Raw genomic sequence first — 144,179 nt, forward strand, 5'->3', positions numbered from 1 at the left:
TGGAATCTGTTGTGCAAACGTGATCTCAGTAAGCACACACAGACTAGGCAATGATCTTGCTTTAGACAAATATTTGAACATATTTTAGTCACATGGTCTAAGGCCATTGCCACTGTTGCTTTTTCAAGCTTCCTCATTTCTGTACAGGGAATAGGCATCTTCAGGGCCGTAAGCAAGGGCCCAAACCAGAGGAAGAAGAGTTTACTTGAGCCAAGAAATTGTTAGACTACCAGGCAAGCTTCCGGATGTCACTGTTGGAAAGCCCTGCTCATGGCTCTCATTTTTAAGGTGGGGTTTTACAATATTTATAATTTTCATTGTTGAAAAGTTCACATCACATTTTCTGCTGTTACAATTCACTGGAGCCGAAAGAAACTCTCTGAGCCCATTTCAGACAGTTAGCTCTTCTCATCCACATCCGGGGAGGCTATTGGGCGCCAACAGAACCACAGTCCGGACTCCCACGGTCGTGACGCAGCATCTTCGTTTGGGAACTGCAGACTTCTAGTCCACTTCTCGGGAAGCTAATTCATACAAGTCATCACTTGCCCCTTTCCCCGAGGAACCGTGTCCGGAAAGAATAATAATCTGTCCTTCACTGTGTATTTCATATGCATATATGGTCAGAAAAGGCACAACCCATTGCTCTCCCAGTTTATGCTATCACTGCAGAAAGTCTCTTGGGTGCCCTGCCCATAGGTCTTAGTCCAAGGGTTCTGAACTATTAATATTTTAGACTAGGGGAGTTCTTGAGGTGTGTGGTAGGGGGCTCTGTGTTCTCTGAGATGTTTACAGCATTCCTGGTCTCTATTCAGGAGATCCCAATAGCAGCCCCTTAGCTGAGTGTCAAAAATACCAACAAACATTACTAAAGGTGCCTCAGAAGGAAACGTCTCCCATTGGAGAAGCACCGTCTTGGGTTTTACCCCAGGCTCCCCCAGAGAGCTGCCACTGGTGATGCATGGTTCCCGGTCTCATACTAAGGGTATTCCCTGGTTGTGGTAGTGGGAGGTCCCCACTTTCCCCCCAGGGTACACTTGAGTAGAGAGAAGTGAGAAATATTTAGATAGAAATACAGAGGGGAGAGAGAGAGATAGAAACATAGGATAAACTGGGCGGTGGTGGTGCACGCCCATAATCTCAGCCCTCGGCAGAGATAGGTGGATTTCTGAGGCCAGTCTGGTCTACAGAGCAAGTTCCAGGACAGCCAGGGCTACATACAGAAACCCTGTCTCCAAACAAACAAACAAACAAACAAAACAAAAACATAGGATAGCCTCGGGAGGGCCTGGATCAAAACCCTCCAGCCCCTTCTGGCTCTGCTAAAGGGCTTTTAAAGGAATGCCAAGGGGGTGGAGCAAAAGACCTCCCCCAGCACAGCCAAGTGCAGACTCTTCTGATCACCTGGTGACCATGCATGTGGTCAATCCATCTCTTAATGCAGCCCTGCTGAGTAAAGCAAGTTCTGATCTCACTAGGAAACCTCTGTGGGCCTCCACATGGTAGTATGCTAGGAGGAGGCCCACAGTGCCACCAGCCAATGAAAGAACGGGGTTCACAAGTATGTACTTGACTGCCATGGCCCTTGGAGGAAGCAGCTGCGGAGTGCAGGAGACTACTCTTGGAGGGCCCCCAGCAGGAGGGAGCCTGCCCTGCCCCCACATAATTGTGCCCTTCCCTTGGTTTTCCTCTTTCCCTGTTGAATTTCTCCCCCCTTTACCTACCTTCTTTGGATCACTCCATTTGAGTCCTTGTCTTCTAGCCTGCTTTTGTGTGGGAGGTTGTGTGGGGGTGGGTATTCCAAACAAGGACCCGCCAGTCTGAGCCGGCTTGACTCCGGCTCTCCGGCCCATTGAGGGTGGCCTTGGTGCTTCTAAGGCTTTGTTTTCATACATGGGGGAAGCCCAGCTGCAACAATACTCACCACGTTCTTATGGGTTAATTACCACACTGCATACAAAGAGTTTAATATGCTATCTGGCTAGGAACGATCAATAAATATTAGCTTTTGCTGGGTGTGGTGGTGTAGGCTTCTGGATTCTTCGCTTTCTAGTTGTCTGCCTGGAGGCAGGTAAGCAGGTACGTAGGATACAAGTGGGACAGTGATCATTCTGATATGCTCTCTCTCCCTGTAAAAACTCTACCGGACAAATTTCACTGGGTCTGAATTACAGGTTTCCTTGTGCACGTCAGTAGTTCTCTTTCTTTCTTCCTTTCTTTCTTCCTTCCTTCCTTCCTTCCTTCCTTCCTCCCTCCCTCCCTCCCTCCCTCTCTCTTTCTCTTTCTCTCTCTCTCTCTCTCTTTTTGACACAGGGTTTCTCTGTGTAGCTTTGGAGTCTGTCCTGGATCTCACTTTGTAGACCAGGCTGGACTCGAACTCACAAAGATTCACCTGCGTGTGCCACCACCGCCCGGCATGTCAGTAGTTCTTTTGGGAGAGAAATACAGCTCAGTCTTCAGACTTCCAACCTCAGAGGAAAGTCTACTCAGTCACGGTGATTACTGTTCTCTGGATACAGTACTTTAGAAGGGAAGAGCTCCTGTCTTCATGGAGTTGAAGGTCTGGTGGCACTCTCACTGGTGAGTTCAGAGAATTCATTCAGAATTCACAAAATGGACAGGAGCTGACTGCAAATGTGCCCTGAGGATGGTTCATAAAAACCTAGAGGGATGAGGGTGGGCTCTGGGTTCGATCTCTTCAATTCCATGGCAGTGGGAAGCCAGGCAAGGAAGCACTTAAAATGAATATTCTCTTCTCTTCACTGGCTCCATTTGATTCCAAATGGTGCCCACTTCTCTGGGGCACACACCTGCCATCTCAGTATTTAGGAGGCAGAGGATGGATAAGCTCGAGCGTGAGGCTAGCCTGGGCTACACAGCAAGACTGTCTTACCTACCATAATTGAAGAGCCCAGAGACAGGGAAGACGGACACAGAGCAAAGCCGAAACCTGACTCACTTTGGTATGTCAGGAGCTCCAGATTGAGTCTCAGGAAAATGGGCCTGCCACAGTGATGTCTATGTCACGGGAGGCCAGGAGAGCCGGCAGAGGGTCAGATTCCATACAGGCAGAGGAAGCATGCCACTCAAGGTCATCAGAATGGAGCAGGGAGAGGGCCCTTAAGTGGTGGCTCAGAGCTCACAGGAGGAGATAGTCCTAACCTCAGTTCACTGGCATGGGTTATGAGGGCCTCAAGCATCTCTAGGCAACAGAGGCAGATGGTGATAGCCCTCGTGGGTTGCTTCTCTGCCAAGCCCGTTTCTACATCCTTTGTTGTACACAGGCAGGAAACCTGCCTCCACCTGAACCTCTCTCTGACTGTCCCCACTCAATGACCCAAATGACACGGGCTTCTAAAAATGCTCCTTACACCCAGTTCTAATTCCTTGTTCCTCCTCACCAGCCATTTACATGTACTTATTTTCTGCAGTGGTTAAAGGTTCCCCAAAGGGCATCATTCAGCTACAGGGGTCATGTATGAAATAAAAGCAGAGAAAGGGACCTCAAACCTGAGACCTTGGGTAGTTTGCCCCAGCTTCTCCCAGATTGAGCAAGGAGCAAAGTCTGTGCTGGGCTAGGTTATCAAGGTTGTCCACTGCACAGAAGACGTCAACGGACGGGCAGAGGGCAGCTACAGCTAGAAGCCTCACTTGTCAAGGAAGAGAGGGTATCACAGTTCAGGAGACAGGTGTGCGGGAAGGCATGGTGGACTGGAATGTCAGGAGCTCCTAGGACAGTCACAGGGGACTGAGGGGGAATTCGCAAGCTCCCGCCGCCAGGGCAGTGACTCAGGGACAGGAATGTCTCTTTGAGGGAGGATTGGAATTGCAATAGGGGCATTGGGGAAAGAAGAATGGAGGGAAAATTAGGAGCCAAAGAATGAACAAGATGCTTCAACAGCAATGGTCATTCCTTGGCCGCCACTGGATTTCTCCTGACCTATAAAGGAATGGCCAAGAAAACCCTGCCTTGGATAAACCAGGATGCCAGCCCTGACTTTTGGTGATGAGTCAGTGCTACCAGCTGGGAGGACCCTGGCTGAGGTTAGACATGGAGGGCAGTGTGGGCTGGGGCAGCAGCAGCTGAACTTCGCTTTATCTCCTTCCTTACAGCATGGGGATAATGGTGCTACCTCCCAGGGCTCAAGATGCTGGCACACCGCAAGTCTCTGATGACTGTGAGTAATGACTGTCATGATTACACTTGTCATAGTCTGATGGAAGAGGCCTAAAATGTGCTGTTCAAAACAGTAAGAAAAAGGCAGGACCCTCTCCCTCCTTTTCACCAGAGATAAATGGGCTGAGAGGATTTGGCGTCTTTATTTCTCCAGGTTTTGATAGAAGAATACAGCCTTGAATAAAGATGCACCACTGCCCTGAAAGGCTACATCACACAGCAGCCGAGTCCCCGAACCTCTAACCGAGAGGCTTCCCGGAAGATTACGTCCCACCTTCTGACCGTCTGCACTGACTTCTGTCACCTCCGCACTTCAAGTTCCATCCCTTTTCTCCTTTAACAGAAAGGCTTGCTCTAAAGTTGTCTGTGTGTACATGTGTGCACACCGCATGGACCAAAGGTTCATTTTACGTCTCTGACAATGTGTGGGAAAAGTTACTCCAGTCAGGCCACAAGGACCTCACATCCAGGGCAGTTTCTCTCAAAAAGCCCCCACATCTCTAAATGTCACCGTGGGTTCCCACAATCAGAAATCTAGTGAGGCTGTGGTCTGGAGACCTGTGCTGGACTTCTCCCAGAGGGGAAAGAGGAGGGCGTGGTGTGGTGGGAAAGGGGTACCGGGAATGTGGGAGCACCCAAGGCCTAATCACCAGGGTATCTGCACTGGTCGGGACTATGGGGCACAAGGTCTCAGGACATGCAGCCTGTGGCCCCACGTGCCTGGGCAAGGGCCAGAAACCGGTCAAACTCTGTGCTGCAGACCCGATCCCTCAGCTGCAGCTTCTTCCATCTCCCTCACCAGGTACTGAGAACGTTCCACACTCTGTGCCCAGGACTCCACTGTGAGCCCCGGAAGCCCGTTAGAGATTTTAGGTGGAGGCTTTGGCCAATCATTTGCCACTTCCTTAGTTCCCCGGCCCTTGACATCTGGATGGGCAGACAGTGTCTTGACATGCAGCACACGGTGGCTTTCGGGCTATGCATGGCTTGCTGAGAGAAAAGGAGAAGCTGGCCAGCGCAGGCTGAGTCCATCTGTCTGTGCCGGACACTGGGCTGGCCCACACAGTCCTCCAGCAGGGCTGGCCCGCGGCGCTCTAGGCTGCAGTCTTGGCTGCACTCAGGGCCTGGTATTCCTGCTTCGATCTCTCCCTCTGCTCCTGTTCCCTCTGGATCAACTGCATCCGCTCCAGGTGCCACTCATGCAGTTTCTGCTCATAAGCAGCCAGGTCCTCGGCCTCACATGCGGGGAGTTTGTCTTTGACAAGCTGGGTGGTCAGGGTCAAAAGGCTTTCTCCCTCAATCCTGCCCAACTCCTGCAGTTTAGACTGAGAGGCCTGTTGGAAACAAAGGGACAAAAATTAAGATAAGGGAGCAGGTGGGAGAAAAAGGAAATGAGAGGCAATTAAGTCCTCTGCTACCCAGCCACACAATCTGCTCGCAGGAAAGGATGCTTTGCAGGAAGCGCCCAGGCTCTCCTCCAGGTGCAGCTGCCTGGAGCTACTTTCTCCAGCTCGGCAGTTACTCAGAGATACGCAGCGCAGCCACGCGCGTAATCACACCACCCTGACTCACAGAGTGCAACCCCACCGCCCACTCCCTGCGTCCTTTTCAGCTCTTATTTAAGCCACGAGGACAGCAGGGGTGTGACACACATGTCCACGCCGGCCTGCTCCTAAGCAAGCAGTGAGCTCTGAGGAACAGGACTCTAGGATGCAAACAAGATGGCGGAGACTTCTGAAAGCAGAGCCAGCGCATCCCTGTCTTTTCATTTAACTGACTTCAGTGGAGTCCCTACCCTGGGATTCTTCCAACAGCTGGAACTCATTTCAGGGATTGCTCACTAATGCTAACCAGCTTTCTGAGTGCGGGCACGCGGCCGGCCTCCACCTGCTGCGCTCCCCTGCAGCTTGGCCCTTACCTCCTGCCTGCTTACAGCTCCATCTGAGGTGGCAGCCAGTTGGGTCAGCCCGGTATTCCCGAAGAAGTACTAAAAGCATTAATCTACTTAAGTGCTTCAAGATATACATCACCAGAAAGTGGCTTTTAGGCCTCAGCTGCAGCTTAGCAGCAGATGTCCATCCACATTCCCATCCCGAGGGGACGTAGAGGACAGGATAAGGCCTGGCCAGCAAGAACGGTGGGAGGAGGAAGGCCGGTGAGCTCCAAGGAGCCAACAGGTCTAATTACAGAGAACTAAGCCCCAAACGGATTACCTCAGACTAATGAAAATCAGCTAACAGGAAGAAAAGGAAATACAAACTGAAAATGGTTTCTTTCTGACATCATTTTCCAGGTAGTCTGAAGCCAAGGAGATAGCCAAGGACACCAGAATAAAATCTCAACTGTGAGGGAGCAGAGTTTTGCCCAAAGTCAACTCCAGCCCCGACAGGCTCAGTGCTGGGTCGTGTTAAGCCGAGGCTCCCCTACCCAGGCGTCGGGTGAGGATAAGGGAGCCCCGTAGGGTCTACCACGGCTAAGGTCACAGCCAGCAGGCTACAAACATGTTTCTGTTCTGTTCGGAATTTTCAAAAAGCGTCCTGTGGAAGTATGATGGCTGAGAGGTTAATGAAGGCACAGGTCTCCATCCTCGGACGACAAAACTCGGAACTGTTGAAGAACGTGGTGAATGAGAATCTGCAGGGTGAAGGAGGATTTTCTCTAAGCTTTGTACACTGACAGGCAAAGTTAGGAGGAAGGACTGTGTATAAATTCTCCACTTTGCTTTGTTCTTGGGGTATGATAGGAATGTTAATTTTTTATTCTCAGTTTCAAATTACAGAGAGAAGCTGGGCGATGACCTCGCTTACAGAAGTCCCGAGAGAAACAACTGTCTGAAATATAATGGGATCCCACTATGATAAGGGAGGCTTCCCATTGCTGGTTCAGAAGACACAGACTTACGGGTAAGAATCCAGCAACATTTCTCCCTACCCACTGTGCAGAGGTCCAGCGGACCAGCTGGCATGGAGGAGGCATTTTTACACTCATAATTATAATTATAATGACTTAATAATTAGAAAGGAATTCTTTCTCTTTGTATTAAATGAACAAGAAAGAGGCATGGAGGAGGACCATGGATCTTCTTCCCTGACACTGACGGCAGAGGATCTTAGGACACAGTTCAAAGCCAGCCTGAGTGCTCAGTGCTGTTCTGGAAACCTGTTTACATGTCATGAAGTGTCAGGCAGTATCTCTAACACCCCCCTGAATAGCACAAAGCTGCCAGCCACCAGCCATAAAAGATGCCTGAATCTTATCTCTGCATGCTGAAAATGTGACTGGTGTCTAACTGGGTTTCCGATCGACCATATTTGGTGTAGCGTAGAGAAAGGACCAGACACTCCACCCTGAGTGGAAGTCAGGCCCTTGTTAAGAGGAGGCAAGGCATCATCCACCCGTCAGGCACATATGAGGGATCACTGGGGATGCCATGCTGCCTTAGTGAACAACACTGTGACTGATTAGCTCAAGTACAACTCAGAAAAATTCCACCTGTTTCTCTTAAGGCCACAGCCTCTGGGAAGCAATACACATGCAATTCTCGCTGTGCTTTTTTAATGCCTTTGTGTGTGACTGGTGCAGGAAAAGCCTGCCTGTCCATCACCAGAGAGAAGCGTGCTTATGCACGGCTGGGTGGGGCTCAATTGCTGCTCTGAATCACCTTAAATCGCTCCAGGTATCGGGGGAGCTTGGAATGTTCTGGTTCCTCGATGTCTAGCTGCTCCACCAGGTCTGCTGAGCCCAAGCTGCCCTCAGCGTCCTGGGGCTGTGGCTCCTCTGAGGCCTGGTCAGCTGGAGAGGTCAGCACCGTCAGGACTCCGTCCAGCACACTGAGCTGAGGGACACAAAGAGGGTCAGTGACATCATCTGTTTGGACTTTGTGAAGGTCAGAGACAAAGAAAGGGAAAGGGGGGACCCCCAAGACTGAGGATACCATTGTGGGAATGGCAGGGGTTCCTGGAATGCCTGAACATGCAGGAGGTGCTGGGTTCAATCCCCAGTGCTGCAGACAAGGAAAAAAGAAGGAAACACAACAACTCTGTACATCAGCCATGCCCTCTCAGACAGCATGAAGAACTCAGTATAAAACAAAAGCTACAGACATGAGCTAAGAATCACCTGTCCGAGTGATTAGCACAATGGTAAATTGAGTTTGTTTGTAATTAGCCAGGTAGGAACCCAGGAATTACGTTTGATGGGCACTAAAGGACCTCCCCCACTTTCATGTCTGTCTTTGGAGTCGTCTGGAATTGGGACAAAGGGAAAGAAAAGACCACCATAGACCACAAACAACAAAAGGCTATTCTGAATGCATGGGGAAGCCACAGGCTATGGGCACCTCCCCTCTACCCCCGGGAAGATTCAGCTCACAGAGTAGTATAAATTAGGGATCAGTCTAATCCATAGAAGCTGCTGGCCATGGCCGGAGATGCACACAGGAAATTCATTTTAATGAGGGGGTGTCTGTGACTTAAATAGTAAGCAACTGAAAACAGGGAGGGTCTTTTTGTCTGGCTCTCTTACTCCCCCGCCTCCACCGTGTGGTACACCCCCCTTAACCCACACAGGGCTTGGTCATTAGAGATGGGAAGGAAATAGCAGCCAAGCCTGCAGAAGCACCTGCTTGGATGCTGATTAACTCCATCAATGTCACAGGAGAACAAAGCACCAAGCTCCAAGGCTTTATTGCTGCTAATACTTTACGCGCTATATATCACATTCTTGTTGACATTTGAATATATTCCTATAAATTAGAATAAAAAGAATGCAAAGTTGGCTGAAATTAGAAAAAATTATCCCTGGTGAAGGATGTGTGCATAACTTGTGTTTTTAATTACCAACACTGAATACAGCCAGCTTCATACACACACACACTTCCAAGTGTGTATCCTTGGACATTTCCAAGTGTGTATCCTTGGTTATAACGACTGGGAAAGAATGTGATGGATTCAGTCAGCATGACTGAATGTAGTCTCAGTAGGTACCGGACTGAGTGTCTCCTGACTGAAATGCAAGCTTCGGGTGAGCCTCAGTGTGTTCAAGGTCAAGTCCACACAAATGAGTGGCTCCAAGGCCACCTTTCATTTTGGGAAGGCAGTGTTTGGGCCTCTCTGGACGGAGCAGCAGGGCCGGGAGGGAACAGCTCGGTGTTCGATGTAAAGCCGCTGTAAAGCCACCGTTTCCTAGTCTGGCTGTGCCTAGGGAACTCAGTGTCGGGGTTCAGGTGACTGAGAAAAGAACTTTGGCACAGGTGGGAAGACAATGTTTCAGACAGGCAAAGTGACAGGACCATGTGACACAGACAGCATCAGACATGTACCACAGGACAGTCCATGGGAAGGAAGACCGACGAGTCTTCTCCAGTATCCAGGTTCTGTGTGGCTGATGAAGACTGACTGGGTGTTCGTGTGTCTGCATGTGGACTTCAGAGGACAATCTCAGGTGTCACTCTTAGGCATTTTCTGCTTTTTTTGTTTGAGATGGGGCCTCTTGGCTTGGAACCTCGCCGAGTAGTCCAGGCTAGTCAGCCAGTGAGTTTCCAGCGATCCATGTCTCTCTGCTTCCCAGGCTGCCATTACTGAGACTGTAGCATGCACTGCTGTGCCTGGCTTTTTGGGTGCTTCTGAGCATCTGAACTCAGGAACTTATACTTGGGAGGCAAAGACCAAGAGCCAAGGAGTAGTAAAGAGAGTTGCTACCTAGTCTTTCCAGACTACATGAGGTATAAATCTACCAAGATTATTTAATCTTTCTTACGCCACCTTTAATTCCCTTTGGATGGGGGTATGGGATGGTGAAGAGGATGGTGTTTATTGAGCTGAGTTTGAATTTCAGGGGAGGGGACAGTTTTCCCCCTACATAACGAGGTATATGAATGAATCAACAATAACCTTATTTCCCATTGCCTTCTTGTCAGTAACATTGTGGTTTCTTTTCCTCCTTTTCCACGGAATAAATACCAACTCTAGACAAACATAGAGAGCGGGGGAGGGGAAGCCAAGAGAACAAATTCGAACCACCCAGACCAACAGCGATGACGCCATCTGACGGAGTGGGGGTGCAGGAACATACCGCTTCTCCACACAGCCTGAGGTCTTCGGGGGAGGAGGCCACCCTCTCCATCACTCGAAGGGCTCTGTCAAGGTAGCCTGGTGCCCACATCAGAGGCATGTCGTGGTACACGGCCCGCAGCCCTCGCTGCAGCTCCACCTTTCCTGTGGCCAAAAGAACCACGAAGACTCCTCAGCTGGGTCTCCCGAGCATGTCTGCAGCCAAAGGCTGGGGAAGGCACCAGCAAACACCAGCCTAGGTGAGGGACCGCAGCCTGACATTTTAAACGCAAGCTTTGTGAATTGGTTTTACGTGTTTCATCTGCCTGGAGATCCACCAGAGCCCATGAGTCACTGGGCTGAGGAACTGTGAGAGGCTGACAGAGTTTTTTTTTTTTTTTTTCTACAGAAGGCTGCCCTGAAGACACAAGAAGACGGAAACACTATTTTTGTTTCAAGGCCAAAACCTTCCCAAGGAAAAAAAAAAAAACTTAACAACTTTCCTACTGTGAAAATCCTGTGAACATCTGACAATGTCCCTCTGCCAGGAAATGTGTGACAGGTTTTAAAAAAAGCCAAACGGGCAATCTATTGTCTTTATGAAAAGAGAAAGGAAAAAACAAACAAACAACCCCAAATCTTCTTTTCTTTGTGTATTATCAGTTCTTAAATCAGAGTCCTAGCAACCTTCTGGCTCTCGGGGCCTGAATTCCCCCTGGGTCCCCCAAACCGTCATACAGGCTGTGGTGGGGTAGGAGGATCCTGGGAAGTCCAGGGGCCTCGGCACCAGGGACCAGAGCCCTCTAAGCACTGGCGAGCAAAGTCACCTTGAGCAGCTGGGTCTTAAGTCTGCCTCCAGCCATCTTTCCTGGAAGGAGGATTTGGGAAGCCATAGGAGGATACCAGCAGACAAAGCTCCTCAGGTGACGGCTAATTTTAGATCTTTAAGGTGCTTGGGCTGGACGGGGATCATTCTGGGTTGCTGGCCTGAGTCCAGCGAGGGGGCAGAGCAGACACAATCAGAGCAGGGATGGGGCGGGGTGTTTGATGGCATGGCTGCCTATCACAAGGGACCAGGGCCTCTACCCATAAACAACAGCCAAGTACATTTTCTTAGCCTTGCCAACTTTCTGAATGAGCCATGCAGTATAGCAGTCCTGAACATTAATCTGAACACAAAAGGGGAAAATGCAAATCAATAACTAAATAGGAAGCAAATCAGCAAAATGCAATTTCAAACAAGAGCTGCAGGCTGGATATGGTGTCATACACCTGCAGTCACAGTGCCTAGGGAGAGGACACAGGAAGACTCAAGTTTGACATTAGCCTGGGCTATGGCAAGAACTTATCTCTGAAGGCCCAAAACCAAGGCTGAGGATACATAGCTCGCTGGTAAAGGGCTCACCTAAGATCTTGGGTTCAGTTCACAGCATCACATAAATCAGGCATGCCTGTAATTCTAGCACTTAAGAGGTAGAGGCTGGAGGATCAGAAGTTCACAGTATTCCTGTGTGACTACACAGTGAATTCAAGGTCTGCTGGGGATTCATGTCTCAACCAAACAACCAAAAACCCCAAACAAACTCTCCAAATAAAACAACAACAAAACCTTCAGATCAAACTAAACAACAAAAAAGAGTGAACACTCTGGGTTTAGTTTGCTGGCCGGTCTGACAAATTGAGAGACAGGGCTCTCGGTAGTTTATATTGGGACCAGCATCCAAGAACCCACACTCTATTTTGTTGGTAAAGCTTTGACAGCAGAGAGAGAGCTACACCTCAGAAAGACAGGCAGACGCAAAGAGCAAAGAAAAGGCACTCTCGGCGGAGGCCTGCCTTCTGAGAGAACGGGGTGGGATGGGGATCTGATGAACCCCTGTGACTGGGGTGCACTGGGTGCAGTCAGGCTGGATGGTCTGCCCAGACCCCACACACCCGAGGCTGTCCTCTGCATGTGCCCCACTTCCAAAGCAGTGGCACCAAAGTCACCGCTGCACCTGGTCTGTACACTCACACGGGGCCAACAGGGGCTCCCCCAGAGTGAGCTCTCTGAAGCTCTCCTCCCTCACCTGAAACGAAGAAGTCAAAGCCCAAGCTGAACGTGACTCTATCTGACCTCCGGGACTAGAGCTGGACACTGTGAAAGACTGACTAGTTCTTTGGACAGAGTGCCAGAACGTTCTTTATGCTTCCCTCTTCCTCCACGGACCATAAATGAGTTTCACTACAGCTGACACAATCAGTTCTGACCCTGTCACTGGTGACAGGTCTTATGACATCTCTTGACTGTTCATAACTGTAAGGCCATGGAGGGCCATTTTGTTGTCTATGTATGTGAGTTATAACTCCATCAGTAAATTTAAATGGCATTTTAATTTTATGATGAGACAAAAAGCCATGGCCACATCTCTCCACAAACAACAGCATTAACACGGCTCACTTAGCTTACCGAGAAGCGCACAGCCGTAGAGTTGGGAGCTCAAGCCCACTGTGTTCTTCTGTTTTAGGCCTGGAAGCAACAGGGACGCCCCCAAGTTCCTCTCTTCTTCCCACTGCAACAGAAGACGGCAGATCACTGCCTATTAAAGCCATGGGTACTTCACGCAAAATGTGAACCTTTTCATGACATCAAATAGCTTGCATTTAGTAAGCTTATGGAAATAACCAAGTTGTATAGAAGCTATCCCAATACTATAAATAAAAGGTATTTATATTAGAAAAACGTCAGAACAGAAATGCCCTATATATAACTCAAAAGATTCCTAGCTGGTGAAATCATGAAGTCGTTTTGGTTTTCTTCTTCGCGTTTCTCATTATTTTACTTTTGGTAATGAACCAGTGCCTTTTACAGTCAGGAAAAAGAAAAGAAAATAGAGTCCACTCCAGCCCCACGCTGACTTGAGAGCATCAAAGAGGCCCTGCATGATGTCGGCTTCATACTACACAGCTCCAGGGGGAGGGAGAAAGAACACTAACAACATAGCAACCGTAGACTCCTTCACACTGGTAAAATAAGTACCACCATTAAGTTGCTTTTAGATAGATTTGTGCCTCTTGAAAACAAATTAGGCAATCAGAAACACTTAGTGACTATGTCTTTCAACCTAGGGTGTAAATTTGTACTGCAATAAAATTGAAGTCTTTTGAGACATGAAAAGAAAAAAAGGAGGCAAAGTCACAAGCCTCGCTGAGGCTGCCACACACCAGTAACAAATGCAGAGCTCGCAGGAGGTGCGGCAACAACCCAGACACCAGGAGCGGTAATCCTCTGGATGCCCCACACAGCCAGCGCTGCAGCCCTTCCCCAAAGCACACATGCGGGCTGCACAGTCTGCCCCAAGAACTAGGGAAGAGGCAGAGAAGGCAGGAGGTCTGCAGCTGCAAGCGGTGCCATGGAGCGAGGCTCTGCGGTATTCAAGGTCCTGACCATGACTCCTGCAGTTCTTGAGATTTCCCTACACCCGGGGAAACAGTGGGTCCCCCGGAAAGGAAACTCCACATAGGCTCCCACAGGGCAGATAAGGAGGAGCTGCTAATTAAGGACCTGGTCACTTTTCCAATGCAAACCATTCTGGTTTTTGTGCATGTGCTGGACAGCAAACCCAGGGCCTTACGCCTGCTAATGTACCACTGAACTACACTTCCCAAAGCTGACACTATAATCTAGACAAGTTTGCTTCTCCCCTGACTGAAAAGTGGGTCCAGTCCAGAGTAAGTAAGAAGCCTTTTCTTATACTTACTTTTCAATTGAATTTTGTTTTTGAGAAGTTTCACTATGTAGTCCTGGCTAGCCTGGAACTTGCTCCTGTAGACCAGGCTGGCTTCAAATACTTATTTGTTTTAGTATGTCTATGTATATATGTGAGCACATGCCTGTATGGAGTGGGGGATGGGACGACAACATGTATGAGTCAGTTCGATCCTTGCACCATGTGGATTCTAGGGATCAACCAGGTCATCAGGTTTGATGGTAAGCACCCTATCTACTGGACCATCTCACTGTCTGAAACCTTTTTTTTTTCCTGTGCAGAAAAGATGAGCCACAGTATCAGGATTAGAACAGGAACTGGAAGCTGAATGGCCAGCAAATATACAAGCAATAGCTATCTGTGACATGCTGGGACCAGTAGAGTTTGTTGACAGGGTCTGAGATGACATGAGCTGAGCATCCCTAATCTGAAAACCCAAAATGCTCCAAGCTTTAGAACTCATTGAACTCTGAAAGCAGAAAATGTCACATTACATGACACATTTCATATACAAATTAAACATAATGCATAAATATCACCTTTAGGGTAAGTGTCTAAAGTATACATAAAACATGGATGAAGATTTGGTTCTGCCTCCAATGTATCTCACTGCAAACATTCCACAGTTTAAACAAATCTGAACTCCACTTTGGTCCTAAGCACTTTAGAGCATCCTCTACTGGTAGTGTGGACTGCCAGGTGCCACTTCAGCGAGGTTGGCCCATTTTATGCTATGCCTTCATCTTCTCTCCTCCTCCCCCACTTCTCTTCACAAACTAGACACCCCAAGTCACCTATACTTGCTGTCTCTTCTGTACACTTCTCAATCCCCCGCTAATCCATCCTAATCTGGCTTCCTGCTGTTTCTCTATGGAGATAAAATGGACCACTTACTGCTCTGATGTCAGTAAATTCAATGACCCTGCGTTATTCCCATCTTATCTACCCTTTCTCCTAGGCCATTCTTTCCATGGTTTGTGTGGTTCAACACACTCCAAATTTCCTCCTTAATTTGTGACAGACACAAATTTGTGTGTATGTGTTTGACATATGTATGCTGACATCTGTTATGTATATGACATTGATTTCCATTTGCTTTTCTCTCCAGATCATTTGCACACATTTACATATAGATGTAAAGCTCCAAAAGTGTCAGAAGTTCAACTGAGAAATCTTTGGACTGCTTCAAAGTATTCCAAGTATGCAACATGGTCAGAGCCAAATTAACTGTTTCCTTACAAAACTGTCTTTGCCCCAGAGTTCCTTTTGCAAGTATACATCCCTTTTTCGTCCAGGTGAGTTGGAAACCGAGGACCTGACATCTGATCCGCACATCTGTATCTGGCTCCTCCTCACCTGATATTTACGTCTCCAAGTATCGAGTGGGCACTCTGGTTCCACCTCATGGTGGCTGTTCCTCTATCATCAGCTCCTCTCAGACTCCCCAAGTCTCTAAACGAGTCTGTCTACAGCGACCCCTCCCCTGCTCTGATCCACCCCACCTTCCAACTGAGGGATGGCTTCAAAGCACAAATCTGATTATAACACTCTCCTGTTTAAAACTAGAAAACGCCTCACTATTTCTGGATGACAGCAAAATGGCCTAGTCTGAGCTCACTCACAGCCCATGCCCCTGACATCCTCTTTGTTGTTGGGACATCAACCATCACGATCATGGTATTCCCCTGCCAGGTAAGCACACGTGACGTGGCCCGTCTTCCTCCAGCCTATTCCCCCAACCCCAACTGGGTCTTCACTACATTGCCCAGGTAACACTGAGTCTCCAGTTCTGGGAACTCAAGCAATCCTCCTGTTTTAGTCTCTGCAGGAGCAGGGGTGATAGACATGTACCACTGTGCCCAGCTTCCTTTAGCACCTTTTCACTTACCGTGTTCTTTTCTGCCAGTTTGGCATATGCATTTCCTCTTTAACTAGCTAACAATGATTCATCTTTCATATATTAACCTTGTAAATCCCTCCTTAGGTATTTTCCCTTTCTAACCAATTCCAGTTTAAAGAACAAGGAAAACTCTTCAAGGAGGGCTTTTCATTGACTTCTCTTGTGTAGTACTCATTAGGTCCTAATTTTGTAACTGCATGCTTGTTTTGCACATACACTTGTGTGTATGTGCACCTGTGCATGCCTGGGGTCTGTGGAGGTTAAACGGGGTAGCGGGTCCTCTGGAACTCGAGTTTTAGATGGCTGTGAGGCACCACGTGGTGCTGGGATCTGAACCCAGTTCCCCTGCAAGCGCAATAGGCAATAGGCGCTCTTAAGCACTAAGCCATCTCCCTAGCCCCTTGTTTTTAAAGTGCTAGACTATAAGCAGAAAAGGTCTGTTTAACTGCTAAGTCTGTAGTAATTGGCGACTGATTAAAAAGGAGGTTCAATATATACTTAATAACTTAATTGTGAATATAAGCTACACCACAGGTCATGACACTCAGTAAAACAGAACATTTCAGGTCTGTGGAATGAGCGCTGGACTGGAGGACATTTCCGCTCCTATCCAAACGGAGGTTTTCTGATCTGCTACTGAATAAGGGCAGAACACAGGACCACAATGCCTGGCATCATCTACCGGTGCCACGGTTATTCTGTACTACCTCCATGCCTCAGTCTCCCCATCTCTGTAGAGTTCCTGTGAAGATTAAAGACATCAATACATCTAAGAGCCAAGAACAGAGTACAGTACAGAGCAAGTGCCGTTTAGCATCAGTTTCTGCTGTTCTCACCACTGGTTCCTTAGGCTAACAGTAAACCATAAGTAAATATCCCACTCAAGCGCTGAAGCCAAAGCTTGGCATGCTGCACATTCTGGAACACAACTGGCGTGGAGCAACTGTAGGAAAACTCTGACACAAACAAGACAGTCACAATTAACCACACTAGCTCACGGTCAAAACTGGCGGCCCACCTGCTTCTTCAGCCTGCCATGTCTGGCTGTCAGCGACGATCCATGACTCACTGCAGAATGTCTGAGCTCACTTGACTTGGCTCAAGTTTCATATTGCCCACAAGGGGCTAGGGTTGTACCTCAGTAGTAAAATGCTTACCTAGCATGCAAGGGGCCCTGGGTTAACCCCTCCGCCCTTATCAAAACAAAAACAGCCTCCGCTACCCCCACAAATGTGTGTAAGGACTTTCACTTGGGAAGCGTCCAGCTCCACTATGGAGAGAACAAAACACACCGAATGAACGTTCATTTCTGGCTGCACACAGCCTTTTCTCTTCGGATTCGGAGAGCAAGGCTTCCTCTGCCCTCTTCCATCTACCCCGGCAGCCGATGCTCGATTTGCCTCGAGCTCTCAGCTCTGCGTTAGGGCACATCACTTACTGTGAGGTCTGTCTTCTCTGCCAGGCAATGGTATAAGACATAGAGGGAGAGAAGCTGGGTGGACGGCACTTCAAAGGCTTCTTGCATCATGATCTCAAAAACCACAGCTAAAGCATCTGGAAGAAGATGAAGGTAAGAACGAGAGGAAATCAGTTGTAGGTAACATCATCATATCCCTAAACATAAACACTCTTGCGAAGTGCAGTGCAATGGGAAAATAAGCAGAGTTAAGAAGAAGGAAACACAGGCTTTGGTCTTGGTTTTTCTAGGAAGCAGGTCCTTTCCAAGCCACGCACATCTCCTGCACATACTGTGTGTGCACATACTCAATCAGGGCTTTTGTATCCATGACTTCAAACATGCGCCAAAGCACTGCGTGTCCCTGTGAGCAGTATTTTCCCAATGATCAAATGCTGCCTGCTCTATTTACTTCAACAAGATAAGGCCTCACTCACACAGTGTCCATCAGCCAGAAGAGTAAGGCATGGGGAAAGAGGCACCCCACCGTCAAGGTCACCCTGACAAGCAAGCAGGCTGCCTGCTTCTCTCTGTTAGGAAGCTTTCTCACTGTTGAGGCAACACAAGACAAAGGCTAGAGGAACTCCCGAATCCCGGGAATTATTTCAGATGGAAACAGGGATAATAAAGATCAGTTTAAAAGACTTGAAAGAAGGCAGAGGAAAATGTTCCTTCATAAATTATAAGCCCCTGAGTATAACATACACGTATGCTATTTATTTCTACATAAATGCCGGTCACAGAAGAACAGGCCCTGGATGACTCCTATTTTCCCATGATATTCTACAGCACAGACAAAAGTCAATAAAGCCGAGTTCAAACAATTTCTTTCCCTCAGTAACTTGTGCTCAAGGTAGAGAATGTCAATGCTAACACTGAAACAATGCTTGCACGTCACAAGCACAACAAATGCTTCCAACTGAGTGTATATGCTCCTCTGCTCACTGTACACACTCACAGTTACAGAAGAGTCAGCACGATGTGCAGCTGTTCCTGGCCGGTTTTGCAAATAAATGCTGTGATGGTTTTTCGGGAGGCTAACAGGCATCAAGTTTTTGCCCTTTTTGCAAATGGGAAAACTGAGACAGACAGACAGACCAGTAAAGCATCTAGTAAATCTAGCAAAATAAGGACCTGGAAGAGATTTTCTTCTCTTTTTTTTTGAGACTCGGTCTCATTATGTAGCATTGGTGAGTCTGAAACTCACTATGTAGACAGGCCGGACTTGAACTCACAGAGATGGGCCAGCTTCTGCTTCCCAAGTGCTGGGACTAAAGGTGTGCACCACCACCATGCTGGGTGAGATTTTCTTTTAAATAAGCACTCAATATTTCCAAAGACCACAATCATTAAAGCGTCTTTCGTTGCTGTTAAGATTTATTATTTTTAGCTTCATGTGTATATGGGTGTTGGCCACATGTATGTCTGTGCACTACATCTGTAGTGCCTAAGAAGGCAAGAAGAGGACGGCAGGTCCTCTAGAGGCGGAGTGACAGATGGTTGTTGGCTGCCATGTGGTGTGGGGAACTAAACTGCGTCCTACATAAGAGCAACCAGTGCTCTGACATGCTGAGCCCACTCTCCAGCTCTAAGCCCCCCTTTCCTCCCTCCTGAAATCACATATTCATTATTTATTTATTGCATGTGCATGTGTGCGTGTGGAGGTCAGAGGACATCCTGTGGAGTCAGCTCCCCCTCTCCCACGTGGACTCCAGCTCTCTGACTTAGGTCCTTAGACTTGGCAGCAGGCGCCTCTACCCACTGAAGCCATTTCACTGGCCTTTTGTTTGTAAATCTAACCCTGCCAACTCTCCATTACAGATTCCAAAATTACACATGAAAACTAAATCCACTGCTACTTTAGTCTCTGTATTCTGCATTTCAACCAGCTTGGGAAGTGAAGTCAGATTGCCCATATAATTAATTTTCCTCAATAATCACTTATATGCTTCGATATTTTCCATCCCAGCAATAGAAGAGTGACACTTGAAATTTTCTGCATAAATGATAATAATCTTCATGTAAAATTTTCTCCTTCTTCATGTAAACATTTCTCACTAAAAGAGTAAGGTAAAGAGATGTAATTAAGAAATGAAGAAGGAGGAAGCTGTCTGCATTTGGACTCTTCCACTTGGGAGCTGAAAGCCCTGTATTAACTGAATGGTGATTTGGTTTCTTACCTTTGTAATTTTCTTTCTTTATGAAATAATCCATCAGTAAATTGAATGTAAAGTTATCTGGAAAAATTCCATACTGAACCTGTAATAAAAATAAAAATGGAGAAAGATAAAAACACAAGCCCTCTCTAATTCAGTCTGTAATATATGCCTATATACTCTGCAGGGTAAAATGTGGCCCCTGGAGTTAAGCTATGTGACTGTCATTCTACAGCATCTGTGACAGTGAGACGGAAGCTGTGACTCATGAGGTCTGGGAATTGGAACTGTTGGTCAGGGTGAGAACGTTGTGAGTGGGTGTCTCACAGATGACACAAGACAGGTGAAAATAGGACTCCGTTCTAACAGCTCGTCAGAGCTAAAAACAGCAGCAGCAACAAGAGCCAATCCCCTTCCTCCGCACAGGGCTGGTCCAGTGATTCTTTTCACAAGGTATAAATGAAAATGCAAAAGCAGACCATAAGAAAAAAGCAGGAATTCTACAGCATATGGTCCGGCTTGAGCTTCTAAATACCCAAGAAATATGCCAACACTTTGTTATACACCAAGCTCCTTGGATTCTGCTAACCTGCATTTTTAAGATGTCAGAATTTAGGAATAATATTTTAGGAATAAATAAAGATGCTTCAGTGTCAGCTTCAGGGTTTGGTAGGAGCACAGTAACAATCCAGATCCTGAAACATCATCTCAGGCCCACAGCATCAGATCTGGGATGGAACCCTGAAGTTTTAGCAGGCTTCTGTGATTTCATATACACCTGAGCCTGACTCCTGACTGCCTAGATCACAGTTACAGTTTCACCCCCAATTCTTACTTCAATAGGATCTAACCTCCCTGTTCCATAGCATCGCCAACTACCAGAAACACCTGGGGAACCCCTCCTGCCCCACCTACTCCCCTGGGAGGTTCCAAGGCCTTGGCTGTGAATCACCCCAACTGACTCATGGCAGCAGCACTGGATGCCTTAGGTGTTTTGACATGGAACACTGCCAGGAAGCCTGCAACTCAGGGTCGGGGCCTTGATTCTCAGAGAACTCACCCACATCAGCATGAGTCCAAGGCAGGCTAAAGCCAAAACACTTTAGAATGGTAATTCATTAAAGCTAGAAAGGACCTTTGAAATCAACTGGTTCAAGCCAAGTGTAGTGCCTCACACCTATAATCCCTCAAAGGCTGAGGCAGAACTAAGGTGGGTTCTGGGGCAATTTGGGTTACATAGCAAGATTCAATCTGGGGTACAGGGTCAAGTTTGTAGAACAAAGGAAAAGAAATCAGTCAGTCCAGGTTTCTCAACTTTGACCATGGGTCAGGTGAAACCTAAAGTAGAGTCCCTAAGAAGGCTGAAAAGGCAGATCACAGTGAATACTTCTGCTAGACTCACATCATCTCATCCACACGCACAGGATGCACAACATCAGAAGGAACCCTCATGTAAACTGTTGGTTCTGGGGGCTAATGCTGTGTCCTCCACTCTGAGTGCATTAGTACCAGCAGATGTCCCATTCCAGGAGCAGGATGCTGGTTAGGGAAGGCGGTGTGTGTACTGGGACGGATGTGTGAGAATCTTTATGCTTTCCACTCAGTGATGCTTTGAACCCCAAAGACCAAGAGAGGCCCAGAAAGGCCAAATAAACTAGAATATTAGGGGTAAATACAAGTATTTGTAATGTTTATTATTTTTGTATGAGGTGTATGAGGTGTGTGTGTGTGTGTACATGTACACACAGGCATGGGTTGCCCTGCCCAACTTTTTACATGGGATCCAAACTCAAAATATCATGCTCCTATGGTGAGCACAGTGACTCAGCTATCTCTCCACATGGAAGCTTCTAAAAACCTTGGGTGACTCTAATGGGCAGCTCAGGTTGTCACTCACTGATACAACTCACTCAAGGTGGAGTTGAGAAAACCAGGACACAAAAGGAAAAAAATTATCTGGCCGACGTTCCAGGCAGCTGACAGAACCTAAGGGATTATGGGCTGGGTCTTCTGACCCCTCACCCAGTGACTTCCCTTTTAAAAGGCCTGGAAGCGACAGAAAAGAACCTTTGCTCTACTTTTCTAGGCCTTTCTAGAGCTGTTTCCTCAGGGATCTTCCTCTCTAAGTATAATTTCTGGAATGAAGAGAACAAGATTTCATCTCTTCCTTCCCCCAGGGCTGTCCTTTCTTTCTCGAGACGGAAGCCTGAACTGTGACTGTCTGTATCTAGGATCCAGCTTAGTCTCCCCTCTGACTCAGTCCCCTGCCGTCACTGTAGGCAAAAGGGCAGCACAGGCTGCTCCGTGTGCATCCTCTGGAGATAGCTTAAATGGCACTCGGCCCTCAACTGTGTTCCTTCCAGCTGGATCCCATCCTCTGGATTCCTCTTGCAGGGCACTTAGAACCCTCCAACGGGAGGTTTACCAGGGAGAGGGGAGAGCTGCTTTATTTCCACAAAATAAGGAAGAGATACCGGTCACTTCTGTCTTCATCTACTTAATTCATCATTTCACACAAATAATGTGTAGAGCATATGTTGGTTTGATTTGAGCCTAAGTTACAGATGAAAATCATTTTTTCACAGAGAAGAGTCAAACATAAAATCAGTCTTCCCTTTTAACTCTAATTTTCAAGGTCTGGTGATACTATTTTATTTCATAAAATATTGTTAAATTTTGAATTAAAATTCTTTAACAATATTTTTCTGTGTAGAATAATGTTAAATATTCTCTATGTAACAGTCCTGGCTGTTCTGGAACTCGATTTATAGAGCAGGCTGGACTCGAATAGAGATCAGCCTGCCTCTGCCTCCCGAGTGCTGAGATTAAACGTCTAAGTCACCAGCGCTCAGCTTAAAAATTCATGGTTTGTTTTCAATTTAAAGCTACTAGTTTATTTTTATTTTTTGTGCACTGGTGTTTTGCCTGCATGTAGGTCTGTGTGAGGGTATCAAATCCCTTAGAACTGAAGTTACAGACAGTTGTGAGCTGCCATGTGAATGCTGGGAATTGAACCTGAGTCCTCTGGAAGAGCAGTCAGTGCTCTTAAACACTAAGGTATCTCTCTAGCCCTGTCAAAATTCTTTAATGGCTGAAAGGGTGTTTAGGTTGACTCTGGCAATAGCAACACTCTACGACTCGTGCTTATTTTGCATATATTTCCATGCCGTGAAGTCAATGAAGACTAGAGTGCTGGGAGGAATGTAACATCAGAAAGACTGGGAACTCTGGGGCTTGTGGGAAGGAAAAGCCAGGGAGCTTAGGAGAAAGGAGGAATTATTATCCAGCAATACCATCTTCTTAAAAAGTATAAGATAGTCTGAACAAACTAGAGATTACACTCCATCAAAAATGGTCAGCACTCACCCAGATCTATGAAAGGGAAGCAGGCAAGAGAGCCCAGGCTGAAGGATGGAAGTGGAGTGACCAGTGTGCAGGGTTCTGACTGGACTCCACCCGACTCTCAACTGTACTTCCCTGACCACTGTTTGGAGAAGAGGCAGCTACAGGAGCTTTGTAGCTCGTTGGTTAGTTTATAACTGCTCCAGTCTAGAGACAGTGTGAGAAGGAGTCTGAATTCAGGACAGCTTAAGAAAGTGGCTTCTGGTACTTCTCTTTGGTCCATCACAGGTACAAACAGCAGGTCACATACACCCCAGAAGCATGCCAGCAAACCCTCACCTTATTAACAAGGGTGTACAAGGCTTTGTCTTGTGCACCGTATTTCAGACACTGTCGAATCCAGGTGTGGATGGTCCAGTCTCTCAGGTACCAGCAGTTGGGACTGTGTCGAAATCTAAATAAAACACAAGAGGAGACAATACTGGTGTTATCTCTTAATGTTAAAACCTGAACATCTTCCATCAGTGGGTCCTTCTCTTGGAATAGTATTGGTGTAGTCAATGTGATCAAAAGTCATGAGAATTTACAACTAAAAAACTTGAAGTTGAAACTCTTAACTATAATTCTGAAATGGAAAGAAAAGGCAAAATAATAAAAAAGAAAAATATAAACCTATTTATTTGTTTTAAGACAGGGTCTCTTTGTAGTCCTGGCTGGCCTAGAACTCACAGATCGGCCTCTACCTCCCAAGTGCTGTGACTAAAGGTGTGTGTCACAACGCACAGCTTTATTAATTATTTAATACCCCTTGCCTCAATATCTTGCTTTAATATGAGATTTATGGAAATTATTTGGGGAAATATTAATCACAACATTATGCTAATACATAGCTCATCAGAAGGGATGTGTGAAACTCAAGTTGATACTTTGAAAATGAAGTAAAACAGACAAGGAAAAGAAAACCAGAACAGCACAGAACTGAGGGAAATCAGCTTTGAGTTATACCAGTATTTCTTGTATATTCAGGAACAACCAAGATACTACTGCATCAAGAAAACAAACAAATTAAAAGCTGACCACGATCTCACATTCAGGTCCTTCGGGAACCACACCCCTCCTGCCTTCTTCACAGCACCACGGTGGCCCCTCAGTCCATTCCCTCTTCTCCCCACAGCAACCCTCACGGGCCTAGATCACAGGCTCCTGAAATGGAGTCACTGGGCTGGATGGCGCTTCTCTCCCCAGGGCTGTGGAGGAGGTGGAATTATCCGGGCATGTCTAAATGTTTATCTGTTTTCACTAAGACAAAACTTCATACATCCTACTCAGACAACAGAAAGTCCTACATTTTCTTTAAGCTCTCAGAAAGCAGGCTAGTCTCTGGGCCCCACAAAGGTTAAACTCTTATTTAAAAAAAAAAAAAAAAAAAAAGACAGTAGAGGCAGAAACTTGGCGGTAAAGACTTCTGCCATTTTAAGAGCCACGGGCACATGCTGATACTGTCTTAGAGGTCCCACCAGCTAGTTCCAGCCATGTGCCTTTGGAGAGGGGGGACAGGATAGTGTTTAATTAAGGTTGTTAGTGCTCTGGGGAGAGACATGCCAAAAATGAACCTGAACTTGTTTTACAGGCTTGAAGTCATGTTGCTCTCTCCAACACCCTTTTTTGAGACAGAAAGCATCTTGCCACGAAGCACAGGTTGACTTTGATTTCATGATATTCCTGCCTCTGCCTCTGGAGTGCTAAAGTCATGTACCACCACATTTACATAGTTTGTTTCATCCATCCATCCATCCATCCATCCATCCATCCATCCATCCATCTATCATCTACCTATCTACCTATCTTAGATTTGGCATGAAAATGTTTCTTATTCTAGTTTTCTTTGTAAAATTAGCTCTTTTAAAAATGAGGAAAACAGATATGTCAAATTAAATTCAGGTTGGCAATGATCTGGCCTTAGACAGGTAATGTACAGCCCACCCTAGACAATCCTTTGCACAGAAATAAAACATTTTAGTATTCCACATGTTCTGTCACATTTTCAAATCAACAGTTAAGTACTTGAGACCCTCTCCTTGTTACTCTGAGAAAAAAAATTGAGATCTAAAATGTAGTCAATTAATAGTCACTTTTATTTTTATTGAATTTTAAGGAGTACAGTACACATGCCACGTGAAGCCTCTGCTACTGAGCTACACCTTAGTCAACTTTAATTTTTAAAAACAAAAATAAAACAAAGAAAGAACAGGTGTATTGTCTCAACGATGACCATGTTCCCTCTTTGGTAGAAACTTATGGGGCACACTGGGACCCACTTACACCACATGATTCCTTGGTGCCTGACATGTTTTAGCCCATATAGGTTTTCAGAAAATAAAAGCAGAGCTTCAATCAAGACATTTATTAAATGCTACATAATTATGTACACTATTATCCTGGTAACACCTACTGTACATGTAAAGAATGGTGACTCCTTTGCCTGGAGCATTCTAGCCTCGTTACACACGTCCCTAATAAATAATAAAAGGAGGGCATGGCCCAAAGGGATTGCTAGGTGCAGGGTTTGTGGCTTCGGTGGTTCAGTCTATTTCTCATTTTAAAACAGATAAAAAATGTCAACTATCTCTTTTACCCAAGAGCACTTTAAAGTGAATCTCCTGCCTTAGACATCTTGGATGGCCAGAGGTTATAGCTTTTTTTGCTATTGTTGGCAGACTTTAAACCACATCAGTAGCTTTATTCATGGCCACATCCAAGCAAACAGCTTTTTTCTTATTCATGGTCAGCAAGCAATTTTGAGACTTTCAAGACTGATGGTGGGACCCTAGCTATGGACCTTTATAGCTCAAATTAAAATTTATTTCAAGCTGTTCGCTAACATTCTAAGGCTAATGCCTAGAAGCAAAGGGAAATATTTCTGTTTCATGCTGCTTTTAAAAGCCTAAAAGAAGCATTACCCATGATGACCTCTCAGGTATCTCATTTAACCAACTGGAGTTGCCAAGCAGCTCCTAGGGAGGTCAGGTCAGTGAGACCTCTGGACTGTAAGGCTTAACAGTCCCTATACATCACAAATGCCCAGGACACTTTTAACTAACTGCCACATCATACCACTTCTAGAAACAGTAATATAATACACATATTACGAAATATGTTGCCCAAAGTGCAATCCTAGTCTTTCCCAAATAGGCAGCAAGTGAACCCCTTTCTAAGCCCTATCAGTGTTTAAAACTAAAAAGAAAAAAAGTGAAAGGAAGGAAAGAAGGGAGGGAGGGAGGAAGGAAATAAATTAGTGCACAACTTCTAGAACATGAAGGAGTCACACTAGGCTAAAAGAACCACGTTTGAATGTACGAGAAGAATTCCTCAGCCAATTTCACGAGCAGCTCGGTGCGGATCCTTGCTAGGGGCAGGTCAGACTCTGGAATGGGCCTCACCTAGATGACCCTGTAGACTGCTGGCCAGCACACCGATTCCCAGCTGGCCAGCACACCTTTGCTCGCTCCTGCTCTAGACTGGCAGATTACAGACGCCACTATAGGATGCCCTTCTCCATCTGGTGCCATTAGCTGAGGCCACATCTCAGCAGAAGCTTTACTATAGCTGAAGGCAAACTGTGAGCATAGGAAAGCTGGAGAAATGAAACTCAAATACCACCTCCACGGCTGTGCCCCAGAAGGCGGGAGAGAGGCTGTAGCTCAGGTCGGCGGCCGTGTATTTCCGAGAGGAAGGAGCGATGAATGCAAGGGGGGATGGAAGAAGTGTGCTGTCAAGTTCCCACTCTGGTTCTAAAGCTTGTGCCCGCGGCAGAAGAGATTTCTGGTCCCAGTGCTAACTGGGGTTTCCAGAGCTTTCTAGAGGCCCAAACCATGGTGGAGCCAATTGCAGGAACCGAGAAGCTTCGGGTTCCCTCCCCAGGCTGCATCTGGAACTGCTGGGCAGTCACCTGCTCCTGTGCTCACTCAAGGTGGGCAGCACCAAGGCAGCAGCAGAGCGGGGGTCACAGTCCGCCAAGCAGACACGGATCCCAAAGCCTGGTCACCTCAGATTTCTTAGACGGGAAGAGAAGTCCTTTAAGAGATTGAGAGTAAAAGGGAAAACACCAGACAGCGACTGACAGTTACCTGTGACCAATTGAACCATTTCATGGAAAACAAGAAAAACCCGGGCTATGGCTGTTCTTCCCTGGGTGCCAATGCATATCTCATTATTGCTGAACAACAGAGGCGGCCACACTCGCCAGTACTCAGGATCACAACAGCAAATGCCGCAGGCCTCAGGCACAATGTCAGGGCCCACAGCCTGCTATCACTTCGCTACAACCCAGGCCCTTGCACACGAATGAGCAAGCTTTCCACACGGTTTCCCTGATTACACGAGCCACCAGCCAAGCCTAACCATACACAAGCTTTCCCTCTTTCCCAGTGGACTCTGTATCCTGTGGCAACAGGCTCTCCAGATGGGAACCTCAGCCACTAAGTGAGGTGGCCATGGAGGAGGGGCGGGAGAGGAGGCCGCCAAGGAGAAAATGCAGCTGTGTCCCTGGCTGGAGAGTGGCGTGTGAGTCAAATCCATGAAGCCACGTCTGCGAATATCAACAGGGTCCAGCGCTTCCTCCCACCAAAAAGCAAGAGAGTATTGTGTGACTAACCCAGACTCTGATTCCATTGCTGCTGCCCACTTTCTCATCCTAAAAAGGCAATTAGAAAGATAATTGTTTCTTTTCCATCCTGCAGGAAATTCTGCCTTCAGAATTGTTCATTTCAGAACTCATCTTCAATTCCTTCACTTATCACAAGTACAAAATGAAAATATCACTATGGCAGATTAAAATTTCTTTGCTGCTCGAGATCCCTTATTTTATGTGTAAAGAAATTTCAGTTAATTTTAACTTTCATTAAACATATACTGAGCTTCTATTAAATAAATGTATCATTTTTAAAAAGATGTTTTTCTATTTCATCCCCAAAGGCTAATACAAAACCTGGATGTGAACACTTACAATTTACCAGCTACCCCAGTGTAGATGAACTGTCTTTGATTAAATATCTAGGCAGTTTTTGAGTTGGGTTTACAGAGCTGTGATGCTCAAATCCTGAAGTTCCAATCTTTGAGTTTTACCACCGTACATTTTACAGATGACAGCTGCAAACCACCCCCACAATAAAGACCCAAGAAGAGTCCCGTTACCCTACAAATCCCCTCATGGTCCCTTTGCAGTCAACCTCGCAGGACTTTCTGGTCATTGCAAGCGTTTTATACAGATCATTTCCTTGGTCTCCTTCCAGAACCAGAAGTATCACGTTAGAAAGAACCACAAAAGCTGGTGTGGTGGCACACGCCTTTAATCCCAGTGCTGGAGAGACAGAGGCACGGGGATGTCTGTGAGATCGAGACCAGTCTGATCTACAGAGTGAGTTTCAGGATAGTCAGAGCTACATAGAAAGACCCCGTCTCAAACAAACAAATAAAAAAGAGCCACATTTACATCTGTTAGTTGGTTTATAATTTATATTCTGCCAATTTCCAAAAAGAACTTGAAAACAAATTGCAATGCAGTTTGGAAGCAGCTTCTGTTTGTTGTTGTTGTATGTTCCACAGTTTCTAGCCCCCAGTCTCTGCTGGCCAGCCCACAAGGAGGACAAGCCAGGGGACTTTTGGTGGAGTAATACAGGTACAGCATTTTACAATATGCACTGTTAAACTAATGCAGCATAATAACGTATTTTTAACATGAAGATGCATGCCAGAGGGACTCCTTAGCTATCAAAGTCTGAATTTGTTAGACCCAAAGCTTAAAAACAAGGCCCCTGGCATTTCACCGGGAAGCACGCTGATATAAGACACACTAGAACCTACTGTACAAGGAAGGCTTCCATGGACCAGAAAGCAGTGACAAGTGGGACATGTGTCACCACGTCCCAAATGTTCTGTCTCTCCTTTGTTGCAGCTGGCTGCTGCTGTGCCAGATCTACATCTCTCAATCCAGGAGACAGAGACCACACCCATGAAATGACTAGGTACAGCCCTGTGCGAGGACAATGACCCAAGTTCCGCCCCTGCTGGTCTAGCAACCCTCCTAACTCTAGTCTGGAGATGAAACTCTTTTTTCTAGTGCAGAAAACAAAACAAAAACAAAAACAAACCAAAACCTTTATTCAGACCATATGGTCCTTTGGCTCCTTCTTTTATGGGACCTAGGGGAGCCAATCAGAACAACGCTTATTGTTCTTTGACACTGGGAACACTAGTTTATCTTCTTCCAAAAGTCAGTATGTATAGCTAGATGGGGATTATTATGGGAGAGAAGGAGGGAAAAAACTATTTACAATGATCACTGGTGCTCTCCTGGTAATGGTCCCCAAAGCAGAAATGGCTGTCTCTGTGGCTGGTGAAACTGCACCCAGAAGCCACTGCGGGGACTGTCCGGCCACTGGACACTGCTCCTGCACAGGCTCACTGGTTAGCTGTTAAGTACCATGGGAGCAAACAGGAGAGGGCCTCTGGCTAGGAGGCAGGAAGCTGAGAAAAAAACTGGATCCTGGAACTCATCTTCTTTATAAAAACATAAAAGTTGTGGGAACTGGCATGGTTTGGGCAGCGATAAGGGAATGTTTTTCAGTTTTGAATATGAAACCTATAGACAAGGAGCAAGCAGGTTTAAAAGGATATAAACATTTCCTGGTGTCTTATAAAGCTAAGGGATCCAGACAAACTAAAGTCATGAATAATATAACTAAGGCAGGAAACCACACACTCGTAAGTCATGGCTACATTAGAATAACTCCGAGGAAGAGGGAGGGAGACGGTAAGGAAAGAAAATCACTGAATAAAAGTCAGTGGGCGGTGGTGGCGCACGCCTTTAATCCCAGCACTCGGGAGGCAGAGCCAGGCAGATCTCTGAGTTTGAGGCCAGCCTGGGCTACCAAGTGAGTCCCAGGAAAGACGCAAAGCTACACAGAGAAACCCTGTCTCGAAAAACAAAAACAAAAACAAAAAACAAAAAACAAAAAAAGGTCAGTGTTTCTAGAATGTTCTAGGTTTACCACGCAGGCAGGATTCTGTCTGCCACAACAGAAGTGATCAGGCCCAGGAGAGCAGCACACTGATGTAAAGACAGAGAAGGAAGCCAGCGTGAGCGCATCTGATGGGGCTGATTACAGAGGTCTTGGGCCATTTCTGAGGGGAGAGAGGCTTAGCACTAATCTGGATTTCTTAAGATTAGATTTTTTCCCCCTCAAAGAGGAAAAGCTCGGAGCTCTAAGCATTCTGACTCTTCCTAGTGTGTGATAAAGTCCAAACCTGACGACTTCTATTTCTCAAAAGGAGACTGGGCTCCTTTTCTGCCACGCAATCCAGTCAGAGCCAGATTCTATTTCTGTAACTACCGACTCCCCAACTAAGCTTCTAGGCTCTCACAAGGCAAGAGACGTGTCTTCTGTCATTTTGTATTCAAAGAATCTCAGGCGTCCATGATGTGCCAACAGTGGCTGGGCCCACTAGGATTTACCAACACCAATATATATGCTGACATTGTGAGCATTATTTACACAGAAACAGCCATCCACTGCCAGTTTTGCGTATCACCCTGCCTATAAATAGCGCTGAAGCGAGGAGGAAACACTTCCCTTTTCCTCCGAAGCGAGGCAGAGGAAGCGGACTAACAGGAAGATCACCGATTATGTCCTTCCTTCCTCCGTACTGTTTCCTTTGCACAGCCCACGGGCTGAAGGAGGACACGGATTCTGACTCAGGGAACAGAGGTGTTGACAGGAGGCAAAGTAACAAAATGCTGGCAGAAGATGGGGTTCAAGGGCCAAAGAATCCTCCTAACAAGGCTTTAATAAAAACAAAAGTGCTCAGAGTCTTTAACACTGAACGATGCTTTAAAAGGGAAAACTCCAAAACAAAAGGAAAAAAAAAAAATCAAACCCCAAAAGAGTAGATGGTAAGAAATAAACTCAGGACTGAAATCAATAAAACAGCGACAAACACACAAAGATACAAAGAATCATTGAAATTGACTGACAATCCTCATTCAAATTAACTAGGAGGAGGAGAGCACTAGTTAGCCATAGAGGTCTGGAGGTCTGGACAGACAGACAGGAAGTGATAGAGCTGGGCAGAAAGAGGAAGTGATGTAGCTGGGCGGAGAGAGGAAGTGAGACAGCAGGGCACAGAAAGGTATATAAGGTGTGAGGACTCAGAGGCTTTCAGTCTGAGGATTCATGGAAACAGGATTGGTTGAGGAGCTGGTGAGGTGAGGTTGGCTGTGGCTTGCTCTGTTTCTCTGATCTTTCAGCCTTCACCTCAATATCTGGCTTAGGTTTTTTTTTTTAAATTAGTAAGACCAATTACCAATTCGTGTTACGCTCTCCCCATCCTGAGTGTAAGGTTCTTACACTCTTGCTGCACCCTTCCAAAATGTTCCCTGAGCCATAATGGGGTTGTAGAAATGTCCTGTCTAAGGTCTAGCTCCCAGCTCTGCTGTATTCTTAGCATCTTGTGCAGCCGCCATGGGCTTTGCCTTTATCTCCATCTCCAAGGAGGGGCTTTAAGGCTGAGAATAGCCTTTGTCTGGACTGAGCCAGGCCTTGAACCTGTTACTGTTTTTACTTTGTAAGTGCACTGCTGATAAGCAATCATAATCATCCACCATCACTTATTTTGATATGAAACTCCTGTTATCTGGCAATTCCTACAGCAGAAATCTTCACTTCTTTAAGAAAAAAAATTAAAAAAAAAAGTCTCAAGATGATATGGACATAAAGATAATAAGAACTTACTTGACAGTTTCTGGAACCATAAAAAGGATATAATCATTGTCTTCAGTTTTAAAAAGAAGCAAGTTTGCATACTGAGATTTTCATTTGTCAATACAATTGGTTTTCAGAAAGCTAACTTTCCACTTTAAAAAAAAAAAAAAAGGATTCCTTAGTTGTTTATATATAAAGGCAGGGAAATAATAAAACTATCGTTTTTATTTTTATTTTGATGTGTCTGTATATCCACACGTGTACAGGTGACCACAAAGGCCCCCAAAGGGTATCAGATCAGAGCTGGGATTGTAGGCCACTGTGAACTGTCTCACATGTATGCTGGGAACCAAACTCGGGTCCCATGGAAAAGCAGCAAATGTTCTTAATCACTGAGCCATCTCTCCAGCCCCTTGTTTAGATCTTACACGTCTCTCATTAGCCCCTTTGTTGGAGGCACTGCTGGGAGGTGGTGGCACCTTTAAGGGGTGGGACCTAGTGGGTCCAGGTCTGTGGAGTGGTCTGTGCCGCTGAAGGGGGTGGTGAGATCCTGCCCAGTTCCTCGCCTTTTTTTCAAATCTCAGCCATGAGGTGAGTGGTTTCACTCTGCACATCTCCAGGAACGTACCAGAGGCTTAACTGCAATGGGTCCACACATCAAAGACTCAAATCTCTAACGCTGAAGGCCCAAAGTAGTCCCTTTCTCTTCATAAATTGATCCCTACGGCGATGGAAAGCTCATTAACCTGCTTCTTTCTTGTACTGCCAAATGGTCAACATCCAGATGAGGACATTGAATAGACAATTCTTCTGTTCAACTCAAGCCAGCTTCCACATCAAAACCAAACATTTAAAAAACTGAGTACCTAAAATATATAAACATAGGATGCTAAGAACATTCTTCAGAATGACCGAATGTAAACTTTACCTCATGGGAAGGCTAAAGGTCACATACAACTCTTGACACTATGACAACCACCAGAAAGAATGGTACAAGTTCTGAATATGGAGGAGCGGTTTCTTTAGTGATACACCAAATACAAAAGTCTGACTACACTGTTCTGGCTGATCGTCCATAAAACACCATGCTTCAGCAAAATAAAAGCTCTTAGCTGGCCTAGAATGTGGGAATGAACAATCTGAAAAACATCTTTTACTGCCTGAGAAAATGAAAACCGTGCCTGACAGGGCCAGGAGAGCTGCTTGACTGTGACTCCAGGCAGCCTTCCAAGGCGCCTCTGCTTTGCTAAGTGTGAGTCATGAGGAAAGAGTGAGAATACAGCGAAAATCTAGTCTTTCCCTAAGTCCTAGCCCCTCCTCTCCTCTCCTTTATTTTATTTTATTTTAAAAGGCTTTGATGGGTAATAGTTAAACAGATTCAAGAAAGGCTTAACTAGGCAAGAACAGCTTGGGGACAAAATACCATTGCAGAAGAGTCTATTGTTCGGCACTGTGAGTTGCAGACCCTGAGGTATCCTCTACATCCTGAAGATCATGCTGATCATAGCCTGTTGACCATGGCTAGACTGTGCGGGTGAGGGCTGAGAAATGGGCCATGCAAATACCTTTGCTTCCTGAGTTTCCTGGTACCATCAGCTCATATACTGGACAAGCGCTGAGCAGGAGGGTGGAGCTTGTCCTGTGTGAATGCTCCTGAAGTGGCATCCCAAACATGACAGCAGGAAAGCTGCCCACGTGTACACGTCTGTCACAATGAATGAAGTTCTCTAGGAACTGGTACCAAAAAGGGGGGAGGCCTTTTTGGTTTCGGGCTGTCCTTTTAAATTTTTTATTTTAGTTAAGGGAAAACTGAGTGTAAAAAGAAAGAGAGTTCAGTTTCTGTACCTGTTTGGAATTACTTAACCCAGCTTCCTGGAGCATTTGTGAGGACACACCTTCTATCTTCTGCACTTGACCACTTAGCAGTCACAATATTTACACTGGGTACCACCTGATAAAGATGAATAAACATATTCCTTGCCTGGGACAAGGTTTGATCTGGATATCAAAAACAAGTTATATTTACGTATGGTTGGGCACATGGCTTTCAGTAGGAGAGGAAATCCAACTGTTCTCTCCCTTCCTGATATTCTTCTTTATTTCTGTGAAGTATTAGAGATGTGGATAATACAGGGTCCCCCTTCCGCAGGCAAGTCTTTACAACCCCTGAAACGTGTGTGTCCTGTGCTGAGCACGTGAAGGTGCGTGCACGTCACCTCTGCATCTAGGGGCCTGTTACCCAGAGAAGTAAAGCAGACCGGGGCAGGGCTGGGAGAGCACCATCAAAATCAGCTCAGACACATGAGAGGATCAAGCCGCGTGCACAGTGGAAACAACTGGTACAGCTCCTGGAGTTCCTGACGAGACGCTGCTCCCTCCACATTTGATGAGGACGGGCCCTGACTCACTGGCGGGCTTAAGTCACTTATCCTGAGAATGAGTTTTGTCATTTATAAAGCAGAAGCGATAAGCTGTAATCACGGGGTTACTATGAAAATCGAAAGAGAATCAGGCATGTGTTTGACAGCTGGAAGCAGCAGAGTACAAATATGTACACATCTGAGCAGTATTATGATTACAGTCGACTTGATTAGGCACTTGATGGCATTACGCCTGGTACTGCTTATCAAAAGCCTTAATAACGCTAAGCGCACCAGCCGGCTAGCTTTCTGTCACTGCGGTGAAAATACCTGGCAGTCTGTTTCTGAGGCAAGGTTTACTTCTGCTCATGGCTCTGGAGGATCAAGTTCATACTGTGGTTTGTGTCTCTGATGAGGCGGCACATTATGGCGGGGAGGCGTGCGTGATGGTTAGTGTTTCTTGCCAACAGGGTGTAGAATCTGCGGGATGGGCCTCTGGGCACAGCTGTGGGGGATTACCTCCATTAACCGAGGTGGGAGACTCAACCACCGTGGGTGCCGCCTTTTCCTGGCTGGGATCCTGGATCGCATCAGTGTAGAAAGGGAACTGAGCAACGAGTACACTCACTGCACACTTGTCCCCTCCTCCTTCTCCTCTTCCCCTAAGATTTTGTTTAATTTTCTGTGTATGACTATTCTGACTGCATGTGTGAGAATGCACTGTATGCATGCCCAGTACCTGGGGAGGTTAGAAGAAGGCGTTGGAGTCCCTGGAAATGGAGTAACGGACAGTTGCAAGCTGCTATCTGGGTTCTGGAAACTGAATCCAGGGCCTCAGCTAGTGCTTTTAACTGCCGAACAATCTCTCCAGCCCCTACTCTTAGGTTCTTGCCTATGGAAGCAACGTGCCTCAGGATCTTACTGCTGTCATTTACCTACCACGATGGACTGTAAACTGTAATTGTGAAGAAGTAACTTCTTCCTTTTCTCTTCAGTGGCTTTGTAAGAGTATTTTATCACAAGAAGAGGAAAAGAAACTAAATCCGCATGGTAGACATACCACTCACATCCCAAGTCATGAAGGATAGAGACAGAGTACTGGCTGGGACATCTAAACTCTTTTTTTTTTTCCTTTCATACTGGTGCTGAATGTTGAACCAAGGGCCCACTACATGTAATCTAGCAATCCAGCCCCACATCCCTTCTGATGACACATCCCCCAGCGACCAAAGGACCTGTCATTAGATCCCACCTATTAAAGGTACACAGCATCTTCCAATAGCACTACCCCGAGGGTCAAGTTTTTACATAAGGACCTTGCAAAGCATTCATCCCAACCATGGCACTAAGGACCGTGGCAAAACTGCTCTTGGTAGTAGAGAAGTTAAGATACAAGACATGGCATTAGACAGAATTTGTTCTTACTAGTTCAGGAAACTGAGTCACGATCTTAATCTATAAAATGAGGGTGTAAGTTGTACCTAGTTGATACGGTAGAACTAGGAATTGATAACGAAGATTAAGGAGACAATCCCCGTAACCCGAGCACAATGCTTGCTCATGGAATTTTCAGGTACCCCGGACAGAGCACCACTAGCAGCCACATCCAACAGGTCAATGAAGAAAATGTGAGCTCTTCTGAGTATTTCTAGCGACATCCACCATATGCTCAGTGCACATGTGCAGCAACACCTGGCTGCCATTAACCAGAGTGGATGCGCCGGGGCCAGCGAGAGGGGACGAGTCCCTCGCTCCCTCCTTTCTCCAAAGACAGTCTTAAAGGAAGGGCTGGAGGGTGAACCAGAGACAACAGAGAGGCTTTTCACAGTCAGAGGCTCCCACCAACCAGAGCAGGTGTGTGCCACCTGGACTGATGACTGGTAGTGCGGTTTCTGGGTCACTGATGACAGAGAACAGCCAAAGAGGGTAAGGGATTCAGGGCGGGGTAACCCACTAGGGAGTCATTTACCCATCAGTGTCCTTTTTCCTTTGGACTCATTTCTACAAGCTTGGCAAGCCAGGTATAATACAGCAGAGCCTCTATCTGGAGTCCTGTGGCAGATCAGGCCACACCAGCTTCTGCTTGGACTAGACAACCACAGGGTATGGATGCCTGGGGTAGATACACTGAACCACTCAACAGAGGAGCCACCAGGCACTACTCAGGGATTGGCCTGGGGCTACGGGCAAGATCCCAGGAGAGTACAGCACACGCCACCACCCAAGGTCCAAACAGAGGAACTGAAAAGCAAGCTAAGCCTGTGCTGCGGAAGCCACTGCCCCAGCCTGGGGCTTCTGCTCCTCACCACTCAGCCACCAGAGGCGACATGAAAACCTCAGAGCGGAAAGCTCAAGTGGCTGCTCCCACCGAGACAGCAGTCACACACTCCCTCAGACAGTGTGGACAGTTAGCTGGGTATGCTGGCACCCCCCCCCCGCCCCGCCCCACACACAACCCCAGCATAGGACAGTGGAGGGACGTTCAGGAGATAAAGGCCATCCTCGGCTACAGAGTGAGTCTGAGCAGAGCCTGGGCTATGGTGGTATGGAGGTGGTGGGGGGCAACACACGAGAATGTATGTAGAGCTGATATCAGTCACATGCCAGGAAAGGGCCACTGGCTTAATAGAATATCTATGAAAAACAAACACAGAACGAGTTTGTAGTGTTGAAAAAAATTATGGATACACAAATGTATCTATAAATCACCACTAACTGTGTTTTAGGATGCTATGTTAAGACAGATTTAAAAAAATGAGATACCACCAGGGTGGGCTGCTGCTATGGTGACTGATGACAGAATCTGTATGTCTCTAGGATACTCCTGCTACCCTGTGCAATCACAGGAAAGTCAAGTCTGTTGGCAAGCCTGATTTTGGTTTATTCCTTGGAATGTGTGAATGAATGGAATTTACAAAATCTATCATATACTCAGGAGCTCCTGGATTTCTCTCTTCAACATGTAAACCTTTGTTTACTATGACTGAGAAAGACAATAATAATGGTGCTAATAATGCTGTGAACTCAAATGGACTGGATCCTTCCGAAATGCCAGGTATGAAATTCATACTTCCGTCATCCCCGCCTCCCCTTTTACAGTCAGGAAATCGAAACTGGAGATAAAATCTAGCTCAAAGGCCCACCAGACAGCTAAGCAGGGAAAGGTGCCTGCTGCCAACTTGACAACCTGAGTTTGCTCCCAGGACCTGCACGGTAGGAGGCAAGAACAGACTATGGAAGGCTGTCCTTAGACTTCACACGTGCTCCTTCTTCCCCCTCAAATAACGTAATTAAGAAAGAAATCTAGCCCAAGAGCCCACAATGAATCCAATACAGGTAGGTTTCCCTACAGCATTTGAAACTGCTGGTCTGTTGGTTATCAGGCCTCAGGAGTCACAATCTAACCTTGCGTTAGATGGTCTATTCTGTAAGAAATGGGAGACTGAATTGTATGTAGTGGGAGGGGACACTCAGCTCATGATGAGGCCAGAGATTAAGGCCAAATTCTCATCTTTTTAACTCGAGCCTGGGTCAGAGAGGCCTGATAACACTATTTTCTTGGGGATCCTCAAAACCACACTGATCTTCTCCCTGGAATGGTCTGTTTCCCCAGAGGGGACTCCTCCAATTTCCTCACCAAGAGGTGCAGTTAAGCTTTCCATCTCCAGGTCAGGTCCTTCTGGCTCCATCTCTCCAGAAGGAGACCTACCAGTCCTTGTCTAGGGCTGGGGAGACGAACCACAGCCTCTTACTGTGACTCCCACTCAGTGTTCCTGGCCCAGCCCACTAACCCCTAGTTTACACTGGGGCCAAGTCTTAATTATGAGCTTCCTGGGAGCCAAGGACACCCAGGGCTTCTTGCCACCTCTTCCTGCTCCCTCATTCCTGCGGCTTGCCTTTTCTGCTCTGTAAGCTCTTTGCTTTTTATTTCCTAGACTTTGATCCAGTCTACCTTTTACTGTCGTATCTGTAGAGGTTTTGAAAAGGAAACAGCTATAAGCATACATGTTTAATCTGTCATGTTTACACTGAAGACTACTGCCACCCGCCTGACATATCCATGAACCATTCAATGATTATATAATCTAAACACAGAAGGAGAAATAAAATATTCAGGTATATTCCCTTTAGTTTCAAGAGAAAAATTTAAGACATCTGGATTTCAACTTTAGAGACCAGGCATGCTCAGGATGGTGCGGTCATAGACTCTAACTCAGTAAGTCAAGAAACAAAAGGACACGTACGACTGCAACAACCCTTCCATCTCTAACGTCCTCCTGGGAGACCCAGGAGCAAATCACTACTCTGTACTCCCACTGCTGTTCAACAGCCTAAAATGCTTTCTTCAAACACCTCAAGTTATTTAAACCACAAAATGCATGTGTACTAAGAGCCCAGTAGCTGGATGGATGGTGAAGTGTTAGTGGGAAATGTTGATATAGCCTCAAACTGTAATATTATTTGTTTCTTCTGGAAAACCACGGAAAACTACATACCAAATGATGCAAGATTACTCCAAACAATAAAAGATAGTAAACCAAGCTTAATAAATTCTCCCCTACCCCTTGTGTTTTGGAGATAGGGCTGTACTTTGTAGCCCAGGCTAGTAGTCTCAAATACTATAATCCTTCTGCCTCAGCCTCCTAAAGGCAAGCCGTCATAGCCACCTTAATCATATCTCTTTTAAATATATTGCAAACTAAGTAATACTGTAATCATTTATTCACTCACTTGCTTTTTGGAAGTCTTGCTACGTAACTCAGGCTGGCTTGATGCTCACTGCGTAGTCTTGAACTTTAGAGCTCATCCTGTCTTAGCCCAAGTACTGAGATTTTAGGTTTAAGCCAAAATGCCTAGAACAATTTTCTAATTTAAAATGATGAAACTTCAGGCATATTCATACGACCTGTTTCCATACACATATACATATATATATATATGTATATATTAAAATTAAATGTTTTATCTATATCGGAAGGCTCACGAAGCCAGAGGACGATGACTCCTACAAGATTAGGAAGACAACACAGCAGGAACATCTACTTACAAGAAGCCTGGTACACCTGTGGGGTAACTTCTTCCCGCAGGCTGCATGACCTCAGCAATCAGGGAGGTCACTGCCTAGCTTTGACTAGCATGTGTGTGTGTGAATGCACACACAGTGTGTGTGTGTGTGTGTGTGTGTGTGTGTGTGTGTGTGTGTGTGTTTACAGAAGGGAGAGAAGGAAGAAAGAAATGAGGGAAAAGAGAAAAAAACCAAAAGGGCAAAAGGGAAGGGAACCGTCCTTACTTAATATCCTCAAGGTTGACAGAAAGTGAAATTCCTTTCCCTGATTCTGGAATTATGGATGCAGATGCTGGGCAGGGGACTGGAAAACTGAGTGAATTCTAGGCACATTAGAATAGGGATCGCACGTCCTCATTCCCACGAAGCTACAATGCATAACAGCACCTGCTTCCTGTAGGAAGTCTGGTTAAACTGCTCATTTCTTATGAATACCACATGGAATTAACACTATATGCAAGCCATTCTATTAGGGACTTTTATTTTGTACCAATTCAAGGGATTAAAACGCCTCCAAGGGTTGAGTTAAAAATTCTGCTTTAGTGAATTTAGGTCATTCAAATCTGAATCAGGACTGCTGTTAGAAATGCTTAATGGTCTCTTGCTTTTGGTTCCCATCATGCTTTTCTTTAGAGAAGTGCCTGCTGCTAAGAAATAGGAATGTCATTTTCCTTCACTGAATTAAAGTAAAATGCAAGCTTTGGTCGCTCTATTCGGAGCTTACCTGTCACATCTAAAAGGTGGTATATTTTTGGCATTCATTCAACACACACACAGTGCCCCTGAAAGAACAGCAGGAATGGACAAAGAGCTAAGAACACAGCCAGGATGGAGGAGCATGACCATGGTCCCATTGCTGAGGGGCTTACACAGTCACCTGAGCCCAGGACTCTATCATTAAATGACACAGACAGCTAGTAGATGAATTACGAGCTCTTTGAAGTCAGTATTAACTGACTGATGGAGTGCTCATCACACCCGATCACTGTGCATACCCAGGCCTCACGAAATCTGCTTTTCCTTAGGCAGCCAGACTGATAACACACAAATACCACAACCAACATGTCACAATTTTTTAACTTGCACATCACTGTAGTTATTGTATGCATCACTTCTTAAAGACTACCTATTTACTTATCAAAGCAACCTTTCATAAGTAAGTGTTTTAGGACCGTTTCACAGACAAGGCACATCAAACCCTAAACTTTTCCAAGGTCATAGTCAATATGAAACCAGGCAGAATTCAAACTTGGAGTAGGGTTCTGGAGCTTCAACCACGAGCTACCTGGTATTAAAATTAGGTGACTGGGGTGGGGGTGGGGATGACAAAGTCTCTATCAGCTTTCCACCGAAGCTGAGGCTTTTCATGGCCCAACCAGAGTATCAACGATAAGCCATGAGGTTATATGCTAATTAAATTTATTCTATAAAAGAGGGACATTTGGCTAGAAACATCTTATTTGTCACTTCAGAGGTTGAAAATGCCATCAAATGGAGTCAGTGATAAAGAATGAGAGGTGTGGGGGCTGGAGAGATGGCTCAGAGGTTAAGAACACTGGCTGTTTTCCCAGAGGTCCTGAGTTCAATTTCTAGCACCCATATGGTGGCTCACAACCATCTATAATGAGATCTGGCTCCCTCTTCTGGCCTGCAAGCATACATGCAAACAGAACACTGTATACATAATAAACAAATAAATCTTAAAAAAAAAAAAAGATGAGAGGTGCTATCTTGTTTCACTGCTGGTCCTAGAATGCTGTGTTATCAACAGGCTTATGAGCAAGCCACCTCAGCCCTAAAAATTCCAATATGATTCATTAATAACAATCAAGTATATAATGAATCTCCGTCCTAGGATGCCACAGATATGCTTATTGGTACATGTCTAATATATTCTATGCATTATGGGGCCGAATTGTGTTTCCTGACAGGTCTGTATACACAGTCATACAAAAGAAACTGCTATTAAACCAGCACTATATAATTAAGAACAGGCAGAGCTATTCCACAATTTTAAATCCTTACAGGTATTAATAAAAGGATAAGTAAAACATAAGGAAGGGATGATGGGGGAGGATGCAGGCCGACTCAACTGCAGAACACCCAGTGACTGAATCCAGGAGACCTGGGAAATATCTTCACACTACCCACCGAGCGCCTTCACTTTCTTCACTTATAAACAAGTGAACTCAGACTTGACCATGAGCACTTCAACAATTTTATGGCGTAAAATATATGAACGGAACACTGTTTTCACCCAGCTATCCAAAATGACATGAAAACACACTGGTTAGAACTGCAGAAATACACAGGCCAGATGGAAAAGCCGCAGGATGACTCAGCTAAACCAGGGGATTACTGTGTGATCTGATTTTAGCCACTTGTCTGAGAGCCTTAAAACAATGAGCCTGCTCTTCTCTCATTTTCTTGCAGCCTGTATGCTGACTCATGTTACGTTATCAGATTTTCATAAGATGAACAAATCCCATGGCTCTTAGAGCCCGATGCATGTATCCTCTGACCATCACCAATACAGAATGACTGATACACCATTCTCTGACAGGTCGGGGTTTAAGAAAGTCCCCAGGATGACTTCCTCAACAAAAGGAATGTAAGAGTGAGTACAGTGTGAGAGGAGCACACAAAGCCCCTCCCCTAGCCGAGGAGCTATTGCAGGGGAAGGGGTGTGGCCACATCTAGTAAACAACAAACAAACAAACAAAATCCACACTTACGTACATGCAAACAACCCCAATTAAAGTTAGTGGGTGATACAGTAAAAAGAAGAAAAAGATGTCAAAGACTTGTTGGGATGAAGGGCTTGGGGGTGGGGACACAGATAAGAGAGAAATGGTGTAAGCAATCATTAAAATATATTGCAAGCATGTATGAAATCGTCAAATATTAATAAACGTGATGGCAAGGATAAATAAAGAATGGCTTTATTTATTCTGTGAAGGATACTGCTGATGGCCAAAGGCTGTAAGAGCCTTGCAACTTGTGCATCTTCTGAACAAAAAAGAAGTGCATCATGTGCCAGGGAAGAATTACTCCTAAGGTGCCCGGATACCCGAAACCATGGCTTTGACCGCCCCTCCCCCCCAACACACACACACACACACACACACACACACACACACACACACACGCACACTGTTTTTGTTTTCAGGGCCAGCATAATAGGCAAATGCTCTTCCTCCAGCCTTCCACATCATTTTTATTGTCTCACTGTTTCTTAGTGCAATGGTCATAGCTCTATATGCATCAGCCTTATCACAGACAGACTTGTACCTTTGACAAAATCTTTTATTTCTTCTCCACTATAGTTTGAGCTCTGTGAAATGAGGCTAAATAAGATGATTTTGAGGAGACTAAGCATCTATACTAAAGGCCAGCCTTGTGAGGGCCACAGAACTTGGATTGTTATTCTCCCCACATTAAAATGACCGCCCTCTATCCATGGTGGTAAATGTGACTCTCTTCTCACCGAGTGACACTAGTGAGGAAGTGGACATGTGGCTGCCATAGTCCCTACGATCTGAATCAAGTGACCTTGGCCTGCACCCATGGAGATTCATGGACATGGGTTTTATGGAAATTCTGTTCCAGATCAACAGTTCACATTCCAAGGTGTGGTGGGAATAAAGAAGAAGAATTAGACTTGTGCGCCTTTGCTTTCTTTGTTCAGGGTGGATTGATGTGGCAGAGGTAAAGAAAACAAAGGCTTTAAAGATGGCTGCCTTGGTTGAGGTGGGATTTACAAGTCACGATTTATCCATTTAGTCTACAAGAAGGACAAGAACTTAAGAGTTAACTGAGCTTACAGAGTGCCTGGAAGCAGAGTATCTTCAGGGAAGAGTCCAAGAAAAAGAGGGAGGCATCTTAGAACTGTCTAGAAAGGCTGCCAGGTGAGCCCATAAACCCAAGAGAACAGATCAGCATTCTGTCCCATCTAATGTGAGAAACAGAGTGTTCTATTATGTTTTTTTTTTTTTTAAACTCATCAAGCAAAAGGCAACAGAAAATTTTGTGCTTTCATTGATTTGGGCTGAATAAATGAACCTTTTGTCATTATTTCAATGACCAAACACACTAGGGAAACAGGTTTAAATGTTTCCTCTGCTCTAAATCTTTTTTTTTTTTTTTTTTTTTTTTTTTTTTTGAGACAGAGTTTCTCTGTGTAGTCCTGACTGTCCTGGAACTCACTTTGTAGACAGACCAGGGTGGCCTCGACTTCAGAGATCCACCAGCCTCTGCCTCCCAAATGCTGGGAATAAAGGTGTGCATGCACTACCACGCCTGGCTTGGAACTCAACTCTTAATGGAAGTGTTCCAGGAGGGCGGGGCCTAATGGGAGGCTGAGGTCAGGAGGGCGGAGCCTGACTGGTGAACTAACAGCACCATGAAGAGGACTTGGGAGTGGGTCCTTCTGTTCTTGTGCCCTGTGAGGAACAGCACACTGTGAGGACAGAGCTTTGAAGGTGCCTCCTTGGGAGCAGACATGGGGCCTTTAACAACACTTGGGTGCCTTGTTCTCATACTTCAGAGTCTCTAGACCTAGGGAATAGGTTTCTAATATTTACAGTCAGCCTCAGGAATTCTGTTGCAGCGCACAATATGGAGGAACACACTAGGTAAGGAGCTAGCCTAACTGCAGACAACTACTGAACCCATGTCTGCGGCCCAGGCACCTTGAAGCGGAAGACTATATCATGTTGTCTCAGGGCTGGCTCCATTTGTCCTTCACCCAGGTCTTCAAACACCACAGTCCAAGCCGAGCCTCTTCTCACTCACTCAGATTCTATAGTCTATATTCTTGAACCCATTGACGTAAGAACACTTAATCTAAAAAGTCCAGAAAACTCCATGCTCTGAATCGTGTAACCAGACCCCCGGAACACCTTATCTAATAATCTGTCGTACTCTAAAAATCCATCTCACTAGCTTCCATTTGAAAGCTTTCTTTTCTGACATAAATCTAGTGATTTTATGTAAATTTAATAGTCATAAAACAAGTACAGAGAAGTAAAAATATTGGGATTCATCCAGAGCTGGTATTACATTGCTCACTTAATCAGTTATTAATGGTTTAAAGTGTTCCTATTTTTTTCATTATATTGTAAACAAAACTAGTTAATTTTCTTGAGTTATGCATCGATGTCTTTATAGGTCAAATTCCTGTTAAAATTAAAAATTAGCAATGTAAGTTTTTAGCCAGTGTGTGTATTTGGGGTAGGGGAATATTTACTCCCATGAGAACAGGACTATTAATTTTTAAATTTTTACCACTACGTAATTACTTGCATATTTACTGACTGAACCTACTTCATGCGCTTACTGGCTACTTGGCTTTTTTTAGAATTGCTTTTCCTGCCCCTTTCCTCTCCCCCCATTGCAATGTTTATATTCCTATGATTAATAGTTTAGAATTGTTTCCTAAGGTTATTAATGGAAAAACTATAATGAACTAGTTTCTCATTTTTTATATCATTTGACTTAGATGTAAGTCATTTTGCTACATTTGAATTTATAACTCCTAAGACAAACCCAATTTTCACGAATGTGATTTTTGACATTCACATCATGTTCAAAAAGCCCATGCTTCAAGATTATAAATAAGTATTTTCTTGTTGCATGTTCATACATTTGGATGATTTCACGTTTTAAATCTAAATCTTTGGTCCACATGTTACATATTCCGGGAGATACAGTACTGCCTTCAGGGTTCTTCCCACTGTGCACGGCTTCCAGTACACCTCTGGTCTTTCAGGCATCGATCGGCCTCCGTTTTCCCTGCTGGTTTAGTTCTTCTTCCCATTTACAGATCCAAACCTTCAAGGTAATCACATTTACTGTTTAGCTGCTGTGTTCTGGGTGGAACGCATACAACACAGAACAGGGGAGAAGAGCTGCAACCCGAAGAAGAGGGTCCATCACTATGCTACGTAACCCGACTAGATGGTTTATTTTACCCGTTTTTATTTTGTGCTAAAAACTGCAGAGTAAAAGGAGTACTGGTTGAGAAAGGGAGTAAAAATCATTACATAATAAAAAAAAATCTGTCAGGTACAAAACCATTTGAACTCATCACTCAGAATGTTCTAAGTAATTAGGTCACTCAAAATGCGCATGAAATACTGGGCTGTTTTCAGGGCAACAAAATGCCAAGTTTCACTCTATTTTCTGCCATAATTAACTAAATAATTTACATTTAAGTGGCATCTTGCATATGGTTCTGAAAAAAAAAATCACTTCACTGGTGTGATAATATGCTGATCAGAAACTGACTGAAACAACAATTAAAAAAACTGCTAGAGATTCATGAAAGACAAAACAAAACAATCCCCCCCACACAATTAACAACTGAGTTGTACCAAGAAGCTATATTACATTTTTGTACTATATTATAGCAAGAGAAGAAAAGGAGTTTTTTAAAAATATGTTTACTGCATGTATTTATTTTTATGTGTGCAGCCATGTACACAGGCGTCCACAGAGGTCAGGGGCAGCTTGAGGAAGTCAGTTTTCTGTTTCTACCACGTGGGTCCTGGGGACTGAACTCGGGTCCTTAGGTTTAGTGGCAAGCACGTTTACCTGCTGAGGCATATTATGGTTCAAGAATGGGAGTTTTAAAAAACTGAGCTACTTCTGGGCAGCAACGGTTGGGAGTCTAACAGTTATGAGTTTCCTAAGTGGTGATGTAATATGATATACCCTATAAGCAATGTCCATACCATGAAGGCGAACAAGTACTGGATGTCATTATCCACCACTACCCTCCTGCCCTGTCAGCTGCCCACTGCTCCATGCGGTACTGGGTGCTGTACTGAGTACTCACTACAGTACAGAGCAGAGTTCTGAGACCAAAGTACAACTGCTGACCTAAGTCTTCAGATCAAAGATGTCTGTCATAAGTCAACAGAGACAGCACAGGCTCAAGTTAAACCCCCTCTGCCCCTGACCCCCGCCTAGTCAGCGAGTTCTACCACATAAACCCAAGATATTACGCCCCAACCTCTATTTGGGACAGTAATGCGGTATAATGCTTAAAATAGGGCCTTCAACCCACCAGCTATTTCCAGTTGCATGATTTTAGGCAAGCTACTTTTCCCCCCTGATATATGGTTTTCTTATCTATAAATCAAAGAGTGTACTCTGAGAGGCTTGCGGAGACTTGGATAGGAACATATGATCGTGTGGTCACACTCAGTAAAGCTGCTGTTACTGGTAAAACCTCGATCCAGTGAGGCTTTTTATAAGGCCTATTATCTGTGGCATTCCACTATCTCCGACATACCCCATAAACAAACAAACCTAAAAAGGCATTACATAATTCAGCAAGAACAGCTCAGCAAGCAATAAATACCCACTATACTTTGGGTACTGAATGCTAAAGACACAAGATAAACAGCACAGGGCTACTTCTGGACTGTTGTTAGACACTGGGGGACAGTCAAGGGCTACACTGAACAGCTGCGCTATCATCAATAGTGACCTGATGCTCCTTGTGACTGGGGGCAATGGGAGAAGACAAAGAGCTCCACGTTACAGATGTGAGAGTGGACACTGGAGAAGAACCGCCCTGAAGAAGTGACTGGGTATCATCAGCCGACACTTCTTTCCTGTCCTTCAGTTGCCCACGACTCTACTTTCTACTATGGCCTGAAGACAAAAGAATACGTTGTATCGTGGCCACTGCTGGCTCTGGTTGCTGTCCTGAGTACTCAGTACTCAGAGCAGGGGTCTAAGACTGAAGTACAGCTGCTGACATGAGTCTTAGGAACAACAACCAAAAAGGCTTCCTGCTCTGGAAATCCCAAGGACACTGAGTGGTAAACCCCACATGGATTAATCCTTCTCATGCAATGAAAGACAGAGTCCTCTGTAACATCTAGTGAAAGAAGCATCTCCCCATTGTCTCGTATGATTCCTTTTACAAAGTAAATTTTAAAAGAGCATAGTACTGAGGGCAGGCATTTCTCAGTTTTGGGACATGGCATCTAGTAATATTCACATGGTTATCTAGTAGTACCATAAATTCAAAATGCGTCAGTGACCTAATCACAAGACTCAAAGCCATAAAGCCCTCAGATGAAAAGACAGGGTAAGTCTTCTCAACATGTAGTTTAGCAATGGAGTTTTACATATGATAATGAAATAAAAACAGATGAATTAGAATTTATCCAAATTTAAAACATTTGAATATTAATAAATATAATTATCATTATAAAGAGGGGAAACCTATAAAGCTGAAAGTATCTGCAAATTATGTATTTAGTAAAGGTCTAGCATACAGAATACAAAATAATTTTTATAAATCAACAACAAAAACAATCTAAATAATATATGTAAAACATTTTAAAGCTGTTTCTTCAAAGATATACAAATGTCCCCAAGACCTCAAGGATGCTTAATAACACTGAGAAATGCAACTTGAAACCACAATGAGATTAAAAAAAAAGAATACCACCTAAGACAGCCACTATACTACCAGGCAGAGCAATGTTGGTGAGACTACAGAAAACCTGGAACACGGTATATCGTCAGTGGGAAAATGGGCCAGCTACTACGGAAAACTCTGGCAGTTATCAAAACAGTTAAGCACAGAACTGTCACAGAACACAGCAACTTATCCCCAGGTACATACCTGCCACAACTGAAAACAGGCAATTAAGCACATACATGCACACATGCATCCACAGCAGCACTGGCCACAATGTCAAAGACGGAAGCAACTCCAGGGCTCAGCAGAGGATGGACTGACCGACAACGGGGAGGATGCACAACAGAGGAACGTTTTTAAGATGCAAAAAGAAAGAAGCATATATGCTACAATGAACATGCACTTTGAAAACATTATGCTGAAGAAGCAGACACAAAGAGGGAGTGTTTTACCAATATACATGTACATGTAGCATTAGATAATAGTGGAATAAATCCACAGAAACAGAAAGAAGACCCTGCCAGGGCTAGAGGAGGGGGTGGGAAAACAATTGCTTCCCTTGGTCTCTGCCAAATGACAGAGAAGTGACTAGGACTAGCTGCAATGGCCCCTTTGGGGTGATGAAAATATTTCAAATACAGGTAGTTATTGCACAAAATCGTGAATGTGCTTTTAAAATGGTGAGTTTTATGTTACATACATTTTATCAGAATTATAGGCTGAATTACACCCCCTGAAAAGACAGTGAAATCCTAATTTCCAGTACCTGTGAACATGACTTTATTAAGAAATATGATAATCAAGATAGATAGAGGTTACTGGAGATGCGGGGTATGTGTCCTTAGAAGAAACTAGACACACACACAGGAGAGTGCTGGGTGGTGACAGAGACCGAACGAGGCATCTACAAGCCATGCAATGCCAAGGAAGATGGGGACACTAGGGAACAATTATCCTGGGACTTTGGGGGAGAGTCCTGCCCCGTGACACTCTGAGCTCAAACTTTTGGTCCAAACAGTAAGAAAATAAATTTCTTCAGTTTTTAAGCCACTCAGACTGTGGTACTTTGTTCTGGTAGCCTTAGGGAGGTAATGTACAATGGAAAAATAAGGTTGGCTGTAGGCTTCCAGGAGGCAAGTGAGAGAAATGTGTAGAGCTACGAGCCTGAGGAGAGCGCAGACATGAAAGGAGAGCACTTCCCTGAGAAGAACTGGGGGAAATTAGTCTAGGTGGAAGCTTACAGTGGCTGCCGGACTTCCGGAAAGCCGAGTGGTGCGTACTCACCTACAGTCACTGGCCGCTTACTACCTGCGGTATTTGAAGACAGAAGACCCTGTGCAAAGTCTGAGTCAACAAAGTTTTCTCAAAACACTGCTATCCTTGGGCTTGACAATGTCACCAAGCCAGGTCTGTGTGATCAATATACCCGGGAGAAGTAATAAAAAGGGCAACTGTGCAGCCAGAAGGCCACCGCTGGCTGGAGTGATGTGGAATGGCATCATGGTAGGGTAGGGTGTTCACTTAAAATTTAGCAGACTTTTAAAAGGAATGAATTCCCTTTTAATACTTGTTGAGTAATAACAGAGGAGCCAGGAGAGATGATTCCCTAGGTGTAGGGATTGTTTTAGGGATTGGAAATACCTGGCTGGAGAAGTTGGTTGGAACCATATTAAACAGTTTATGCTCCTCCTGCAAGAGGTGACACCAAGAAAGAGACACCCTGGAGGATCTGTGGTTGGATAATCGTTTCACTGCTCTTGTAACTTCCAGTGAACAGCAGTGGGCCTACTGATGTCTGAACACAGAGCATGTGCGACCACTGCTTCGTTATCTCAACAAGCCAAGTGTTCTTGGACAGACGTCTCACTGAGTTATAAAGTGACTGGGTAATGATGTTCGTCTGCCTGTTCTGTAACTGGGAATCCACGAGCACAACTTGTAATAACTGTGGCCTAAGTGACACGGTGTCTCTGTCAGGAAAATCAGGACTGTGACTTCAACTAGGTCTACTTATTTATTGAGACAGGATCTTAGGATGCAGCACCGATATATACAGTGCTCTCAGCACACCAGACTGCCCTTGAACTCCGAGATCCCTGTCTTCTGAATACTGAGATAAAGCTGTACACTACCACACCTGCCCTGACACATCGGTTAATGATTTTACTTTTTATTCTTGTCTTTGAAGGTGCTATAAGTAAAACAAATGCAGAGAGTCGAAACAAAATCAGAAAATGGTTGGGTGCTTAGCCTAAGATGATATCCCACCACGGGCAGACAGAAAACAGAGAAAACAACATCCCCCCTCAACACCCCCACCCCCGTGAGCCAGATACACAGGCAGATATGCCAAGGCCTCTGTCCTCCTCCAAAGACCCACATGTTCCCTGTCTGAACAATTTAAACCCAGTGAGGAAGAAAGAGGGACCATAGAAGTTCCCTAAGGTTCTCAAGATATGGCATCCGTATGGTTGCCTGTACCCAGTTGGGCAAAGGAACCAGAGAGCAACACTCCTGGGACTTGTACTGAGTATATAAGAAGATCCCCAAATAGTCCTGTATCCCACCCCCCCTCTGTGAATCTGCGGTGGGCTGAGTTCATAACTACAGCCAGAGACGACAAGGAAAACAGTGCTGAGCTGGGGAGGGGACATCATGTGGAGCCAGAAATGTGCCACCACCGAGTTCATGAGTTTCTCTCACCTTAGCAAATACGCTGGGTTTTATGGCTTAGGAGTCTCCATGGCCCCCAAAGTAGAGCTCAGAACCCTGAAGACAGCTCGCCCCCCTCCCCGAGACCACAGTTCCTCTGTGTCTGTGCCAGGCACGTCCACACACCGGGGCCAGGGGGAAGCGGTTCCTAGAGTTTTCTCTGTTTACTTTAAAGATGAAGCAGCTGAGCTCAGCAAGCCTGAGGCAGCTGACGAGAATCAGCCTGTGATTGTGTCCGTGAAACCGCACAGATCTTCTGGTTCCAGCCCAGGGCTTCCTGCTAACCACACCATCGCCCTAGATTGATATTCTATGCTTCACTATGCAATTTATTTGAAATTGTGCCCCCCAAATTATCCTTATTTGCTCATTAAATGAGTTCAAACGATGTACGAACAGAGGAAAACAGCATGAATACAATCAGAATTTTAAATATTCACTGGTTTATAAATCTCATTCCATCATTCAGTCAACAAATATTTATTAAAGATCAGTATTGTTCCCAGCACAGCCAGGTGCTGAGAACACAAAGTCACTAAGATATAATCATCCTGAAAAAGAAAACCTTAGCTGGCAATTCTCCAGGAATACAATATGCTCTGTCCAAGGGGTTGGGGGTCAGATTTATTGCTGCCAAAGATGAAGATACCAAAACAAATGAAAGAGACTCTGTACTATCTTACCATAATAAGATATCAAGATCCTGAAAAATAAAGTGCTCGAATGTCGCATTCCAAGTAAGTATCCAGAGACCTCAGAATCAGCACAAAATACTTGGCTGGAAGAATCTGAGAGCAGAGCCCAAATAATCACTATCTACAAAGAAAGGCACTAGGCAGAAATGAAAGCCCAGAGAAGGGGGGTGGAGGGTGTGGGTGGAGGACATGGCATTGGAGCACCCTCAGAGATTCACTCAATCAACATGTACATTAAATCAGCCCCAAGGTGCTGCCCCTTGGCTTCAAATACACTCTGTCCCAAGGTGGACACTCTCAAGGCCAGAGTTCATGTGGCAGTCCCTTCTGCTCCACCTGGGGAAGTAAACACTAGAGAATGCAGAGGAGGGATGTGCACCTGGCTTCCTTGGCAGTCCGTTCTCCTGACGACATCAAAGAGTAGTTTATTCCGAGCATTGCCCAGAGGTGTGGACAGGAACTAAATCTGGTACTGGCAGTTGTATGCTGAGGTACAAGGATGTCTCTTTCTCTCTGGTTTCCTGTCTATAAGAAGTAATCTTTACAATGTTGATTATGATTGTTATTTGCAAAAAGCCCTAAAGGCTATTTGAGGCTTATGGCCACAAATCTGAGAATTTCAACTGTCGTCTAAGTCTTTCCATTGGGTAGAGGATGGAGGGACTATTTAGTCAAATAAAGCATTTGGAAACTATGTCTAAGAATTAATGAGGTTGTTAAACATGGTTCTAAATGAGGCATAACAGAAGCTGAGCAATGATATAGGTAGAGCTGTAGAGTGTTTCCTATATCAAAGCACACCACAGATCATAGATTGTTCGATAATAAATGGCATGAAAATGACTGGGGAGCATATGTTTTGTGCATATGAGGGCTATGTATAAGGATAAATCTAAATCTCATATAATTGACTGCATTTGGACTTTCCTTTGTGGGACCTCAGGACACCAATAATGATATTGAGATATTATTAATTATGAAAGCTTGGCCTTTAGCTTAGGCTTGTTCTTAACTAGCTCTTGCAACTTAAATTAACCAGTTTCTATTAATCTATACTCTACCATGTGGCTTTTTACCTCTCTCTCATTCTGTAGGTCCAACTTCCCCAGTGTCTTGTCCCTGAGTCCTTCTCTCTCCCAAATGTCCTTCCTAAACTCTTCCTGCCTAGCTATTGACCATTCAGCTCTTTATTAAACCACCAGAAGGTACCTTGGCAAAGACAAGTGTACAAAAAGATTACCCCACAACAATTAACTCCAAGTAATTCCACATGAATCACATATACTTACATGTTAAAAGCAAAAGCATATATTAATTGGGGGAAATTTTATTGGGATAAAAAAATGTCAGTATTACATAAAACTCATAAAGACAAGTTTAAAAATTAAATTACACATTTACATAGCAAACAGTGCTATAAAGTAAAACAATTTTAAAAATAAAGAAATGAGAAAATATTAATTCAAAGCTATTCTGTGAGCATTACAAGAGGCTCAATAAATTAGAAAAACAACAACAAAACCCCTAGTAACCCAGCAGAACGCTGAAAAAGTAAAAAAAAAAAAAAGTTCATAGGAATATAGGTCCTTACTAAGAACAAGTCAATCTCACTACCACTGAACAACACAAAATAGGATACCGATAAGCCATTTATCTATTAGAAAATGCTAGCTTGTAATTTAAAATACTTAAAATAAAAATCCACCAATTCACTGGGGGAGCGGCAAGGGGTGGTAGTGGTGGTGGTGGCGGCGGCGGCGGCGGCGGCGGTGGCCGCGGCAGAGCACACCTTTAATCCCAGCACTCAGGAGGCAGATATAGGCAGATCTCTGTGAGTTCAAGTCCAGCCTGGGTACAGAGTGAGTTCCAGGACAGGCTCCAAAGCTACACAGAGAAACCCTGTCTTGAAAAACAAATAAACAAACAAAAAATCCACCAATTCACTCATGAATCTACCAAATACTGAAGGAATAATATATTTTATGCAAACTTTGAGAAAACAAAGGAGGGAATATTTCTGATATATTTTGTAACATTATATAATCCCAATATCAAAACCAACAGCTATGAGTAAAACAAGTAAAATCACAGATAGTGTCATTAATATAGATACAATTCCATCTTCCCCAAGCACAAGCCTATCTTTGACAGTACATCAGAACAACAAGCTCTTTGCAAATGTATCACTACAGACCTTCTATTCGGTCATCTTATCTCAACAATCATAGATGGGCTGCAAATCTTGCTTATCTTTAGTGTGTGTTCATAGTCTCTTTTATGGGGTGTTTACATTTTCATACATTGACATTACCAGTCTTTAACCAGTTACATTTTTTTCTTGCATCATGCTCAAAACACACCTTCAGTCACATGTCTAGAGTCTCCTATATTTCCAGATAAAGTATAGCTTGTTTTTCTCATTTAGACTGCTATTCTAGCTTTATGCATTTCTTCACATAACCTGCCATCCAAGGAGCACTTATGACCTCACTGCTAGTTTCTCCCTTTGACACATAAAGTGTCTCAAGTTTCCATGTGTGTGTAGATCTATTTCTGGTTTCTCAATACTCCTTCCTGCTGGTCTGTGTGCCAGTGCATCATTTTTCACCTACCACAGCATCTCACTAGCCTTGTTATCTAGCCGGCAGATTGCTCCATCAGCTTTCTAAGTTATAGTTATTCTCGGCCCTTTACTCTTTCATTTGATTTTAGGATTATCTTCTTAGTTCTTGAATAACTGTGCAAAAATTGCATTAACTTTATAGATGAAAACTGAATATTTCAATTAGCCTAAAACAGATAAATAGAGATATAATAAAAAGGCTTGCTAGGAAACATTAAAATGCAGTGGTTTTTTTTTCCTTTACAAGTTAAAAGAATTACCTTCTTCATAATTTTTAAAATATGGAACAATTTGTCTGTTTTGGTCTAACCTTCAAGGTCAGAGTGACCAATCTCCCAGGTAACAATGGGCTACACATAGGTCACTCAACTTCTCCATCCGGGACGGCAGTGCTGACAACAGCCAGCCGCTTCAGCCATGCCAAGCTGCTGCTCGGCCCGACCATCAGAACAGGTATGCAGGCTCTGAACGCCCTGTCAGGCTCTCCATCAGCCTCTGAACGCCCTGGTCCAGAACTCTTGTTGCCATCTACCTGTGCTTTACCTACTCCTAACGCCTGGCCAAGATTGGGCCTGGGCAGGCTTTTCCTGCCTGGGAATCACTTCATATACTTCTTTCCCCCCAAACAGGAAGCAGACGACTCTCTGCTGCCCCCTTCCGGTCTGCTATGGCTGCTGTAAGCTCAGCAACTTGGCTATCTATATAAAGCAGCTTCAAGTTAGCTGTCTTTAGGGGTCAGAACACTTCTCCCAAATGTGACATCCTTTCCCTCTGGGTGTTGAACTAGTATTTTTCATAATCCCGATGAGTCCTGGACTGTGATGCCCCTCAGTGAAAACTGGTAAAGATCATTGGGGAATAATGGGTTTAAAAATCAAAATCTGAATTACAACGCACAGGCAATATTAAAGCTAAATCCAACTAAGCATTCACCTCCTCTGCTCCAAGACCCTTGTGGCAGCTTTTAAACAGTTTCTCCACGCCTCCGACCTATGCTGAGGCAGAAGTACTATTTTAACATCCATTTTACTAGTGAAGAAAGCGGGGTGGAGACTGTATCTAAACCACACTGCTAGCATATGCCACACTCAAAGCCCTGCAGACTGACTCCAACCTACTCTTCAAAACAGCTTCTCGAGTAAAGAAAAAAAGATTTTGTTTGATGAGTCAATAAATAGCTTTAGCATAATTTTAAGGAAAGGTCAGAAATTACATTAAAAGTCAGGGCAAGTATGGATGAGGCAGAATGGGGGACAGGAAACAGGCAAAGACAGAGAGCACAGGGCATTCTGGGGATGGCAGGCCATTGTGGCTGTGCTCTGAGAGGATGTAGTCATGTGTCAGACACCATACCTCTCATTACCTGCCATTAACTCGGCAAGTGGGGAGCTGGAGTGATCTGCACCTATGAGACCCCCAGTCTCATTTTAACAGATGCGTGCCATGTCTTCCCTATGGACTGTGCCAAAGCTTTCAGCCATGAAGACTAACGACCCCCTCCTGCCTCTGGGGGGCACCCACTCCTGAGGATGGACAGGTAGCAGAAGACAGTGCTGCTTAGTCTGGGGTTCAAAGCCCGAGTTTTAAGTTCCAAGCTCACCTATTCCCAGGTAGGAGATGGGGATGCTGTCTTCAAACCAGCGTCAACATTAAAGGGAACAGACCATTAAAAAACCCTGCCTGGTTAAAACAAACACAAGGGGAAATCTATCATGAAAACGACGGCAGTCACAATCAATGAAGAGAATTCACATCCAAGCGCCTAAGTGTCCACTTCCCTAGACATAGAGCATCTGGAAATACTTAAGGATTTATTTGCTTTTGGCCTCAAAGATCATGATGCAATCAATTGCAACTTCTGCTCCCACAGATCTCCCGAAGCCTCTGTTTATCTACTTCACTCTCCTTTAAATGCTGCCAGCTCCTGAGAGCGATCCGCAAGCTCACGGGCGAATACTACCAAAGGAGGGCCGCACGATCATCGAGAGGAGTTTAACCACATCTCTGTGTCCCCGAGCCATGTTCCGGGGACCCTGACTCTGCTACAATCATGACAACAGCTAGGAGAGATAGCTGTTGACCCCAGGACTACACTGCAGGAAACAGACCTCAGAGAGGATCTTCTTACGCAAAATCTTAATGTGTTTCTTAAGGGTCACCCTTAAAAGGTTTGGCAGCTAGCTATCAGAAGAGATTTACTTAAGTCCTTTTCTTCCCCATTTATGTTCAAGTCATCAAAAACGTGCTTCATGGACTTTTCAGAGATAGATAATATGAAGATAAATATGGCACAAAACTTAGCTGTCTAAAGTAAGCAGGGCACACCACAGCTATTTACAACTAAGACCCACGGCAGATGAGAAAGTTCATCCTTTCTGTGACCTCGTCTTATGTGGACTGCTTTTTCTTTTGATAATTGTGAAAGAACTAACAGAAATGTTAATAATAACACAGAACTGAGCAGAGTTTCAGAGAAGCCTAGCAGACTGTACCCTCATGCTCACAAAGTCTGAGTCTTCCAGCTTGGTTTGTTTGGTATTTTGGGGGAAGGGAACAGGGTCTCACTATGTAGCCCTGGCTGTCCTGGAACTTGCTCTGTAGACCAGGTTGGCCTCAAACTCAGAGATCCATCTGCCTCTGTATCCTGAGTATTGTGATTAAAGATATGTGTCGCCACAACTTGAGGCTTCAATTTTAACAAGAAAAGGCCAGGCATCCTCTGGGTAGCTAGCTAGTATCTACAGTCAGCTTAACAGGCTCCACACTACAGATCAAACAGGAACTTAAGCTGGCCTCACCTTTCTGATGCTATCAGGGTTTTTAAGCACTCATCCGCCCCAACACAATGGACTTTGACTGTTGATCTCTTTATCTGTTAGGCTTTCTTGAGGTCTGACTGTCAGGGGATCAAAGTATTTGAAGTACTTGTTATGTCTCTGTCCTGGTTATACTGAGACTGCCTCTGAAGAGACACACTGGCCTGCTTGGTAAGCCTAGGGACCAGTCAGGTCCCCATCCCAGCTGTGAGAACTTGACCTCCCACGGCCTTTACAGAAGTCACTTCAACTTCAATTTCAGATGCCAAAGTTGACAAGCCTCAGAATCCGACTTCCCAGCTGGTGCCAGAATGCCAGAAAAACCTAATGGTATGTTTTGGTAACTGTTCTTCCTCCAAAGGTCTGCGGCCAGCTCTTCTCTAAAGCCTAAGTATGGTTGTTCAGTGGGCAGAAAACGGCCAACTTGGGAAGATGTATGAGTACAATAAAAAGGGGAATGTCCAGCTTCTCGCCACCTTCTAATTTTCCTCCGACTCAGTACTTCAACCAATGTACTCGTCATTTTCCCACTAGCCAGGGCCTAATTTTCAACCCTCTTTGCTGTCAACTTTTCATTAACTTTGTTGATTTATTTGTTCCCTCCTGTGTATAATACATTTCTCTTCATGTCTACTGCTGATTACCACAGGTCAGGTCTTTTATCACTGCAAGCAGGGAAAATTAATTTCCCTCCTACATTTATCCATTACATAAAAAAAATTGTTACTACTCTTTGTGGAATACCTTCATTATGATAGACATTTCTCAAGAGTCTAATGATGATTAATTATCCCATGGATCATTAAAAAAGAACCCTTCTTGACAAAGTAACACATACTCACAACATAAAATCAAAAGGTCCAAGAGAGAATTCAATGAAAAGTTACCCTGGAGTATTTTCTGAAAGAAAGCATTGCTATGCACATGCCCATATTACATACATGCACACGTACCATAGCACATGCCACACAAACCACAACTTCTCATCTACTATTTCTGTAACTTACTCCTCAGGAAATACAAATATACATTAAGCCTCATTTTTTTCAATCACTGCATAACATTTACTACATGGTTACAGAATAATTATTTCATGCATGCTTCTGCTAACAGGCAAGGTTTTACTTCTTACAAGGGATATTATTTCATATGTATGGGGCTATATCAGGTTCAATATCTGAAACTACAATTGGATTAAAGGATATATGCATTTATAATCTTTATGTTGCCAAAGTTCTCTTTGCAGATACTCTGCAATTTGTGTTTGTTTTTGAGACAGGCTCTCACCATATAGCCTAGGCTAGCCTTGAACTCAAGATCCTCTTGTCTTAGCTTCCTGTTGAGATGATAGACATGTCCTACTATGTCCAACATGGATGGCATACCAACTTACTGATTTAATATCAATACACAATCAAGACAGATCAGCTCTCTCTCTCTCTTCTGCAATCATTTTCTCCCCTCAGCCTTATTTCTCAGTTCTCCCACAGCCCCTCTCTCTCTCTGATGGCAGGGCCCCAAAGTCAGTTCTTCTGCAGTTAAACCATAAACTTTGTTACATAAATACAGTGAATTTACCTGTTAGATCTGGGATTCGTCTGGACTTTGAACTGTTTCACATATATACTCATCCTCAACAATTCAGTCTGTTTGACTTGCAGTGATTATAGCACATCCTTCCTTTGACTACCCCGCAGTTTTAGTGAACTGAGAAGGTGCTCTCTCTCTCCTGTTGGCTTTAGAACTTCCCTTATACACAGCGCTGACTCATCTTACGGGCACAGTATTGGTATTTGTCACCCTGGATTTTCATCTCAAACCCTGTCCGAGCAGTTTGTTTGTTTCAGTGAAAAAGAACAGCTGATTCACAAAATTAATCTTTCTTTTCTTGTTCTCTGTACTCACCCCTTTTCCTTTTCTTCTAAATATACACTAGACATTCAATACATATCTTCTGAAGTGTTTATTCCTAGTTTCTCTACATTATGGGTGCACACCAGGCATGATGGCACACACTTTTAATTCCAGCACTCAGGAGGAGAGGTAGGTGGATCTTTTTAAGTTTGATGCCAGCCTGGTCTACATAGCAAGCTCTAGGCCAGTCAGGGCTGCATATTAAGACTTTATCTCAACAAACAAAAACAAACAAACAAACAAGAAAAAAGAATGCATGTGTGGGCTGGAGAGATGGATCTGCAGTTAAGAGCACTGGTCACTCTTGCAGGTTTGGTTCCCAGCACTCACATGGTAGCTCACACCCATCACTAACTCCAGTTTCAGGTAATCTGATGCTCTCTTGTGGCCTCTGGGGGCACCAGGCATGCACACTGTGTGTGTGTGTGTGTGTGTGTGTGTGTGTGTGTGTGTGTGTGTGAGTGTGTGTGTATGCAGGCAAAACATTCATACACAAAATAAAAATAAATCTTAAAAAAAAAAACACATGGAGATGTAAATGTGTGTATACATGTAGATAAATATAGAATGGAAAAGACCTGATTATCCAAAAGAATTTTGATAAAGCTGAGCCAGGTTAGAAGATCCATGTTATCTCATGAAAAGACACTAAAAACTAGAGCTACCAAGACAATATATTTGTATCACCAAATAAAGCAAAGCAGAGATCAACCAAAAGTCATATGAAGAAATTATTACCAAGAAGTTCCAGGCAATGTGAAAAGAGCATTGTTTATAGTAAAAGGCCTCGATAAAATTAGGTGTTTTTATATAAATTACCTTTGAGCCTTATTTTCTATCCTATGCAAACAAACAAAAAAATCCCTCATAATTAATTATAGATCTGACTCTAGAATCTAAAATTACAAAATTCTAAAGCAAAATATCAGAAAAATATCTATGGTGTTGAGTTGGGCAAAGATTTCTTAGATGACACCAAAAACATTAAAAAACAAAACAAAACATGAAGAATTGGATTTTCATCAAAGTTGAAAGCATACTTTGAAAAATATGTTAAGTGAATGAAAACACAAGACTGAGGAGAATTTTCAAATTCAGTAAAAAGAAAACAACCCCCAGAACAGGGGGCGGAATGTGAACTATTTGCCAAAGGAGGAATCATGAGGCAATCACAAATTTAAACCTAAATAAATACACATTGATCTAGCTTAATCTGCCAGCTAAAGTGGAGAGGAGATTCCATACAGAGCATGGGCTAAGTCGCTTGTAAAACAACAGTCAAGTTCTTTACAAGTTAAACATCCATCCCCTATACGTCCATTCACTCAACTACAGACTCACCCCAGAGAAACAAAAGGATGCAAAGATGGCTGGGGAGGAATCTTAGCAGCCTGGGCTGCTACAGTCGCTAGAAGACGAGACTACCCATGGGGAATCACCTCCCCCTGAAGGAAGACAGCAGTCATCTCAGACCACTCTGGGAACACGAAGCCACACGAGAAGTGTAAGCAAGGCAAATGGACTGGACACCACATCCTTGTCAACTAGCTCCAGGCTGAAAGACCAGAGGGGAAGTACAGACTCTGAAGGAGCAGGGGCCGAAGGCTCTCATTCCCCTCACCAACTCCATGACTCTCTGGTCAGGCATGAACCTTATTTGCCAATTTGCTACTGCCCAATACAGAGCATTAAAAATAATTAACTATCTCTTAGGCTTGGGGTAAGGATTAGCAAATAAAAACTACAGCATGCATCAGTGTTAAAGTAGGGAACTGTCCCTAAAAACGTTCCAAGAATTGCTTGCTGCCCCATGACTTTTAGACTTAAAAATCAAGTTAGAGTTTCACAGAGACTAAGCAATATGTTAAGAGAAAAACTTGAGATAGCTATAGAATCCACTCTCTAAGACCTCAGAGGAAAACTACTACTGGGTAAATTCACGTGCAGCTCACTCCTAATGCACCCTTACCTCCCCCTCTCCCCACAGGCACAACACCGCCTTCCAAGGAGCCATCACCGCATTTTTGCTCACTGAAAAATGAAGCTATTTTGGTCGTTTGACAGGCTGCCAGCCCAGGACCTGGAGACATGCAGGCTGCCATCTGCCTCATCCCAGCTGTTCCTGACCTGTTGTCTGTCATCCGCCAGGTCAGCTGAGCAACTGCTGAAGGACGCTTGATGCCACGCCACAGCGGATGGACGTGCTGCCCCACCCTGGCCAGCCTCCCAGCTTTGCCTTCCTCTCATCACTGGGTGGCAGGTTGCTCTCCATGACACACAGGAGTCTGATTCTGAAGGAAAGCTCCTTCCCTGAAGCCTCTTCTACTGTGTGACAATGGATTTGACATTCACCACGCTTTTTCTAGAAACTACAGGCCACTTCAGAACTGTAAACTTCTCAACAGAGAATATGTCATATAACTGGAGAGGCCTGTCTCTCTTCAGGAATGACCATTCCACTGAGGATTCAATAACCAGTTCTGATGACCGACGCTTTGAGGGTAAGGGGAGCAAGTTTAACGCCATGCTTTTGTAAATCACCACAGTCCCCCAAATGATACAGAAGCCTAAACACGCCTTTAAAGCTGCAGTTTGCAAACATCTCAATAAAGAGGACACCAAAAGGGAGGGCGGAAGTGTTACAGCTGGAGTTGCATGCCATTATAGTCATCAAATGCTAACACGGGGGCTGTTACAGCTTGCTCTAACCACGGACGATGGCTTCTATCGATAGCACATTTTTTCCCTATGACATGTAGTTTTGTCTCCTAAATATGGAGCCACAGCCTCCAGGTTCACCATCTAAGTGTGGACAGTATACATGGATGGGGGAGTCCAGCTCAGAACCTGACTAGCAGGCCCAGGAAAGGTGGTCTCCAAAATGGAAAAGGTGTTCACTCACTGTGTGAAACTTATGAATGGTCACCATACAGTAACCCTGACCCCAGGCAGGCAGCGCAGCAAAAGGGACAGAGAGCTGGCAGTCTCACAACAAACGAGGACAGTCCACAGACTACGGGACACTCCAGGGATTTCCTTTTACTTGTAATCCCAATTTCCCCGCCACACTGCGCTCTGGATCATGCTCTCTCTTGAACCCTTCGGCCATGGTTTCCTTGGGAGCCATCACAGCCCTGCCTGGGGCTTTCCTGTAGTCCTGCTCTGGGCAACCCCATGCTGCCTTCTCAGAGCTGCCCTGCGGCCTCCATGTGGAGCTTGTGGCTTCCTGGCTCAGGACAGGCAGCCCCTGGCCCTCACGCATGCTCATCACTCAGGCAATCTCTCTTAGCCTCCAAGTCACTAAACAGAGCTACAGAGTTACCGGCTACGAACGCTGGAGGTGATAGCAGAGGCGGGAAGCCTTTCCCTCTCAAACGACAGCCAAACAGTAAGTAAAAAACAAACCCCCCTGCCCGGAAGAAAAGGATGTCTGGAGCCTAGTTACTTTACAAATTAGCAGAGGATAGGAAAGTTCCTAAGTGGAAGGAGGAAGCGCCCTCCCCAGACACTGGCGGCCAAACAGCCTCGGTGGCGGCTGCCGCTGGCCGGCTGCTCCTGCATCAATCATCTTCACTCGCTGCCGCTTTCTGCCTCACTACACACCGGGCACCGATGATGCCAGAATAAAACAGAAATGGTCCCCCTCACCCCACCCCACCCTGCTCTCCAGACAGCCACGTGGGGCCTTCGAGATCTTCTCACCCACCTCATCCTGACGGGGACTCTAAGGGACTGATGGACCTAACCCTTCATTTGGAGACAGTCATGCGTCTGTCTTCCTTCACAGGGCAAGCTAGAAGAAGAAGAGAAAATATTTGTATGAAGAGAGAACAGAGAAGACTTCAAAAGGCCTGCAGAAGGAAGCAGCACCAAGACCAGGCAAAACCTGAGAACCTATTGCTCACAAGGCCTCAGAGGGAGCCCTTAACTCTTCGTATTTTGCACTGTGAGCCCTCTGGCCTGTGGACCCTTTCTCCAAACTGGCTTTTCACAGATGAAACCAATTACACCGAAATACAATTATCAAGATACTAAGAAGGGGAAATAAGGCAACATATGCCCTGCATCATTAATGCCTGGAACCCCAGAGCCAGGAGCAGGTCTAATTACCGGCTTCTGAGCTGCGATGAGCAGTTTTTAGAAATCTGCTACAAATGTGATACGGTTAAAAAAAAAAAATCAGTGACTTTAATTGGTGAGGAAGACAAATGCTGCAGACAGTGCAGGCATCTGTCATCCACACTCACGATGGCAGAAAACGCTAGCATTACTGAGACGCTGAAATGGGAGTTTTCTGCTTACCCTTTGCAGCTCTCTATAAAACGGTCTCTGCAGACCCCATATAGGAAGCGGTGGGAGGCATGGCTTCTCGGGCAGAAGCAAAGGGTCTGTGGCAGCACATTGGACCTCTCCCTCCCTCTGGTCCTCATTTCCCCCGCCCAGGGCTCCTCAGAGGGCCTGAAGACCACTCCTGAACGAGTGTATTAGAGCCCGGGAGGAGCATGTGCGGCACTGTCTGGCCTGTTTCCCCAGCCTCCCAGGCAAACCTCAGCCCTGCACGAGGCCTCGGCCCCAGGCCTTCCCACTGTGTCGGCCTTCACCTTCCGATCCTTACGTCAGCTCAAGCGGCTCCGTAACACCAACCACTGTCGATATTCTTAGCACGCGTTTTCCAAGTGTTGACTCTCACTTGTTTTACCCATCCCACTGTCTGAATCACTGTTCTCGGGTTTTTCTCAATGTACAGACTGTCTTACACACCCCCAGTTTGCTGTGGTGACTACAGCGCCCACTCCTTTCCCTCCACGCTCCCCTTTCTACCACAAGCAGAGGATCCAGTGTGTGCGGCTGGCTCCCAGATTAGTGCACAGCCCACACCAATGTCCGGATGTCTGTTGTCCCTCCTGCGGCCTCAAAGGTAGCCTTGCTATAAAGATCCCTGCTACCCGCAATGCTGGCGCTCCCAAGCTTTCGTGTCTGCGGTGGCTGGAGATTTCAAATGTTCTCGGGGATGAGAGGATGGGAAGGTGGGGTGCCACAGTCCTGGGGCCTGCTGCTGCTTGTGCCCAGATTCTGCAGCAGAAGGTCCTTCCGCCCTCCACTGGCCAGTTAAGAGAGGTGGCTACAGGCTGTGTCAGGGAAGGAGGTGAGCCTATGCCCTGGGCAGCAGTGAGCTGTACTCTAAGCCACTGCTCTCAACCTTCCTAACGCGGCGACCTTTATCACAGTTCCCCACGGTGTGGTGACCCCAACAGTGTTATTCTCATTGCTACTTCATAAATGCAATTATTTTCATTGCTACTTCATAAATATAATTTTGCTTCATAAATACAAGTTTACCTCATAAATATATACTTTTACTTTATAAATATAAATTTGCTACTCTTATGAATCATAATGTAAATATGTGTTTTCTGATGGTCTTAGGCCACCCCTGTGAAAGGGTCACTTCACCCCAAAAAGGCCATGACCCACAGGTTGAGAACCACTGCTCTCAGTGATGGAACTCGTCAGGGAGTAAGAAATGCTGCCTGCGGGCAGGGCAACGGGAAGCCGCGGGCTATTTAAGATTAAGAAGCTGCTTGACATTTCTCCATGTTAGGTATGTGATTTTAAGGTCATTCCAAGAGGTTAAAAGTCACTCTGTAAAGATATTAGCCACAGCAACCACAGAAGGCCTACCTAATGGAAGTACCTCAGAGCATCAGGTCTCTGGTGTCCAAGTTTAATCTCTAATTTCAGTTACTCAAGAGAAACTCCAAGAAGTCCTATTTCTAACTTTTACTTTTTACAAAACTATTTCTGAGGCCTTAGTATGTTTTGTATATTCTCTGAGGCTGGGAAGCAGAAATCATTTAGACAGTGAGCAAGCATCATTTCCACTATGCTTGTATAGTTTACCAAGACTCTTACACACATCAAAGCATCCATGATGCCACAAAAACATTTCTTTAAAAAACAAGTAAGCTGGGGCTGGAGAGATGGCTCAGAGGTTAAGAGCACTGCTTGTTCTTCCAGAGGTCCTGAGTTCAATTCCCAGCACCCAGATGGCTCCCAACCATCTGTAATGAGATCTAGTGCCCTCTTGTGGTCTGCGGGTGTACATGCACACAGAACACTGTATACATAAAATAAATAAATCTTAAAAAAAAAAAAATAAGCTAAGAAAACAGCTAATTTTCTTGATAATGAAAAGAACAGAATTAAAGAAGAGCATTAGTTCTGATGAAAGCAAATGGTGAGATGTCAGGTCACAGCAGCGCGGGTTTGAAGCAGACAAGAGTCTCAGACACGGTCTGCATGGAACTGGAAACCAGCCACTGTGTGAGTCTTCTGTTCATGCTCTGGACCACATGCAGCTGCCTTCTCTCTCTCTCTCTCTCTCTCTCTCTCTCTCTCTGGACCACATGCAGCTGCCTTCTCTCTCTCTCTCTCTCTCTCTCTCTCTCTCTCTCTCTCTCTCTCTCTCTCTCTCTCACACACACACACACACACACACACACATACTTCTCAATATTACAAAAGAAGAAAAAACAAACACCCAGTGTTAGAATGGTGTGAACCAGAGGTGAGCAGGGAGCTTACTTGTAAAGATAGTATTCTGCAGAATCTATATCTTCTCGAGATGAAATGTTGTCCACAAACTAAAGAAAAACAAACAACAAATCTTGGTTAAATACAATTGTGCCATATGTTTGGTCTAGTTCAGACACTGCTCTGACATGGACTCTTGTTATTGGAATGATGTTCCTGTGGTACAGCTCTGTCTTGGAAACCCTTCACACTGGTGAAAACAAATCATACACCATAGCTTTTCTTCTATGTGTAGAACAACTTGGTCCAAAACAAAACAAACAACAATAAAGCATCAAGTAAAAGCCAAACCCAAACCTTGCTCACATAAGATGAAGCCTTTCACAGCAGTGTTTACAGCTATTGTCACCTTTATCTCGTCTTTCCTCTACATCCCACTCTCCAAATCCACGAAATACATGGTTGAAATGGTGCGGACTCTTAAGGCTGGAACAACATTGTTCAGAACATGAAGATCTAAATGTAGAGAATTTAGTGTGTGACCACTTTCCCTCTGATTTTAGTGTTGATATGGAACAACCGTTTTAGGATTGAAGGCTCCCTTCAAGCTATAAAATCTACTAAGCACTGGGCCTGAGGCTGCAGCTCATTGGTGGAAAGCAGGTGACTCACATTCATGAAGCCCTAGGTTCAACCTCCAGCACCTGAAAAAATCTGTATGTTCCTTACCCAGGATCTAAACGAGCAGAAAACATTACCCGTGGATGGATTCCACCCTCAAGAGGGCAATCAGAAGCAGGAAGATCTAGTAAGAGCTCAGGCGTGCTGTGAGCGTAACTAGAACCTCGTGAAGAGAGAAGGGATGAAGAAGGGAGACTTTCTAAAAATAACCAGGACTTGTGGGTTTGATTTAGAAATCCATTAAAGGGCAGCTACCATGTGGTGCAAACACAGGCCCCGAGCTTGAGTACCAGCTCTCCTGATAGCTCCTGTGGCACAAACAGATGGCACAGCCCCTCTGGGACTTACTTGCTCCATCTGTATAAACAGCTACAGGCTTCCGCCCTGAGGAGTAGGAGTCTCAGGTTGGAACATGCACACAAAAGCTCTCTGAAGTTCCAAGTGCTGTCTACACAAAAATCAGGTATTACAGCCCACAGAGGGGTGACTACCCTGAAACAACGGTCTCACAATTCTTCACCACTCTGCCAGAGATGAGTCCCTCGAATCTACGTGATGACAGCAGAACTGTTTCCCTATTAAAGGGGCAAAAGGCACAGAGAAAGGATCAGGGCTGGAAAGAAAGTGTGATGGAGGCAACAGAAGTGGACTTGGATGCCCCAGCCTTTCTGCTTACAAGCTGTGGGAATCTGGAGCGGGACCTCATCATCCGGGCCTCACAGACACCATGCTCCTGTGCAAACACACACACACGTGATGTATGGCAAGAAATCAGAAGAGCATGGCAGTGCTCCGGAGTGGCTCCTACCAACCACTACTCCCGAATGCTGGCCTGATATTTGTCCCCCACTGTCTAGCAGCAGTGGTTTGATACCAGTATCCACTCTTTCGTAGATGTTGGTCAGCTACTCAAAGCGTGTTTACTGTCCTTACACTACAGCATATATAACCTGCAACACACAGAACAATGTAATCAGAAGAAAAAACAGCTACTCAAAGTGTGTTTACTATCCTTACACTAGAGGATATATTAACTTCCAACACACAGAACAACGTAATCAGACAAAAAAACAGCTACTCAAAGTGTGTTTACTGTCCTTACACTAGAGGATATATTAACTTCCAACACACAGAACAACGTAATCAGACAAAAAAACAGCTACTCAAAGTGTGTTTACTGTCCTTACACTAGAAGTTATATTAACTTCCAACACACAGAACAACGTAATCAGACAAAAAAACAGCTACTCAAAGTGTGTTTACTATCCTTACACTACAGCACATATTACCTGCAACACACAGAACAACGTAACCGGACGAAAAACCAATCAGTGATTGCTAACTTGAGTCAGTACATCATAAAATACCTATTGGTAATTATAAAAACATGCCATACCATGGAAAGATAGTTCCCATGGTGACTACTGTTTCCACAACACAGCCTGGTCTGTACAGTCTTGTTTGCTTGTTTCCTTCTTTGAAAATAGGTTTGAAATGTTCTCACCTGTGATACTGCTAAAGAACTAATAGGCAACTTTCTTTTCAAATGGTCTTACCCGTGATATCGATAAAGAACTAACAGGCAACTTCCTTTCGTATGCTTTGTCCATTAAGGATGCAAGGTCAGCTGTGAAGACAAAGGAGAAAGAACCTTGTTAAATACACGCATTTCTCCAGGAAAATCTAACAGATTTGACTCCTGGCAGATGGCTGTGAACATCACCAAGGCAGTACCAAACAGATGCTCATTCTTGCTCTTTTTCAGAAGCTGAGGACAACTGACGTTAGTCAGTTTTAAAGGATTTGTTGAACTAGAGAATGTAAAATAATAATTAAAATACAAATTCAGCTCTTAAAAATAGATCAGTAAGGTACCTCTGTAAGGAAACACGAAGTATTATATTTGTCAGACTCCAGGAAAAGAAACTGGATGCGGGGCAGGTGCAGGGACCCGTCACTATCACTCACCTGACAGAGACACCAGTCAAGTGTGCTAGCTCTAAAGGTTTTGTAATGGTCATTTACCAAGGGACCTCCAGATAGTTCCTGAACAAAGCAGAATTCCCTTGACGATATATCCTTCCTGATTAGTAGTCTCCACCACCCAGGTGTTGGCTCCTCTCAACAGAACATCTGTAAGAACACTTGGAACTTGTGACGTTACACTCATCTCAGACCCTAAAATCACCTTTGATCCTAAACAACACACACTCCAAATGGTTTACGTCCCATCATATCACTGCTTCTCAAATTTACAGTATTTTCTAGCTCCCTCCACCTCTCCTCATGATACTATCCCATTTCACTGAAAACAATCTAGAGAGCATCACCATGATATCAGACCTACCAGGCCCCTGTGCCGAAACACTCAGCCTTCTGGGGATAAACGGTACTAACAAGAAAAGATGCCCTGTCTCATTTCCTCCACAGTCACCTCTCCTCTGTGCCCCCAACAGCAAGCCTCCCCCAAAGGACTGGTAGCATCTCCAAGTTCCCAGGTCTTGAACTCATGTCTACTCAGAGTTGGGCTTCCATCCTCCCTAACACCAAGGAACACCTCCAGACTGTTGAACCCAGTGGTTCACTCTCCAGCCGCATTTGGCTTGAGCTCTGTTTGGCTAGAGATATCCTTAAGGAAATGTTTATCCCTCAACCCCACCCCCACATTTCTCAGGCTCCTTTGCAGGATCTCTTCTTTCTGTCTCCTGATGTCGGGATGCCCAAGTGTCAGTAGTAAGTTATGCTAAGGCTTCACCATGGGGCTCAGGCATGACATGATGTCAGTCTCTCCCCCAGCTTTAATCCCATTGTTGGCTCTGTGTGTAGACATCTACCCAGTTCTGCCCTGTAAGTCCAGACCTGCATTTCCAGTTGTATACAGACACCTCCATTCGTGTACCCGGCCTTTCAACTGCATGTGCTCTAAAGTCTTCAACTTCCCATCTCAGTGAAAAGAGAGAGATGGCTGACTGGTTAAAAAGTGGGAGTTATCCTTGATCCCACTGGTTTTCAGTCTATAAGTAACCAGTCAGCAATACCTACAGGCTCCAGATCTGAATACAGACATATTTATTTCATCATCCCCAATGCTAGGCCACCGAACTTTTATGCTTTAATAACTCCTAAGGAGTCTAGGGGCTAGCTCGAGCAAGCCTGAAGACCCAAGTTTGATCACCAGGACAAAGGTAAAAAGCCAGGCATGGCGGTATGTGCTTGGGATCCCGGTACTCACTAGGTCACTGGGGCGATCTGGCCAGCCAGCTAACGTGGTAAGTTCCAGACCAGTGAGCAATCTTGCCTCAAACAACAAAGTGAAAGGAACTTGAGGCTATCCTCTGGCCTCCACCCACACCTACATAGATGTACACATGCAGCCACCATCATCCACGCAAACACACGTCATCACCTTACCCTAACAGTCAACCTCCTGTCCTGCTCACTAGGCTTTTAAGGACAGTTCAAATCCTGTTCCTCTCTTTCTGAACCAACTCTAAACCCCCATGTGAGATGGTCCCTTCCTTCCCTTGCATTAAAAGGGTCAGGGAAGAACTAGATTCACTGACCTACCCTCAATTTATGGGCCAGTTCCAGGAAAAGCACCCAGGAAATATCTACCGGCAGGAAGCAAAGGAAGAAAGGATGAGGAAGAAATGATTACACTTCCCAGGCTTTCTCACTCTGGAGGATGAAATGAATAGCAAGCCTGGAGACCCTCGGAGACACTCAGCAGATACCTATGTAAGCAACTGCTTACTGTTCCTATAACCATTTCTCTTCTCATTGCCCCTGGGAAATGGTCCGTCCTTATGGCTTATAGCAACTGGGGAAAAACAGCTTTGCAGAACTCCTAAAGCCTGACGTGACGTAAATAAATAGCCTTTTTAACGACCATTTCAAAAGTACCAGAGCAGGTGATTACAGCATCTATAAAACCACAAACAGATCCTTAAAACCCCCTCCTATCAGGGGATCAATACTGTCGAGTGTACTTGCTCATAATTAGATACCAACAGCTCTCTCGTGGTACCAAGTCTATAATTATGACCACTCTTACATTAATGATCAATATGAGGAATCACCTCCCTTTATTCAAAATGTATACTGTATTCAAGCAAGCAAGCAGACAAAGCCAGGATGAGGAGCTCCTGGCCTAACTGAAATGGCTGGAGAGTTCCCTTCCCTTGTCCTTTTCACAGCACTCAGCATCTCACCCTTCACAGGACTCAGACAGCTTCCCTGATCACCTCCGAGCGTGGTGACCAGATTCTATCTGAAGCCTTCCCACCCAGGCATCTTCAGTCAAGTGGAATGGGCCAGGGCTTCAGAGAAGGCAACAGCTGCAGAGCCCGCATCGATGAATAACATTTACGTACTGCAAGTCAGAAAGGTTTGCTGCAAACACACTATGTGACCAATCACCCCTCGTTACAGCGCTGGTGTGATGAATGAGGCAGAAAACAGCAAAGGGCGGGGGGGCTAGGAAAGCGGGACAGCTGCGGCATATGGAGGCCGGCACCACAGGCTTCTGGACCGTGGCCTTCCACAGCCCAAGTCACACTTGACGCATTAGCGAGGGCCAACAGATGCCCAAGTTCTGTTCAACGGGCTGTGCCAAAGGCGCTGTTTTGCTAGGTCTCCCGTTCCCCAGGAACACACACTGAAGCTGGTGGCTATGGACAACAGACTATGGGAAAACGGACCTGAAATAAGAATTCTTCATTTAGCAGAATTCCAACTACATACACAATGTGGAGATACGTTTAGAAGATGAAACCCGGGATACTAGTAAAGGGTTCTTGTTTGAAGACAGCAACAACACCGAGGATCTAAGGACATAAAAGGTTTTAGTGAGGATCCTGACTCTTTATAACGATGGGGTGAACTCCCTAAAACTGTAAGCAGGACGGTGGTGGTGCACATCTTTGATCCCGGCACTGGGAGGTAGAGGTAGGCAGATCTGTGAATTCCCGGCCAGCCTGCCCTACAGCGCTAGTTCCAGGTCAGCCAGGGCTACACGGAGAAACCTGTCTGGAGGTGGGGGTAGGGGGCGGGGGGAACGACATAAAACAAAACCAAAAACAATCCTGTGAATTTCCAGGCCTCCCAGCCAGAAGAAGAGTCGCAGTCTATCGGTTTGCAGTAAACCAGGGGCGTCCAAGTCATTAGCAACAGAGCCAGCAGCAGCTGGTGCAGCCAGTTGAGAAGAATATGAGAGGTGTAAGAACGACCTCGGAGGGAGGGAGGCAGGCTTGGGAGTGGTGTCTAAGCCCAAAGATTCTAAACAGAAATTCTGTTTCTGGAATAAGATGAACTATAATGTTTGAACCACCCTTCTTACCATAAAAATGAAACACTTAAATAGCAATTATTTTTCACATATAAAATGGAGCTTTGAAAAAGGTAGATATAATTGCCAGAGGCCACACGAAACTCACACTTGGAGGGCTTGAGGAAGAAGCACAGTAGCAGTCACCCCAAGAGCATCAGGGAGACCCTGGGGCATGGAGCCTTGGTTTTAATAGTGGGCAGCATCAGAGGGTAGCAGTCCAGCCTTCTGTAAAAGGTGAAGCTGGTTAGGAGGCGCTTGTGGACAGTCAGGCTGGAGCTGCATTTGTCCTGAAAAGAGAAACTGGAAAATAATGTCCCTAGAAACAAGGACTGCTGGTCTCCGAGGATTCTCAACCACAAGTCACCCCTGGGGCCTCTGAAGCCTTCAAAATATGCCAAGTTGAGGAGATTATTCAAAGGGGTGTTCTTTTACACAAAATCTAAAAATGGCTAACTAATCTAAACGACAAGAAGCAATCAATCAATTCCCAGGTGCCTGGGTGTGGGGTGGAAAGGGGGAGGGGGTTAAAGGACTGGAGAACACTGCCTCTGCAGGGTGACAGGACTGTGATGTGTAAGGTCAGACAGATTCGCGTTTGTCAAAACTTCCTCAACTGCATGCTTCAGGTACGGTTTGTTTTTATGTAAATACTGCACAAAGCTCACAAGAGAGGGGAGACAGGACAGACAGGGAATAAAACAGGCACAGTGCTGTGTGTCTACAACCCCAGCACCCGGGAGTCGGAGGCAAGGAGAGCGCACGGTTGGGACCAGCCTGTACTGCACATCGTGAGCTTGTCTCAAAAAGCAAGCAAGCAAGCAAAGTTCACAAGCAGGTTAGACATCAGAGAGAACCAGTGAACTGGAAATCAGACTGAGGAAAACCACACAGACTGCAGCAAGGACTATGAGGATGACGTTAAGAGACACTGAAAACAGAGTAACAACTTACTGTCCAAAAACGTAAATGAAGACAAGGGGGTGAGGTGAGGTGCAATGGGCAAACAGCTGGGGATTTTGTGTGTACATGTGTGTGTGTATGTTCGTGTGTGCATGTGTGTGCATGTTCATGCGTGCATTGTGTGCATGTTCGTGTGCATGTTCATGTGTGCATGTATGTGCATGTTCATGTGTGCATTGTGTGCATGTTCATGTGTGCCTGTTCATGTATGCATGTTCATGTGTGCATGCGTGTGCATGTTCATGTGTGTGTGTGTGCATGTTCATGTGTGCACGGCCTATGAACATGTGGAGGCCACAGGTCAGCACCAGTGTCGTTCACCTCCTCAGGCACTGTCCATACTGTTTTGAACCAGGTCTCACTGGTCTAGAGCTTGTCCATCAGGCCAAACGGGCTGTCAGTGAGGACCAGGGATCTGTGCATTCCAGGTCTGCAGCACCACGCCCGACTTTCTTTCTTTAAGATTTATTTGTGTACCGTGTGCTTGCGGTGTCTGACAGGTGCCAGGTCGGTTGGAAATGGAGTTACAGGTGGTTGTGAACCCCAAGCTGAGTGCTGGGACTCAAACCAGATTCTCTGCGAGGGCAGCAAGTGCTCTGAGCACCGAGTCCTCTCTCTGGCCCCACATATCTGGCTTCCTCACTGGGTTCTGGGGCTCGAACTCAGGTCCTCATGCTTTCCCAGCAAGCACTGCACCAAACCAGCTGCCTCCTGGGAACTTTTCAGAATAATAAAAAGATCCTTTGCTAAACATATCAAGTCCAATGAGCAAAACTAGGTTTATACTATTATATGTCATTATGAAACTGGAGAACGACATCATCTTAAAAGCAGCTGGAAGGAAAAAAGAAGCTAATGCAAAGGAAAACAAAACAAACAAACAAACAAAACCCCTCCAAACAAACCAAGGACCTTAACTATACCAGGAGGTGGTTTTTTGTTTGTTTCGGATAGCGGCACTGGAAGGCAGAGATGGAGTAAATGAACACAATGGCAGACGTGAACACTAGCAGGCGAGAGGGACCTGCACACCGAGAAGACGGACAAAGGCTAACCCTGCGGCAGAACGGCTGTTAATTCAGGTGTTCAGAAGGATGAAGCTTTAGCACTGGACAGCAGCGTAGTGTGTGTGTGTGTGTGTGTGTGTGTGTGTGTGTGTGTGTGAACCATTCTAAAGGATAAAGTGATGAGCATTAAAATTTAAGTTAAATAATTTCCTTAGAAGATGTAGGACAATCATCTTAGAAACTAGAAACAGAGGATATAACTTTTAGACCAGGGGAATGGGGAAAAATGTAAAACCCAAACCACCTCTAGCCCAACCATGAGAAAGGGAGGGGAGCAGAGGCAGGTGAGGTTCTCTCTGCTCCTTTGTCACATAAGTGAGCAGCTTTCCTCTGCCACAGGCTTCAGCCATGATCAACAGCATCCTTCACCACAGCTGCAGAGACCTCTGAGGCCAGGAATACAATAAACTCCTTTTCCTTTCACAGCTAACAGAGAGGACAATGAACTTGCAGGTGGGAGCTGGAGACCTTCAATTCCAGCTTCAACCCTCCCTGGCCAGGCGACACCTCCCCTTTCTAAGAAGAAGGAGGCCTGGGGGCCTACAGCGGGTCTGAGGTGGGACTCAACGCACAGAGGGTTTTCAGAGAAACTTGAAAGATGTCTAGGCAGTAAGTGAGCACAGAAACATGCTGTTCCAGAAACTATCTCACAGTACTGAAAGGAATTAAGCCCCCCAATGGCACTCTGAGAGCCCTCCAGACTGCAATCCTCCTCACCACCTGCCGTTGTTTTGTGGAAAATGGCTACTCAGCTAGGCCAGAATAAAGCGTATTCAATAAATTACAATAAATTGTAATTTACAATAAATTGTAACATCCAACTTGGATTAAAACTGGAAATGCATGTTTGCCTTTCGGATGGACTCACCATCGCTCCACCACTCCAGTCCTAGAAGGTCGAGTTAGGTAGAGATGGCCGGACTATAAACTTCCCCACGTGTTTGAAGACAGGCAGGAGGCTGAGACGGGGTAGAGGGAGGAATCCAGGCCTTGAGCTCCCCACCTATATATACCTCAGCAGCAGCTCTGCTGTTGTCCTGAACTTGACCCGGCTTTGTTTCTGCAGCCTTCTCCTGACCTCAGCTCCACGCCATAACTTACCTTCTCTTGAAGCCATAGAGTAGTAAGCAGCAGAACCAAATACACAGAAATCACTACCTGGCTCCTTCACCAAGGACTAAATCTTTGCAATAACCATGGAGAAGGACAACACTCAGCCCATGAAACAGATGATGCACTGAGCCATCCTAGATCTACAAGAAATATTATGGGCTATATTGTCTCCGGAGCTGGGATGTGTAGAGTTCATAACTGTCCCAATGGAACTCCTGCTTGCCCCTGCACAAGCTGGGAAACCCCATCTGCCCTACGCCCCTCAATGAGCTCACACTGAAAAAACTCTCAACAAAGGAATGGCACCAAAAGCCCAGGCCTGCATTTCTGGCAACCAGTACAACCTGCCTTTCTGCCAGGACCAGCCTATCCAAGGCCTTGCCCAGGGGCTTTGCTTTTGACCCATACGTGGGCACAGTCCCTGGGCTGGCACATCATCACCCCTCACCTAAGATCTATAAAAGATCCCTGTCTCAGCCCAGGCACGAGATTCTCTGGCCCTGTTCTTTGGGACAGGTGAATCTGCCTGGGAGCAATACCCAATGAACCTGCACTTATCTGCTTTTAATCTGGTCTGGTCTGACCTTTATCACTGGCAGAAATGTGTCAATAATGGTATCAATTCTTCTAACCCATGACAAACAAAAATAAGTTCAGATATACCACCAATCATGAAATGACTACCAGATTGGTTACCACTGAAAATCTAGGTGTATAAACCATAGTAACACAGAAAAAATTGGAAATAAATGGGAAAAATTTACTAGGTAAGTAGCAGCCAAAAGGCTACAGACAGCTGTAAGACACTATCAGATGCCAAAGGCTACCAACAAAATACATGGCTTTTAAAGGTGGGTCCTACGTAATGACTTCACCAGGAAATTAATTTTAATCCAGCACACACCACAGTACCATAGCGTCACAGTAAATAAAATTCTTAGAAGAATATGGTAAGCTCCTCAATGATCACAAAGCCAGCCACAGAGACTAGAAAAAGAGCCACTGTGACGTGTGGTTTCTGTGCTAAGGAAAGATGGTGAAGAAAAGAAGTGTCCTTGAAGGACATTACTAACCCAGTGAGAAAGGATTCCTAGTACCTGTCCGTTACTCTCCACGCAGGCAACAGCAGGCCCTTAAAGAACCGGACACAGGTTGCTATTGGACACAGGTTGCTAGTGTACTCATTAGAAGAAATGATCTCAGTAATTAAGTTGCAACTGTGTTTCTGATCCTCCCATTTTAAAAGATGAAGAAGGACAGAGAACAGAGAGCCAAACACAGGAGTTACAAAAGAAGCAGAAACAGCAAAACGTACCAGCCAGTGGTGGACGTTCAGATTTCCTTCTATTTGTTCTTCTCTTTTAACAAGATATCACTAAGGGACAAATACACAAGCAAGCTGTGCATCCACATACATCTGGAAATGAGAAGGAAGACATGGTCCAGGCAGACTCACCTCTGAGCTGCCAGCTGAAGGTAACAATGGAACCTAGTAAACACTGTCCTAGAACAGAACTCATGAGAAAGGAAAGCAGCCACAGACCTTTGCCAGGAATCCAAGTCAGCATTTGAAAGACCAGGAGCCAAAGGTCCCCATAAACAAAACGTCAAAGCAAGCAGGACTCAGCTATAACAGGCTCAGTTATAAGGCCTTTGCAGAAACAACAGTTACCAAGATCAAAAGAGGCCTCTTAGCTGATTTTAATCCCAGCACTCAGGAGGCAGAGACAAGTGGATCTCTGAGTTCCAGTCCAGCCTGGTCTACACAGTGAGTTTGAGGACAGCCTAGGCTACACAGAGAAACTCTGTCTTGAAAAACAAAACAAAACAAAATCTGTAAGTTTATAATGGCAATCACCTTTAGAGGATATTCTGGTAATTTACAATCACCATTTATACAGGACAGATGGAAACCAAACATATCAAACACCACAAGGAAGATGACGTCAGCAAATCTAGAATGTGAGATATTGTACAAAAGGCCAATCTGCACAAGTGTGTCACATGTAAGTCCTCTGTAAAGGAAGAAAACATGTTCAAGACATGAGGAAATGTGAATGTGGGATATTTAATGATGGCATTACAGTTATTCTTAAAAATACCCATCTTTTGGAGGTATATATCAAAATACATATAAAATGATTAGATAACAGATTTACTTAAGCAATCTGATGAAGGGGTATAGGATATAGATGAAATCGTATTGGTAACTGTTGAATCTGGTTCACCCTCGTGTTTCTACAAAAACATTGTATTAAAGAGTCAAGAGAAGTACAACCAACTTTATTGGCTTGCTTCAGTTAGGTCCTTGTTCAATTAGGCCATTAAAATATATTTATAAGAATATCAAAAACTGGTCGGGCGTGGTGGTGCACACATTCAGTTCCAGCACTTGGGAGGCAGAAGCAGATGGATCTCTGAGTTCAGGGCCTGGCCAGCAAGGGATCCCAAAAGCAGATCATTTCATATATAACAATGGCTTTAAAAAAATCCCGATCTTTTTGAAATATACAACACACACACACACACACACACACACACACACACACACACACACACACAAAACTTTATTTGCTTCCTGGACCTGCCTTAAAATAATCCAAAGGATTAGGAAGGGGTGTAGAAATAGAGAAAAAGGCTATGTGCTTATAATTGCTGAAAGCAGGTGGGTGATGGGGGTTCTTTACAACATTGCTCTCTCGGTTTACAAATTCTGATGTAAAATGCTTTTATAAAGCAGCCTGTGCAAATCAGGATTTCGGGTGTTTCCAGAGACAGCTCCATTTCCTACGCAGGTGTGCTCACTTTGTGGTAATTCATTGCATATGATCCGTGCATCTTTTGGAATACACAAGGCAATACAACAAGCAACTTTCAAGAAGAGAAACGCAGCATTTTAACGCCCAAGGACCACAGGCACGTTGGAAGCAGCCTCTCCAGGGCCGGCGGGCGGTGCCAAAGACGCCACACCGGCCACCGCGCCAATAAGGACCACAGGAGCAAAGGCCTCATATCGGTCTTCCTTCCTCCTCCAATCAGTGAGCCTGACCGGAGCACCTCACGGCCCTCCCATCCCGATGTCCAATCACAGCGCTCCACATGAGCGCGCGCTCCCCGATAGGTCCGCGCCCAGCGCAGAAGGAAGAGCGTTTCTCGCAAGCACCACACCGCCATCTACTGCCTGATCAGCGGGGATGCAGCCACCGGAGCTCAGGAAAGCAAGCAGTCATGCCACACAGGAAAATGTGCTTGTAGGAACCAGAAGCCGCAGCCGTTACTTTCTGAATTCCAAACTTTATTTCACATTAAATTACAAAGGACCCAGGGACTCATTCATTCCACCTATTTCTAAGATGGCTGTTTAAGAACTAAGGCAGACACCACACATCCCCGATTTATAGCTACAGACGTGGACAGTGACAGCTCAAAGTGGTAGAATTGGGGCACAAATCCACAAGCCAGCCTCTTAGGTGCAGAATCTACATCACACTTTTTAAGGAAGGCACAAAGCTAGATAAAGAGTAGGGAAACATGCCAGGTGGTGAGAGGCAGAGGGAGGTGGATCTCTGTGAGTTCGAGGCCAGCCTTATCTACAGAGTAAGTTCCAGGATAGCCTATGCTACATAAAGAAACCCTGTCTTAAAAAAACAAAAACAAACAAACGAGTAGGAAAACACAGTTCTGACTGGATCTATCAAGGAACTGGAGGCAGAGGGCAACAATGACTGGAGGTGTTCAGTAAATAGTCATTTACTCTGCTTTCCCAAGGATTGCTCTTAACAGACAATTGTCCCCCATGATATTTATCTGTCACAGATGATCATCCTCATTCTTCGGTAAGCAACTTGTTTATTCATGTGCCAGGACAAAGATCCCATGACTTGTGTCCATAAAACAGCTCTAACTATACCTATCGAGACACAAACAGAGGCTGTCTCCATTCCCTCATCTTTCCTCTGTACCTAGGAAAATGTTTAAAAAGCTTTCCCAGAATGCCTCAATCTTTTATTCGTATTTCCACAGCACTGTGGATAATTCATGTATGGCACACGAGAACAATCTTTACTATGTGAGTACTTGAAGCTACATTGGAATTATCACTAGACCAGTGGCTTCTAAGAGAACAGCTGACCTCAGAGGGCGTCTTAACAATGTGTAGGTTATTTCTGACTTTCCCGATGACTGGAAAGCAGAGCTGGCACTTTTTGGAGAGAAGACAGAACTGGTACAGCACGCAGTGCTGTGACTCTCCCCACAAAACCCTGCCTCTGCCTGGAGCCAAGATCTGAGAATAGAAGGGAGACCACAGAAAGGCCAGGGAAACCATGCAGATGGAGAGCAGAGGTACTGGGGTGAAACTTAGCATTCTGGGTAAGAATCAAGTGACATCTAACACCCAGATCCGGCTTCTGACAGCACTCCCCACTAAAGGAATGGGAGTTCCCAAGTGAGGGCTGAGTCCAGGGCCAGGGAAGGGAAGATACAAGATAAGCCTACAACACACTGTTAAGGGATGAGAAAGAGAGTGTGGAAACTGACTGGAAAGCATTTACACTACTAGCCAGGCAGGCATGGGACACCGGGACTTCCAAATAATTAATGACAGCAATGAACCATTAAAAAAGTCCCACAGATCAACAAAGTGTCAACATAACGGATGATGACAATTGAGAAAGATGATCAAAAGGAAGCAAGTTCTGTTGCCTAAGGAGAACACGGAGTCCTAACCAGTAAGTATGGGGGTGGGGGTTCTGGGAGTTGGAAAATCATCCCTTTGCAGCCTTCACAGTACAGACCAACTCAGGCTGGAAGCATGAAGGGGGAAAAAAAGCTAAGGGAAGACTCGAGAAGCGGCAGGAAATCATCACTCTGTTAAATGTCTCCCTACTTACATCCTATCCTACTAGTCAAGAGGGAAACAAACTAGTCAACGCCGCAGTGGGGAAATCAGACGCATGTGACTAGGAGACCAGAGCTGACCTGGTTAGTGGAATCATGCGGACATGGGCTGTGTCCAGAGGACACACCCTGACAGGGTCGCCATGTCAGAGAGGAGTCTGGCTGGGGAGGCAAAACTGGAATTTAACCTTAAAAAAGAGATAAGGAAGTCATACGAAATAAGAAAGGATAAGGAATGATTTCAAATTAAAGAAGACTTGATTTCAATGCAATGTGAACCTGGAATGCATCCTGTATTAGAGGAGGAAAAACGTGATAAAGGACATTTTTGGAGTCAAATGACAAAAAAGAAAAAAAGCATTAATTAATAAACTCAATAAATGTGCTACGGTATATAACATGCTGGGTAATGCATGCTGAAGAATTTAAGATTGTGTGAAACAAACTTTCAGATAATTAAAAAAATATAGCATGTGCATACCTCTCTGACAGGGGCACAATAGGTTACACACACACACACACACACACACACACACACACACACACACACACACACACACGACAGAATGAGAAAGCAAAAACAAATATATCAAAATGGTAACAAACAGTGAATATGGGCAAAGGGTAGGGAGGGACTTGCTAATTTTCTCTAAGTTGAAAATTACTTCCTGGGGCTGGGATATGGCTCAGTAAGAGTGCTTGGTGCACATGCGTGAAAACCTGAGTGTGATCCCCAGAACACACATAAAAGCCCCAAACGGTTGCATGCAGGCCTATAACCCTATTACTGGGGTGCTGGGTACAGAGGGGAAGCTTGCTTGGGATTATTGACCTGTAAGTTCAGTGAGAGACATTTTTACTACTTAAAAACCTGTTTCTAATTAATGGAACTAATTTCGTTCCACACATAAACACAAAGTACTTCTCTTTCATAATTAAAAATAAGCTGCATTTTTCATTAGTGCATCTTCAATGCAAACTGACTGAAAACTTCTGTGTTATCCAAAGCTTTACCAGAAACTGTCCACTTTGTAAATGTAACTGTCACTCTAGGGCCACATGGCGTGTCTGACTTCACCAGGACAGTACATCTGTGTACACGCCCACTGTCCTTTATCAGTGCTATGCATGGTGAATGCAAGCAGGTAGCTACTTCCTAATCCTCGGTGAGGCCCAAATATCTCAGTACTTTTTGAAGTACTACTAAATGCCAAATTATTTCGTTTTTGTTTCTTTTTTATATTATGGTAACTATATAAATTTTAAAGTATTACGTATAAAAGCATTATATTAGCTTTGAATTTAATCTCAAGATACTATATAGTGCTGATTTAAAAGGCTGGGCCAATCCTTTAAAGCCAGAGTCGAGACTGTAAGTTCCCTGTGGAGGGCTTGATCACTCACCTTCACACCCTGCCCAGCTCTGCTTTGGCTGGCCCTGTCCATGCACATTCCAGAGCGGCTGGCCAACTCTGCAACTCACATTCTCGGGGAGACCACGATCATTCTGAAACATCCAGAAGGTAGCCAGAACTGACAGCCATGTCCCTACACTTTGTGAAGAATCCATCACAAAGGAGGGCTCTGTTCCTGTCCAACAGAGGCGCAGGCACAGGGTGGGGTGATGTTAGGTCGGCCCTGGGATTCCTGCGCACGGCACCAGTCTCATAACCCTCCACCCGTGTGTTCACCCCGCAGTGTCCCAGCGACGTTCTATGTCTTGCAGGACAGTCAGAAGTGTGCTAGTACATTCATAAAATGTGCTGGTGGGGTCAATGACTTCTTTGGGCCTTGGTAATGTATACAAGAAAGGCCGCTATCTGTGAACTATGAGAAAGGAAGAAGGGGAATGGGGGTGAGCATGAGCTTACTCCTGGGAAGATGCTCACTATCTTTTCACGGCTTCCAGGAGATGGCAAGTCTGCTTCCAGATCTCTCACCTGGCAATGACGTAGAAGTTAAGAAAACAATGGGGTCGGAAATTTAAAAAAAAAAAAAAAAAAAAGTGAAAGTATAAAATTTTGTACAACAGAGACAGGCTGCATGAAAACTACACGGTACAATGAACAAAAGCAACAAAGAACGGCTTACACAACCTCGGAAGTGTGATCGTCAAGGCAGAGAGCAAACGAAGATGGCATGGAGAATACAGGGGCTGGCAGAGGGCACACTTCTCTAAAGAGGACTTAAGATGTACTTCCGTGAGCCGAGTCACCAAAAGTATCTTTTCGTGTATGCTTATGTGAGCGTATGATGTGAGCGTATGATGCGAGCGTGTGGACCGACCACAATGACAGGCCACGAGGCGGCACCTACCCAGGTGACACTGCTCCTTCTCTCTGGCTTCCCACTGGTGGCTGTCCACGTATGCTGCGGAGAGCAGGCATCTTCTACCTGAGGGAAAGACAATCATCTCAGCAGGCATGTCGTTTAAAAGGGCTGCTTCACTGACTACGGCGTCAGTAAAGTATTTGCAACTTCTGGCTGATTACTTTGAAAATACTGTACAATTTATAACAAAACACAGGAACATCTGAAAACCTCCTCAGCAGTTTTCCAGGTAAAAATGCTGGTCGTTTTAATCTTTTAATGTTAACACTGAAAGTCATTTATGCTATTACATCACAGCCCAGGTTCTCAGGGTCCTAAAATCCTTCATAGACCCCAAATAACCTGCTGAACTATTGTTAAGTTTTTAACTGGATGATTATAGTTATCAATCCTGAAAACATTTCCATTTGATTCTGATTGGCATATTTACCCTTATTTTGCATAAAGAAAAGAGAAGTATCATATCAGACCCAGAACCCCTGAGGAGATGAAAGAAACTCAGAAGCTGATCTGGAGGCATCACAGGTGACAGAGCTGGGTACCCAGTGGCCGGCCCAGTGCCTGGGGTCCACAGTCCTCAATGAACACTAATACCCATGACCTCCTAGAACAATGAGAAAGACCAGATGACAGTTTCAACCAATGTAAAACCTTCTGCACTTAAAGGGGTACTCTCAGTAAAGTGTCCACAACGTGGAAAAAAATAAGTCACTTGTATCAGGAACATAAAGTTCCTTTAGTAAATTTACTACTTCATAATACAAGACGACCCAACTGAAAGGTGGGCAAAGGATTTGAGCAGATATTTCAAAAGGGGGGGGGGAGATATGCTGGGCCTGGTAACACAAGCTTGTAATCCCAGCCACTGAGGAAGCTGAAAGCAGGAGGATTCCGACCTCAAGGCCTTTCTGGGCTGCAAAGAGCGTTCAAAGCCAGCCTAAGTAACTTAGTCTCAAAAACAGCAAGTGCTGGGCCAGTGAGATGGTTCAGGGGGTTAGGAGCTTGCTGCTAAAACTGCAACCTGAGTTCAATGCTTGGACCTCACATGGTGGAAGGAGAGATCTGACTCCTGAAGGTTGTTCTTTGGCCTTCACATGCCACAGCATATAAATGTTCCCTCCCCTACAAAGTAAATAAACAAATGTAATTTAAACTGTTTTTAATAATATAAAAGGAGCTGGGGCTATCAGTGATACATGCTAAGTCAGCATATGTGAGGCCTTGTGTTCAGTTCTCAATACTACACACATACACACCACACACACACTACACACTCAAAACACACACACACACACACACACACAGGCACAAGAAAAGATTTCTACTATCACTAGCCAGTAGGAAAATACAAAGCAAAGCCACTCACTATGAGGACCACAATCACAAAGCAGAAAATGTAGCTATGGGTGAAAACAGAACTTTACACACACTGGTGAACTTTACACATCAGTGTGCAAGTGCTTGGGAAAACAGGCAGCACCCCACTGTTACCACAGTTACCAAGTGACCGAGCAATTCTACTCCTGGGTAGATAGAAGAATGAAAACTTAAATTTGCATCAAATTTATACACCAGTGTCATGGAAGTATTGTTAATAATGGATAAAAAGCAGAAGTGCCTGAAATATCCACCAGTTATACACCAAGACATTATTTAGCAATTTAAAAACAAGACTCTTGGACACATTATGTTAAGTGAAAAAGATATCAGTCTGGAAAGAGCACACATTATATTCCACTTCCATGAAACACCAGAAGAGGCGTATCCAGAGAGGAAGTAGGTTACTTGCTGCCTAGAACTGGGAACGGTCTGGGAACGTGAGAGTAACTAGTAACAGATTTCCTTGGGGTGTGATAAAAATATCCTAAGTTGGTTGTAAAGATGTTTGCACAACTCCATATCTCTACTGGAAGTCAGAACTGGGTACTTTTAATGAGTGAGTTATATGGCGTGTGAATTCTATATGAGAAAAAGGGAAAGAAGAACTCCAAAAGAAATGGCAGCTACCCAGAGATCATAACAGACCACACAGGCATTACAACCCGAGTTTTCCATAGGTGGAGAATGACAGAAGATCACAGGACTTTGACATCTGGCCTGTACATACATGCACACATACAAGCATGTGCACACAAGCATGCATATTCACACACACACACACACATACACACACACACACACACACACACACACATACACACACACACACACACACACTCAATTACACACACTTTAAAAAAACAGCACACTCATCTTTCTATGATGCTGTATGAATGTCACATAGGTCTTTCCATCACTGCACATTGAGGGTCTGTATATTAATGTTACAACCAAAGGATTTCTACAGCCAGGGGCAAAAGATTAAAGAAAGCCGACCAGAAGCAAAGAGAAAGATCTAGATCTGACTCTCAAATTTTAGTATGCATATGGATCTCACTAAAATGCAGACAGTAGTTCTGTAGGTCTAGAGTGCAGATTCTTCATATCTCATGAGTAACGGGGTGATGACAAAGTCCTCGGATCACATTTGAATGAATGAGAGACAGACTGACTTCAGACCCACAGGCTTAGGTCCCAGCCTGCCCAATCCTCTCTACAGATGCCATTCAAAATGTTTTCCTAGCCAGGCTGAGGTAAAGGTGGGAGTGTCTGCAAGTTCAAGGCCAACCTGTCCTACATAGTGAGACTGTCTCAAAATACCAGAGTGCTTACAATTTTCCTTGCCTACTATCCTTAGATCATTTTCTTTTGAGCAACAATATTCTTTAAGTATCCTCAATTAAAAAAAAAATGTTTTCTCCATTGAATTCTATAATACTTTTAAGAACCAGAACTTCAAAATTTGTGAAAAACATATCTGTTCCTTACACATTTTATTGTTATTTTGGCCTTTACTATTTGTTTGTTTTTATTTTTTTGAGACAGGGTCTCTGTGTAGCCCTGGCTGTCCTGGAACTTACTTTGTAGATCAGGGTGGCCTTGAACTCAGAGATCCACCTACCTTTGCCTGTCAGGTGCTTAGATTAAAGGTGTGTGCCACCATGCCTGGCTCATTATCTGGACCTTTGGTCAAATGTCTCCAAGCAGTTTTTGTTGTTGAAAGAAGGAAATAATGTGACTGTAGAAACAGACAAGCTTTAGAGTCACAATTTAACTTCTAACCCTTGCCTTGCCAATAATAAATGCTATGAAACACTGGTCAAATCACACAGCGCCCCTGACTCTTTCATCATACACAGAATGAGGGAATACTACCTATCTCAGCAGTTAAGGACTCACTAACGTCTCAACGTCTACTATTCCTGCCTCCAGCCTTCCCATGTACTTGTCTTCATTGTTGTTGCTCTATCTCAGTTCATTTTTCTTCTGTCGTGTTCATCATTTTAGCTGTACTTTCATGGTATTTTAAGTGGACTAGGTAGAAGTCTCAAAGTGTTGCATATACTGACTGATCTGTTACGGATTTATATGCAGTACTTTTCCAGATCAAACATTTCCATGTCTCTAAGTCAAACTATTTGTCCACACACCCAAATCTTGAGTCCCATGTACTTACACGGCCTCCCTATAGCCTCCACCAAGGGCCTTCGTCTGATATAACTCACTGTAGTGATGAAAATGTTCTGTTCTAAGCTGTCTAAGACAAAAACCTCCAACTACACAGATCCACTGAAACACTTAAAACACCTTGTGCCACTGAGAAAGTTTTTCATTGTATGTACCTTCAACTTAAATTTAAATAGCTACATCTACTAGCAACTGCTGTGTTGAAATAGCACAGGCCCAGTATAAACAGTTTAAACTGAAATCAAACTACTAAATTAAAGATTCTCTCAAGCTGCTCTATGCAATTTCCATTCCCTTCTTAGAATGGTTGGCTCAGACATTATAAGCAACCAACACATCTATTAGATCTCCTTCATCTACTAGATAAGATCTTATTAGATTTCAAAGGATTTACTAGCAATCATAATTAAATGTGGTAAGCAGCTCTACAGAACATTCTTTAGTGCCACGTACCGTTCGTATCAACTTGCCAAATGTGTGATATGCAACATTTTTACCAGGTAGTTCAACCACTTAACCTTCAGAAAACTCTTAAGGCCACCTACAAAGCTTCTTAAATGGCAGTACATTAAGTAGTGTGAGCAAGTGTGTATTTTTTAGCTGGTGTTAGGGAGGTTGATGGAGAAAGAGGAGATAAGCAGCCCTGGAAACATCCAACTGTGGTTAGTACATTTTACTCCTAGAATCCAACACATCTTCAAGGATTATGAGGTTGTAACCATTGCAAACTCGGTTTCTGTAAATACTTTAAAACGTGTTTTCATCATTAGATCCACTAAAAAAGCTTCGAGTAGGTGCGATTCAACTCAGTCATCAAAGTGATCTACGAGTAACTATAATACTTGTTCACCTACACGCGGAAAACGGTAAAGAGGAAATGACAGGCAGAAGTTGTCACCAAGGTCATCGGGTAAAGTGACGTTAGTACTGAAGACTCTTCCACGAGGTGAAGACCGGGGGTCCGGACCATCAAGTACGAGGTAGTAAGGAATGCCCCTCCAAAGAAATCTCAGGTGGAAGAAAACTACTCTAGTCCCGGGGGTGAACGTATTTGGGTGTTTCATGGAAAGCAAAGAACTGGCTTAAAACCTGCAGGACGTACACAAATCTCTCATGCCATAGCCTTCTTCTACTTTTCACAATTTTGCACTGGTGCCGGGCGGCGGCGGCGCACACCTTTAATCCCAGCACTCAGGAGGCAGTGCCAGGCAGATCTCTGTGAGTTCGAGGCCAGCCTGGCCTACAGAGCGAGTTCCAGGACAGGCTCCAAAGCTACACAGAGAAAGTGTCTCGAAAACAAAACAAACAAACAAAAAAAAAAAGTTTGCACTGGCGGATAACTATCCTTAAAGGAAATGAGTTATTTTTCCTTCCTACGCTACCAATAACCTGTAGCTTCTCTTGGCAACCGGATCCCAGAAGCATTTGTGCTCTTCTTGAAAGCCTATGGCTCCCTTCATTCAGTGAACAGCATATCGAAGGGCCTAAAGGAGCTGCCCCTCCAAGGCAGCAGCCACCAACCTGCCAGGGAAAGGAGAGGCGTAGACATCTTCCGAGCCAGGAGCATCCCACACCGCGCCATGGGGGCCGCCATCTTGAACGTACCAAGTGGAACGCCGGCCGGGGGGGAAGGTGAGGAGGGTGGGACAGAGCCCCGCCTCCGCCGGAAGTGGGCGGCCCCGCAGTTGGTGCAGCCCGGGCCGGGACAATATGGCTACGGTGTTCCGGCCCCTGGAAAGGTTGCGGGCGCCGCGTCCTTCGTTGCATCCCGGGGTGACAAGCTCAGGCTCCGCCTGCGGCCGCTGCCCTCTCGGAGGTACCCGCGGCCTCACGCGGTGGAAGGAGGGGTGGGGGTGGAAGAGAAGGGAGCGTGAGACCCCGGCGGCGCCTCTCTTTGGAGAAGGCTCGGGCGACCTTTCTGTTCCCTCGAACTGCACGTGTGTGCAGCCCGGTTTGCTGGGGGACCGTAAACGCCTCCACTTGGTGCCTGGAAAGCAAAGGGCAGCTAGGGTCTGGACTCGGAAAGGTCCACGTTGCCCTTGGAGAACATTCCTCACTCATTGGGTTTCCTTTTCTGCGAGGTTTTGGTATCCCAGCCGTGCTGTTTACATCCTAAAAGACTCGAGGCAGCCTTCCTCATCACCCCAAGTTATTTTGCCTTTCTGAAAATATGAAACGTGAGACTGCTACTGAGTGGTAATAAAAGTATTTAACGTTCTGGTGTATTTTACATATATGAATTCCTTACCTTCAGTAAGCATCCAGTGGCAGAGGTAGTACATTTACATAATAGGAAACAAGATTGTCACTTGCCCAAGGTCACAAGGAGCTGGCAGAGGGAGTATTTGAACAAAAGACCCGGGTCTAGCAGCTTTACAGGATTCCCTTTTCATAAATACCTACTTCTATTATTACTTTGTCTTAGCAGAACTCGGTGCACGATTTTTTTGGCATGTTTTTATCTCATGCACAAAGATGCTGAAGAAGGATACATTCCAGACTTGCTAAGCTGTAGTCAGTGATTTCTGATTTAAGGCTTCTTGAGTCCAGATCTGAAAGGCTAACTTCAATTCAGAAGTTACAAAACTGGAAGTCACCATGTAGCTTTTTCCAATATCCCATGTTTCTCAAACCAAGATAAACCAAACAAATGTGGTGTGTGTGTGTGTGTGTGTGTGATGTCTATGCAGTTACTAGCCCTTCACTTAGATGGCAAATGCCCATTTGTTCTGCACATCCCATTGTGTCAGCCAGTCTTCACACTTCATTAACCATTACCTACTTTCAAACGTAAGACTTTTGCCAAGACTTGCATTCCGTAGTAGACTGGTTTGTAGAAATGTTTGTTTCCCTACCAGGGATACTACAATATTTGTATCTGTCTGAATGGATCATTTATTAATGTAATAAGTGAAGATGAGTTCATTAGAGGCAACCAAGCTCTAACATGTTATTTGCTAGGGAAAAAAAGCAATCCAAATAATTTCACTTATTTTCTTTTTCTGTTCTTTAGCTAAAAGATACCTACTCACAGACAGCATTGTGAAATTGAAGGAATTCCAACAGAAGAAGGTGGCTATTGCATATAACCTTCCTGGCACCAAAGGTAATAGTACGCGTTTCATTAATTCTTTCATCCATTTGTCATTCAAACTTCCTTTGTCTCTAGTCTTTCAAGACCTGTCTCATAGAGAAAAAAAGGTGAACAGTCGCTTAGTTTCCTAGTCTACCTTTCATCTCACACTCTGCTACTCAAAGTCTACAACTCTTCCCTTAGCCCTGCCCACCCCCAGGACCCCAGGGAAATAGTGCAATTAGCCCCATGACCAGTCATCTCGATCTGTGCCACTCAGAATGTGATTTGAGGACCAGCATCAATTGGGAGATTGATGGAGATGCGAATGGAAAGGCAGCAGAGGATTTGTATACACTATATAGTTCAAGAATCCAGGTGACTGGCTTTCAAATGTTGATTAAGCCTTGGTAAAACATAGGCTTTATGAGATACTTGTAGGTAGATGAGACCGTGGTGTGATAGTGCATTTTGGCATTTTCACACTGTAGAATCTAGGATTTACTTTGAAAACTCCATTGTGTTTAGAGTATATAGAAGAATCAACATTAGCAAACTTGGTGTTTGTTGAGGCTGGTTGGCACTCGATGGTCATTAGATTTTTTTTTTTCTACTTTTGAGAGGTAGTTCAGGAGTTCAGAGTGTTTGCTGCTGTTCCAGAAAACGTGAGGTTGGTTCCTATCACCCACATGGGGTGGCTCACATCTGCCTAGAACCCTAGCTTCGGGTGGTCCAATGTCCTCTTCTGGTCTTTGTAGGCAGAAACATGCACAAACCCACACCGAGACACACACATATGCATATAATTTAAATATTTTTAAATTTTAAGAAGCACTAAAGCCATGAGAACACCAATCCGTTAGGCGTCAATGCCTTTAGCACCTTGGCAGTCTTGTTGCATTCATTCACTCTGTCCTACAGGTAGAATTTTTTTTAGAACATCAGACTCCTTTATAGGCATGTCTAAGACTTCTTTCTGGCTTTTCCTCGTTGTTGTTCTGACTTTTAAACAACTCTTGTTTGTCACTCTTGACTTGTTATAATTAAATGTGTTCTTAGAAGACAGTTTCACATATGTCCATGACACATGCTGACCACTGTTACCCTCCACTTCCCCACCACCCCTTCCAAATCCTCTCTCACGGTCATGTCTGTTTTTGTTGTTTTGTGACCCACTGAAATCAATCCCGTTGACTTCTTTGGATGTAGACCCAGCTCTCTTTCCTCTCACTGCCAGATACTGTTGAGCCGCTGACGTCCCTTAGCGCCTGCGTTCTCCCATCCCAGTCTCCCCTCACTGCTCTCCCAATCATGTGATGCCACGGTGGAATTCAGAGGGAAGGAAGCCTTCGTAACAGTTGGGGAGAATGCTTTTATCTCCAGCTGAATACTCAATATGGGTTCACTGAAGTGCCTCCTTTTCCTTTCTTTTATAGCTCTTTAAAGATTTATTTAGTTTTGTTTCATGTATGTGGGTGTTTTGCCTGGATGTACGGCTCACAGAGAGCAGAAGAGTGTATTGAGCCCTCTGAAAGTGAAGTTAGAGCAGTTGTTAGCTGTCGTGGAGATCCTAGGCACTGATCCTGAGTCTTCTGCAAGGACAGTCAGTGCTCCTAACTGCTCAGCCAGCTCCAGTCCCCAGACTTTCCTGTTCATCTTGAGTATGTTTGAGCCACGTGAGGTTTGCAGTTAGGAAGGCTCCCTGCTGTGGCCTGATTGTTATGTCTAATTGTCATGGTCTTCATGAAGCCGTGACGGCTGTGAACATGTTCTGAAGTACAATCTAAAAGTCAGTGCCTGCCTACTCCATGTCGGACTGATAGTTATATAATCCTCACCCATTTCCACCTTTTCAGGGGCCCACAATGACATGCTTTTACATACCGCACTTTGTACAGACTTTTCCGTAAGAGAGTTCATTGCTGCTGCTCCACTTCCATGAAACTTCTGTGTTCTGCTGCTTAGCATTGCAATAGACGTCAAAGTGAGGCTTTATGTACTGTGTTTGCATCGTTCACATGCTCTGGATTAACAACAGCCGATCTTCCTGGTAGACTTGAAGCTCCGTGGGAGGAGCCAGAACTTTGTGTGAGAGACACATTGCTCTGATTGTGACTATATGGTAAATACATGAAAGTCCAACTATTTAAGTCCTAATTTACGTTTTTTAATGTTTTAGATTTACTGGGTTTATTAACACTTAAGAGGTGCAGAATGCAAAACCATTGCCTTGGAATCTTTCAGATGCGAAATTGCTTAGAAATCTCTAAAAGTGAACTGTTTAGGTCCAGCAGGCATAGGGTGAAGGTGAGGTTGCGAATGCCATTGCTTCCCCAGTAAGGGAAGCTCTGACACGAGAGGTTCCCTCGGTACCTCTTGGCAGTGAGCTGTGGTGAGCTGCTCCTCCCTGAGGGCAGCCTCCTTCCCATCCCAACCGTCCTGAGTGATCGCCGCCATGTTGTGCTGTCTTTCAGAGATCTATTTCCGAAACTTGGAGGAGAAACTGACGCAGAACAAACTCATCTTGAAGGAGGAGTTAAAAACACTGCTTCACCTGTGTCAATCCCGGGAGGATGTGGAACTGGCGAGAAGTGTCATTTACAGGTGAGGCCTTTCCTGAGAACCCCGCCAGCCTTCACGTCTTCCCACTCCGCCCTTCCCAGAGGCGTCTCCTCCACCTTCAAGACTTAAGCTGTCACCTCTACACGCATGACGTCCAGTTTTCTTACCCTAACGCCCGCCTTCAGCCTCGGACGTTGATACTTATTCAGGGGCCAAGCGTAGGGAAGCAGCTCATAAACTACCAGCAGACTGGCCAGTACCTCCACTTACCCGCCCCCCAGCATACCCCTGTGCTCCTCTGGCAGCCCCCAGTCACACAGGGCAGGTTTTGGAGCCTCTTTTCCCGGGTAGGAGACAAAGGCTGTTGCTTGCTTCCTCTCTCTCTGGTACCAGTGGCCTCCTTGCCCGTCTTTCTGCCTCCTGCATCTTTTTGTAGATATTTCTAGAGACTTCCTTTGTCAGAAAGGAAGCTCAAGAGCAGTGGTTCTCAACCTTCCTAATGCTGTGACCCTTGAATACAGTTCCTCATGTTGTGGTGACCCGCCCCCCCCTCCCCCAGCCATTACATCATTTTCTTTGCTACTTCATAACTGTAATTTTGCTGCTGTAACGGATCATAATGCAAATATCTGTGTTTTCCAATAGTCCCAAGCAACACCTGTGAAAAAGTCATTTGACCCCCCTAAAGGGGTCTCAACCCACAGGTTGGGCACCTCTGTGCTAGAGGGTCTGAGATTTCCCAGGATTTCTGACGGTTCTGTGCTCGTCACGTGTCCTTACCCTTTCTCCTCTAGTGCCACACTGGTCATTAGCCTGGTGTGAACTGCACAGCCCACACGACACTGGAAGCTGCCAGGCCTTGGAGCAGCACTAAAGGCAGTGCAGCTTCTCCTGGCCATACCAAAGTTGGATGTAGGGAGAGGGACCCCTCTTCTGGATAGCTGAGGCAGCAGGTACATGTCAGGAGGGATGGAAATGATAGAAACTACTCGCCAATGTTTACATAGTTTTTCACAGATTCTTATGCAAATGTTTAATGGTTTTGGTAGTTTTCTTTTATATAGTTTGGGTGTTTTTGTTTGTTTGTCTGTTTGCTTGTTTGTTTGGTTTGGTTTGGTTTTTTTGAGACAGAATTTTTGCTATGTAGCTATGTAGCTCAGGCTGGACCAGCCTTGAATGCAGTTTTCTTGCCTTGGTTTCCTGAGTGCTGAGATTACAGGCATCTGTCACCGCACTCAGCTCCTTCTAATTCTAATTATTACTGTATAAAAGATAGTATTCACTAAATCAATATAGCATGCTTAGTTTTACTATTTATATATTAAGAACCATATTTTAGTGACTCTACAGTATTTGTCTTAGTTAGGGTTTCTATTGCTGTAGCAAAACACCATGACCAAAAAGCAAGTTGGGGAGGAAAGGGTTTATTAGGCTTATACTTCCACACTGCTGTTCATCACTGAAGGAAGTCAGGACGGGAACTCAAACAGGGCAGCAGGATCCTGGAGGCAGGAGTTCATGCAGAAACCAAGGGGTGCTGTTTACGGGCTTGCTCAACCCACCATCTTATAGAACCCAGGACCAGCAGCCCGGGGATGGCACTACTCACCAGGGGCTGGACCCTCCCCCATTGATCACTAATTGAGAAAATGTCTTACAGCTGGATCTCATGGAGGCCTTTCCTCAACTGAGGCTCCTTCCTCTCTGATGACGCTAGCTTGTGTCAAGTTGACACACAAAACCAGCCAATATTACACTCCACCATACATTAGAACTTAATCAACTGTGCCCTGTTCTTAGACATCTAAATTACTTCTTGGTTTTCCTCAGCACAGCTAATGTCATGGCGAGTAGCTCTAGAAAACTTAGGTACTCTTTGTGTTTTAGGTCAAAGTATAGTAGTCAGTTTTTCATTACCATAACAAAATGCCTGAGATAATCTGTACATGGAAAAGGAGATTTATTTGATTTATGGTTTCGGACATTCTAGGGCATGACACTGGCTTCAGCTCCATTCTCCTGAAGATCTTGGGCTGTGTCACACCGCGCTGGTCAGTGCTGGTAAAAAGCAATCATGTCTCAGTGTAGGAAGCCATAAAGCTGGGTGGGACCAGCCTCAGGCTTTTATAGTAACTCCTCTAGAACTTGGGGGTGGGAGTGTCACATGAAAATACCTAATCCTTTCTGAGAGCAATATCCTCAGTCGGTCTAAGGACATCCCATTAGATTCCACATTGAGAAACAAACTTGCAATACACAAAACTCTTGAGAAACAAACCAAATTCAATCTACTACACAGCCTACCAATAAACCTTCAGATCCTGTCATCAGAACTAACTGGACATTGTCATTGACTCTGGCTGTTTTTCTCTTATTTTTCCTATTAGTCCCCTAAGCCAGGAGATACCCAGGAATAACACAACAGGACAAAAATTCTGAACACTTTGCCTTTATATTCATCATACGCATCCAAGTGTGACTCGTAGCTCTTCACTGATGCTCATGGCACAACTCAGGTGCTTTTCTTTGCCGCTTTTGTGAACAGCTGGGCAGGTTGGTGCATCTGTGATCTAACCACCCTGTTCACTGTCTTCCTGAGACCTGCAGCCCACAGCTGGGAAAGGCAGGCATGAGCTGAACCGGAAGCTCATCTTTATGGAGCCACTGTGGGAGTGACTTAATCCCCATCATAATCTTGCTCCAGTGCTGGTTAGTTTATGGGGACATTTTAGATCCTCCCTTTTATTGGCGTTAACTTGAAGCTTTTGCTTCCTGGTTTTAATCTGGCACTGGTTCCTCATTTACTGACATGTATAGATTTCGAAGATGCCTCACATTTTATAATAACTACCATTAAAGAATTGCCATGTGCCAATCAGAACCGATCCGGTTCTCCCAGACTCCTTGAGTTCTCATCTCCACTTCACAGAAGAGGAACTGATGCTCCAAATGATTAATTGGTTTTCCTACAGTCAGGTAGTTTATAGGTAGAAGAGCTAGATTGGAGCCATCATACAGAAGCAGTCAGAGTCCTTCATCCCTACACTTTCTTGTCCTTAAGAGCTCATGTCTCACACACTGCAATGAAGCAGGTCATGTTGTATACAGGAGCGTGTGTTTACAACACCCCGTCCCTATGCTCCTCCAGCCTTCCTCTGTGGTTTTGGCAGAAGGTGAAAGGTTTTCTGGTAAAGTCAGCTTTGTCCACTAGTGTTTTAAAGTCATTGACATGATGAAAATCTGACGGGTGTGTGATCCTGAGGTGTTCCCTTGGCCACCAGATTGTCATCTTAAGTGCCTGCCTGCAGCAGCCTTGGCTGGTTACGGGAAGTAGTTTATGTTGGTCAGTTTCCGATGACTGACTGGCCACCCCTAGAACTTGTGCCACACAGTAAGCTGTCGCTGCCATTAAAATTAGCCTTCTCCCAGGACTTCAAATCTCAAAGTGCATTTAATTTTTTTTTTTACCTAGGTGGCCATAGCTCATGTAGGCCTTTACCTGAGTTTAGAAAAGCAGAGGTTGATATAAGTTACAATGTGCTTATTGGTTGTGTGACAGTGTACATGGGCACAGAGCATGTCCAAGGGCCTTTCCTCTGTTCTGTAGGTGGGGCCCATTCTGAGGAGACTTTGCTGTTCTGTAATATGCTTATTATTATTATATTATAATATATCATTATTATTATTATTCTTGGCCCAGCAGGTAGTTGCTTAATTTAGGGGATGATTACAATATGTGTTTACTTTTAATTTTCAGAGTATTTTTGGCTTCGAACAAAACTCTTTGTTTCGATGCCCAGTATATTATTAAACTCTGGAATTCCTGATTTTATTCTGATCCCTGTTTCTCCCAAACTAGGAATTCCTTATTCTTTACTGTGTCCCCAGCACCTAGCAGAATGCACACTATGGTTTGTGTCCACCCTTGTGGGTGTGTTGTATGTGTGGGGTGTACATATGGTCATGTACGTATACATGTGCATATGTGAGTGCATACACATGGTTAGAGGTCAGATCTCTTCCTCAGTTGCCCTAAACCCTGTTTTTTAAGACTAGGTTTCACTGAACCTGGATCTCAGTGATTGGCTACACTGGCTGTCCAGTAAGCGCTGAGACTCTTCCTGTCTCCATCCCCCCCCAACATTGGAGTTCCAGATGCGTGCCCTAAGCCTGCCTTTTACATGCGGATCCACACTTGGGACCTTCTACTTGCTAGCTGAGATCTCTACTCATTCCTGTGTCTGTTTTTGCTATACCCTGTCTTTGCTCATACAATAACCTTGATTACCAGGTACCATACAGAAAACAGGAATTTCACTGTGGGGGAATATAAGTTTGGACCAGTTTTCATGAGGCTTTGCTATGAGTTGGATCTTGAGGACTCTGCAGTGGAGCTCATCAAAGACAAGGTTAGTGTTTTCCAGTTCCTTCCCCCACCAATGTAATCTGGTGTTCTTGGTGCTGTTAGAAAAGACGTCTTTTCTATGGTGTATTATTTCCTGGTTAAGACTTTGAGGGAAAGACCACTGAGTTGAATAAAGAAGCTCTGTGCTTTTCAAATCTTTCCCTAGGGTTGGCTCACAAGGAGACTTCCAGGTGTCTTGGGAGGCATAGCATAGCACAGAGGCTACCTTGTGTGTGTGGTGACCTAGGACATAGAGCCTGTCTCCAGAGTTCAGAGGCAAATAGTTGAAGACCAGCCATTGATTTCCTATCCTGCACCTGCATTCTCTCTTGTTTTTTGTTTTTTATTTTTGGTTGAAGACTGTATTATTTATAACTGGCCAAGTTTTAAAATGCTCTTACACATTCTGGTTTTCTTTTTCTAAAACACAACATAATTTTGCACATCAGTAAGATAACTCAGTAGATACAGGTGCTTTGCATGCAAGCCCAGTGACCTGAGTTCAATCTGTGGAACCCGTGCAGATGTGGAGGGGGAGAATCAGGTCCACACAGCTGTCCTCTGACCTCCATGCAAGCACCATGGCACATGCACTCACACACATACACATGATAATAAATAAATTGTAAAAACATTGTTAGTTACTTACTGAATACTTACTGTATCTTCAGCCTTTTCCCACAGTTGTTCTTACTATTATCATATAATCATTATTCCCACAATGGCCTAGTCACAGGTATGATTATCATTTCTACCTCACAGAAGCTGAAACTGCATTAGTGGCATTAGCAGTTCATCCATGGCCAGAGACCCTCGATTTGGGCTGCTGTCCACCGTGTGCAATTTAGTATATTTAGGAACTCCAGAGTGAAGCGGTCTGGCGTTGCCTCCTACTCTTTTTCACTTAGTGTGTTCTGTACTGATGGAACTAGCCCTAGGCTTGACCTTTTTATCTGAGACAAGTAACCCAGGCTAGCCTCAAGCTCGCAACCCTCGTGCCTCAGCCTCCTGAATGGTATGTGCACTACAGCTGTGTACCACCATGCCTGACATCAGGGTTACCTTTCCTAAGAACACCGTGCACTAGGAAGATGGTCACAGCAGTTCCAACATTTGATCTTGTCTTCAACTTAAAAAACAAGGAAGAAAGAAACACAAGAGCTGGGGACATGCTCAGTGGATAAATGCTTGAAAGGAACCTGAGTTTGCTCCCCAGAACCCATATTCTTAAAAAGCCCAGCATGGCAGCATGTACTTAGAATCCCAACACCAGGGAAGTAGAGACTTGTGAATTCTTGGGGTTCATTGGCCAACCAGCCTAGCCCACTTGTGAGTTACGAGCCAGTGAGAGACTCTGCCTTAAAAACAAAAGAGGTGGCCTGGTGGCGGCAGTGGTGCACACCTTTAATCCCAGCACTTGGGAGGCCGAAGCAGACAGATCTCAGTAAGTTCGAGGCCAGCTTGGTCTACACGGTGAGTTCCAAAACAGAGGCCGAAGCAGACAGATCTCAGTAAGTTCGAGGCCAGCTTGGTCTACACGGTGAGTTCCAAAACAGCCAGGACTGTTACACAGAGAAACCTGTCTTGAGAAACCATAAATAAATAGATAGATAGATAGATGGATGGATGGATGGATGGATGGATGGATGGATGGATTGGATGGATGGATTGGAAGGATGAATGAATGAACTTACACAGAGAAACCTGTCTTGAGAAACAATAAATAAATAAATAAATAAATAAATAAATAAATAAATAAATAAATAAATAAATAAAAATATAAATAAATAAAGAAATCCTCCTCCTACCCCCCCCCCAAAAAAAACCCAACAACAAAAAAGAGGTGAACAGTAACGAAAAAATGATATCCAAGATTGTTCTTTGGCCTTCACATACACTGGCATGTATGTGCACCCATACCTACACATACACAAGATGACATTCCTGTATGTGTATATTAAAACCTGCAAGGTAAACGATGTCTTTAGGGTTTGAATTATTAAAACCACACTTTTTCATGTAATTCGTGTTTTAGTATTTTAAATAAATATTTTAATGTTACACTCAGAGAATAAAAAGTTCCATTGTTCCAAGTCATGATGTGACAGTAGAAACAAAACGGAAGTAATTTTTTAAACCTTGTGTGTGAAATCCCACGTGTACTGGAAGTAGAGTGACCTGAGTGAGAACCGAGGCCTCAGATGCTCCTGCGACGGTGTTTGGTCCCCACTGTCCCTCTGTTGTCATTGTTCTCTGTGTCCCTGGTGGAGACTGAGACTGTGGCTCTGCTCCTGTCCTCTTCACCCCTCTTACCTTCTTGTCCACCTTCTCCCCAGCTGGCACCTCAGCTCTCTAGACTAAAACCCAGCCTGTGTTTGGAGCAGACTCTGTTGTCTGGTTTTCATTCCTTAGTCTCAGCAGCTAGGATCTACATGGTAGGCTCTCGAGAGAGAACGAAGGAGAAAACACTTCATGACATTTAAATATCATGTCACATTATGGCATCCACGATACTGGGAAGATGTTAGAAAGAGGGGTACTGGTCAAAGGTTATACAGTTGACGGAAAAGAATTGAACTGCTGTAAAACGCGGTGGTCATGTTTAAAAGTCAGGAAGAAGCCGGGCGGTGGTGGCGCACGCCTTTAATCCCAGCACTCGGGAGGCAGAGCCAGGTGGATCTCTGTGAGTTCGAGGCCAGCCTGGTCTACAGAGCAAGATCCAGGACAGGCACCAAAACTACACAGAGAAACCCTGTCTCGAAAAACCAAAGAAAAGGGAAGAGAATAGCTCTTAGGTTTGTACATGACGTAATGCATGTTACCTGACCTAGCTGTTCTGCTAATGTATTTTAAAACCAAATATAATGGGATAAGTACACAGATGTTTTTGTCAGTTAAACTAAATACAAGTCAACAACGATGTTGAGATCCAGTGTTTTAGCAGCGGATTGTCAAGAGTGAGTGACTCTGTTACCTGGTGTGACGACTGTAGTCCCGCGAGACGTTCTTGCCTTCATTTGACAATCACCTTGCCGCTGCCATTCGATAGCACTTGGTGCCAGGTTCACGGCCCTCTCCTCATTCTGCACTGCTCACGACACCCAGAGTGTCCGTCCATTCCCAAAGCTAGAACAGCGTTTAAAAGCGAAGCTTTGAAAAATCCTTTGTATACCAAAGGACTAGGGAGTTCAGGGAACCACAAATAAAAACCTGTAGAACAGATTCTCAACCTGTGGTCACGACTCTGTCGGTCGAAAGACCCTTTCACAAGGGTCACTTAAGACCATCAGAAAACACGGATATTTACATTACAGTTCGTACAGTATCAAAACATGAAGAACTGTATTAAAGGGTAGAAGCATTAGGAAGGTTGAGAACCACTGTAAATATCCAGGTCCTGTGTAGTGGTGCAGGCTTTTAATCCCAGCACACACACGGGAGGGAGGCAGAGGTAGGTGGGTCTCTATGAGGCCATCCTCTAGTCTACATAGTGAGTTACAGGACAGACAGTGCTGCCTACTGAGACCTGGTCTCAAAGAAAAGAAAAAGGGAAACAGTATGTGGCATCCCCTTACTAGTTTTAACTTCTGACCAAACTATATTGTTTCTCCTCACTAGCGTTTACGAGGTTTCTTCCTAGACTCAACGTCATTCAATATTTTGATGGATATGCTATTTTCCAAAGGCAAATATGAAAGTAAGTACTAGAGTCTGCGGTTGTGGAAAAACTCTACTTGAAAAGCAGCTGGGGTGGGAAGGACCGTAAAAGTGACCCTTAGCGTCCTGTTGAGGAGCCACACGGTGAATTCACTTCTTAAATTTGAAAGGATCAAATTGTATATGATGGCTGAAATGAGCCACCTCAGGTTTCTAAAACCTTAGCAGTTTTCCAGGCATTCTTCCTGCAGGACCTGATGGTTTAATTTATATAATTGCTATTTGACTTCAAGGAGTGGCCTTTATCATGCTAAAATCTGCTTTTTGGTAGGTGATGCTGAACTGATTAGAATTTTGGGAACTGCCCATAGGTGCCTTTAACCCTGCCGGTCACTCTTCACTTTTGGCAGGTGCCCTGGAAGTACTGATTGAAATGAAAAACCAAGATGTGAAGTTTAGCAAAGACACCTACATCCTTGCTTTTGCTGTTTGCTACAAACTGGTAAGACTACGCCCCTTACCACTCAAAGCATTGGGAATTGAGCAGTATCTGAGAGAGAATTTATTCCCCCTTCCCCCTTCCTTCCTTCCTTCCTTCCTTCCTTCCTTCCTTCCTTCCTTCCTTCCTTCCTTCCTTCCTTCCTTCCTCCCTCCCTCCCTTCCTTCCTTCCTTCCTTCCTTTCTTCCTTTCTCCAGTTCCTCTGTTTTCCATCTGGTGCAAATATTTTAATTTTAAATGTATCCAGTTTTAGAAAACTCAAGTTAGCCTTGTCAGATATTTTTATCATGGGAAAAGCAATCATCTTTCGCCCCCTTGGGCAAGCATGTAGATCGTGAAAACGAGAGACCAGTTCCTGCTGAACTCGAGAGTCCCTCGTAGGTGAGACTGCACTGGATCATCCTCACTGTTGCCTTCTTTGGAAACCATCCCGTCCTGCTGGGGCGGACCCCACATATGACTGCTGTCATGGAGTCTCTCATTATTACTATTCTTTTATGTGTACGAGTGGTTTGCCCTTAAGTGTGTCTGTGCCGCCACACACATGCCCGTGGAAACCAGAAGAGGCGTCTGATCTCATGGAACTGGAGTTGCAGATAGTTATGAACCATCATGTGGGTGCTAGGAATTGAACCCCGGTCCTCTACAAGAGCAGCCCATCTTAGCCATCTCTTGAGCCCTCTAGTACATATCTTGACTTCTGTTTTTACAAGCCTTTATAAACTTTTAAGTCACTTTTAGCTGCAGGTTCCAGTTGGCCCAAGGGCTATGTTTAGTGACCTCAGGATGAGATCTTCCTTTCCAGTCATCCATTCCGAATGTGACTCCTAGGTAGGCAGCCTGCTCAGGACCACCTCCCTGGGTGCCTGCTAAAGTGTAGAGAATTTAGTTCTCCTTCTTAAGAAGGACCAGAGGATGTTTCTTCCTGTGTTGTATCCAAGAGTAACTTGTTTCATTAAGTGAGACAGGTTTGGAAAAGCAGCTGCCCAGGTTCCCACTCACCCCTGGCCACCGCCCCACATAAAATTGAGACTTTGTTGGGAGGACTGAGGGGTGAGTGTTCACAGACTCACAGATGCAGGGCTGGTGCTGCCATTATAAACCCATTCACCTGTGGCGGCTCAGAGGCGGGGCCAGGTTTACATTGCTGTCTGGCTGATTGGTGCGTCACTTTCTTAGACTTAAAAATCAACTTTCCTTTGTAGTTGGTTCATTTTATTTTATGTGCATGTAAGTATGTGCACCGTGTGTGTTCCTGGTGCTGGCAGAGGTCAGAAGAGGCCTCAGATCACCTAGACTAGAGTTACGGACAGTTGTGCGGGTGGTGGGAACCGAACCCAGGTCCTCTGCACGAGCAACTCAGCAGCCCCTAACTGCTGAGCCGTCTCTCCAGCCCCTTAGATTTTCTTTTTAAGTTTCTGTGTTCATGGGATTCTCTTATAACTTACGTTATATTAGTGTTAACATTTCCAAGTATTTGGCTTATCTGGAGATTTTCAAGCTAGAACTTGAAATTTCCCTAAAGGAAAGTTCCCTGTGTTACTGAGCATTACAGTGCTATTTGATTAACAGTCGGCTGACCCCATTGTGGGGCTTATGCCTAGAAACTAGCCTGCTGGCATACACGGAGGCCTATATGTTTACAAGTGAAAACTGGCCTACAATGGAAATAGACAAGCTGAAAAATAAAATTAATTTAGAGTTGAGCTGCTGCCATATAAATAGCCTAGTCTGTTTGCAAATGGTTTCTGTATAGCTTAATTTTTTTTTATTTTTAAGATTATAATATGATATCATTTCTTCTTCCTTTTTCTCCCCCTAACCCTCTCATATAACCCTCCTTGCTCCCTTTCAAATCTATGGCTTTTTTCTATCCATGGCTGTTACATGCATGTATGTGTATGTGTATACAGATCTATTCCTCACCATAACCTTCTCAGTCTGTATGTTACTTGTATGCGTGTTCTCAGGCTGACCGTTTGGTATTGGCTAACCAGTTGGTCTAGTCTATTTCCCCCACTCTCAGCATTCCCTAGTTACTTAGAGTTTCTTGTGTAGGGTTGAAGCCTGTGCTCTTTCCCCAGTCCACAGTGTCACGACTGTCGAGCTTAGGTTTTCAAGTGACTTCAGGCAGGCTCCGGGAAATTCTTACGGAAGGAAACCGGAGATACTAAGTTCTGTTCGTCGTTGGTTACACTCGAAGGTTGATGACATTGACTGAGCAATCCCATCTCTTCACAGAACAGCCCGGAATCTTTTAAAATTTGTACAACCTTAAGAGAAGAAGCCCTAATTAAGGGAGATGTCGTCTCCAGAAGAGCGTGCTGTTTTGCAGTGGCATTAGCTCTGAATCAGGTAAGGCCTTGGGGCGGAGGAGACATGAGTGAATTGGGAGTGGGTAGGACATTACTGGTTCCGCTGTTGCTGTTTTTCGTTTATTTTTTCCCCTCTGAGCTATATTGTTAAGAAGCCCCACAGTGAAAGCAATGCCTTTGTTACCACAGCTATTTGCAGCTAAGTCTGCGCCTGCAAAGAACGTTTTCACGGGTAGCTGAAGACCCAGCCTGCATTTCTGTGTGGAGTAGGTAGGCCAAGACCCAGCCTGCATTTCTGTGTGGAGTAGGTAGGCCAAGACCCAGCCTGCATTTCTGTGTGGAGTAGGGAGGCCAAGATCTTGTGGAGAGTCGAAGAAGGAAGCTGTGGTCTGAGAGAAATGTCCTTGTTATAGGAAAGATGGCACGTGCGTCCTGTGTAGCATTCTCAGAGAGCATCTTAGATTAGTGAGGACTCCTGGGTCAGTCCTTGCAGTTAGACCCATCTACTATTAGTTATTGAAGCCTTACCATTCCCTTCCTTCCTCATCCCCTTAATGACAAATGAAGTCGACCAAGCCAAGAAAAACAGGCGAAATCCTTGAGGTTGATCTCAGCGAAGGACATAGTGCTGGAATACCTGCTGTCTTAGAGAGCCCCACCTCCAAGATTCCCTCTAGGAAGGCCCAAAATATATGAAATACTTTACTCATTGGCTATGTGGTAAATGAAAGTCTCATGATAGAAAATTCTAATCAAGATAGGTTATTACCCAGCTAGCAAAACAGGGCTGGGGAGCTCTTCCTTAAACTAATTAGACTAGGTACTTAGAACTGAAGGATGATCTTTTCCTTAGTGCTGAGGAAGGCACTCCCACCAGGCACCAACTGCGTATGATCACCTCTGGCTTACCTGCTTTCCTGTCTGCCCAGGAAGGTGTTTCCTGTCTTCCTCCTCTGCCAGGGGCTGAGTGACACGGATGAAGTCTCGTCTGAGACGCACGTCCCCAGTCTTTTTGTAGCTCTTGTGGTTTTGCTCTTATGAAATACAAGTCACGCCATCAGGACTCAGATAAGCCCTCCTGTCGTCTTCGAGACTCTCTGCTGAGCCTTGTGCAGGACTCTCCTTGGTCGAGTGATCACTAGCCTGACCTCAGCCTTGTCCAATAGCATCACTGCCTTTGTTCTGTTGTCTGTTCATGTTTATCACCTTTGCATTGTGTACTAATCCCTTTTTAGTCATTTTATTTGAAGTCTTTCTGAATTGCTTTGGTTTAGGTGTATCTCTTCTATGTTGCAGAACCTCAACTTGCCTTTATTATGTGACACTAGTCTTTCTTTATCTGTTCATATGACATGAATGCTCTTAGTGTTAGCATTCAGACCCACCCCTTGGTACCTGGATAGTATGCAGGCAATACCTTGGCCTGCTCAGAGTCCTGACAGCTGTGGGAGTCCGCCAGAGTCCAGCTCCTACCTGCTCCCACCTTTTGAAGGGTCCTTGGGTGGAAGAGAGAGGAATGAGGAAATACTAGGTAGAAAAACAATAAGAAAGACAGAGACACAGGATAGCTTCGGGAGGGCCTTGGGTCAATACCCAGACACCCAGAGCTTTATTCAAAAGGACTTTTTATAATATGCCAAGGGGAGAGGCAAAAGACCACCTTGCAAGGTCAAAGCACACCTGTACAGCCAAGTGTAGACCCTTCCAAACATTTGGTAACCACGCCCATGGCCAAATCATCCCATTATGCAGCCCTACTGGGTAAAGCAAGCCCAGAGTCTCTGACTGTGAGTTCTCACTAGGAAGCCTCTGTGGGCCACCACAGACAACATCATGTGCTCATTGCTAAGCAGTCTCTCTGCGCATGCGCCAAGTCTCCTTATAAAAGGTGGGGCCCCGCCCTCCCTATCTCTTCTTTTTTTTTTCTCTCCTTCTCTGAGCCCCCCACCCTCCCACTCTCTTTCTCTCTCTTTCCTTCTCTTTCTCTCTCTTCCCATGAGGCAGCCCTGCACTCCCTTTTCCTCTCCCTTCTCTCTTCCCTCTTCACCACTAATAAAACTCTCCACATGAGTGTGGCCTTCATGGTGTGTCTCTGTCTCTTACCCACTATGGGGCACCTTGCTGCAAACCCACCACGGTTTCTCTCCCACCATTTTACACTCTCAGGTGGAATTTTATTTGGTGCTTTGTATTCTTGCAACTTAAAATACGGCAATTTCTACTACTGCTGTGCTGACTACTTTTGAAGTGAAGTTGGCCAGTTTATGAATGGAGCAGGATAGTGGCTTGTGCTGTTGTCAGAAGGGGGAGCGCACTGTTTTCCTGCAGGTGGTTTGCTCTGTTTGTAGACACTGGGTGTCAGCCCAAGAGGCAAACCGAACAAAGAGTTGGGGGGTTCTCTTCTTGTGTCCCCTGTAATTCCTTATTAACTGCTCAGCCTCACTAACTCCGGAGTCCTGAGAAACTTTGTACTGGGGATTAATCTTTTATTGTGAACGTTGGAGAATCGGATGGAGGCTGCTCTGAATGTGACTTAGCCCAGCCTCAGCTAGCCAGGGTCCCTGTCCCAGGTCGTTCCTGTCCATGTGTCCTCTCTACTGGTTACTTCAAAACCATGTTGTTACTTAGTTCCCTCAGTCTAATTCCTTTGACAGGAGCTACTAATAGTGAAGTGAATGTGTTTTCTCTTTCTTGCTCCTTCTTCATCCCCATCATGGAATTGTAGTTGATCTGCTGCCTCTTGTATTGTTTGCTTTTCTCTTAAATATACCCAGTCTGTCAGCTTTAAATAGGAAATAAAGGAGAGGAAATGGACCCTATATTTTGAATTTCTCGCACCCCTATTTTCCTTTTGTGCAGTATCATTCTCCCTCCCCAGGTGCATGGCCTTCACACTGCTCTGTGACCAAATTCTGCAGCGTTGTGGTCCTTGACGCTCGGTGGTCTCTCGTCATCGCCACAGCTGCTGTTCTGTGTTCTCCCTTTTGCCTGTGATGGGCCTTCTGAGGAGTTCTCCCAACAAACACATTACCTGAGCTCTTGATGTTTAAGTTATTTATTTGTACTGATCCTCCTGAGTTAGCACTTGCTTTTCTTGAGGGTTTATTGTTTGTTTTTGAACTATGGCCTTTTGTTCTCCTCACTGCTGTGGAGAACTCCGCCTGACTTCGTTTCTGTGGCTGATTGATGTGCTCTTCATCTTTCTTATTTTTATCCTCTGTATCCATGAACACATTTGTCATACTCGAGTTTCCTTTACTAATTATTTTCACAGTTTTGTTTTATTGTGTCCCTTTCCTCTTATTTAAAAAAAACAAAAACAAAAAACCCTCTGTTTACACAGTTCTTATACTGATTCTCTTTTGATTACTCATCCCTCAAAAATATATATTTCTTTTTGAACACCATTGGCAGTAAATTCATGTCAGAGAGACAGAAACACCAAAGCCCTCGTCTAGATGGGCAGGCTTTCCTTTGTGTAACAACTCCATATTGTAACCGGCAGTCCTGTATACATATGCCCACACTTATTTCTCCCTGATCTGTGGCAACAGGATTTCAGGATGCAGCCTCTTCTCTGCTGCTACCAAAGAGACCCACTGCCTCCCGCAGATACAGCCTTGCCATGGCTGTCCTCACCACTCACCTCCCCAGGGACCCCCAGTTTGCCCATTACCTCAACTCCAATCGCTGCAGGCCTACATTTAGGTCATGGGCTCTAGGTTGTGCTGGTGGGGAACCTCCTAGAACCTAGAATGTGGAGGCCCTTTCTCTACCGTGTAGGACCTCTGCCTGTTTCCTCCTCCGCCTTCTGAGCTCCCTCTCCAGGGATTCTGACAGTGTACCCGCGTCTTCTCTGGTTGAGGCTTCACTGATTATGCCAGTGATGAGTTTGCTTTCTGTCTCTCACTGTCATTTTCCTCAGAGCTGTTCCAGTAGGAGAAGGAAAAACGCCAGCTTAATGCCTCCATCTTAAAAACTTAGACGCAGAGAGATTGCTAAAACATAGACTGTGCCACTGGGTAAAGCCCTTATGTAATGCTTGTTTAATTTTGATTATTTAAAAAGTCCTATTGTTGATTTAAAACTCTGAGGCCCCATGCATGGGAACATCCTGCTTTCTCTAAGTGTTATGTAGGAGAATGGAGTGATGGCTGCATGCTTTGGAGTATGACTTTTGTTTTTCCTTCCAGAACCAGGTGGAAAAAGCCATGTCCATTTTTTCTCAAATCATGAATCCAGAGAGTATAACCTGTACTAACTTAAATGTAAGTGATTTCCTTGTAGTTTCAAGTGAGTTGAAATGCGCTAAAATGCCTGCTGTTTTTGTCTTTGTGCGGTGATCTGATTGTTCAACGTTGTCATTTAGTTAAAGAATAGTCACTTACCAAACTCCTCTCTGGGAAGAGCCACCCTATGAGAGAAGTCATCCCCACAGAGCTTCTGGGAGATTGTGATGGTGGGGCTGTGGTCTGCTCAGGGGTACGGCAGGGTGCCCACTGCATGTTTGAGGTACAGGTGAGAAGGCTGTAGGTCTAAGGAAAGGGGGTGGTTGTATTAGCCAGACTCTTCCCTGGCCCTGGGTGAGGCCTGCATGCTAACTGCATCCATCTGTGGTAGCTAACTTGTGATGTGCATGTGACTGGTAGGCCACTATACATGCTGTCTTAGTTAGGGTCTCTATTGCTGTGAAGAGACACCATGATCACGGCAACTCTCATATGGAAAACATTTCATTAAGGCTCGCTTACAGTTTCAGAGGTTCAGTCCATTATCATCATGGCAGGGAGCATGGCAGCGTGCAGGCAGACATGGTGCTGGAGTAGCCGAGAGTGCTACATCTTGCAACAGGAAGTCGACTGACAGTCACACTGAGGGAAGCTTGAGCAAAAGAGACCTCAGAGCCCGCCCAACAGTGACACACTTCCTCCAACAAGGCTACTCCTCCGAATAGTGCCACGCCCTTTGGGGGCCATTTTCTTTCAAACCACCACACTTGCTGTGCAGTCGGTAGGCTCTGAGGAGACAGCATCTATTTGCATTCCTGTTATTTTGTCAATCTGCCAAGGGACATCTACCTGTTGGCTTATCTGGGCTTCTGTGCCACCTCTGTGGGGCCTTGTTGTGGGTCTGCAAGGGGCTATGCTCATTCAGCCGAGACATGTGAAATAGTCCCACTGAAAACAAGCGTTCTCCCAGAGCCCTGGGTGGGCCTCAGCACTGAAGGTCACAGCAACCCTGTCCACCACTCCCAGTTTTTGAGCAGTGAGTCGACCAAGGAAACAAAGACTGTTCCGTCATTAAAGAAGCACGTCCTCCACTCGGCCAGCCCCATCTGAGCCCTTGCCTAGGAACCGAGTGTGTTTGTGCTGTGGGGAGTGGTGAAGGACAAGCTCTCAGGTTTTTTTTGTATTCATGTATGCATATGAGTGTTTTGGCTGTATGTATATGTGTGCATGCCCAGTGCCTATGGAGGTCAGAAGAGGAGGACATCAGATCCCCTAGAACTGGAGTTGTGGGTGGTTGTGAGCTACCCTGTGAGTACTAGGAAGAAACCTGGATCCTGTGCAAGAACCACAAGTGCTGTGAACCACTGAGCCATCTCTGGAGCCCTTCAGATTCCCACCTCTCAATGTCTTCTAAAATGATCCAGGGGTTACGCTGAAGAACTCTTTTTGGACTGGAAATGTGTCAGCAGCAGTGTGGCGTGAACTAGGTCACAACCGTGCCGTGGGTGTCCTGAGATGGGACTGAAGGAAGGACAGAGCTGGGCTCAGAGCCACTAAGGAGAGGGAAGGAGACCTGATGGGTTTGGACCGAGGCTTTCCCGCTGGCTTCTTTCTGTGGTTGCTTCCCAGCTGGGATGCTGTGATGGAGGCTGTGGGCCCTTTGGGACTGTGGCCTCCGTAGTAGGAGAGTCTGTAGGGGGTGTACTTTGAAGGTGCTTTCTGCTCTGGTTCCAGCCTGAGCTCACCCAGACCCAGCCAGATGGAAGAGCTTCTGTCCCAGCCTCTGCAGCCAGCCAGGCCTGGTCCACCTCCAGGCCCTCCTCCCTTAATTTGTTTCTGTGGGATGACCTTCTGGAGGACAGGGCTGTGGGGCACGGGTCAGCTGGGGGGCGGCGTTCTGGAGGACAAGGCTGTGGGGTCGGAGGGACGCAGGTGAAAGGACAATGCTTTCCCACAGATCCCTTTTTTGTTTTGTTTTTTCGAGACAGGGTTTCTCTGTGTAGTTTTGGTGCCTGTCCTGGATCTCGCTTTGTTGACCAGGCTGGCCTCGAACTTACAGAGATCCACCTGGCTCTGCTGGGATTAAAGGTGTGCGCCACCCCGCCCAGCTAACAGATTGATTTTGGTGAGGCTTTCCATGAAAACAATACACTGCTGACTATCGCCACCTCCTACTAGCTCCGAGTCCTTGGGTCCAATCCACGGGATTCTTTAGGCTTTGTGTCTGACCTCAGTTTTCTAAGCATACCTTGAAAACTTACCTAGCTTACCTGTGGGCACCAGTACAGGGTGGCATCTGAGGGTGATTCCGAAAGTTATTACCTGTAAGTATCACTGTGTTTCCTCAGAAGCTTGGAGCTCTGCTTAGATCCTACTCTAGGACCTGTTACAGAAAGATTCCTGTTATTAACTTACCTCATGTCAAACAGTCACTGCTGTTTTTGAACACTGACTGCTTCCTGCCCCGGGCTAACTGCTTCATATCCATTCTTCCTTTCAATCGTCACAACAAAAGGGCAGCTACTACCTTCGTCGTCCTCTTGCTTCCCATTAGATCTGGACAACTCTTGTGTCCAGGTGCAAAACTGCCTCCTAGAGAGTGGCTTCAGATGTGCTCGTTTCCTGGAGGGATGGGAGAGTTGCTGGGACTAGGAGTGAATCTCCCGCCAGTGGCTGTGGTATTAGGAAGGAGAACTAGGCATGAGCATGTGGGGAGAGATGGAGTACGTGAGTTACTGTGGCTTTCCCTGGAGATGATGGTACTGGTGGGAGGCTGAAGAGGCTTCGATAGGCAGATTTTCATTTGATTTTAGCTAAGGCACCAGGCTAGATGCTTCGTGATTTGTTGGTTTTGTAGAGTCCTGTTGGGACGTATTACTCTGTGATGCAGATGTGGAAAGGGATAATCCAGGGCAAATAAATTGCCAAGGTCTCACAGTTCAGTGGACAACAGGGTTTTAACATAGATGGCACACTACAAAGCCTCCCACCTCTCCAGGGAGATGAGACGCATGAAGATAGGAAGGGAGACTGTGCCTGCCATCCAGACCTGGGACTCTCTACTCCTGAACAGTCCCAGGAAGATCACAGGCCGGACAAGCACAGCCCGCTCACTGCCAGTGCAGGGGACCCATTCTCTGGGTTTAGAGTTCTCCTCATACCTGTCTCTCATAGTTGGTACAGAAATTCTTTTTCCAAAGGAGAAGATGTTTTGGTGGGGATGTGCCTTGAGCCTGTTGAGGGGCGGGAGAAGTGTATCCACGCCCTGTGGCTGGGGCCTGGGGCTCAGGCACTCACTGCAAGGCGGCTTCTGTTCTCTGATGTGGGAGGACAGCCAGCCAGCACACGGGTAGGATCAGCGTGGTGTGGTTAAGGACCACACGTAAGGAACCTTGAATTAATGCTAAATTTGATTCTCTTTGTGAATGTGGTCAAGGAATTACCCACTATTGGGAAACTTTAATAAAACAGTCTTATTCTTTAAAAATTCCCACTTGGGAAACTTCCTGATGTCCAATCTAAACCCCTCTGTTGCATTATAAACCTGTTTCTTCGTCCTCTGGGATGACAAGAAAGAGACAGTGCATTCATTGAGGAGGCTTTCACATCCGGGTCTTCTGCTAGCCTATGCTCTTTAAATGACATAATAGGCTTCAGCTTTTTCAAGGTGGTCATCTACTTGGAATCCTTAACAAATTGTTAACCTAACAAGTGGCCTGACAGAGTCTGTTGAGTCAATATTAGTAAAAGTAGATGAAAGTTTTCTTTTTCTTGGTCTATTTTAAAAATCGATGTCTTACATTAAACTCTTTTGCTACTGTGCATTAGAATTTGAACTGACCTAATCCTCCCCCAACTTAATTTTCTTTTTATCTGAGTTGCTTCTGCTGCCTGTATGACCCAGGGGAATCGGTTTCTTATTTTCCCAGCTAACACTTGTCACATCCTGCATTCATTTAGTCTGTGACCTCATTAAGACACATGCATGCTGGCTCCAGCCCGTCAGCCTCAAAAGAACCACAAGCTCTCTTTGGCAGTCTTAGTCAGCATCACAGAGTGAGTTTCCACTCCCAGAGGACAGTGCGGGGCCACTTGGTGATCGCATTTGGATTCTTACCATTTCTCTAGGAATCTGGCGACCTTTAGAGACTCATGTGGAACAGAATTCACCTCACAGAGGTGTTTGAGGTGTGGACAGTGGTTAGTGTGCCCACTGCTCTCATGTGTTTGTGAAGACTGATGAGTGTCTAACTGCTCTCAAGTTCTAGCTCAGGCTGAGAAGTGTTTCATTCTGTTCTTCAGGACCAAAGATAACCTCTTCTCTGATGAGCTGCTTGCCCTCAGATTTTGTTTGTCTCTCAGGAGTCCATCTGTTGGAGGCTTGGCCCTTAGCGTGTTGAGAATGAGGCAGGAGACCTTTAAGAGACAGTGTCTCCATGAGGCTCCATTCTTATGGGAGGAGCGATTGGCAATTAATGGTGTCTGGAGGATGCAGTCTTTTTTTTTTTTTTTCAGGAGTGTAGCTACTGTGAACTACCTGTGATCTAGTTAATAACCCATGCATGTGCAACCCTAATTAAACTTGGGGGTATTTTTTAAAAGGACACGAAAGTAGGAGGGCACGTTGGGAAGATGAAGAATTCCAGAGAGGGTGGCATGGGGAGAAGAGAAGGAAATGGAAGGCTGGGTGTGGTCAGAATTCATTATATACATGTAGGAAATTGTTTTAAAAATACATTTTTGAAGTTGGAAGAAAAAAGGAGGTACTTAGAGGGTGGTCCTACTAAGTCACTGGGGGTGTGCTCTCAGGAGGGACGATGGCCATTGTAAGAATGTTCTAGAAGCCTAGCCAGGCCCCACCATCTGCTCTCCCGTTTCCTCTTTGAGATACGATCCCCGCTTCCACATCTGCCATGGTATGACTCAGGTGAGCGCCTTCCGTGGCTGAGCTCAGGTCGGCTCTGCGGCCTGCACCTCCAGAACTGTGAGTTAGTGATCTTCTTCCCTTCCTGGATAGCCTGTATCGGTTTTGTTATGACAGTAAAAATCCCAGTACTCCAGCAAACAGACGTCACAAAAGGGGTGGGTGGCCCCATACAGCCAGCTCTGTGTGGAGAGGAAACACTGCCTTTCGTAGGGGTCCGGCTGTAAAAGTGTTTATCCTTTTTGGCTCAATCCCTTTTTTTTCAAGTTTAAAAAATTACTGGGTTTTTCATTTTAATGTATATACATCAATCAGTATAAACAATATATATGGCATGGCTAATTGCTATACATTTATTCAATATGCAGTCTTAGTCCAATTATTTCTAGTGTTAAGCAAAATTATTTAGTAACTAGCAAAGGAAAAATCTAATTTTGGGGAAAATACATTTTGAAGGTAACACATCAAATCATAAACAGTGATTAACAGTGGTTGGTGAATTCTCAGTTATTCTCATTTGTTCTAAACTTTTTCTCTGTGTCTCAAATTGTCCTGTGAGTACTGATGATGAGAGGTGAAGTGAGCCTTGCTCTTCCGGGTACCACATGTGCCAGGCTGTTGGGAAGCCCTCAGCAGGGCCGTTGTGAAAGCTTGGGTTGGCACCCAGTGTGGAAGGGTCTTCAATGGGTGCTGTGCAGATAGCGAGGCTCCACTGAGACCTGGGCCAGCTTCCACTCCGCCTGGCTCAGCCTGTGTGCTGCAGGTAACTGACAGGTGAAAGGTGCTGTCTTCCTCCAGCCAGACTTAGGGGACAGCTTGATTGTCACGGCCCTTAATTATGGAGGAAAGAGGGTGGAGAGAATGAATGTTTTTGTTGTGTACCTGCTGTGTGCTGGTGTTTCTCTTAATGTTCACAGTAACACAAAACGGGGCCTGGAGGCCATTTTTCCACTGACAGATGAGGAAGTTAAAAGCAGTGTTTGCATGTGGGAGTCACATAGCTAGTGATTGCCAGGGGTAAGATTTCAGCCAGGCACCGTGTGAGTGAGTGAGTGAGTGAGTGAGTGAGTGAGTGAGTGAGTGAGTGTGTGTGTGTGTGTGGTGTGGTATGTGTGTGTGTGTGTGTGGTGTGGTATGTGTGTGTGTGTGTGTGGTGTGTGTGTGTGTGTGTGTGTGTGTGTGTGTGTGTGTGTGTGTAAACGTGTGCAGAGGTCAGAGCATAACTGTGAGGTTGTTTCTCATTCTTTTTGTGGAATTCAGGAATCAGACTCAGGCTTGTGTGGTAATTCAGGCTTGTGTGGTAAACGCCTCTGCTCTCTGAGGCACCTCACTGGCCTCAGCCTCCACAATGCCATCAGCTATAGGAGAGTACACCTTTGCTAGTGAGCAGACATGCAAAGCACTTAAAAGACAAACAAAAAACGGACCTGAGCGAATGAATCAGGAAATAATATTAATAAGTGGGTGTCTGCCAGTGCACATTGAAAAGCCAGCTCAGTCTTGTCTGTTCTTTTATCCAGATTTTAATCCATGTCCGGTCAAATATGTTGGAAAACGTGATAAAGATCTTACAGGACACTGTTGACAGGAATGTATCGGTATTTGTGAAAAGACACGTGATCTCAGAGGATGTGGTAAGTGTGCCAGTGCTGCAGGTGGTACCAAGTGCAAGGGTGCCCTTCAGATGCTCACCTGGCGCAGTAGCCCTGAGACGGCCCCTTCAGCAGGAGGTCAGGCCCAGCAGTGTCTCCCGCGGTTTCAGGACGCACATGCTCAGTGCGAAGACTGTTTCCTCCTGGTGTAGTATGACTCCTGGGATTCTCAGGGAACGGCTCCTTCGTGTTCTTTCCTCAGCACTATTCCTCTTTTCTCTCAAGCATCCAGTACCTTCTCTGTGCTCCTCACTCTCAGCTAACCCTTGCTTCCTATTTGGGGAAGAAATAACAAGCCGAAGAGAGTGACTAGTCCATGATCAGCCGCTGGCTGTGGTTGCTGTATGCCCATGGTGACTGTACATCCCTCTCTCCAGCATCTCCATTGTCCGTCCTCCTTTCCCTGCTCCTGGACACGTTCTGTCTCTCCTTCCTTGTGAATCAGCCCTATCGACATTACTCTGTATGTTATCTGTCCTACAAATGAGAAGACACATGCTGGGTTTAGCTAGGAAAGCTGGACCTTACAAATGCCAGTTCTTCCAAAGTTAGCGTGATAAGGCAATGCCCTCAGTAAATAGACCACTATACTTTTCCTGTGGCTTAACTTAAAACAAACAAGAAGACTAGCTTGTTTAAAGGAAGGAATGGCTTGAGGATACAGCTCAGCCGTTCTCTTCCCCAGCTCTCAGAGTCCACTTACTTACTTCTCACAGGGTCCTGGGGACCAGTGAGCACTGGAGATCGCCTCTCTCTACCTCCCAACTTCTGGATGAAAAGCCCCCCTTTTTGGATCATCTTGGCTTTTTACATGGGTGCTGGAGATCAAATTTGAAGTCTTTATTTTTGCAAAGCAGACTCATACTTAACAAAGCTATCTCCTCCTGCTTCCACATAAAACCTCTCCTCACGTTTATCTGTTTTTATATTTCTTTATTTTGTGTATGGTTATGGTGTGTGTGTGCCTGTGTGTGTCTGAACACACATGTGCCACAGTACATGTGGAAGTCAGAAGACTTTTTCCAAAGTTGGTTCTTGCCTTCCACCATGTAATTTTGGATCCGGGTTCTCAGGCTTGGTGGCAAGCACCCCTACTTGGTGGCAAGCACCCCTACATGTTGAGCCACCTTGCCAGCCCTAAAATTGTGATTTTGTGTGACTGAAACATTATAGCAAAATAAAAAGGTGAATAATCTTGAAGAAAACACTTTCAATTTTTAATCATATAACAAAGAGCTGGGCAACCCTAATACAGAGAGTTCTTTTTGAAAATTACGAGAAAAGAACCAAGAGCCAGTGCTGAGGAGAGATGGAGTTCACTTAGGACTCTGAACACCTTTAAACCTTTGGGAACCTCTCGGCCTAACAGTGCATTCCTCAGAGTCCCAACCATTAAGTGAGATACATGGCCAGATACCTTTGTATATTTACATTTCAATTAATGTAGAAAACCCAAAATGTCACCAAAACAGGTATGAAAAAGTGGCTAAGGAGGAGAAGTAGGATTCCCCCGAGTGTGCTTTGTACTTTTGGCTTTGCAACAATAGTAAACGCTTCCTAAACACTAAAATTAAATTAAATATAAATGAAGGAGAAAACAGCAGTTCCTAAAAATTGAAAACAGTGAAGCGAATGAGCTCCCATGCCTCACTGAGGACATGAGCACACAGCAGAAGTTACTGCTGATCATTTGAAATGTAGCCACTATTAAAAGCTTTATCTATTACTTATGTGTACCTGTGTGTGCCTCTGAGTTTATCTGCATCATGTGTCCAGATGCCTGCGGAGGCCGGAGGGCATCAGGTCTCCTAGAAAGGGAGTGACAGGAGGAGGTTTTAAGCTACCTGATGTGGGTGCTAGAAACTGAACCTAGCTCCTCTACAAGAGCAGTAAGCACCTATAACCACTGAGCCATCCCTCCAGGCCCCAAACTCTGTGCTTTGAAAATCCTGTACTTAATGTCATACCAATAGTTATTAAAAGTGTGTTGAGTCTGTCAACTGCTGTAGATAGAATACCACAGAGGAGTACAGGAGAGTGCTTTTGGTTTCTGGGGTGGTGTTATTGAAAGCAAGCACTCCAATATTGCCGTTTCTTCATTGATTTTTTAAAAACTGAGTTCACGGAGCACTATGGTGTGATCTCATCTGCATCCCGTGGCTGTTGGGAAGCTGATAAGGTTTCTGCAGTGACGGACCCACTGTGGCCAGTGCAGCTGGGTGAACGTCCCTCTTGCCTGTTCTGCTCCACTTCTGTGGGAAGCCTGTGCCCCCACATGAACGTGGGGTGCATCGTCCCACCTTGAACTTGAGTGCTGAGCGAGCCGATCTCACAGAACATGAAGCTGATTGTCTGCAGTTAAGTCAAGAGCCCGTGTCTGGAAGGAAGATGTACCGGTGTCAAACAGAGTTAGGATTTATTTATAAGATGCCCAGAGGATGTTGGGAAGCTTGACTTTCATTGGGATGTTAGTCTGAGTCCTCAGTTAGAATTGAACTAAGGAAAAGGTTGACTTTGTTCATTCACATGCTGAGTTTGAGCTGGCCCATTTTTGTAGGGTTAGTACCATGGACTTGTGACTAGTTTCTACATCTGGTCTTCTGCTCTGTATCTCAGGCCTGTCCAGCCAGTGGTCTCCTTGGCATGTCTACCTTGATGTTTCACCTCCAGAACAGAATTCTAGATCTCCCTGTCCTCCCCATCTCAGTCAGTGACAGTGTCCACCATCATGTTCCTAAGACCCAAGTTAGGAAGATGACATTGACCTTGTTCCCTTCAGCTCCTAGCCAGAGCGCCTCACCGTAACTGCAGTGTACCTCACACGCATCCACCTCTTCATCTTTCCTGTGTGTTTCCCAGTCTAAATCAACCTTTTTTTTCTCCTCTAGGCTATGATGGGGGTTCTGGAATTGTCTCCACATCCCCCCCCCCCCCCCCCCCCCCCCCCCCCGCCATTTCTCCTCTGTGCGGCCTGTTAAGTCTCGATCACACCATAGCCCCTGTCATCCCCTGGCTTTCAGGATCAATTCCAAGCATCTTTCCGGGGACTGTATGTGAAGTCTACATGATCTGGCCCACCCCCTGTTCTCACCCTTACCTTGTTGATTCTGTTGGCATTTGACCTCTCCCAGTTACGTTTCACTGTAAGGCGTGTGCTATTTGAGTTCCTTTTATAAAGAATACAGTCTTGTATAATATTAGTCCTGCGGCCCGCAGCAATACAGCTTTAGTTTTGAACTTTGTGTGTGACTCACAGAGGCTCTTACAGTCAGTCAGTTGTGTCTGTGTGCCCTGGTGTTTCTCTTTATGAGTATGCTGTCCATTTCTGAATGTCTGTTTTGCTTCTTAGAGAATAGGAAGACATCATTGTGATGTAATGATTACTCTTTTTTCCAGCTGGCCAAAGTGAGGGAAAAACTGAAGGACAACGCCATCCTCACAGCCAAGTTTGAGGAGGTCTATGCGAAGCTGCACATTAATGGCCAAGTCTCCGTTTACACATTGGACGCTATGCTCTGCCATGTCCCCCTGGACAAGAAATCCAACACAGTGCTATTAAGGAAGAAGATGAGGACGGTCAGCCGACGGACCTTACAACCGCTCAGCCAGACCCTGCTGACTGAGTAACTGTGTTTTCAACCTCCTGGGTCTGCAAGAGCTGCTTGGAGCCACCTGCTTCAGGTGAAATATTGGCTTCTCCAAGATGCCAGGAATTTCACTTGAGTGGCACTATGCCTGTGCCCGGTCTCCCTAAGTCCCGAGTCCCCTGAGTGGTGGCTTGCTGCTGATCAGAGAGACGTGAAGAGCTAGCTCAGGCAAGGAAAGCGTGGTTGCCACAGAAAGGCACCTGTGTCTGCTGCTCCAGAGTAAGGACCACAGCTGTGAACGCAGTCCAGCGCCAGAGTGGAACTCAGGAAGTACTGCAGAAGGAATTTCCCATGGCCTCCTCAACCTTGCCCGACCTTTCACAGGAGAGACACCTTGCGAGTGATGTCCTCACTGAATTCGAGAGAGCTGAAACCCTCTTCTACCATGTTGGGAATGGCCAAGGCCTTCTCTCATCTCCGCCATCATTTTTCCGTCTACAAAATAACATTGCCTGTGCGTGCTTGGATGATTTGACATTTTCATTCAAGGTTCAGTAGAGTTAATCTTTCTCCAAAACAAGAAATAAAAGGTACCTGCACAGACTTGAGATTGTGTTTGTCTCTTCTCAGCATGTAAACAAAACTAGAGTTTAGCTTTCAGAATTGGTAAGTATGCCAGATTTAAATGATTATTGTCTTCGTCATTGGCAAGCCATAGATAGTGCTGGTAAAAAACGTGGGATGCTCAGTTTCCCATTGAACATCATAAATACTCGGCCCTGCCTGTCACCGTGTGTGTGTGTGTGTGTGTGTGTGTGTGTGTGTGTGTGTGCGCGCGCGCGCGCGCGCGCGCACGCTGCACTTTCTCCGTGTGCATCGTTTCTGTTGCTTTGATTATTACCATTATTATCTCGACAGCAGGCTGTTTCTGGCACAGTCTGAAATGCAGCGTTGGATGAATTGTGCGTATGGGATCATTTACAAAAGGAAGCCAGGAGCCATCTCACTTGTTCGTGTTTCTGAAGGGTCCAGCCAGGTGTTGAAACGCAGCAGAGACCAAGGTTGCTTCAGCTTGCCCCTGAGGCAGTTTCCAGAATAAAGTCTGTTCCCTTCATTGCTCTTCTCAGGCAAGAATGGTCTTCAGAATCAGAAATTTTAGAGGCAGAGGAGTCTCCCGCACCTCCTGTCTCCCTCCTCTTTCAGGTTGAGGAAATGACTTGTACAAACTGGCAGAACTAATTAGGGTGGGACACGAGACGACTGGTCTGGTATCCTTCCCACAGTGCCTGCCATCTTATGTCTCTTCTGAGGCTAAACAGTCCCTCCTAAGATCTTTCCAGTTTGCTCATTTGGGAAGTGGGGCTAATAGCCAGCGTGCTGACTTAAAGTGAGTGTGACCTCACCGAGAGTGTAAAGCAGGCAGACTGGGCCTGGCGCCGAAGTGCTGTGCCACATCATCTCTTGTCACCACCTTAGCGGGTGGCAGAGTGGTCACATCCAGTTGAGGATTTATGTGTCCTGCTCTGGAGCCCATCTCACAGATGTCGAAAGGATTTCGCCTGTGTTCTATGAAGCCTTAGACAGCCTCATTTAAAAACAAAACCCGCTGGGCAGTGGTGGCGCACGCCTTTAATCCCAGCACTCGGGAGGCTGAGCCAGGCGGATCTCTGTGAGTTCAAGGCCAGCCTGGTCTACACAGCAAGATCTAGGACAGGCACCAAATCTACACAGAGAAAACTTGTCTCCAAAAAAAAAAAAAAATCAAAAGTTTCTGTCTTCATAGAAGATAATGGAGCCAGGCACTTGGGAAGCAGAGGCAGGCAGATCATTATGAGTTCAAGGCCATCCTGGTCTATAAAATGAGTTCCAGGCAACCAGGGCTGATACACAGAGAAACTATGTCTTAAAACAAACAAACAAAAAACCAAGAAAAAATGATGGCTTCCTGGCATCTGTGTGTGTGGTGTTTTATAAACAAACAACAGAGCTTTACAGTTCCTACCTACAGAGCCTTGAGGCTAGACCATGCTTCCTGACCCTCAACTTAACCTTGTGTCTTTTCTTGCTGAGCATTTAAAGGGCTGTAATGTCTTAAATAAATGTGGCGATGACTGTTAGGTCACAATCATTCATTAACAAAAAAAGAAGGAACAAACACAAACAGCTTTGTGAACAACAAATAACAACCCTTCCTAATCCCTGCTTCCCTGAGAGAAAGGCAGCCGGTGCTCTGCTAATGATAAACAGCTATCAGACCTGTTCTGACGTCTTAGTTACCAAGGTAACTAATGTGCAGTGTTACAGGTGGGCACTTCCTTAAAATGTATTAATTAAAAGTTTAAAAAAAAAAGGCAGGAATGTTTCTGAGCTCTAGCAGTGGTTCTCAACCTGTGGGGTCATGACCCCTTTGGGGTTGAATAACCCTTTCACAGTGGTCACATTAGATATCTTGTATATCAGATATTTACACCGTGATTCATAACAGCAGCAAAATTCCAGTTATGAAGTAGCAACGGAAATAATTTTATGGCTGGAGGGGGTCACCACAACATGAGGAACTGTATCTAAGGGCCGAGGCATAAGGAAGGTTGAGAATCACTGCTCTCTAGGTACTTGGGTGACGGGGAATTCAACAGAAGCAGGCCCACTTATGCCAGAGTTAATTAAAAGAAAGAAGTGACCACCATATAGCAAGGGTTACTGTTTGCCAGGTTCCAGCAGAGCAGCTTGGATACGTGTCTCATTGAATCCTCAGGAGAAGCCTCTGAGGTGGCTGCCCCTCTACACAGGAGATGCTGAAGCTTATATATTTGATACCAGTGAGTGGAAGACAGTGGCATCTAAAAGCAGGCAGTTGGGAAACATGTTTTTCATTACATGTCTCTACTGCCTGCACGTATGCACGTGTGTATGTGTGTGTCTGTGTCTGCGTGTCTGCGTGTCTGTGTGTATCTGGCTGACTTATTCATGTGTTCTTTTCTAACCCACAGCAGAAGAACTTGGAAGAGACAGCAGAGGGCGCCCCAAGTCTCTAGTTTGGGGGATTTTTTGTTTTGTTGTGGGGGTACCAGTTTTCAAAAATGTCTTCCACATCTGGAACTCAGAGAGAACAGAGATCCACGCTGCAAGAGACACAAGTAAGGTGTCCATGTGCCTTAGGAGGGATGCAGAATGCTGTTAGGAGTCTCACAAGTACCAAGCTTAAGAACTGTAATGCTTGTCTGCTGTGGAGAGGGCGTTTTTTAGAAGAGAGAAACCTTTGAGGTTGGTCCTTTGCAGAGAACACGGGTGCAAGCGTGTGAGAGCCTCCATACACACTTGAAAACATTAGATGATTCACTAGAACACTCTTGGACTATTCCATGTTTGGGGGAGGAAAACCATGCTATCCTGGAGTATTTAGCTCTGCCCAATTCAAAGAATTGTTCAGAGGTCACATTTCGATTCCATGAATGGAACTTAGGTACTGAGTCTTCATAGAGTGATGATTATAATGAGATTGGGATTCAGATGAAACATCCCTGCCAGAGACCAGAACACCAGGGAAGGAGCTCAAGGACTTTCTGAGAAATGAATGAGCGATTCTCAAAACCCTCCAGTGCACCGGAAGGAGGCTCTAAAGCTGAACGGGGGGGGGGGGGGGGGGGGGCGTTGGCTAATCTCCAAAGGAGCAGTCTCTGCATGAGAACAGCCTTAGGGCTATAAACATCCCAGGGAGAAAGCTATGGTGGGCATTTACTGGCATTCAGACCAATGGGAAAGGCTTCGCCATTTCCTTGAGCCTAGCCCAGGAAGGCTCTGCCATTTCCCCATGGGTGTGAGGCTTTGGTCGTCCACATGGCTGTGCCCATGTCAACAATACACATTCAGTCAGGACTTCACTCATTTAGGCTTCCTCTGTTGTCCACAGTCTCACATATATATTTCAAAAACCACGTTTGATGGCCACCTGCTCCAACTCCTATAGAAACCTGAAGTTAAACTAAATCTGAAGGCCACGATTATTTCTCTTTAAATATGATGTCAAGCAGGCTTCACATAGGCTTTTGTATTTAGGGGCTGAGGGAGGGAGGAAGGGAGGGAGGGAGGGAGAGAGAGAGAGAGAGAGAGAGAGAGAGAGAGAGAGAGAGAGAGAGAGAGAGAGAGAGATCTGTGTTTGGGGGCTGTGGGGTAGGAGGGGGCGGGTCTTTCTTTACAGTTCTGAACTCCGGGTCCTCCTGCCTTAGCCTGCCCGGTGCCAGGATTGTAGGTATGTGCCACCATGCTTGACTAAGATCTTTCTTGACAAAGGGACAAGTTAACATCAGTAACCTCACTGGGTGGATGGCATGGCCTGAATCATGTTATGAATGCTTGGCCCTCAGCTTGTAGCATGACTTTGAAGGCTGTGGAACCTGTAGGCGGTGTGGCCTATCTGGCAGACATAGGCCACTAGGGCCAGGCCCCTGAGGGTTAACCTGTCCCTGGTTCACATCTGTCCTCCCTACTCCCGGTCCCACTGACATGGAAAGATCAGAGCTGCCCGGCTGTGCCCTCCCCACTGTGATGGACTTAAATCTCTCCGAAACCACGATAAATCCTTCCTTCCTGAAGTTGCTCCTGCCAGACATTCTACCAGAGGAACAAGAAGAGAAACAGATCTACCCTGCGGGTCCCACGGCCTTTGCCAACTGCTCAGAACTGAAGAGTGAGCTCAGTGGGCCCTAGGTGCAGCCCAGTGATACAAAACTCTTATCCATATGGAGTACTCAGGTCTACATTTATCTGTCTGTTTTATTTATTTTTGAGGCAGCGTCTTGCTGTGTAGCCCATACTGGCTTGCAATTCACCATGCAGCCCGTGCAGGCCTCTAGCTCATGATACTCCTGCCTCAGCCTTTTAAAAGTCTTTTCCTCTCCAAGCATTTGAGGGTCTGAGTGTTATCCTGGGCCTTCAAGTTATCAGTTATCTAATTCCACTGAAATGCTCCTGTGCGGGATCTTTGTAGAGAGGTAGAAGATGGGATCCAAAGGGGCCAGCACACGGCCACCCTCACACTGCCGATCCCCCACCCAGTAATGGGGCCAAGTCAGCCAGCGATATGAGCCCCTCCCGCAGCAGCGTCTTTGAGCTGCAGGGTCGGTGAGCAAGCCAGGCCAAAGCAGATAGGTGAAACTGTGCCTTCCGTTCCCTGTCAACAGAATGAGGTCTTTGGAGCTTTCTGTCCTCCTCGAATCCACTTCCTCTTTTCCTTTTCTCTGTTCTTCTATTTTCTGTCCTTCCCATCATTTTGTTAATGCTTCCCCCTTTAAGGGGAAAAAGAGAGAAGAGCGTTAGGTCCCCTTGGGGGCTGTTTTGTGACAGGGCTTGGCTTCCTGTGCTTTCACCCTGCACCCCTGACTCAGAGGAGAGGCCACTTTACTGGAATTGAGTAGAAACCCAAGGTTGGCTTTCTCTAGCCTGTGTTTTCCCTGGCCTAACCTTATTAGAAGAACTGAGCAGGTCAAGATGAGAAAAGCGACATCCCAAAAACCCTCTTCCTCTCCAGCTGCCTGTGGACAGTAGGAAGGTCACCTGGAGCTGCCCAGTAAGTCCCAACACCGTCTCACAGGCCCGGCCTCTGTGCACCCTTTGAGGAAGACATGGGCAAGGAAAGCTAGCCCCTATTTTTATTGCAACCTGAAGTACATTTCTGTTTTCCCAGTTCATTCAACAAAGAGTATTTAGCAAGCATTTCTTTTACCTGGAAATCACACCAAGAACAGATAAAAAACAGCAAAATGTGTCTGTTAGTTTTACATTCCCATGCCTGATATTCAGATCCCTCAAAACAACCCCAGACCTTGATTGAGTGCCCAGCTCTGGGGTGCTGGGGTATGCCCCCCATCTTACAGCTTCAGAGATGCTCCTTACATCCAAACTCATGCTATCTGGTTGCTTTTGCCTTTATGAATATCTCCCCTAATTAATGGTCAGGAATTTTCCTTTTTAAATTGATCCAACTCGTTCTTAGAATTGACAAATGAATAGGGGCTACTCCATCACACTCTGGCAGGAAGTGGAGAACTGTATGCACCCGAGATTAGGGCACACGGCAGAGCTAATGAAGACAATAGACAATGGGAGAGATGAAGGGCCATCCTTACTATGACTCAGTGGGTCCCACTTCTGGGGAAAGCCTTCACTGCCAGGAAAGCACTTATTCTTCCCACAGTCTCCCACAGCACTTTGGAAAATGAGAAGATGTGGGCGTTGTGGAATGCTACCCTCTGATCATTTCCTTCGCCGTCTCAAAACTAGAGCCCTGGGATCACCTGCAAAATCAGGCCCGCTAACGTTCCCTGGTGGAGCGAGTGGGCTCACTATGTCTCTACAAGAGGCCCATGAGTGGCCCAGAAGACCATTCAAAAGAACCCCACCTCTCCCTGCATATCTGTAATGTGGAAGTCATTGGTGGGCTGGGGAGGGGACTTCTCTTTGTTGGTGTCCAACTGTGACTTGCCCATGTTCCTGTGGGTATCTTCTTGCCCTTGTTCCTATAGCTGCAGTTAAACTCACTGGTTTAGCAAGCTGCCCGTGGGTGTAATCATTTCCTAGGTCTGTTGATAGTGCCTTTTCTGGGGTGAGTAGACATTTGCTCATGTCTCCCGGTGGGGGGGAGAAAAACAACAGATGGGGCCACAGTGCTCTTGTCTAGAGTGATTTTGGAAGCGTTCTCATCACCAAGCATGGGGATTTCGTGATAACAATAACACTCTTACTAGCCTCAGTGGTTCAGAGCTGGAGAAACTTAACCTGCCTACAAGTGTGTGGAAACGTTTTCCTGGCAACCAGTAGTTTCGCAAAGAATAAAAGTGAAAACCACCATGACCACCATAAGGTTCCTTTTCACAAGTTTCTACATGTGGGAGAGACACCTCTGCTCCTAATAGCTGAAAGTCTCAGTAAAGGGGCTGACACTCTTCTTGGGGTTGGGAGGGGGTGCCCCTAGATGAAATCCCTTTCCATCTTTCTTCAGGTACTAATTTGGAACCCCTGAAGTATCCTTATGGAACAACAGTTTGTATGCCACATACAGCAAAGCCCTAGAGAGTGTCAAGAATACCATTCAGTTTAACCTTGGCAGCCCTGGAGACCATAGACCATGGTGCACAGCTGTGCAGTGTGTCTCCCAACCAAGGGCATTTGGCAGATCGGAGGAGGGGAGGCTGAGAGCCAAGGCCTTGCCTAAAAGATGATGGAGTTTTCTTAGTCACCCAGACCCACTATATAGACCACAGGGCTTGTGAACTGCTATCCTCTCATGTCTCATTTGATGGAGAAAACAACTTGGGAAAGAAAGGATCTGTTTCAGCTTACAACTCTCAGGTCACACTCCATCATTGAAGGAAGTCAAGGCAGGACCCCGGAGGCAGGAACTGAAGCGGCCATGGATGAGTGCTGCTTACTGGTTTGCTCAGCCTGCTTTCTTATACCATCTAAGACTACCTGCCTAGGGATAACACTACCTACAGTGGGTGGGGTCCTTCCACATCAATCATTAATTTAAAAAATGCCCTACAGACAGGCCAAACTTATGGAGGCATTTTCTCAATTAAGATTCCCTTTCCCCAGAAATGCCTAGGTTTGTGTCACGTTGACAAGAACCAGCCAGCACAGAGAACCTTTGGAACGTGCTATTTGTTCTTGCAAAACCTCCAAAGACTTCCATCACACTGAGCAGTGACTCCAGCTGCCATGTAGCAGGCAGCTGGCCACTTTGCAGCTTGATCTTTGCGACTTCTTTCAACCACAAAGGCACTGTCTGCCAGTTCCTAGCAGCCCCCCAGCATGTGCATGCCTAGGTCTCTGTTCTTGTTTTACCCACCAAGAGGCCTTCCCATGTCACCTACCCTCCACTGCCCCTCTGCTCTCTGCTGCCTAGTTCTCCCTTCATCAAATCATACTTGTTACTCAAATTTTATATCCAGTCACTTCAGAGTCCTTCCTCTAGAAGAGGGGTTGGCCCATTGCAGCCTGTGGTCAAAATCCCACTTGCCTATTTTTGTGAGAGAAGTCTCCTCTGGCAGCAGCTACTGTCTTGTTTTTGGTGTATTCATCTTTCTGTCTCTCCTTCACACAGTGTCATTTAAATTTTAAATGACAAAGCAAATAGGTTTCCACAGAAAGACAACCTTTTTCTGCTGGGGTCTTTAGGTCCAACACAAGACACTTTGTGAAGAGTCCTTTGATAGGGTAGCTTATCCTATCATTTGGGGCCAGATGAATCTTTGCTGTGGGAGACCATGTTGTGTGTGGATCATGTAGTGACATCCCTGGCTTCTGCTCATTGAATGCTAGTAGCATCCCTTGGTCATGGCCAATGGTGTCTCCAAGACACCGTCATCTATCACTTGGGGGAGCAATATCGCCCTGTGTAGAGGGCCATTTCTTCAGTGAGTGCCACCAAAATGTGACTGGCCAGCCGTAGGTGGAGTTGTTACTATCAAATGTTGACCAGAGCGGGCTGTGGAGAGCCCAAAGTGCAGAGTCTCGACTGTCATGTACTTCTTTTGTTCTTAAAAAAAACAAAAAAAACAAAAACCCTGCTTGTTCCCCCTTCATCCCTACATGATCATCCAACACAATTATGACAAGTAACCAGTGAATTTGAAGAACAAACCTTAGCTACTTCTTCACTGGGTGACCCCTGCACCATTTCTTCCTAGCTCTCACGGGATCTGTGTTACAGTGAGACATGCTCTCTTAAATACATAGCAGAACAGTAGACTATCGCTGAACAATCAAAAAGAGCTAGCTATTGACAAACACAAAAGCATGTGTGACTCTCAGAGGCATAATAGCGGGGGAAGGAAGGCAGTCTTAGAAGACGCACACCCTTTGATTCCATTTCTGGAACTTTCCAGAAAAGAAGAGCATGCTGAGGCTGGATTAGAAGAGGCTGAGTATGGGAACATATTATTACAAGGGGGTAGCATGACTATATTTTGTGGTCAGAACTGTTGGGCGCCCTGGTTGTATTCTTGGTTGCATGAACCCATACATGTGCAAACTTCAAAATGCACACCGAAAATTAATTTTTACTATATTTTAATTGACAACCTCCCCCGCCCCAGTAGTCTTTGAAGAGGATGATGGGCTTTGAGTGATTGAGTGACTTCTACTAGACACAACGAATCATCTAAACCCAGAGTGGGAGCCATGAGCTGTAAGGGCAGCCAGCCCTCAAGGGGAGAGAAGAAGAACGCCGAGCTTCTGGGACCAAACGAAGAGCATTAGTGCCCTGGCTTCAATTCCTCTTTCACTTTCCATAGAACAAGGTGATCTTCACTTCTCAATCCGGGGTTACTAAGTTTCACCCCAGAATCGTCTTGGCCTCCTCGCCCAGAAAGAAAATGTTTCCAGCACTTGGAGGTCATTGGAGCAGTTGGGCCGGTGTCCTTTGAGATGTGCCCAAGATCTCAGGATCTCGTCCGGTGCTCTTGTGGAGGTGGAAGGGGCTTGTGGGGGTGATAAGGAAGAGCTTGTTGGGGTCTGTGGTGCTGCCTTTCCATGCCAGGCAGAGAAGGAAAACAGCACAGTGGGAGATGGTGGATTGACCCTGAAGGGGAGCAGTCTCCTGTGTGCATGAGCCCTGTCACCCGATTTGCAAGTGTTGTGATCAGTATATCTGGGGCCTTGCCTCTCCCCCTGTCTGTTATCTGCTCTGATGCTAGTGAGAATCCTGGGGTGGGGTCTGTGGAAGAGGGAGCAATCCCCTCTACCTGGCGTTGGCATACGCGCGCCATTTTACAATAAAACGCTTCCTCTCCCTGCCTCCCCCTCTCTCTGCAGCTACAGACTGTGGTTGCACATGCATGGAAGCACTGTTTACAAGAAAGGCAACACTCATTTGCTGGTGCAATAACTTACAAAGTATGGCATTATCAAGTCGGGAAAGAATGTGCCTGGCTTCTGGGAGGACAAACTGAACGACAGCACCGAGCCTTGAAGTGTCATCCATCCCCCCCACCCCACCCCCCTGCCCCATAGCTGTCCTGAAAGAGCTACACAAAGCACAAGCCATGTCACAGCCGCAAAACGTGGGTGTGCTGCTTTCTCTATCTTCAGCAGCCCAATTTCAGAGGGATGGCTGAAGCATCTCTGAACTTTCGCAGAGGTCGCCTGGTACATCAGCATCCTCGGGAGCCGTCGGTGCACTCTCCGTTTTCTGAGTGGACACTTGGACAGTGAGACACACAGTGCAGCTCCTCTGTGGTGTGGGGGAGTGGGTGAAGGAGCAAGGAGGCACAGCAGGACAATGACCCCCCACCCCGACCCCCGTGATGACAGATGGGCTCAGAAGGAATGCTCTGAACTCAGTAGTGCTTTGCACGTCTTCCTGTGTTTGATTCTCGTGACCAGCCTTCTCCCTGCATCCCACAACGGCAGGAAAGATTGTTTAGGCCTCATTACAGAAGCCATAGCTATAGTATGTGTATGGTGTGGAGTGGAAGAAACCCAGAGCCTTCTGATCACAGAGTCTGCTCTTCCATTCAGCCGACTATGGTAAAGCACCCCTTGGCCTCACCAAACAGACCGAGCACTTAGAGACACAGGTGGGACATTCCTGTGTGCTTGGTGAATCTGTTGGAACTCTCTACCCCTGCCCTGGCAAACAAGAGGGGAGGGATTTATTTTGGCTCATGGTTTCTAAGGGATCGTTTGATATTTATTTGGTCCCAGGCGTTTAGACAGAACACCATGGTGGCAGGAGGACATGACAGAGGATTTTCTTCACCACAAAGAAAGCCACAGGAAGACACTGGCAACAAAGGACCCCACCCCAGTGGCCTACTTCCTTCGGCTGGGTCCCATCTTTAGAAATTTCCAGAACTTCTCAAAATAGCGCCAGCAGCTGGGGACCAAGCATGCAGCACATGAGCCGATGGGAGACATTTCCCATTTCAGCTGCAATGGTAAGATCACAGCAACCATAATATGTAGAGTGATTGACAAAGAACTTGCCTTCCAGAAGATGGTAGCTCTTCAGATTATGGAAGACAGCTTTCAGGATGGCCAACAATGGCCTTTGTCCCTTGGCATCCATATCTTGGGGTAGTTCCCTCCTAACAGATGGGGCTGACCTTGTGATCAACATAAGAACTGTCATAGTGTGGCTTCTGAGATAAGAGCCTAATAATAATTAAACTTCTGTCTTACTCTCTTGGTATTCCATGATATGGAGTAGCCAGATACCATGACCCTTCAGCAGCCCCATGGAGAATCCCAGCCAGCATCATGTCACCGTACTGAGCAGCACATGAGCATACCATGCTGGGGACTGACCCTCCAGCCCTGGTTCAGCTTGCAAAGGATGTAGCCCTGGCTGACATCTTGACTGCTACCTCACAAGTCAGCCACTCCTGAACTTCTGACCTACAAAATCTGTATGAGGTACATGTTTACAGTTGTTTTAACTTGCTCGTCTTGAAGGAAAGTTGTTCCAAAGCAAGAATGAGTGCATTGTTCTAAATGGCTAGATGCCTTTCTCAGTTAAAAAAAAATGTACCTCGACTACTAAGTTCTGGGTTTTGATTGGTCTTAGGTCACAAAAGCTATGGGATCAGAGAGCCAGCTGACCCAAACCAGGACTTTGCTATCCTCAAATGTACAGCAGTAACTGAAGTAGATATTTGCAGCCACAACTTTCAGGGACACAAGCAGAAAACACTGACTCCTATATTTTGATGTTTTGTAACCATGGGGGGGGGGGCGTGTCAGTAATTCTGCCACATGGTAGGGCAATTCTGATCTCAACAGCTCATTTTGGGGTGCCCCCTGTGTCCCCTCACACCAACAGCTGTCCAGGCTAACCTTGTTGGAGTTCACCATCCTAAACCTTTCACATCCTCAAACAGGTGGAAATGGTGGTGTTTCACAGAAGCCAAGATCTGAGCAGCAATTTAGAGGAAGCCTTATCTGTGTGGGCCACACAGCCCGCACAGATATTCAAACTTGCTTGATGGGCACAGAGGGTCCGGGCTCTGAGTCCCCACTCGGTTGTATTTCTGTAACTAAAACCCATGTCTTCTTCTTTCCCCACTGGCCTCTGCTCTCACCGCCTCCCAACCCCACTGACCCACCTCTGTCTGCTACTGCTTCTGGGATGTTCTATTCCCCAACAATTGCTTTCATTCTTGACTGCTGTCCCCAATTATCCTTCTGTCCCTGACATACCTTATTCCTGTCAGAACTAGAAGGCTTGGGCCCTGGTCCCATCCCAAATAATTTCAGTTCTTGCAGATAACCTTGAATTGTCTGATCGCTATATAGCCATAGATTTTAAGACCCCTTGGCATAGTTACCAACTGGGAATTTACAAGTTCCCTAGAAAGAGAGATGTAACTCCTTGTTGTGCTCAAAGAGACCCCTTTGTTATGAAAAAAAAATGAGTATCTCAGCATAAGTACTATAAACTGTATAGTTTATACTTTACTTCTTTACTCCAGTGAGAGAATTCCATGCTCAATAAGGGCTCGTCCTCCTTCTGAGAGATTGACAGACCCGAACCTCCTCTCCTTGTTCAAGAATCATTAAGTTCCTACCACTTATTTGGTTTTTTTTTTTTTTTTCTTTCATCCCAAGGGGTTTAAACACCAATAGCCGTTAGTTCTCCTATGGCTAGTCTGTCTAGATTTTAAAGTTCTAAAACTTGTAAATGCATACAAGAGACCCCACCTGAACCTCCCTGAGTTTGAACTAGTTACCACTAGGACAGCGCAGAGAGCTTACTCTGACCAAATCAGTTCTGTGCTGTGTTACCATTTCCTACAACTCCTACCTCAAACTCCCAAACCTGTGTTTACTAAGCCCAGCCATGGCAGGGCCAAGAGGAAGAAGACAAGGTGACCTTAGTCATCCGGCCACTCAGAGCTCCTGGATGAGGCACGCTAACCGCAGATCTTCATGTCCACCCAACAATAGAGCCCCCAACATGTCAAGTAGGGCTTGCATTTATGTCCACACAGTCCCTGAACATGTGTCCTTTTTATGAGTCCATGTATGTAGAGTCATAGTAGCCCAGGCTTTGGGAATGACAAGCTGATTTTAGAACGGAAGTACGGGGTAGCATGTGGCCTTGGAGTCTCTATAGGGACATTTTAACCACTCAGCCCTGCTTCGTGCAAGGTTTTGTTTTTACTGTCATTGAACTCATTAGAGAAGACTCCACAGTGCCAGCTTCTGGCACGGTGGCTTACATACTGAAGATAGCCGATTAGGACATCTCTTTTGCTCTTACTAACTTTTTCTTGGGGTGGAGGTTAACTTGCGCGCTAAAGATCCCCGCCCCTCCCCATGGTTTTGTCAAAATTGTAGTTTGGTTTATTAAAATATGTCAAGGAAGAAAGGTTCCAGATTTCGCCTCCGACCAAAGGAAAAGGCACACGAGTCTGTCACCATTTTGATTTGCTGGCTTTGCAACTACATAATTACTGATCTGTTCAGGGTCTTGGGGTTACAAATCTTTCTTCTTCTTCAAGGAAGCCGACTAACTCCCCTCCAAACTTCACACTTACTCCGGCGACAGAAATATATGCTGCAAAACCGAGTCCTGGTTGTGTTATTGGTGCACCAAACCCAAACTGTGTGAATAGCCCCCGTAGCTGCAAAATGCATGGGGAAAAAAAATTGAATTTGCTTATTTTGTTCATCCTTAAACAAATCCACAAGTAATATAGCTACTGCCTACAACCTCTTACAATTCCTTGGTCGTTTTACTCTGGAAAGGAAAAGGAGAACTAGAAGGTAAAGTCCTAGGAACTTCTCCTTTATCTTAATCATCTCTCTTCTCACACTTGGGTGACAGGAACAGAGAGCAGGGATGGAAATGGTGTGATTGATACAGATACAAAATCACACTGGTGGTTAAGACTTTCAGGGGAAATCTAGACCACAGGCTCAGCTTCTCAGTACTCGCTACCCTCCAGAGAGTTCTGTTTTTAAAAATCAAAAAACTCAAATTTGGGGTGCTGGGGAGATGACTTAGGAGGTTAAGTGCGAGCACTGGGAGGACCTGAGTTCGATCCCCAGATCCCAAGTCAAAAAAGTTGGGCATTGGCGGCCTTCACGTGTGATCCCAGCGCTGGGGAGGCAGAGACAGGCAGATGGCTGGCTCACTAGCCCTCAGCCCAGCACGCTTGCCAGTGAGAGACTGTCAGAAAAACAAGGTGGACCATATCCCTTAGCTGACCTCTGGCCTCCATGGTCACATGTGCACATACACCCGTACACACACACACACACACACACACACACACACACACACACCACATATGCCCCTTAACCTCAATTTTGTAAGCTTCTACTAGGACTTATTACAAGAAATTAACAGCATTTCTTTTTTTGAGGCGGGGGCGGGTTGAGACAGGGTTTCTCTGTGTAGCCCTGGCTGTCCTAGGACTCACTCTGTAGACCAGGCTGGCCTTGAATTCAGAGATCCGCCTGCCTCTGCCTCCTGAGTGCTGGGATTAAAGGCGTGGGCAATTAAATGCTAATTACCAGCATTTCTCTTAATCAAAGGTGATACTGGGTAGCAGAGTTCTGTTTTTAACACAGAGAACTGACAATTCCAAGCTCATGAATGTTACAGAGAAGAGATTTGCAACAGGTTTCATGCTTGCGGGGTATGAAGCCAATTGGAAAACATTCTCTGAGATTAAAAGGGCCCCAAGAGCTGCATGTCTAAATCACCGTTAGCCTTTTCCTGGTCCAACCCATGTGACAGCTGTCTCTAGACTAATCTCTTGATCTAAACAGCTGCCTGTCATTCTTGCCTTGCTTTCCGTGACGGCCCATGACCTCCAAATATGCCAGTGAGTCTTTATCCTGGCCTTCCTATTGTGTAAGAACCTGGCTCCCAGTGAGACTCTGGTCCTTCAAAGGTCACAGCACACTTTCTATTTGTTCGTCTCTACACCTTGGCCTGATACACTCTGCATTTCCTTCACCTGGAATAATTACCCCTTCTCTGCTATCCAGGTTGAGAGTCAATGCGAAGAATGGAGTTGGGGGTTGGACAGATGGAAGTTAATTTTCAGCTCTCCTCCCTACCCTTTGTGGGTTGCTAAGATACTGCTGTATCTTCTCTGGGCCTCATCTTCCTCATCCCCTCGATGGAAACCTCACACCCTTGTTGATGCTTGGCGAATATTAAATCCCTTCTTCTGTTTCTCTTGCTAGCTTCCCTCTGTCCCCTCGACATCCTGAATCAACCAGCCTCTATCAGGGGCCATAGGGATAGGGTTTGTACATGAGAATGAAGGCTAGGGCTAGTATTTAAGGGCCTCTATGAAAGATGCCATCAAAGAATGGCCCGTCTTAGGAAGGCAGAGATTACCAGACCCCAGCACAAAGCTCGGAGGCCAGAGCACACGGATTCACTCTCTACCTGAGTCACACCGACATTTCAGCTTGAGGGGGTGGAATCCAATATAGATTCTTGGAAAAGTGCCAACCAGCTCACAGCTGGGAGCAGCATCGCTGGGACTCATGGTTAAATAAAGAGTTCCCGAATAACTTATTTGTGAAAATCATGAGAAGTTAAAAAGAAATGTCAGTTAGGAAATTCAGTTCTGGAAGATTGAAACCAACCAACCCAGTGCTTTGGACATGCAATGTCTCTGCTTCTTTTTCAAGAAATCGCCCCACCAGTGGACCCTTAATTTACTGTGTGATGGAAACTGTCTTTGACTGGTGTAAGGTGGGCTCTTGATTGACAGGCAGCCAAAGGGGATCTATGACATACACACTATTGAAAACAGTGAGTGGAGCCAATCAGAGTCCCTGTCTTTCAAGCACTGGAATAAGGAAACAAAAAAAGAATGAGCCCGTAGCAACAGGAGTAGAAACGGACTGTGCTGTGATATTATGAAATATGTATTTGTTCTCCAGCCTTGTTTCCTGGTATACAACCGCTAAGATCCTGGAATCTTCAAAGTGATGCCTTTGTCCATTGATGACTGATGGGCCAGCAGCTTCTAGCAAGCTTCAGGATGGGGATTAATCATAGATCAGACCAAGGTAGGATTGGTGCATTGGGGTGTTCAGCCCTCATTCTCCATCCCCCAACCTTTGGGGAGGTTATCCAGGGAGGGCTAGAGGCTCAACTCTCCTTCTACCATGTCTTATGCATCTCTTTATCTGCATCCTTCGTGGTACCTTTTACAGTTCCAACAGTGAATGGAAATGTTTCTCTGAGTTCTGCAAGCCACCGTGGCACATCACTCAAGCCCAGTGCTGGCTTATAGCTAATTGAAAGCACAGTCATAACAACTTAGGGTTTAAAGCTGGCATCTAAAGAAGGGGCTGTCTTGTGGGACTGAGCTTTCAGCCTGGGATCTGATGGTACAATCCCATTCACAATATCAGAACTGAGCTGGTGCCTGCCTCCATACTGATTTCATGCTTGGTTGTGGGGCAGGACATCTCCTCACCCCCTCCCCCTACATGTTTGATTAGGGCAGAGGCCTATGTTGTGGGAATATATAGGACAAGTAATTTGGTTTGTCCTGTATCCTTAGAGGTACTCTGTGGGACAGTTGGGGACATGACAAGCTGAACCCACGCAAAGCCACAGTCTAGGAAGTTGAGAAACCTCTGACATGCAGCCTCAACCAGGTAGTAGAGAGAGGAAACTGGGCAGAAGCCATGAGAAAGAGGTGAGTAGTGAGTGGGTCTTGTATTTGACCAGCTTCCTAAGCCCTGGACTGTCCTGGTTTCTAAGGCAAAAGCCCCGGTCTCCAGCAAAATTACATCCTGTATTCCTTGCACCCGAAACGGTGGAGAAGCACTGAGATACTCTAGTGCTAGGGAAATAAAATGTAGCTACTTTGAAAACGCTCAGAACTCACAAATTCTGTAGCACCAAAGGTTCACCTTTTCCCGTCACTCAAAAAACTCAATGTGAGACCACCTTTAAAAGACAAACTACCACTTTCTTGGGGTACAGGGAGCAGGGAGCCTCTTATTATGTCACCTCTGAGGACAGACACACAGTGCCACTTAGAGACACTTCTACCCCCTCAGAGGACTCCAGCCATATGGTGGGATCAGGGGGACTCCTGTTCCAAGTGTCCACGGTGACATTTAGAGACGCTTCCAGACATCCCTGGTGGCAGGATTCAGAGAAAAATGCTAGAAAGAGCCCACCTTGACAACGAGACAACAGGTCCCCAGGGCCCTGTGATTGGGATGTGCCTTTCATCCCTATGGCCCCAAGCAAATAATTTCGTCTCCCTGAGACTCAGTTCTTCCTCTGAGATGGCTGTGTGTTGGTGTGCTGTGTGTTTAAGTGTTTGTGAATTGGAAGCTTGTTTTGGAGCACGGTGATGAGGAGAACCTACTTTAAGAAGGAGGGCCTAGAGAAGGTCGTCAGGTAACTAACTGCTCACATGTCACCGGGGAGGATTATTGTAGTTTTCTTGAGACCCCAAGTTAGTTCTAGAAAGATCAAGCTGTTCCTATGTCCCCTTTGCACTGTAGCTCTCTGGCCCCACTGTGTGATTCTGCTCACATTTTCTCCCACCCTCGTGAGGCTGTCTACAATGAAGTGATCAGCTGGGGCTGCCCTCACCAGGCTTGGCTGTTTGGACTGTTAGCCTCCCAAACAGTGAGCCTCTTTGCTTCACTAAGTGTCCAGCTTCAGGTGTTTCATTATAGGGAATTTGATGAGTACAGTGACTCATGTCACTTCTGGGATTCAAAACAAACCAACAAGTCAACCGAAAACATGATCTCCTAAGAAAAGTTCTTCTTCCAATTAGGTTAGAAAAGGAGGCAGTCTACAAGGAGAAAGACTGTGGCTCAGAGTCAGGGACCTTGCATTGAGTTCTGCCACTCGCTGGCTGGGCAAGGACAGCAGCTCACTTGCCTGCCTGGGATTAACTTATGAGACAAGGAGTTTGATGTATTCGATATTGATTATGAGACAAGGAAAAGGGCATTTTCCTTACAAATCTGTGACTTCTTAAGACCTCTATACACTTCACAGTCTATGATTCCAATGGCTTTTTATATCTGTGCCTAAAAGTCTTTAATATTTATATGTACATATGTATATATATGGAAATGCCATAATAAAACCTACTATTTTTATTTATAATTAGTTTGTTCTGATACAAATCTTTGCCCCCGCCCTGTTTTGAAACATGGTATTTCCTTCTCTATGAGGGAAGAGCCATTGAGACACTGACCTGGCCTTTCCTCCATACCCACCCTTTTCCCCTCATAACTCTCCCCTGTTTCTCCCTTCGGGGAGACAGAGTGGCTTCTCTGTTGGTAAAGGTGAAGGAAATTAGCAAATGGGCAAAGATCAACTCAGGGTTGCTTATTGGAGGCAGATCTGCTTGCAGAAGGTGAGATTTTTCTGGAGTCCCGAAGTCAAACTTTCCGGGTGGACAGTGTCTTCTCCCTCAGCAGCTGTAAGTCAAGGCCTTGTTCTTTGAGTCAGCTTCTTCGAGGATACAGGTGACTACTGTGGCTCTCCATCTGCCCTGGTCTTCTCACACAGCCTTTGATTTTTTTCACCAAAGCTATATCCCTTCATCTAGCACTAGGGTGATTAGCCATCCTGGTTGGTCTGGGACCAAGGGCTTTCCTGGGTTGAGAACAGGGTGAGAATGAGGACAGTCCCACATGGACCAGTATGGTGGCTGCTCTCTCGGGCACAGAAGAAGATAACCATTTCTCTGTCTCCCTTGCAGATGGGTGATAATAGCTGACTGAGAACTCTCCAATGGGATGCAGATGGAAGTGAGGTCCTGTAACATTGCTTGCAGCCTCCCTGTCCACGTCCCCCTCATTTATGTGCCTGAAGATGGAAGTCTCTAAGATGGTAGGGCCATTTATTGACAGGAACCCAAGTCCCTGAATGCTCTGCAGGAGAAAAGCCTCACGACCCATCTCAGATATGGTGGGAAGAGTGAATCAAGCTTGAATTGCATTAAGCCCTTCAGTCGGGCTGCTCTGGGTGGAACCTAAGCTCTCCCACTCACTACCTGGGTATGGGTGGATCAGTCAGGGAACTGCTGTGAGTCTCGGTTGTTTGAGATGTTAAATCGCCACATAGTCAAAATACCCAGTGGTGTCATAAGGATGAAATCAAAATATGCACATAGCGTTTTAGTGGGGAGGTTGGCGCTGGCAAGCACCCAATAATGCCAGAAGGCACTTACTAATGTAACAAGAGCAAAATACATTAGCCCCTGTGCTGTCCTTCCCCAAAATTAGCTCTTTGAAGGCTGAGGCATGTCCTACACTTCCTAAAAGCATTATAAAGGTTCTGTGGCATGTGCCAGCTCATCTGGATAGTGCAGTGGGATTCTTAATAGGCCTTTGCCTTAATTAGTCTTCCCTTTGGTCTGCAACATTTTTTTTTTCAAGACTGGAACTGTTGGGCCAAAGTAAAATATGTCCAGGGATAGTTTAATGTTGAGGTTTAAAAAAAAAAAAAAGCCTAGGTCCCTATGAAACAGTCACAGCTCTAGTTTTGACTAAATTTTCACAAATATATAAATAATCTTTAAATAATCCTTATTATTAAAAACTAGTCAGGCAGTGGTGGTGCACGCCTTTAATTCCAGCACTCAGGAGGCAGACGTAGGCAGGTGTCTGTGAGTTCGAGGCCAGCCTGGCCTACAGAGTAAATACCAGGACAACCAGGGCTACACAGAGAAACCCTGTCTCAAAAAAACCAAACCAACCAAAAAAACTAAACTATAAAAAAAAAAAAAATCAAATTTGCTCTGGTGGTTTATATAAAGGGAAGGGTGCAGTTATACAATGAGTTTAAGAGATGGAAGTGTTCTCATTATTTCTGGTTGATTCTGGAATTTTCATTGTTTCAAATAAAGTAGTGAGGTCACAGTGATGTTTTCACGGTGTTATTTGGGACAATGGAGTGAGCCTTCTACATCCTGTCCTAAAACTGTATCTGAATCTTTCCCCAACACAACTCTTGGCCAACCTACCCTTCAAACTGGTGGACAGTTCACTGCACCCCAATCTTCTCAAGGCCCCTTGCTTTCTGTATGTTAATTGAACAGAAAACCATTTGCATTGAAAAGTAGCTCATGATAACTTGCCTTGGTGATAGGGTATCCTTTCTAGTCTGGAAGGGCTTAAGTGGGGGTACATACACCCCTAAGCCCGCCTCCACAGGACAGGCCGACCGTAAACACCTGTAGGAACGATAAGTATGAGCAAAGAGAAGACGGAGAGGCTGTGGAGGAGAATAGAGAGAGCCTCTTCTGTAGGGTGGTGAGAGGCGGCGTCTCCGAGGAAAACTTGAGGGAAGAGAAGAAGCGGGTCCCAGGAAGAGCCCTGGAAATTAAGTCTCAGGCCGGAGGTGGCGGGAGAGCATGGCAAAGTGCCGAGGCAGGGTGAGCAAGGTGTGGTCTAGGAAGTTGAGCTGGGGCAGGCAGCGGATGTACAAGGACAGTGTCGAGGCCACGGTGGGGCACGGGGGGTGGTCCATAGGGGAGGGCACGGGGGGGGGGGTCCACGGTGGGGCATGGGGGCGGTCCATGGTGGGTCACGGGGGTGGTCCACGGGAGGAGGGCACGGGGGGGGGGTCCACGGTGGTCCACGGTGGGGCATGGGGGCGGTCCATTGTGGGACACGGGGGTAGTCCACGGTGGGGACATAGCAGAAGAGGCTCAATGGGAAGTTTAGGCTTGGGTCTGATTTACATTCTGCAACTTATGCGGAGAACATGGGTAGTGTGGAGCCAAGTGCAAGCAGGAGACAATCAGGAAACTGTGCAGTGGGTCAAAGACAGTAAGATGGAGGCGGCTTCGTGAGGCCAGTGTCAGCAGAGGTCTCAGGAGGAAAGTGGCATTAACCCAGAGATACATAAATAAAAATATCTCGTAGTTAGATCAACGTTTTCTAAGTTATGAGAACTGAGTATTTTCGGGCCCATACTGGTTCCAGGAAACATACTTAACTATGGAGTAAATAATGGCTCACTCTTCCAGGGACATGTAGATGAGACATGTAGTTTCCATTGACTCACCACATCTGGACAGAAGAAAATGCCTACCCTAACCCTAAACATAGGAACTCTGAGGTGCTGAGCCATTGTCCTGTCCGGAAAACGAACAGAGTCTCAGTCACACGGCATGAAGCTTGGGTATGTGGGGCTGTCTTCAAGCCGGCTGGACAGCACCGGGAAGTGGGAGGAAATCACACTCTCAGGTTAGTCTTACTAACTTCCCCCTTGGGCCCTGGATGCACGGGGAGGGTTCTGTCATAAAGAAGCATCAGGTTGTGTATGTGTGTGTGTGGGGGGGAGGGTGCAGTGACTGACGCTGATTTGTGTCTATCCTTAGTGTTTTAAATCACCTGCTGTAGTACACTGTATCACCGTAGCTCGCTACAAACAAAGCCAATTGATAAAAGTCCCCTTCAAGATAACTCTTAGGGAAATGGCTTTGCTTGGTGATATAAAAACAAAACCTCACCACAGTAGGCCTCATAATGTATTGAAAGTCCTTGGCAACAATTTAAACAGGATTTAAATAACCTTTAGAATCAATCTATAGTAGCTAGAGTCTGTTCTTTAGACGATGAGTTAATATAGTCACATATTACATAAGCTATATAGAAAGTTATATACAGCTTTGATTTTAATCCAATAAGGAAAAGAAATCTCAGTGCCTTCCATTCTCAAGTATTTTTTTTAAAACGTTTTTTTATTTAGACTTACTTTATTATTATTTTGTGTGTATGAATGTTTTGCACCACACCCATGCCTGTTACCCAAGGAGGTGGTGAACTTCCATGTGGGTCCTGAGAATCAAAACTGGGCCCTCTGCAAGAACAACAGGTGCTCTTAACCGCTGGGCCAACTCTCCAGGCTCCCTTCTCAAAATGTACCTCCACCGCTTCTCAAGTCCCTGGGATCTGTGGCCTGCTAGGACATGGGACTAGATGCTAATTATGGTTAGGTGGTTAAAAAGTTTGAATGAGGAGAAGCCAGAGGGAGGAAGGTTTGTCCTTTGGAGGCAGAACAAAAAAGCTTGGCCATTTTGAAGGTTTTTTTGTTTTGTTTTGTTTTTGTTTTTTAGGGCAAAACAGTTCTGTCTTTTTGTCTGTCTTTCTGTCTACCTGCCTATCCACCTTTCTCTCTCTTTCTCTCTCTCTTCTACCTATGATTAAAGGATATATTTTTAAAGAAGACTAAAATAATGCTTAGTAGGTAAGAAAATTTATTTTAGTACCTAAAACTTATGAAGAAAATACTACCCCAGATTATAGAAGATGTTTCCAAAAGGTAACCAAAATGGGTGTTGTGGTTAAATTATTAAATAGATGCTGATTTAAAGCAGTCAAACAATTTAGAAGTGTACAAACAAAAATGAATTTCCCTCCTTATTTCTCAGACCTCGACTCCTACCCAAGGTAAATGTTTCTGTGTGCCACTTAAATTATTGCAGATTCTTTTCCAACAATAGCCAAATAGCATATAGTTCAAAAAATGTGGATTACTCTGGCCATATTGTTCTATAAATGGCTTTATGTGTGGCCATTGTTTTGTGTCAGTAATTGAGGAGCTAACACATGCTTTTTAATGAAATCATCATCAAGCCTTGGATGTATTTTACCATTCTTGATCCTGTGGGTAAACACAGAGAAAGTTACTTTCAAATACACATAGTGTCTATGTAACAGAATTTGCTATGGTAGGTTATTATATGAAGGCTTTAAAAAGAATGATAAACACTGGGTTTCTAGAGAACCGAGGCCTGAAACGTGAAGGAAGTCATCAAGCTTGGTCTGTTCTCTTCTCAGCCTGGTGTCTTCCCTCACGGGTCCAGTGAGTGTGACCGTCCCCTGGGGGAAGGAAAGGCCATCGAGAGGAGGAAGAGGCTTGTCGTGGAGAAAATAATGGAAGGAAAAGAGGCAGGAAAGTGACGACCCACAGGGGAAGAGGCAAGAATGAGGGAGTGGAACATTTAAGGGGAGGCACCTCTGTCCCCACGGAGGAAGTCACAGGGGCATGGGGCACTCCGAGCTCCAGGCAATACATGAGATCATGGGGTCCATTTTTCTCCCAAGGATAATTTGTTGCCAAAATACAACTTAAAGGCCAAGCCAGAAAGTTTCCACATAGAAAGGACATTGCAAACCGTGATTAAGTCCTTGGAATGGACTCAGAAGTGACAAGCTGCAGCTCAGAATAAAAAGGCATGTTGCAAGGAGAGGGGCTGGTTTTGCACAGTTGGACTTCAGAGCCCCAGCTCATTCTACTGCCAAATCTTGTTCAGTTTTCTTCAGCTGGGAGACTCTAATTTGCATATGGATCCCCATATGAAAAGAATCTGAAAATAATTGTTCTCAATATTTCAGTAAAGGGGAGATTGGAATTGAAACGTAGGACAAATTCATCATACTTGTGTAAGGACAGAGCTCCAATGAAGGCCTGTGTAGAAGACAATTGTGTAAACAGTCTGCTAAGGGGATGTAGTTTTATTCCAATTACTGAAACCTAAGCAGGAAGAGTCTATCTATTGGCCACTTAGTACTCTGGATCCTCTTCTAGGTGGGTAATTCTCGTGACTAAAATAGCACAGTTCTAAGCAGGCCACGGGATGTCTGGATGGTATTAGATGGTATTAGGGCGGATGGCAAACATTGCTGACCTGCTACCAACCTGAAACCAGAGTCAGCTAATGCCCTCTTAGTGGGAAGAAGCCCATTCTGCTAGGAAAAAGAGGATCCAGCCTTTGGTAGCAAAAGTTGACCATAATAAAATCAAAATACGTGATCTCTTTTCATCACTTGGCTTTTAATTAAATGAACAAAGCGAAGCCATTCTTTTGGACTTAAGAGTTAGCATTTCAAACAGATCAGCCTGTGAAATATGAGAGTCTGAAGACGTTGCCCAACATTGTCCAGCGTGAGGCTGGGCACTGATGGAAGCCAGCGTATTCTTAAAGTCTGTTCAGAGCTTTAGGTGCTCAGTTATTAATCGAGGGTAAATGATGCCGGGACAAAGCAGTAATAGGATTTCAACACCATCCTTCCTGGTGTGAGCCTTCTCAGAAATGAAGAAAATGCATAACAAACTGAGGTGGGCTCATAGGTTCAGACACCAGTCAATAAGATAGACACTGCAGAGGTGCCACTCAGAAGCTCTTGAACATGTTGTGTGTCCATTGTAGGCATCCAATTATTCTTTAAATTTTTATTTTTATTTGCATGTATTCAAGTGTGTCTGTATGTATATGCACATGTGTCTACAGGTGCTTGAGGAGACCTGCCAAGGGTGTCAGATCCCCTGAAGCTGGAGTTACAGGTGGTTGTGACTGGCCAGATGTGAACGCAGGTCCTCTGGAAGAGTAACAAGCACTATTAAGCACAGAACCAGCCCTTCGATTATTTTACTTTATTTTATGCTTTAAGACTGAGTCTTATGACATACCCTTGGCTACCTTGGAACTCACCATGTAGACTAGGCTGGCCTTGAACTCACAAAATGAGCTTCTGCCTCCCGAGGTTAGGGAGTAAAGGTGTGCAACACTAGGTCCAGCTATTTCAATTACTTTCAATAAATAGCAGGTTTATATAATCAGCACCACAGCCAGGTTTTAGAACTTGTCGTTACCTCTAAAAATTACCTCCTCTCTCAGATAGTAAATTCCCATTTGGCCCTTAGCTCCAGGCAACCACTAATCTAGTATCTGTCTCCATACATGTAAGTAGAATACAGTGCCCAACATCCTCCTCTGTGATCTGGCTTCTTTCAGTGAGCGTCGTGTTTGCCTGTTAGGAATACCTCGGTGAGCGTTGCATACATGTCCTTGTACAGCAGCTTAACCTTATTTCTCCGAGGCACTTACTTCAGAATGGATGGCACTTGTGTTAGTCTGTCTTAAACTAGCCAACTGTCTTCCAAGTGGTGTGCCATTTCCATCCCCATCAATGAGATCTGAAAGTTGTCGTTTTTCCCAGTCCTGTTCAACACTTGCTTTTGCCTTTCTGTTTGGCTTTAGACGTGCTTGTGGGTATGAAAAACATAACCAGTGAGGCTGGAGAGATGGCTCAGTGGTTAAGAGCACGTGGTGGTCTTGCCGAAGACCAGGTACCATTCCCAGTACCCACATGGCGGCTCACAACCATCCATAACTCCAGTTCCAGGAAATCAGACGTCCTCTTCTGGTCTCTAAAGGCACCAGGCTTGCAGGGGACGCACAAATACACAAGCAGACAAAACCCTCATACACACAAAAATAATGCTTCTAAAGAGATAGGCTTGGCTTTAACTTGCATTTCTCCAACGTACATGCTCTTAGGATTATTAGAAATCCCTGTATCTTATTTAGTGAAATATTTATTTAGATCTGTTGACCGTTTTTGATTGCAGTATTTTTCTTATCATTGAGTTATGAATTATTTAAACGCTGTGGAAACCTGCCCCTTATTAGATGTATAACTTGGAAATATTTTCTCTCAGTGTATGAATTTTCATTTTCTTAGCAGGGTCTCTTAAAATGCAGAAGCTTTTTAAAATTATTCCTATTTTATGGATTTCACTTTCAATGTGGCCTTTTGCTTCTAACCATTCTCCGTGAGCTGTGGCGTGGAAACATACATTCTCCTCTGTCGTCTTTGCTTTATCTCTGAATGAAAAAATAAATAAATAAAAAAGGAAGGACATGACTGCTCCTAGGAATGGAGGAGGAGAAAGTTTATCGTAGATAAAAGGGAGGGCAGAGCCAGAGGCAGGGACATCGGGGAGAGTCCAGAGTGAACATGACCCTGAGCCATGTGAGCACAGTGGGGAGAAGGGGGAGGGGGAGGGGAGAAGGAAAAGACAGGAGAGTACAGGGTAGACAAAAAGGCAGGTAACCAAAATGCCTGGGTTATATAGGGAAGATCAGCTGGGGGAAGGGCAGCCCAGCCCCTGGGCTGGAGAAGTTTAGGGTACAGAACAGGGTATGCCAGTTAGGGACTGAGGGATGCTGGGAGAGCCTGGCAGCCAGGCCTGCTTTGGTATGTTAAATAGGCACCTCAGTTAGCCATTTGTCCTGGGTTTGGGACCTACAGTCTCAGCCTTTTTGTTGGTAATAAATGATTAGGGGCAACACAATCTTTTCTATGACTACTTCCTGCTGACATTGAGGTGTCATTGTTGGGGACCCAAGAAAGCTGAAATGCTGGTCAAAGCTGGGAAGAGCAGGCTGTTTCCCTCCCTGTCCAGGTCCAGGCTCTGCGGGAGCATCTGGGGCTAGGGAAGTACAGACCTGTTGGCCACAGGGGCTCAGGCTGGTTGGGAATTCGGTCAGCGGCACCTAGGGCTGGTGAGTTTGGAGCAGTTTGCAGTCTGGTTGGCTGGAAATCTACTGGAACAGATCTAGATCAGGGACAGGAGGTAAAGTTAAAGAGTTTAGGGTAAAATGTTTTATCTTGGGTATACATTTGAAACTTCCAAGCCCATGGTCCTGGTAGGTGGGGTAGGGTATCCCAAGACCAGGGAAAGGAGAAGTCCCACCCTCAGGAATAGGCAGTAGGCATGGAGACTCAGGCTGTTGGTTGATAGGAAGTGCTTACCTGGAGTCCGTTTGACCTGTGAGAGATGGATTCAAGTTGATTCCCAGAAGCTTACAAGATTTTTTTTTTTTTTAAAGTTTACACAAAGAATTCTAGATATGTTAGCATTCCCACTGTGATCTGCACTAAAATCCACATTGTAAAAAAGGCAGTTGACTCATGCCTTGGAGTCAGAGTAAAAGCTTGAGAACTCCCAAAATGATTTGGGGTTAAAAGTACCTGCGCATGCCTTTAATCCCAGCACTAGGGAAGCAGAGGCAGATGGATCTCTGTGAGTTCAAGGTCAGCCTGGGCTACAGAGTGAGTTCCAGGAAAGGCACAAAGCTATACAGAGAAACCCTGTCTTGAAAAACAACAAACAAACAAACAACAACAACAAAAGTACCCGTGAGCTTATCGCCTTTCAGAGTCTGGGAGAAAGGTAAGCTTTTCTCAGCTGAGACCTAGGAAAAGTGAGGCTTGAGGCCTGGTTTTTATGTATAAAGAAAAGGCAGCTGCAGCCTTGGGGGAGGAGCTGGTGGTATGCTTGTTGCTGTTAAAGCTATAGTTAGTCAATATCATCAGAGATCTGAGAAGGATAAATTACAGCGGAGGTGTAATCCAAATAGCTTAAGTATCCATTAAAATGATGGAGACTTACCCACTACCTAGACGGTTGCCCTAGGCTGTAATGGTCTTGATGGCTTCATTGGGGCCAGTGGTCACAGGTCTTCGGCTCCCATACAGGACAGCATTTCAGCTGTCACATCGATAAAGCTGTACCGGCCTTTGCATGCCAGCCCCAGATCTGAGGGATTTTCCTGTGGAGAAGGACCCTGGGGGACTGATCTTACTTTGACCAGTCAGAGCAGGGCAATCGACCCAAAAGTGCCACAGCTTGGGCAGAGAGCCCTGGCAGGAGTCAAAGCATGGGGCAGCTTTGCCCAGTGGTTAGTGTTTCCATAATTGAGGTGGAGTTGTGCCCTAACTCTCTTCTTTGGAGACCTTTGGGTTCCCACTAGGAGAATTTTTGTACTTTGTTCTTTCATCAAACTTTTTAAATGCCATATTCAGTATCTCTCTCAAGAGTTTGAGGACCATCTATTAAGTAAGCCTGAGTTTAGGCTTTACTTTGAAAATAAATGAACTTGTGTATATTAATTATCTTGAACAGTCTAAGTTGGTAGCTTTTATAAGACAAGAATTTTACAGTTCTATCCCTGTTAAGTTTGAACTTTTAAATTTTGAGTTCAAGATTTAATTAAAGATCTCTTAGCATAAAAATAAAGCTTTAAACCATAAATACAGTAAAATTTAAACCATAAATACAGTCCATGGAAAGACTTGGAATTTTCCTGATTCTTTTATAGTGTACCATTACAGAATATCACAGTTTCTTGTATGACTCAGTTTATCTAAATATCTAGAGGTTAATAAAGTGAGCAAAGACCAAAGAAGCTATACAAATACTACTGTGAACCTGAGTAAATCTTAGGAATTTATAAACCTTACTTATCAAATATATGTTGTTATTTATCTAAATTTTCTAGAAGCCTGGTATTGAACAGTTAGCAAAGACATAAGTAGTTATGTGTAAATGTCTAAGTCTGCTTTTGTTAATCAGATTAGACCTTTATAACTTTAAAATTTTTATCATCATACAAAAACCCATTCCAATCCGAAATATTCTGGAGACCTGTTGTGTGCTTAGTCTAAAAGGAGAAGCAGAGGGCTGAGAAGGACTGAAAAGTTATATAGATGTTGCCTTAGTTGGTGTATACTATGTGTTTATCATAAGATGATGGTGAAGTCACATGGCATGTACCCTTTAACCTTGGTAAAGATGGCTGCCAGCCATGTGGCTATTATTGAAATTATCTATTTTTTGTAGATCTATTTTTAATCAAGAGTTGAATCTGTTATGTCTACGGTATAGATGTAACCCTTTTTTGTTTTTTTCTTCCTTCCTTCCTTTCTCTCTCTCTCTCTCTCTCTCTCTCTCTCTCTCTCTCTCTTTTTCTTTTT

The 144,179-nt window shown here is 45.3% G+C and overlaps 2 protein-coding genes and 1 long non-coding RNA gene across 4 annotated transcripts; 2 read left to right on the forward strand and 1 right to left on the reverse strand.

The window, feature by feature from the left end:
• Nucleotides 1-4,301: 4,301 nt before the first annotated feature.
• Mrps27 (mitochondrial ribosomal protein S27) lies at nt 4,302-86,324 on the reverse strand. The gene is made up of 11 exons (XM_028871712.1): nt 86,220-86,324; nt 81,117-81,194; nt 66,989-67,059; nt 64,803-64,861; nt 23,170-23,284; nt 19,513-19,591; nt 17,315-17,430; nt 12,677-12,779; nt 10,250-10,392; nt 7,839-8,012; nt 4,302-5,511 (listed from the first exon to the last, which is right to left on the reverse strand). Exons 1-11 carry the CDS (start codon nt 86,290-86,292, stop codon nt 5,272-5,274), a joined length of 1,251 nt encoding a protein of 416 aa, XP_028727545.1. The 5' UTR covers nt 86,293-86,324; the 3' UTR covers nt 4,302-5,271.
• On the forward strand, nt 10,397-10,702 carry LOC119088725. The gene is made up of 2 exons (XR_005092425.1): nt 10,397-10,487; nt 10,637-10,702. It is a non-coding gene; the product is annotated as an uncharacterized LOC119088725 (long non-coding RNA).
• A 43-nt stretch (nt 86,325-86,367) lies between the features above and the next one.
• Ptcd2 (pentatricopeptide repeat domain 2) lies at nt 86,368-116,209 on the forward strand. 2 transcript variants are annotated; one of them, XM_028871714.2, is made up of 9 exons: nt 86,368-86,514; nt 87,712-87,804; nt 90,246-90,375; nt 94,625-94,742; nt 98,357-98,435; nt 98,806-98,897; nt 101,136-101,249; nt 111,883-111,996; nt 115,411-116,209. In XM_028871714.2, the coding sequence occupies exons 1-9, from the start codon at nt 86,409-86,411 to the stop codon at nt 115,639-115,641; spliced, it is 1,077 nt and encodes a 358-aa protein (XP_028727547.1). In that variant the 5' UTR covers nt 86,368-86,408; the 3' UTR covers nt 115,642-116,209. The 2 variants fall into 2 exon arrangements, with proteins under 2 accessions (XP_028727547.1, XP_028727548.1); XM_028871715.1 differs by lacking the exons at nt 86,368-86,514; nt 87,712-87,804; nt 90,246-90,375; nt 98,357-98,435 and adding an exon at nt 105,403-105,477 and having other exon boundaries at nt 94,656-94,742.
• The last annotated feature ends 27,970 nt before the right edge of the window (nt 116,210-144,179 follow it).

This window comes from Peromyscus leucopus, chromosome 11 (genome assembly GCF_004664715.2).
Source record: "Peromyscus leucopus breed LL Stock chromosome 11, UCI_PerLeu_2.1, whole genome shotgun sequence".
Taxonomy (NCBI): Eukaryota; Metazoa; Chordata; class Mammalia; order Rodentia; family Cricetidae; genus Peromyscus; species Peromyscus leucopus.

Bases quoted from the DNA above. Each gene is read 5' to 3' on its own strand.
- Ptcd2 (XM_028871714.2), top strand. From the start codon at position 86,409: ATGGCTACGGTGTTCCGGCCCCTGGAAAGGTTGCGGGCGCCGCGTCCT. The intron at 87,805-90,245 runs GTAATAGTACGC...GCTGTCTTTCAG, and splicing joins TAACCTTCCTGGCACCAAAG to AGATCTATTTCCGAAACTTG. The intron at 90,376-94,624 runs GTGAGGCCTTTC...CTTGATTACCAG, and splicing joins GCGAGAAGTGTCATTTACAG to GTACCATACAGAAAACAGGA.
- Mrps27 (XM_028871712.1), bottom strand. From the start codon at position 86,292: ATGGCGGCCCCCATGGCGCGGTGTGGGATGCTCCTGGCTCGGAAGATG. The intron at 17,431-19,512 runs GTAAGAAACCAA...ATCTTCTTCCAG, and splicing joins AAAGAAAGAAAATTACAAAG to ATGCTTTAGCTGTGGTTTTT. The intron at 12,780-17,314 runs GTAAGTGATGTG...CTTCTGTTGCAG, and splicing joins CAGAGAAGACAGACCTCACA to TGGGAAGAAGAGAGGAACTT.